Source organism: Phyllobates terribilis, unplaced genomic scaffold (genome assembly GCF_046119375.1).
Source record: "Phyllobates terribilis strain yellow unplaced genomic scaffold, ASM4611937v1 Scaffold_764__1_contigs__length_703092, whole genome shotgun sequence".
Classification (NCBI taxonomy): Eukaryota; Metazoa; Chordata; class Amphibia; order Anura; family Dendrobatidae; genus Phyllobates; species Phyllobates terribilis.
In genome coordinates this window covers 493,704-637,882 of record NW_027363524.1, presented here as the reverse complement: position 1 = coordinate 637,882, position 144,179 = coordinate 493,704, and the positions used below count along the sequence as shown (strand labels likewise).

Genomic DNA, 144,179 nt, shown 5'->3' with positions numbered 1-144,179 from the left:
TAACCGGAGTGGGACGTTTAGATTTGCGGTGCATCATTACCCTTTTGCCTACTCTGCCTATAACAATAATAAAAAGGGTGGAGTGGCCATACTTATATCATCTTTATGTCCAATTCAAATCTCTAAATCTCATGAGGACCCGGCAGGTAGATTCTTGATACAGGAGGGCTTTTTTCAGGGCAAAGCAATAATATTGTGCAACATTTACGCCCCAAATTCGGGCCAAATACCCTTTATTCGCAAGGTTCTAGCTAGCCTTCGACGGCTGCAGCCTGGGGCATTGTTGGTGGGGGGGGACTTTAATATCCCGTTCTCAGAAATAAATGATAGGCTTGCCTTGAGGGGGAACCCTCCATCTGCTGGTTCGTCCTGATTATCATTGGAATTTAGAAAATTGATCCGGGCAAATTTCCTTTTTGATATGTGGAGAATAGATCATCCCAAAGAAAAAGCTTACACTTTTTATTCAAATCCGCATCAGACTCATACCAGAATTGATTACTTTTTTGCTAATATTGTCACACTTAGAATTATAGAGAATGTAGAGGTGGGGTCCATAACATGGTCGAATCATGCGCCGGTAATATTAAATTTTAAGTTGGGTCTCAGTTCATCCAGAGCCTGTCACTGGCGACTGCATGAATTTCTGGTAAAGGATCCCTGTATTCGAAAATCTTTATCAGATCATTTAACCCAGTATTTTGAACTAAATTCGGGATCTGTGCCCTCCCTTCCTATTTTGTGGGAAGCGCATAAGGCGGTAATAAGAGGGTGCTGTATTGCAGAGGGAGCGAGGCTTAAAAAAAATTCAAGGCAATTTTTCTCGAATCTTAATTCTCAGATTCGCCTTCTGGAACCTAGATTTGCCTCTTCTCCGTCAACTGGGACTCTGAGGAAGCTGTTGGCCACTAGGTACAAATTGAAGGATCTCTCCATCTGTAAAGTGGAGAAGATGCTTGTATTTTCAAAACAGAGATATTATGAAAAGGGGAACAAGGCCCATACCTTGTTGGCTAGGCAATTGCAGGATCACTCTGTGGCCGCGGCTCCTCAGGCTCTTAGAGACGATGAGGGAACTACCCACTATGACCCGGGGGAATTGTCAAATATCTTTTATAAATTTTATAAGAAATTATATAATCTTCAGGACCCACTGGCAGGCAATCCAGAATATATGCGATCAAAGATAGACAGCTGTTTTCGGAAAATTAGTCTACCAGTTCTTTTGACGGAGGCACAAGATTCCCTTAACAGATCACTCTTGAGGAATTAACTGACATTTTGAAAGATTTGCCCCTGGGTAAGTCACCAGGCCTGGACGGTTTGACCTATCTATATTATAAAACTTTTGCGGATATACTACTCCCCTATATGGTTGACCTTTTTAACTCCTTTCTGACGGGAACCCCGATTCCTAGCTCGCTGTCTCATTCATATTTGGTGTTAATTCACAAGGCTGGTAGAGATCCCCTTGACTGCGCCAGCTATAGGCCCATAGCCCTCTTGAACTCGGACTTAAAAATATTTACCCGTCTCCTTGCAAACAGACTGAATGTCTGGCTTCCGCACATGATTCATAAGGATCAGGTGGGGTTTGTGCCCTTCAGGCAGGGAAGAGACAACACAAGGATGGCTGTGGACCTGGTGGATGTGGTCAATAGGAATAAGTCTCGGGCGCTTCTCCACAGTCTTGATGCGGAAAATGCTTTTGACCGCCTTAATTGGCCCTTGTTAAATGGTTAATTATGGAAATTCATTTGGAATGTTAATCGATAATCATTTTTCTGAGTTCTATGCCTCAGCCATCGTGTCTAGTTGACATGCGCTATTTGTGTGTGTATTTTTGGTTCACTACCATATGTAGAACAGGTGTCCATACGACTGGCTATAAAAGCCCATGGTACAGAAAGGGGGGGGGCTCTCTTGCTCTTCCCACCCCACAAGAAGAATCTTCATGCTGAGAAGTATCTGACATGTAGGCCTGGACACGTGCTGGACAAAGACATGATTTACCAGCCAGGATCCAAGGAAAGATGGGTGAATCTCAACAATTAAGCTAATTATGGACAAATGGACAATTACTTTATAACTAATTATTGTATGTACCTGCTGCAATCTGATTCTTTTTAATGGACAATCCAAGAATAAATAGATACATTTTTTTATAAGAATATCGTGATATTGATACTTTGCGAAGTCCTCAGTAGGAAAAAATAATACAGGAAGAGTATTATTTTACAATGGTGAGCCAGCCAGTCCTGTTTTTTCATTTTTTTTTTTAATTAAGTAAGTGAATTTCTTCCGTGAACAAGGGGGGAAGTCCTGACGAGCTGAACAGCTGTTGTTCACGTGTCAGTAAATTCACTAATTTGTCACGAGAAGCAGAAAGGACCTACACACAGGAAAAGAATCAGACGAACTAAAGACAGGACGTGCTGATAAAGAGAAGCTAAGGAATCTTAAGGTAAGCAAAATATGGATATAATTTCTTCTTTTGCTAAACAAAGTAATATTAATTTCAAAGTTAATGTAGGAGATGATATAGAAGTTTTGTGGCTCAGTTTATACAAAGAATGTGAATTGCAGAATTTACAGTTAACTTCTAAATTGGTAAATAGAGACAAACAGAAATTGAGAAATATTCTACATTTGGTAGATTTTTTTCATAGTCTTGTGTTAGAGATTTCTAAGCAGGAAAATAGTGTAGAAGTGTCAGATGGTGATACTGATTCTGACTGTAATGTGGAAAATGAACAAGAAGTAAGACACGTGTCTGTAACTGAAGGTGACCTTGGGTCTGACCAAGAGACGGACATACAGAAACCTGACATGGGAGGAGACATGACTGACATACGAGAAACTGACATATTAGGTGAAGTGGGAGGAGACGTGAGTGACGTAGGAGGAGCGGACGTTCAAGAGCCACTAAAAATATCAGAGAATTCAGGAATTACCCAGGCTCAACTACAAATTAAAATGAGGAAAAATTTGCTGAAATTATACAAAATCATGCCAAAATATGATGTCAAAATCCATGCCTGTAGAAATTCAGAGACATTTGAGAGCTTCTCTGATAAGTTTGATTTATCCAATGAGGAGAGGAATCAATTATTTAAAATATAGATTCCTGTCACATTGTCCAGACGTTTACATTTAATGCCCTGTGAAAATGACTCTCCTAATGGATGGGAAAATGATTCGGACAGATTAAGATATTTGATTTATTGTGTCACAAAAGATTTTCCCAACATAGAAGATCTGCAGAAACTAAGGATTGGTAGGAAGGAATGTACATATACATTCATGTCCATATTTGAACGGTTGTACAAAGCTCTCATCAAAAATGGAAAAGTACAACAAATGATAACAACTTTTGTACAAAAATTCAAATTCCTAGATCCAGTATCTAGAGTTATAGCGTCACAAAAAGAATCCCTATTCAAATGTGCGCAGTTGCTGGATTCTGTTAGAAAACATGAGAATCGTGCAAAGAAAATAAATCAAGTTAATTTTATAAAACCAGGAAAGGTAAAATCTTACCAAAAGCCAATATCAAACTCTCCTAGACTGAGTCATCCTCATAGTGAACTCTATCAAATACGCAGGAGATTTCATATCTGTTATAAGCCATATCAGCCAGTGTAAAGATCCATCTCTCCACAGAATGAGTTAATTCTCAGTCAGGACTGTGATTCTCTAAAAAGGAAAATGGCCGAAATAGACGGACAGAGACAGGTGAGACGACCGGCTCACAGTGACGTCATGGAATGTGGACAGAAGAACAGACAGTTCTCTGAGGTTTTGAAGGATAGAAAAATGTCTTTCCTAAATAGGGCGTTCCTGGAGATATTTGAGAGAGACAGAAGATTTGGTTTAGGGAGTGGCTAAGGAAAAACTGTAATTATGATGTTGTATCAAAATGTTATACAATGTCTCAATATTTATTTATAATCTTATGCAGTAAAATTGTAGTTACATAGTTTCTAGTAGTTCATGTATGTATATATATATATACACTTGTCTAAGTAGAGATTGTGTATAATTGTATTTATATATATGTTTATAAAATATATATATATTAATTAATAAATTAGAACTTCATATATAAATTTAAGTAACAATATTTTGAATTACATTAGAACCAACCAATATATGTATAAGATATTTAAATAATTCTGTTTCTGTATGAATTTGATATTTAATTTTGTTTTCTTATATTTCCTTAGAGTTTTCATTCCAAAGCAGGATTTGATCAAACAACTCTAAAATGGATTTATTTCTTTATTCACACAGGAAGTGGAAAAAATTGCATGATTTTATGTGTGTTACATTTTAAAATAATAACAATATAACTAGTTGGACTATAATATATATGTAATACTTATTAATTCTTTTGTGTTGCTAATATTTTCTGTGCATGAAGTGTTCGTTTTAACCTGTAGCTTTACAGCATGACGTGTGACAGCTGCGGCCTTTGACTTTTGAGCTAATAGTATAGGATCCCATTCATTCTATTTCCAGCTGATGTAACTTAAAACCTGGCAGCCAGTGAGTAAAAAAAAAAAAGGAACCTAAGGACATTTCTATTTTTGCAAGACAATAGTTTTTTTAAGTGTCTGAAATTTAAGTGACTTACTCTCATATTATATAATATGTATTTGGGGAATATTCAAAGAAATATTAAGATATTAAATGCGCATTAATAAATTGGGATACAACAATTTTGGGTTAAATATATATATCTAAAACTTCATATGTGGAATGTTTGAGTTGAACAGATCTGTGAATGTCAGAGTGAAGGTGACAGATGAGCAAATCAGCAGCTGCTAAGCGTGATTGATGTGACAGAGGCCTTGTACGTTTGTATGTTTGAAAAAAAATAAATAAATGTTTCTTTATGTGAAGGTACACAAATATATTTAATTCTGAGAAAAATTATAATACATAATTAGGTATTATCTACATATATATATATACTTCTATATTTCTTAATAATTATTATTTCTTGATTTAACTAATAGTGGATAAGAGCAACCACACATCAAAATGGTTTACAAAGCAAATTTATATTTAGAATAATTTTCCACATGATAATATTCTTGAATAACTATGATATTATTTTTAATGGTTACCTAAATAGGTACACACCTCTCTTTAGACAAATCTATGCTACTCATCGATATGAAATTTATGCACAATATTTCTAGAAGAATAACTATTTTTAATTTGGTTCTGATATATACATAAATTTTATAAAATAATATTTTTGGTATTAAGGGGGAAAATGTGTTTTTGATCCTGATTACATAATCACTTTTGATCAATACTTATTTTCCACACATTTTAATAAAGAAGAAACAATAATAAGGTACAATGATATAATTAAGAAGGGTGTTACATGCAAAGTTGCATAGTTTAATAATTTTTTGGTGATACAAGGTTATGACAAATATGAAATCATCCAGATAATGGAGATATAAGGGTATTTTTTATGGAGAATATAATTACTCTGCATTTGTCATTAAAATTTAAAGGCCTTATTTTTATTTTTATTCTTATTTTTACTCTTAATTTTATTTTTCATTTTTCAAATTTTATTCTTACTTATTTTCTTATTTTTCCATTTTTCATTTTTAATTTTCAATTTTGATTTTAATTCAGTTCAATATTTCAATTGAGAAAACACATTAATATTTAATGGGGTAATGTCAAGTACAAAGAATATTGCTTCATTAAATATAATGATGATATGAATTACTATAAGAAAAATGTTTACATTTTCTGAGTAAACACAACAATTCATTCATTCATTTATTCATTCATTCATTCATTCATTCATATATTTATTCATTTTTGATCCATGAGTATACATACATTCTTTGGTATTATTGGTTTAATAAAGATATAAACACTTGTTGTTTCAAAACACACTGACACCTATGGGTTGAAAAAGGTAATTACACCTATGACATAAAAATATTTTATCACATGGAGAACTTGATTGAATTATTATCTATTATTGTTTATTATTCCAAACATAATTTATTTTAATATTTTGATAATAATTAGATGGATATTATTGATTGCTATGGTACGCTGTGATATTATAGGTTAGGAAAATTGCCAGATTTGGTATCAGATTAGGGAATGAAGACTTCAATCAAGACATCGCAATTATGAATTCTATCTTAATAAAGACTTTTAATTTTTATAAATCAAAGAGATTCTCAAAAGTTACAAAAAGAAGCAACTGATATCCGGACGTCTCAGAAGGTGTGAATGCTGAGTGATAATAGACTGTGTCAATTACATACAATACAATTCACACCACTGATCACCAGGACGGCAGAGGACGATGATCCTGAATGAACTGTGTTGTGTTCAAGTTTCATCACGTTCCAGTGGTTTCTTATCACCTGCAACGCTTCAATGAAAGCTGGTGAACAGGTAATACCTGGCATATGTGTCCTGTATATAAAGGACTGAGTACTGGTTATGGTGCTATATAAAGCAGCGAAGTGTCAAGTTAACCCTTGCTTTACTGACCAAAGACGTCACATCTGTTCCAAAAGTGACACTAGACCAGTGCGGACATATGGAAGATTCCAGAATATCGCACAGATATTAAAGCTACATTTCATCCATGGACTTTGTTTTCTTATCAGTTGATACACATGATCTTTCTAATAAAGAGTACAGTTTATGGACTGCACAATAATGAACACAATTATGGACTGTACCATATCTACACGCTGTAATTTATTTCAAAGGAGTTTTCATCTAAAGACTGTGTTATAAAAGAACCAAGAAGAAGATGAGACGAAGACCCGATGACATCAGATGATGACGATTGAACCCGCGATTACTTCAATTTAGATATAGGGAAGTATAATTATACATATTAAATGAATATTAGTCACGGCTTACCATAACATGAATTCACATCATTATATAACAATAATCCGATATTGATACTATTATTACTATTATTATTATTATTATGGAAATTTAATGATATTGCCAAGGAAGAAGGAAAGAAAAAAATGATTGATGAATGTATCTTCTTTTGAGAATTTTCAGTTAAAGTCCTTTTATTCTCAAAAAAGGGGGAAATGTTAAATGGTTAATTATGGAAATTCATTTGGAATGTTAATCGATAATCATTTTTCTGAGTTCTATGCCTCAGCCATCATGTCTAGTTGACATGCGCTATTTGTGTGTGTATTTTTGGTTCACTACCATATGTAGAACAGGTGTCCATACGACTGGCTATAAAAGCCCATGGTACAGAAAGGCGGGGCTCTCTTGCTCTTCCCACCCCACAAGAAGAATCTTCATGCTGAGAAGTATCTGACATGTAGGCCTGGACACGTGCTGGACAAAGACATGATTTACCAGCCAGGATCCAAGGAAAGATGGGTGAATCTCAACAATTAAGCTAATTATGGACAAATGGACAATTACTTTATAACTAATTATTGTATGTACCTGCTGCAATCTGATTCTTTTTAATGGACAATCCAAGAATAAATAGATACATTTTTTATAAGAATATCGTGATATTGATACTTTGCGAAGTCCTCGGTAGGAAAAAATAATACAGGAAGAGTATTATTTTACAGCCCTTTATGTTTGAGACAGTGAAGACTTTTGGGATATCAGGTGCTTTTCTAACAGCACTAAAGGCCCTTTATTCTTCTCCCACAGCGTCCATTAAACTTCCCCATTGTGTATCACCCAGTTTCTCTATAGTAAATGGCACAAGGCAAGGCTGTCCTTTATCCCCGCTCTTCATAGAATCATAGAATGGTAGAGTTGGAAGGGACCTCCTGGGTCATCTGGTCCAACCCCCTGCTCAAAGCAGGATTCACTAGATCATCTCAGACAGATGTCTGTCCAGCCTCTGTTTGAAGACGTCCATTGAATGGGAACTCACCACCTCTCGTGGCAGCCTGTTCCACTCATTAATCACCCTAACTGTCACAAAGTTTTTTCTAATATCTAATCTGTGTCTCCTCCCATTTAGTTTCATCCCATTGCTTCTAGTCTTTCCTTGTGCAAATGAGAATAAAGATGATCCTTCTACAATGTGACAGCCCTTGACATATTTGTAGACAGCTATTAAGTCTCCTCTCAGTCTTCTTTTTTGCAAGCTAAACATTCCCAAATCCTGCAACCGTTCCTCATAGGACATGGTTTGCAGACCAGTCACCATTCTGGTCGCTCTTCTCTGAACTTGCTCCAGTTTGTCTATGTCTTTTTTAAAATGTGGTGCCCAAAACTGTACACAGTATTCCAGATGAGGTCTGACCAAAGAGGAGTAAAGACCAATAATGACTTCACGTGATCTAGACTGTATGCTTCTGTTAATACATCCCAGAATTGTATTTGCCTTTTTTGCTGCTGCATCACATTGTTGACTCATGTTCAGTCTATGATCTATTAGTATACCTAAGTCTTTTTCACATGTACTGTTGCTTAGCTCTATTCCTCCCATTCTGTATATGCTTTTTTCATTTTTATTGCCCAGATGTAGTACTTTGCATTTTTCCCTGTTAAAAACCATTCTGTTGGTTGCTGCCCACTGCTCCAGTTTATTTAGGTCTTTTTGAATCCTCTCTCTCTCTTCTCTAGCATTAGCTATCCCTCCTAGCTTTGTGTCATCAGCAAATTTAATCAGTTTACCCTCAATTCCTTCATCTAAATCATTGATAAAGATGTTGAACAATACAGGTCCCAGGACAGAGCCCTGTGGTACCCCACTTGAGACATTCATCCAGCTGGATGTGAAGCCATTTACAACCACCCTTTGAGTCCGATCACTAAGCCAGTTATGAATCCACCTAACAGTAGCCTGGTCCATTGCATACTTGGTCATTTTTTCAATAAGGATGGTGTGAGATACTTTGTCAAATGCTTTGCTGAAGTCAAGATATACTATATCTACAGCATTTCCCTGATCCACCCAGTCAGTGATTCTGTCATAGAAGGAAATTAAGTTAGTCTGACATGACTTGTTAGTTACAAATCCATGCTGACTCTGGTTAATCACTTCATTCTTATCCATGTACTTACATATATGTTGTTTAATAATTTGTTCAAAGATCTTTCCTGGTATAGAAGTCAGACTCACCGGCCTATAGTTCCCTGGGTCCACCTTCTTCCCCTTTTTGAAGATAGGAACAACATTTGCTCTTCTCCAGTCTTCTGGGACTTCTCCTGTTCTCCAAGAATTTTCAAAGATTATGGAGAGTGGTTCTAAAATTTCTTCTACGATCTCCTTCAGTACTCTGGGGTGTAATTCATCTGGACCTGGAGACTTGAACTCATTTATGTTAGCTAAATATTCCCTCACAATCTTTCTGTTTACAGATAACTTGGATTCCTCTATTCCTTTAAAAGGACAGTGAAGATCAGTTGATGTTACATTTTCTTTCTGAGAGAAAACAGATGCAAAATAGGAGTTAAAAAGTTCGGCCTTCTCAACATCCTCTCTTACCATTTCTCCATTTTCATCCTGTAAAAATCCTATAGCATCTTTGACTTTTCTTTTACTTTTGACATACCCCCAAAATCCTTTTTTATTGCTTTTGACATCTCTTGCAAGCCTTAATTCATTGTCAGCTTTAGCTAACCTGATACGTGCCCTACAGGATCTGCAGACTGCATTATAATCTTCTTTAGATATGCCTCCCTCTTTCCATTTAATAAACATTTCTTTCTTTCTTTTTAGCATGTGTTTAAGTTCTGTGTTCATCCATCCTGGTTTCCTTAAATGCTTCCCATTCTTCCTACTTTTCGGGATTGTTAACGATTGTGCTTTGAGAATCTCATTTTTAAAAATTTCCCATCCTTCCTGGACATTTTTGTCCTTAAGGACATCCAGCCATTGGATCCCTCCTATTCTCTTTCTGAGTCTATTAAAATCTGCCTTTCTAAAATCTAACCTTGAAGTTTGAGTCTTCACATGTCTTCCTCCTCTAGTTATCCAAAATTCTATAATAGCATGATCGCTGCCTCCTAGGGTCCCAGCCACCTTTACCTCCTCAACCATTTCCTCCCTGTTTATAAGGATTAGATCCAAAGTAGCAGATCCCCTTGTTTTCTCCCCTACCTTTTGGAAGATAAAGTTGTCAGCAAGAGAGGATAAGAATTTTCTTGACCTGTTAGTTTTACTTGAGAGAGATTCCCAACAAATGTCTGGATAGTTGAAATCTCCCATGACCACTACGTCATATTTTTTGGAGAACTTGGTCATTTGATACATAAAGAGTTCATCCATATCTTCAGCTTGCCCAGGTGGCCTGTAGTAAATGCCTACAATGGTGTCCTTTCTGTTGTTCTCTCCTTGTATTGTTACCCAAACAGTTTCCACAGAACTCCCAGTCTCTGAAGCTTCAATCTCTGGGCAGATATACGCTTTTCTAACATACAATGCGACACCTCCTCCTCGTTTATCAAGTCTGTTTCTTGCAAAATAAGTTGTATCCTTTTAGCCTTTTATTCCAATCATGTGTATCGTCCCACCAAGTTTCAGTGATTCCAATGACATCATATTTCTTTTCCTGAATTAGTAGTTCCAATTCTCCTTGTTTGTTGCCCATGCTTTGTGCATTTGTATAAAAACATTTTAGTTTGTGATTGGTTTCTCTTCCTCCCATATTTTTATTATTTAAATTGTTTTGTTTTTGTTCTTCCTTTCCACTAGCAGAGATCTCAATAGTATTTGTCAGCTGTATGGCTTTTTCTGGCCTTTTGCTTCCCTTCCCACATTGTTCTAGTTTAAAGCTCTTCTGATGAGTGTAGCAAGGCGACTTCCAAATACATGTTTTCCAGTCTTCGTAATGTGCACCCCATCTCTAGCAAGTAGTCCATCGTATAGGTAATTCATTCCGTGATCCAGAAATCCAAATCCTTGTTGACGGCACCATCGACGTAGCCAGTTGTTCACCTGTAGAATCTTATTCCACCTCATTGTTCCATGGCCATCCACTGGGAGGATGGATGAGAAGACCACCTGCGCTCACAATTCTTTCACTTTCTTGCCTAAGTCTTCAAAGTCACTGCTGATGGTTTCCAGGTCCTTTCTTGCGGTGTCATTTGTCCCCACATGTATTAGCAGGAATGGGTAGTGATCTGTAGGTCTGAAGAGTCTTGATATCCTGTCAGACACATCTTTAATTTTTGCTCCTGGAAGACAGCACATTTCTCTTGAGGTTATGTCTGGTCTGCAGATAGCGGCCTCTGTTCCTCTTAACAGGGAATCCCCCATGACCACCACTCTCCGTTTTTTCTTCACAACATTCTTCTTTTTCCATCCAGGAGGATTCTGAGGGCTTACAAGGTTATTCATTGCTGGCAAAGTCTTATTTTGCTGTATTTCTTCATGGTTCTCCTGCGTGAGAGCCTGGTACTGGTTCCTGAGCAGTATGGGTGCTGACTGCCTCTCGATCATCCTGCTTCTGTGGGTCACATGCTTCCATTCCTCTGTTTCATCAGGTGCAGTTTGAATTTCTTCTCTTTCTGAATCATGAAGAGATAATTCTGCTCTGTCTAAGAACTCTTCACCTTCCTTAATGATTTTCAAGGTAGTTAACCTCTCTTCTAGATTTCGCAACTTTTCCTCCAACAGGGACACAAGCTTGCATTTCTGGCATGTGAAGTTTGGCTTTTCCACTGGCAAGTCTGTGAACATGTAGCAGGATATGCAGCTCACCAAATGGCTCCTGGACTCTTCCATGTTCTTACTGTTAATGTTCTGAAAACAGTGAAAAAAGCTTAAAAATGCGCGCACCTACTGGCGCGCGGTTTACCGATGTCCTCTTTTCAGCTCCAACAGCCAAAATCCAGTGTTCTTTGAGCTCGCGGAGACTCTTCACTTACCCCAAAATGCAGTGGGAATATGCAAATTATCTCCTCAGGACTCCTCCCCTGGTTTACCGATGTCCTCTTTTCAGCTCCAACAGCCAAAATCCAGTGTTCTTTGAGCTCGCGGAGACTCTTCACTTACCCCAAAATGCAGTGGGAATATGCAAATTATCTCCTCAGGACACCTCCCCTGGTTTACCGATGTCCTCTTTTCAGCTCCAACAGCCAAAATCCAGTGTTCTTTGAGCTCGCGGAGACTCTTCACTTACCCCAAAATGCAGTGGGAATATGCAAATTATCTCCTCAGGACTCCTCCCCTGGTTTACCGATGTCCTCTTTTCAGCTCCAACAGCCAAAATCCAGTGTTCTTTGAGCTCGCGGAGACTCTTCACTTACCCCAAAATGCAGTGGGAATATGCAAATTATCTCCTCAGGACTCCTCCCCTGGTTTACCGATGTCCTCTTTTCAGCTCCAACAGCCAAAATCCAGTGTTCTTTGAGCTCGCGGAAACTCTTCACTTACCCCAAAATGCAGTGGGAATATGCAAATTATCTCCTCAGGACTCCTCCCCTGGTTTACCGATGTCCTCTTTTCAGCTCCAACAGCCAAAATCCAGTGTTCTTTGAGCTCGCGGAGACTCTTCACTTACCCCAAAATGCAGTGGGAATATGCAAATTATCTCCTCAGGACTCCTCCCCTGGTTTCCTCTTGTTTGCCATGTGTATCGAGCCTCTAGAGGCAGCAATAAGAGTTAATCCTGACATATCGGGGGTGGAGGTAAGGGGTAAAGTATTTAAAATTTCCCTATTTGCAGACGATGTGCTACTGACCCTTACGAATCTGCATATCACCCTCCCTAATCTTAAAGTGATATTTCGGGAATATGGCATGATCTCAGGATATAAGATTAATTCTAAAAAAACAGAGGCACTTCCACTAAACCTTCCCCATTGTAGCATCGGCATCTCTGCCCCCCTGCCAGGCAGAGACGCCATCCCACTCACCTCCTCGCTCCCCGCTCTGCGTTCACCAGCGCTCCTCTTCCTGCTGCTGGCGCGCGCAGCTCCCCGGGCACTGTGCTTAGGACACACGCGCTCCCTCCCTCTTAAAAGGGCCGCGCACGCCGTCCTAAGGAGTCCCCGGCCAATAGCCGTGGGTCCTCCCATATATAAAGCACCTCCTCCAAAAAGGAGGTGCCCGAGCAAAAGTTGTTGCACAGTGTTTCTGACCTCTGCTTCAGCCCTCAGGTCCCGCTGCTAGCCTGACTACCAGTCTTGCCCGCCAGCCTGTTACCTGCCTGTTACCTGTCGTGCCTGCCAGCCCGCTCACCTGGGAGCACTTGCCTGTTACTTGCCTGTTACTTGCCGTGTCTGCCAGCCCGCTCACCTGGGAGCACTTTCCTGTTACCTGCCTGTTACCTGCCGTGCCTGCCAGTCTGCTCACCTGGGAGCACTTGACTGTTGCCTGCCTGTTACCTGCCGTGCCTGCCAGCCCGCTCACCTGGGAGCACTTGCCGTGACCACCTAGAGACTCCTGCAGTCACTTGCCGTGACCACATCGAGACTCCTGCCGTCACTTGCCGTGACCACCTGCCAGCCCACCTAGAGACTCCTGCCGTTATTTGCCGTGTTTTCCTGATAGCCTACCTGGAGGCTTCCGCTCGCCAGCCTGCCTGCTGTTCCGGTCAGTCCCTGCCATCTGTACTGTGGGAGTCACCTGCTCCCTTACAAGGTGGTCCCCAGAGTAGCACCTGGTCCCTCGGCTCGGTCCCTCCCTGGTCACGGAGTTAGCCGCCGTACGACCAGGGTCGGTCCAGCAGGTTGATACTTAGTTACGCCCCTCTGGGTCCCTCCTTGCACCGCAGCACAGAGGTTCCACCCCCCGGACCCGTAACACGCATGAAGAATTAGATCATCTTAAGCTGAATTAAAAATTCCGGTGGAAGTCAGAGAGTATCAAATATCTGGGGATTAACATAACGTCAGACTATGGGACCCTGTTTGCTCATAATTTTCTGCCCCTTTTTAAAGAATTGAAGGGTCTTATGGTCAAGTGGGCCAATCTTCATATCTCATTTTTGGGGTGGATATCGGCGGTGAAAATGTCCCTTATTCCTAAACTCAACTACTATTTTGAAACTCTACCAGTTGGGGTTCCTATGGGGGAGTTGAGGGCTCTCCAATCCTGCATAATGAAGTTTATATGGAATAATGGGAGGCATAGAATCTCCAAGCAGGTACTGATCTCGGGGAGGGAGCAGGGGGGGTTATCGGTCCCGGATGTGGTAAAATACTATTGAGCGGCTCACTTGAGAAGGATTCCTTCGTGGTCATCCCTTTGGGAATATAATTAGTGGACAGAAATTGAAAAATTATGGATAGCCCCAGTTCATCCGAATTCACTGCTGTGGTCTGAGAAATCTGTTAAACTCCAAACCACTTTACTGGGCCCTATGCAATTCACTAGAGACATATGGGACACCTGTAGGAGGAGATTTCCTCTTTCTTCTAAACACTACCCGATGATATCGTTTGTCTTTCAGCCTTTGCTCCCTCAGAGCCTAGAATCATCGATGGTTCACCCCTGGATCAATGCGGGATTATTTAGATTTGCGGATATAGTGGACAGAAACACCTTAGTAATAATCAGTTTGATTATTTAAAAGAAAGTTTTAACATCACTAATCGGGAATTCTATAAGTACATACAGATTCAGTATTTTGCAAGATCCCTGTTTGGCTAATATAAAGTGTCCATCCCCACGGAGTTTGAGAGGCTGTGCAGGAGAGGTCCCTCTACCAAGGGGTTGATCTCGGATATATATAAAACAATCAATTCACCGGTGGGTGGACCCATCTTCCAGCACCCCTATATGTCTAAGTGGGAGGGATTCTTGGGAAGGAGGCTTTCCCCTCAGACATGGCAGACAATATGGTCTAAAGCAGCTAAGACATCAATTTGCACCCTATACAAGGAGAACCAATATAAAATTTTAATGCACTGGAACCATACGCCGGATATCCTGAATAAAATAAACCCGCAGGTCCCGAGTATATGCTGGAGATGTGGATCATCTGTCGGCACTCTGACACATGTTTTCTGGACCTGCAGCAAAATAGTTCCTTTTTGGGAAACAATAAGAAAACTGGTTCAGGAGGTGCTATTTACAGAGATTTCTCTGGAGCCCTCTGTTTTCCTTCTCAATGTGACCCCTAGGGGAATGGGTAAACATTCTTCCAAATTGCACCTCCACTTGTTGACAGCAGCGAGATGCATGATTGCTCTATGCTGGAAAAGGGACTCACCACCCTCTAGACAAGAGTACTACGCTAGGGTCTGTGATGTGAGGTGGATGGAGTCTTTGAACACAAGTCTTAATGCAAAGATGGACCTGTTCAAGACAGTATGGGCCCCATGGAACTACTATTGGGCGCAGCGTAGTGAATGACCAACTGTTTCATGATCTTTGTCTATATCATTCTTCCTTTCCCTTCTTTCTCTCAGTGTTGTCTTAGTTTTTTTTTTTTTTTTTTTCTGTGTTTCATGGACTGTTATTTAAAATGGATTTCATATCAGATATTTGAATTTGAAAGCTTTAAAGTGATCTCTAATGGGTCGTCCTGTTGGAGGCCTAAGTGTTTTCTCTGATATGAAAATGTGAATGACTTCTCTGTGTTCTATGTTTCCTAAAAATATGTGAAAAATTTTAATAAAAATTACAGTTATAAAAAAAAGACATCCCAAATGATGACCTGAACGTGGCACACAAAGAGTTTGTGAACAAACTGAAGGATATGGAGAAAAAATTCAAAGACTTCCAAAACCCTCTGAACACACCAATTACATTGGCAGAAATAACAGAAAGGATCACACTGATGAAAGGTAAAAAAAAAAGCCAGCGGCCCAGATTGGATACTCCCAGAAATGATAAAATACAGCCCGCCAGACATCCAGGGTGCGATAGCAAAACTATTCAATATTGTACTGCAGACTGGCTACTTTCCCAAAAACTGAAACTGAGGACTCATAACCCCGATACATAAAAATGGGGATAAGTACGACCCAGCAAACTACAGGGGAATATGTGTCAGCAGCAACCTGGGGAAACTCTTAAACTGCATCCTGAACAAGAGGATCATCATCTTCCTCAACCAATACAATGTCTTCAGCAAAAGCCAAGGAGGTTTTATGCCAAATCTCTGCACCACCGACCACATCTACACCCTGCACAGCCTCATCAAGAACCATTTCCACAATACAAAGCATGAGAGGGTCCATGACTGCTTTATAGACTTCAATTAGGCCTTCAAATCAGTGTGTTACCCAGGGCTAGTCCTAAAACTGCTGGGGAGCAGAATATGATGCAGAACATATGATGTCATCCAAAGCTCCTACACTGAGAACAGCTGCAGCATGAGGGTAAATGCAAGGAGGATGGCCTGTTTCCAACAGAACTGAGGAGTAAGACAGGGCTTCAGCCTCAGTCCAACGCTCTTCAATATTTACATCAACAAGCTGGTGGTGGCTCTGGAGTCCTTCTCAGCACCAGGACTCACCCTGACACAGAGGTGAAATTTCTGCTCTATGCTGATGACCTTGTGCTGTTATCACCAACTAAGAGAGGCCTCCAAGTTAATCTGAAATTCCTAGAGACCTTCAGCACCACAGGGGCACTGCCAATCAACCGGAAGAAAACTAATACCATGGTGTTCCAAAAAAGAAAGCAGATAGCAGCAGGCCGCACCCCCTTCATAATAGACAGCTGTCTACTTACGGAAACCAACAAGTACACCTACCTGGGCCTTGAACTCGGCCAATCAGGGAGCTTTAAGCAAGCCATACAGTTGCTGAAAAACAAGGCGTGCAAAGCCTTCTATACCATCAGAAGACATCTTTACCATCTTAAGGCGCCTGTAACCATCTGGCTAAAAATCTTTGATACCATCATTGCCCCAATCCTTCTGAATGGCAGAGAAGTCTGGGGTCCAGTCTCATACCCGAACTGATCCAAGTGGGAACGTTGGACCAACAGAAATATTCCACCTAGAGATCTACAAACTGCTCCTCCAAGTCCATCGGAGCACATCAAACAGCGCCGGCCAAGCAGAGCTGGTCATATTCCCATTACACCTTGTGACCCAGAAGAAGGCAATATCATTCTCATCTATAAAGTAGTAGTCCCAGCTACTACCATCAACAAAGCCTCGCTACATCAGGAAGCCCCAGGAGAACGAACCCCCCAACACAAATCATCCCAAACCAGCCTGACCAAGCCACCAACCTGCATGGCCTGACAAAAGGTTAAATCCGGAAGATGGTACACAACGGCAAAGAGGAATATATCAGTGTCTGGAGGAACGACATAAACAAATCACAGAAACTGATGATATACCAGAACCTACAGAAGGGATACAAACTGGCCCCATAGCTAAAGAAACTAGCAAACTCCAAAGAGCGACAGATTCTGAGCCAGTACAGACTGAGCGCCCACAGTCTATTCATCGAATCCGGGAGGCACTGACAGAACTACATGCGGGAAGAGCGCAGACTCTGCCAGCAGTGCCCCCAGGAGGTCTTGGAGAATGAGGTCCACTTCTTGCTGAGGTGCCCCAAATACTCAGCAGTGAGGGACACTCACTTCAGGACACTGTCTGATCTCCTCCCAGACTTCACCTCCATTGAAGAGGAAGAGGAAAGTGCAGCGGCCACAGCAGTGCAATATGTCAGTGCCTGCCACAAACTTGGGAACCCCCTATAGTTCCAGTGACAGATGACTAACCTGACTGGAGGTTGGCTTTGAGCAGGATAAGTTAGGGTTTTTATTGGTAACATTTTGGGGTACATAACATTTTTGATTGCTTTCAGTATAAGTTCTACGCTGAGCACTTAAGTTGGGGTTTCCGTGTAAATCCCGCAAAAATGCGATATAAACTAAATCCCCCACGGAACCACTCACTGTAATGAGGCAGATGGAGATACTTTGGACTCTGTTTGCTATCTGTTCCATGGTATCCGTCTTCAGACGTGCACAGAACTGTGGTCGACCACACGTGTGCGCTAAAAAGACACTTAAAATGATAAAACGTTGCCGGAACAGAGACCAGACTGAGTCTAAAGTGACTCCATCTGCCTTATCTGAATCACATTTTTTGGGGGGATTTGTGTGTCACCCCAGGCCTGGATGCCACAAATATTAAAGGCTGTGTCTGAGAGCAGGAGGGAGGTTACCTGGTCAGGGACAATTAGCATACAGCACCTGCTGTCCCAGGCCAGTAGGGGGAGCTGGCTGCCCCTATAAAAACTGGAACTGAGGGCAGGGTTAGGGAGAACTGGATGACCTAGCTCAGGACTGAGACTAGTCCGAGAGAAGTAGGGACAGTTCAGCTGTAGCCGAGGAGTCCGTGATACAGAGGAGAAGCTGCGAGCCAGGGACAGAGGGGACGAGAGCCGGTCCAGGCTGAGAGAACTACACTACCGGACATTGGGGTCCGAGGCTGTCAGGGTTGCAAGCCCAGCAGCAGAGAACCAACCCGCGAGGGATTTCAGGTCCCTTGGCCTAAGAAGCCTGGAGGCTCCGCCACACAGAGGGACCAGTACAGCACGGAGAAGCAAAAGGTGCCTAAGGCCCGAGTCGCAAGCCATACAGGCGAAGTACACGGCCAGCTCAGGGACGTGGGCTATTACAACACGAAAAGGGGGATAGTCAGCAAGGGCAGAGAGAGAACGGTAGGCCTTCACACTCACCCTGACCAGTGGGTCTCGCCCGAATGCTCTCAGACACCCAGGCCCATTCCTACCCGGTACTCCTGTTGGGTCATTAGTAATACCTACAATAAAGACCCTGGACTGTTTGAAGCGGATTCTGAACTCTTATTATTGCGGCCTGCACTATCACCTCCAGCATTCACATACGCTGCCCTGAGGCTACACTCTTCCCGTGGGGAGTTATCCTATCCCTGTGCAGCACACCAACATCAGCCTCAGCGGTCTGCCTTGCAGCGGCTGTCATCCCTGACCGCAATCCACGGGTGGCGTAGTCGGACATTCATAACTCTACAAATAGACTGCCACAGCATTTGGTCTGACCACCCTGAGCCACGGGATCGGGTTGCCACTACTACCCCCATCATCGCACTGAAGCCCGGTTCCGGGTGCCCCACGGCCCAGGGGGCGAGTCAGCTTTTGGCGTAGTCGGCAGGATTGTGACCAACCCGCCACAAACGGGTATTGCGTGCCTGAAAAGACTGCAGAGATTTCCTGCCATCCGGAGCCGTTTCCCGCCATCGGACGCCATCTTCAGGACGCCGCGCGGGAAGAAGAGGGGCATGGACGTCAAAAACGCGTGAGACTTGAAGCTCCGCCCTATGCTGAGACGCTGCGCAAGGTCCTGGAAGGGGAGAGAGCGACGCTGACGTTATCACCCCGCGACGCAAGGTCCTCATCCAGAGCATCGCGAGCGGAGCCGCGGCCTACAGAAGAGGATCGTCGGAAGGTAGGCCACGGTTAACTAGGGGGGAGGAAGATTCGGACACGGAGGGACCCTCTACCACCAGCGTAGCCGCTGCAGCTGTGATGTCGTTTTCCATGCCCTATATCCTGGCTACCACAGTATGCTGGCGAGTCGCATACCTTGGGCGACTTTAAAGAAAGACTGTATGGCTTATTCAAGGTTTATCCCCTGACAGAAGAACAGAAAGTAAGCATACTAATAGGGCAGTTAACTGGTGCGGCCCAACGTGAGGTAAACTCTTGGAAAGCTGAGGAGAAAAGGACTGTAAAGGGGGTTCTGACCCGTCTGCGGGACACCTTTGACACCCGTACCTCAGCAGAAATCAAAGTGCGGTTCTATGGCTGTAAGCAGCGAGCCCAAGATAGTATCAGAGACTATGCCTTGAACCTGCAAGAAGCTCTGGGAACAATCAAGCAAGCTGACCCTGGCAGCGTGCAGGACACTGATAAACTGTTGACTGACCAGTTCATAGAAGGTCTGCTGTCCAGCGCCCACAGAACCCAGCTGCGCCTCATGGCCCTACAGAACCCCGATTTGACTTTTGCGCAGTTCAAAGATAGGGCCATCCGGGTGCTCCGAGAACCCGCACCAGGTGGCGCTGTGGTTTCCCGGCGCCCCGCCATCACTTTCCACCAGGGGGTGGCGCCCTACCCCGCAGACCTTGTGGGGGCTGATGCGCAGGCCCTAGATCCATCCCAGCCTGCAAACCTGCACCATCAGGTCCAAGAACTAACAAAGAGTGTGGCTGCACTGACCAGGACCGTACAGTCGTTGCAGATGGAACCGTCAAGACCAATCAAGTTGGCTTCCAGTCTGGAGGATGTCCCGTGGTGTCGACAGAGAAGGATCCCGTCGTTCAGAGGGAGGCCCACCGACCGTTACACTGAGGATGGACAGCCGATTTGCTGCCGTTGCAGCCAGCCAGGACACATAGCCAGGTACTGTACTTTAAATGGGTCCGACCTGGGGCAGAGGGCCAACCCCCAGGCATAAGGTCATCAGGCCCGTCTAATTGGCGCGATAAGTACGTGGGGGGACGCCCGGTCTTACCCGTAGTGCTGGACGGTATCCTCATGAGTGCACTGCTGGACACCGGGTCTCAAGTGACTACCATCCCCTACGTACTTTTCAAGCGGTACTGGAGTGACACTGATATAACCCGTTATCCAGACGATGACTTAAGTATCATTGCCAGCAATGGCCAACCCGTGCCGCAGGTGAGGTTCAGAGAGGTGACCATCAAGATTGGTAAGGTTGAACTGCCGGCACAGGGAGTGATCATTGTGGACATTGACCGTCGTGAAAGTCACCCTAAAATAACCTTGGGTACTAATGTGATCGAAAACTGTCTTTCAGAAGTAATTGTGATTTTGCAGCAGGTGGCGATGAATGCGAGCTCCAGTCAACAGAGGGTCCTCCAGAAAGAGATAAGAGCCCTGATGAGACGGCAACAGATAGAACTGTCTGGTGGTGAGATCGGTAGCGTGAGGATAAGCGACCCGTTCCCCATTGCCATGCCTCCCAAAAGTGAAGGGAGTGGAACACCACATCCCCACGGGGAGCCACCCACCAATAAAAGAGAGACACAGACTTGTACCCCCTGCACATTATCAGAACGCAAAGGGCATGCTGAGAGAAATGAAAGAAGCTGGGTCATTAGAGATAGCTGTAGCCCCTGGGCAGCTCCCTTAGTTTTGGTAAAAAAAAAAAGACGGTACCATGAGAATATGCGTGGACTATAGGAAGGTCAACCGTATCACCCATAAAGACGCGTACCCGTTACCTAGGGTAGAGGAGTCTTTAGCAGCCCTAAAATCAGCTAACTTCTTCTTTACTTTGGACCTTACTAGCGGGTACTGGCAGGTTCCTGTGGCAGAGGCTGACAAGGAGAAGACCGCCTTCACCACCCCGATGGGATTAAGTGAATTCAACTGTATGCCATTCAGGCTCTGCAATGCACCAGGGCCTTCCAGAGGCTGATGGAATGCTGACTAAGACCCCACCTGATGAAGACGGCTTAGACCGTTGAAACGCGTTGTGGCAGTGGTATTGGAGGAAGAATAAAAGTCGGTTGCCATCTATTAAATTGTCCAGTATTCCTTTGGCGCTCCCTGAGACCGCTGCACCATTGTTTACTTGTGAAATATCTCCATACGGAGCCAAAGCGGCAGGAGCAGCCTGGTCTATTTGGATGTTTGAGGACCTGCGGTTATCCAGCCACCGGGTTAAACTACTGAGGACCTGCGGTGACGTAGTATCTGGTCCAGCAGGATCGTGTGACCACTTGAGGAGCACGGAGTTGCGAGGCAAACACCGACAGGACGGTACTACAAATAGAGGCGACCCGGAGCCTCATTAATCACACGCTTAATCTTGGTTGTGTAGACGTACACAACCATCACAGGTGAGTGTACTGGCACTTTTTAAATTATTTAAATAGCCCTGTGAGTCTACACATGCGCCCTTTCTTTTCTTTTCACATCTAAAGCACCTGGCCGAGGTGTTCGAAGCCCTGGCAGGCTATGGCCTGAAGGTGAAACCCTCAAAGTGTCACCTGTTAAAACCGAAGGTACAGTACCTAGGGTACGTGGTGAGCGCTGAGGGAGTAGCCCCCGACCCCGACAAGGTCACAGTAATCAAGAGCTGGCCAAGCCCCTCTAACATCAAAGAAGTGAGGCAATTCCTCGGGTTGGTAGGCTACTACCGAAGGTTCATCCCCGGGTTCACTAAGATGGCAGCCCCTATGCAAGACCTCCTGATAGGGCAATCTAAGACCAGAAGCCAAAAGCCACCCTTCAAGTGGGACAAGTCGGAAGAGGAGTCGTTCCGACAGTTGAAGATGGCCCTCACGGGGGATGAGATCCTGGCCTACCCTGATTATGGCCAGCCTTTTATTCTCCACACCGACGCCAGTAATGTGGGGCTGGGAGCCGTACTGTCGCAGAACCAACAGGGCAGAGAAAGGGTGATCGCGTACGCCAGCCGGAAGCTGAGGCTCACTGAAAGAAACCAGGAGAATTACAGCTCCTTCAAGCTAGAATTCTTGGCAGTGGTGTGGGCCGTCACAGAACGGTTTAAGCATTACCTGGCCTCCGCAAAGTTCACTGTGTACACGGACAACAACCCGCTGATACACCTGGACAATGCAAGACTTTGTGCCCTAGAACAGCGGTGGATGGCCCGGCTATCCAATTATGACTTCACAATCAAATACCGGGCCGGCAGAACCAACGCCAACGCGGACGCCCTATCAAGAATGCCCCACCTACCTGAAGGAGAAGACGACTTGGAAGAGCTGGAGGAAGTAGAACATATCACCGAGCAGCTGTAAACACTCGGAGCTCGGCCCGAGCATACTCGGCGAAAGGGTTAATAGAACATACTCGCTCAACACTAACTGTAATGCTTGGGCATGCTTTATAACAGCGATCAAAGTGAAAGTCCACTTGATGGACTAAGTCGAAAGATTTTTTAAAACGTTTAAAAAATTTGTAAAAATGTAAAAAAAAAAAAATAGTGAAATAATAATTAAAAATTACATTAAACCAATAAATATTTTTATGTAAAAAAAAACCAAAAAAGTAAACATATTTGGTATTGCCGCGACCCGACCTATAAAACTGTCAAACTAGTTAACCCCTTTAGTGAACACAATAAAAATAAATATTTTAAAAAAGAGGCAAAAGCTATGCTTTTTTATCATACTGCCGAACAAAAAGTGGAATAAAACAACAATCAAAAAGACGAATGTAAATAAAAATGGTATAGCTGAAAATGCCATTTTGTCCGGCAAAAAGCAGGTTGCCAAACAGCTTCATCAGGAAAAACATAAAAAAGTTATAGCTCTCAGAATAGAGTAATGCAAAAATAATTATTTTTTCTATAAAATAGTGTTTATTGTTTACAAAATAGAGTCACTGATAGGGGTTTTTCACTGTTTAGGCACATCAGGGGCTTTCCAAATGCGACATGGCGTCCACTCTCGATTCCAGCCATTTTTGAGTCCAAAAAGTCAAACTGAGCTCTTTACCTTCCGAACCCTGCCATGTGCCTATAGAGTAGTCTTCTCCCACATATGGGGTATCAGCAGGGCCAGCATCAGCACTTGGGCAAGCGGGGGTGCTCACTCACCGTTAGGGACCCTGGTGCGCTATGGGGTCAGTGAGTCGGGGGAGCATGGTGCCAGCATTCGCGAGTGAGCCCCCATGCTTTGTTCAGGGCCCTGGCATTTATACTTACCTCATCTCAATGCTCTGCAGCTCCGGTGTCTTCCGTGTCTTCTGACACTGTGATGTGTCAGGGCAGAGGGCGCAATGACATCAGTACACTGCGCCCTCAGCTCTGACAGTGCAGAGAGTCAGAAGACGCTGAGGAGTCCTGACCTGCCACCAGCAATGAAACGTGAGTATTTATTTATTTTTTTTAAATGTATGGAGCATTATATGGAGCCCATTCTCTATGGAGCATTATATGGGGCCCATTCTCTATGGAGCGTTATATGGGACCCATTCTCTATGGAGCATTGTATGGGGCCCATTCTCTATGGAGCATTATATGGGGCCCATTCTCTATGGAGTATTATATGAGGCCCATACTGTTTGGAGTTTTATATGGGGCCCATTCTATATGGAACATTATATGGGGCCCATTCTCTATGGAGCATTATATGGGGCCCATTCTCTATGGAGCATTATATGGGGCCCATTCTCTATGGAGCATTATATGGGGCCCATTCTCTAAGGAGCATTATACGGGGACCATTCTCTATGGAACATTATATGGGACCCATTCTCTATGGAGCATTATATGGGGCCCATTCTCTATGGAGCATGTGCCCAGAGGCATAGCTAAGGGTTGGGTTCAGGGGGGGCAAAACTTCTGAGTGGGCCCCTAACCATGTAACCCTGATTACAAATATGGTGGTGCACCCTAATAGTGGAAGTAGGAGAACTTCAGCAGATGACCGTGCTGTTGCTAAAAGAAATCTTTATACAATGATTAACACTGATATTACTGCCATACTGTGTTGACCATATAGTAGTAGATACCAGTATTGCAGAGCATATAAGAGATTACAGTACAGATATATATAGTACCTTACAGGTGACGTCCTTTCTGCTAGAGTCATTCACTTTTCCCGTCTTTTCCACCTGTCCCAGACCGATATAACGACTTCTCCAGCCACAGCTCATCTGCAGAGATCACAACAAAGACACATATGACTTCTCACATTTCAGGCACCAGCCCCATCTATCCCAACCTGCACAAACCCCTCATCCTGCTGATACCCCAATGCTGAGCCGCTGCTGCTGAATGTGTCCCTATTACTGATCCTCTTAGTATCCCAAATAATAAAGCCCACCACTGTGCCCCCTCATAATAATGCTAACACTGTGCCTCTTACAAAGTAAAATCCCCCCTTTGTGCTCTCTAGATGGTAAAACTACCCCTTTAAAATATTACTGCCCTGTGCAAGTGCCCTAGAAAACAGTGCCCACATTTTGCCCCTAAAAGTAATAATGCGTCAGGTGCACCGTTGACGGCCACAATACCGTAAGTGCCCCTATAACAATAATGATTCTTAAGTGCCCACTTAACATTTAATAATGTCCACTGATTCCCCCATGTACAGTAATAATGACCCATGAGTCCCCAGCATTGTTTATGTGGTCGGTTAGTCATGTGACTACATGTATGTTATTTGCATGTGTTGACTAGACTCTCACAGCTTGTCTCAATTCTCTTGTATTGAGAGAAGCTAGTCGACATATGCAAATAGCATACATGTGGTCACATGCCCGCCCGATCCCACTGTTGAAATTGGGGGCTCATGACAGCAGGCGCACCATACCCTGTCATGATTTGCCCGTCTGCAGTCACATAGAGTGACTGCAGACTTTTATCCCAAGCCCGCACAACCCCTTTAATAACTTTATACAAATAATAAGCTGCTTATTATGAAATTATTATTAAAGGGATTGTCTAGTCTGAAGCTACAAGTCTGCTGTGACTATGTGACTGCAGACTTGTGAATCCTCACATTGCATGCACAGCACACTGTCTAGGCTCTCTGGTTCGGGGAGCGGGTTGTCATGAGACCTCAAGTATGCGATTTGCATACACCTGGCCACATTCCGACTAGACTGTTTCCGGTCTTGCTCAATACACTTGTATTGAATGGGGCCGCGAAGTTGGAATGGGGCCAGGAGCATGTAAATCACATACTTAAAGGGGATTTCCCACGAACAAAAGTACATTTTAATCAATAGTTACTGTAATAATAATCATTTCTACAATTGGATGTATTTATAAAAATGTTCCTGTGCTGAGATAATCTTATAAATGTTCCCCTGCTGTGTACTGTGTAATGGTTGTGTCTGACCGTACAGAAACATGGTCTGATTGTACCACACCTCCTGGGCAGGGGAGGAAGCAAAAGAGCGTACAGACATTACAGCCGGGGAGCACAGCTGATTCTTTCTTTTAAGTAAAACATTGTTTAAAATGGACAGGGAAATGTTTTACCTCACAGAAAGAATCATCTGTGATCCCGTGCTATAATGTCTGTATACTCTTTTGTTTCCCACCCTGTTCAGGAGATGTGGTATGATCAGACCATGTTCCTGTATGGTCAGACAAGGCCATTACACAGGGGAACATTTATAAGATTATCTCAGCACAGGAACGTTTTAAACACATCCAATTGTGGAACTTATTATTATTCCAAGATCTATTGATTAAAATCAACTTTGGTTCATGGGAAAAACCCTTTAGCCCCTTAAGCCTCGGAGCATTTTCCGTTTTTGCATTTTCGTTTTTGCTCCCCTTGTTCCCAGAGCCATAGCGTTTTTATTTTTTGGTCAATATGGCCATGTGAGGGCTTATTTTTTGCGGGACGAGTTGTACTTTTCAACGCCATTACTAGTTTTACCATATCGTGTACGGGAAAACGGGAAAAAAATTCCAAGTGCGGTAAAATTCAAAAAAAGTGCAATACCACAGTTGTTTTTTTTTTTTTACCACGTTCACTGAATCCTAAAACTGACCTGCCCTTCTTATTTTACAGGTCATTACGAGTTCATAGACACCAAACGTGTATAGGTTCTTTTATATTTAAGTGGTGAAAAAAATTCCAAAATTTGGTAAAAAAAAAAAAAAATAGCGCCATTTTCCGACACCCATAGCGTCTCCATTTTTCGTGATCTGGGGCTGGGTGAGGGCTTATTTTTTGTGCGCCGGGCTGACATTTTTATTGATAAAATTGTGGGGTAGATCCGATGTTTTGATCGCCCGTTATTGCATTTTATTGCAATTTTGCGGCGTCCAAAAAACGTAATTCTGGCGTTTAGAATTTTTTTCTTGTTACGCCGTTTACCGATCGGATTAATTATTTTTTTATATTGATAGATCGGGCGTTTCTGAATGCGGCGATACCAAATATGTCTATGTAGGTTTTTTTTTTTAATATTTTATTTTGAATGGGGCGAAAGGGGGTGATTTAAACTTTTATATTTTTTTACTTTTTTTTATATTTTTAAAAACTTTTTTTTTTTACTGTTTGCATGCTTCAATAGTCTCCATAGGAGACTAGAAGCAGCAACTGTCCGATCGGCTCTGCTACATACAGGGGACGAGCAGGTCCCCTGCATGCAGCAGAAATGGTCCTGTGCTATGAGCGCCGACCAATAGGTTTCGCTCATAGCGACCAGATCATGACAACCACAGGCGTCTGCTGCAGACCCTGGGTTGTCATGCCCACCCATCGGTGATCCGCGATCACGTGACGGGGTCGCCGATGGGCGGGGCTTATGCCGCGCTACCCGGAAGCGCGCGTTAAATGCCACTGTCGGAGATTGACAGCGGCATTTAACATGTTAACAGCCGCGGGTGGATCGCGATTCCACCCGCGGCTGTTGCGGGCACATGTCAGCTGTAATAATCAGCTGACATGTGCTCCGTTCAGTGCGGGCTCAGCGCCGGAGCCCTCACTGAACGGGGGGTACGCAAATGTGCGTACCAATACGGCAAGCGTTGTTAAGGGGTTAAGGTCACATGACAACCCGCTCCCCGAACCAGAGAGCCCAGACAGTGTGCTGTGTGTGTAATGTGAGGATTCACAAGTCTGCAGCCACATAAAGTAACTACAAAAGACAAAAAATATATCTCATACCCTACCATCATTATACAGTTATATGAAAAAGTTTGGGCACCCCTATTAATCTTAAGCTTAATGTTTTTTAAAAATTGGTGTTTTTGAAACAGCTATTTCAGTTTGATATATGTAATAACTGTTGGACACAGTAATGTTTCTGCCTTGAAATGAGGTTTATTGTACTAACAGAAAATGTGCAATCTGCATTCAAACAAAATTTGACAGGTGCATAAGTATGGGCACCCTTATCATTTTCTTGTTTTAAACACTCCTACCTACTTTTTACTGACTTACTAAAGCACTTTTTTTGGTTTTGTAACCTCATTGAGCTTTGAACTTCATAGCCAGGTGTATGCAATCATGAGAAAAGCTACTTAAAGTGGCCACTTGCAAGTTGTTCTCCTGTTTGAATCTCCTCTGAAGAGTGGCATCATGGGCTCCTCAAAACAACTGTCAAATGATCTGAAAACAAAGATTATTCAACATAGTTATTCAGGGGAAGGATACAAAAAGCTGTCTCAGAGATTTAACCTGTCAGTTTCCACTGTGAGGAACATAGTAAGGAAATGGAAGAACACAGGGACAGTTCTTGTTAAGGCCAGAAGTGGCAGGCCAAGAAAAACATCAGAAAAGCAGAGGAGAAGAATGGTGATATCAGTCAAGGACAATCCTCAGACCACCTCCAGAGAGCTGCAGCATCAAATTGCTGCAGATGGTGTCACTGTGCATCGGTCAACTATACAACGCACTTTGCACAAGGAGAAGCTGTATGGGAGAGTGATGCGAAAGAAGCCGTTTCTACAAGCACGCCACAAACAGAGTCGGCTGAGGTATGCAAAAGCACATTTGGAGAAGCCAATTTCTTTTTGGAAGAAGGTCCTGTGGACTGATGAAACCAAGATTGAGTTGTTTGGTCATACAAAAAGGCGTTATGCATGGCGGCAAAAAACCACAGCATTCCAAGAAAAATACTTGCTACCCACAGTAAAATTTGGTGGAGGTTCCATCATGCTTTGGGGCTGTGTGGCCAATGCCGGCACCGGGAATCTTGTTAAAGTTGAGGGACGCATGGATTCCACTCAGTATCAGCAGATTCTTGACAATAATGTTCAAGAATCAGTGATAAAGTTGAAGTTACGCAGGGGATGGATCTTTCAGCAAGACAATGATCCAAAACACCGCTCCAAATCTACTCAGGCATTCATGCAGAGGAACAATTACAATGTTCTGGAATGGCCATCCCAGTCCCCAGACCTGAATATCATTGAACATCTGTGGGATCATTTGAAGAAGGCTGTCGATGCTCGGCGACCATCAAACTTAACTGAACTGGAATTGTTTTGTAAAGAGGAATGGTCAAAAATACCTTCATCCAGGATCCAGGAACTCATTAAAAGCTACAGGAAGCGACTAGAGGCTGTTATTTTTGCAAAAAGAGGATCTACTAAATATTAATGTCACTTTTCTGGTGAGGTGCCCATACTTATGCACCTGTCAAATTTTGTTTGAATGCAGATTGCACATTTTCTGTTAGTACAATAAACCTCATTTCAAGGCAGAAACATTACTGTGTCCAACAGTTATTACATATATCAAACTGAAATAGCTCTTGCAAAAACACCAATTTTTAAAAAACATTAAGCTTAAGATTAATAGGGGTGCCCAAACTTTTTCATATAACTGTATATAAATGTAAAGCAAAGTTGCATATTAAATATAGGGTACTTAGTGAACTATTTTTGATCAAAAAAAGTATACAAAAATAGTTCACTAAGTACCCTATATTTAATATGCAACTTTGCTTTACATTTATATATAATGATGGTAGGGTATGAGATATATTTTTTGTCTTTTGTAGGTTTTGCTTCTTTTTGCTAGTGTGAACATGCTCCTATTTCTTGCATGTGTACCATCTTAGACCTCAGTTCACATTGCTTGGTTTTTTAGCCACATAAAGTAATTGCAGACTTGTACATTTAGACCAGACAATCCCTTTAAATGTTGTACAGCTCATGCCATGGTTAGTGTATGGGGGTTTGTTATACTATCAGGCAGGGGCTTATAATAAGACCTAAACGGTAAATATAATAAGGCTGGTTTCACATGTCCGTATATTTCCGGTATCGGAAAAACCGCTACTGGAGATATCTGTTTCTTGTATGCCGGTGTGTGTTATACGTGTTGCACCCGTGTGCGGCCCGTGTGCCGCATCAGGATCACACGTACGGGCGGCTGGGAATCAGTGTCCAGGTAGCGCTGCCGAACGCTGCCCTCATCATGGTTCAGTGCCATCACTGCGATCATCACCAGCAGTGGCAATGATGAGGGTAGTAGTAGTGTCTGCTCCTGCAGTGTCCCTTTGTAAAAATAAGAATAAAATAATAAAATCCGTGTGGTATGTTTTGCGGACCGTGCATCTGCAAAAAAACGGACATGTCAGTGTGTGGAGCACACGGACACACGGTCTGTGAAAACACACTGACATGTGATCAGACCCATAGATTTGAATGGGTCTGCGTGTGTCAGTGTCTCTAGTACGTGTGGAAACTGTCACCACTCGTACCGGAGATCCTGACCTGTGAACGAGCCCTAAGTCCCCTACCTCCCTATCTCCACCCTCCCCAGACAGCAACTATGACATGAGATTGCACATAATCTCAGAACACAAGGCCCTCAGCGCCACCCCCACCCCCACTACCCCAATTCAGCTCCCCCTCTTCCCCTCACATTCACCCCACTGTCTCCCACAGTAACATCATATGCTGTCATTTATTTTAAAACTAAAAAAACTGGTTCCAGCAGCACTTACATATGAAGGTGATTGATGACTGGTCCGGGCCAGGCCCTGTCTTGGCACAGGTTGCACAACCTAACTGCAGCAGCTCACTAGGACCCAGGGTCCAGCGTGGACCAATCAGAGCACTGATGGTGTGGAGCTAACCGCAGCGCTGCCAGCCTGTAGAAGAAGATGAGGTTAGCAGCACTTTAGCCCTCACCGTGCACTGCACTGAGACTCTGCAATTGGCTGCTGTGCTGTGCAGCCTGCAGAGTCTCAGCTCAGAAAGAGAACAGCAGCGTCACCTCAGAGAGCCGCGGTCGCCTTCTGCTTAACAGGGTGGGCCCCTCAACGTGACGCCCCCTTTACCCCCCAGTAGGTACGCCACTGATGGGGCCCATTCTCTATGGAGCATTATATGAGGCCCATTCTCCATGGAGCACTATATGGGGCCCATACTGTATGCAGTATTATATGGGGCCCATTATTCTGTATGGAGCATTATATAGGGCCATTATACTGTATGGAGCAATATATGGGGCTCATTATACTGTATGAGGCATTATATGGAAGCCCTTATTCTGTATGGAGCATTATATAGGGCCCATTATTCTGCATGGAGCAATATATAGGGCTCATAATACTGTATGGAGGACTATGTGGTGCCCATAATACTGTAAGGAGGACTATGTGGTGCCCATAATACTGTATGGAGGACTATGTGGTGCCCATAATACTGTATGGATGACTATGTGGTGCCCATAATACTGTATGGAGGACTATGTGGTGCCCATAATACTGTATGGAGGACTATGTGGTGCCCATAATACTGTATGGATGACTATGTGGTGCCCATAATACTGTATGGAGCACTATGTGGTGCCCATAATACTGTATGGATGACTATGTGGTGCCCATAATACTGTATGGAGGAATATGTGGTGCCCAGAATACTGTATGGAAGACTATACTGTTTGGTCTAAAATGAAGACTTTAGAATCCCCCCAGGTCACGCCCTGTGCGCTGCGGGGATTCACCAGTTTCTGAGCTATTTACAATAGATATCACTCATGTAATGTAAGAAATAAGTGAAATCTTGGGCATTGTACTATACCTACAGTATATTTCTCTGCTGTATCTGTGCATCATGTACCATGGTATGTGTAAAAGGGGCCCATGAGACACTTTCGCCCAGGGTCTACGAAAAACTGGAGCCGGCCATGGGTATCGGAGTACTCTGGAAAAATTGCACAACAAATTTTGGGGTGCATTTTATCCTGTTACCCTTGTGAAAATATAAAATTTGGGGCTCAAGCAACATTTTTGTGAAACAAAGTAAAATGCTAATTTTTTTCTTCCACGTTGTTTTAATTCCTGTGAACCAATTGAATGGTTAATAAACTTCTTGAATGTGGTTTTGAGGACTTTCAGGCTATGTGCCCACGATTAGGCTATAGCAGTGCTTTGGGCACAATGTATTTTCGGTGCGTCCAAAAAGCTGGGACCGATCACGCAGGTGTTCATTAAACACATGCGGATTTACTGCATCCAATACATTCTATTGGGGAAATTTCTGTTGCGGAAATGCTGACATGCTGCGGCTCGTAAAAACCGCGCCACGGGTGAGTTTACGCGGCATCAAATAGAAGCACAGTGGGCATGGGATTTCTATAAATCCCACCACTATGCTTCCAATATGGAACAAAGCGTTTTGGACGCAGCACTGCTATTACGGATCGTGGGCACGTACCCTGAAGGGTTCAGTTTTTAGAATGGAGTCACTTCAAGTGTGATGTGGTCCCTGAAAAATGGTTTTGTAAATTTTGTTGGAAAAATTAGAAATTAATGGTCAACTTTAAACTCTTCTAACTTCCTAAAAAAAAAAAAGTTTAAAAAAATAGTGCAGATGTAAAGTAGACATGTGGGAAATGTTATTGATTAACTATTTTGTGTGACATAACTCTCTGTTATAAGGACATAAAAATTAAAAGTTTGCAATTGCGAAATTTCAGATTTTTTCACAAATAAACGCAAGTCATATTGAACAAATTTTACCACTGGCATGAAGTACAATAAGTTAGCAAAATAAAATTTCAGAATCACCGGGATCCTGTTGAAGCGTTCCAGAGTTATTACCAGATAAACGGACGCTGGTCAGAATTGTAAAATTTGCCTGGTCAGGAAGGTGAAAACAGGCTTTTAGGGTGAAGGGGTTAAAAGGAACCCCCAATGTAAGTGGTCAATGGAGAGCGCAGGATAAACGTGACCTGAGTTTTATTCTGATTTTTGGTAGGTAGAATGAACAAAAAAATAGCAGTACAATAGTCCTTATTTTTATTTTTGTGCGGTTCCTCGTGCGGTATAAGAGATAAGGTGGATTTATTCTTGGGTCGGTACAATTACAGCGAAACCAGCGTTATATATATTTTTTATGTTTTGCTGCCATCACAGTGTAAAATGCTTTTTTATAAAAAATATTTTTTTCATCGCCATATTCTGAGAGCTGTATTTTTTTTATTGTTTGGCGAACAGAGCTGCACGAGGGCTTATTTTTTGCGCGAAGCCCCATTTTGGGGAACATAACATTTTTTTGATCACTTTTTATTCAAATTCTTTAGATGCAGAATGAAGAAAAAACAGCAATTAAATGATTGATTGTTTCAATTTATTTTTGTGTGGTTGATGTTATATAATTTTTATGCTTTGCTACTTTTATACACTAAAAACAATATTTTACAAAAATGGATTTGTTTTTGCTCCGCCATGTTATGAGAGCTATAAGTTTTATTTTTTTCTAGAGTAAGTCATATTAGGGCTTGTTTTTTGCGGGACAATTTTGAGTTTTCTTTTATACCATTTTTCTTTATATATGTATTTTTGATAACTTTTTATTCCATTTTTTGTGTGTTAGTATGATGAAAAAGCGACATTTTTGGTGTTATTTTTTTTTTTTACTGTGTTCACCATACGGATTAAATAATGTGACAATTTTATAGATCTGGTCGTTTCAGACGCGAAAATTCCAATTATGTGTACGAGTTTTTATCTTTGTTATAACGCAAATGCTGCTTTTTGTGATTTGTGTGTGCTTCTTTTTGGATTTTTACAGACATTTTATTTTTTTTTTTACTTTTTCACTTAGTCTCACTGCGGGACATATATAATTTTTACTTTGATCGTCGTTGGTCTCTAACAAGCCACTGTACCCTGTGGTCATCACATGGGGTCATTTAACCCTTTAGATACAGCTGTTGCAAGTAACAGCGTTATTTAACGGGTTAATCGGACCCCATTGGTTCCAAATCCGTCCGGGCCGATGCCACAGAATGCCAGCTGTCATTTAAGGGGATAATAAATATTTTTAATCTTGATTCAGGCGTCGCGCCCTAAACACTGGACCCCCGTGCCTAGTGGCGAATACGGACCTGTGGACTGTGCATATAGTGTACATGGATGTACACATGTGGGTGACTGTGCTGTGTGTCAGCGCAAGGATTTCCATATGTGTGGCTATATACACATTACTCCAGGATAAAGGCCTGGGAGAATAGCACTGGGGACTCTCTCAGCAGCCTGCTCTGTAGGCAGACTAGAATCCCCTCCATTCCAGCAGCCATGTCACTGATAAACTGTCTACAGCTGGTGCCTGCTGTGATAGCCTCCCCTTCAGAGGCTCCAGTCTGGTCACCTCTATTCAGAATGGAGACCTGTTGGAAGCCATATTCCACACACAGCAAAAGCAGCTTCCCTTCCTGGAGACAACAGCAATGAGAGCCGTGTGACGTGGAGGCTCCGCCCCTCCCGATGACGTCACCGCAGAGTCTAGCATCTCTAGCTAACGCCCGCAGAGGCAGTCGCTGGTATACTGCGTGCAGTACACAACGTGTCTGGCGGGAGCGGGTGAGAGAGAGCGACCGTTACTACAGATACAGCGACATCCACTGCGAACAAGAAGACATCTTCTCATCTCCAGGAGACTGTGGCAGCTGGCAGGAGATGGCCATTCTATCAACACCTAAAATGGCGAGGCTGGTAAGTTACAAGATGGAGGCGCTGTGTGCTGATGGGCTGTGAGAAGAGCAGGCAATAGAACTTCCCTGCCTAATCAGCCCTGATGTTACTGAGTGGAAAAAAGCTTTAGAAATCATTTCTACTGTCCCTGTTTCCTGTGCTAATGAGGGCTTTGCCTAGTGGGTGTTAGGTCCCTCCTTCCCATGTTGTCAGGCCCCTGTTGGTGTGATAACATCATTTGCGCGAGCGACATCATCGCCGCTCATGCAAATCTCGCGCATGCGCCGCTCATTCCGGCAGCGTCACTGCATCTCTGAAGCCAGGTGTACAATTCCCCGCATCAGAGGCGCACTGCGCATGTTCGGAGGTTTAGAAGATGGTTTGCGCCTCTGATGCGGGGAAGCGTACACCCGGCCTCGGAGAAGCAGTGACGCTGCCGGAATGAGCGTCGCATGCGCAAGATTAGCATCAGCTGGCGATGACGCCGCTCGTGCAAATTATGTCATCACGCCAACAGGGGCGTGACAACATGGAAAGAGGGCTGACTAGTCTGGGGAACGAACGCCCTATCGACTAGTCAAACCTTCGTTAGCATAGGTAATGGGGAACTTGTGAATGTTTTTTAAACCTTATTTTCACTCAGTAACGTTATACGGGGCTGGTTAGGCAGGGAATTTGCTGATACATAGGTGAATGCTTCTGGGTTGGAGGGCATGGGGGACCTGACAGGTTCCCTTTAAGCATATTCACATAAGGGCAGCACGCTGCATTGTATTTTATTAATGTCATTTTTTTTGTGGTAAAACCTGTAAAAAAACAGAAAAAAATAAATTGCAGAATAAGAAACCTACTTCAGCATCGTGCTTGGGCTTCTGATCTTTTCTGACCTTAAAGCGCACCTGTCAGCAGGATTGTGCTCAGTAATCTACATACACTGTCAGGTGGGCGCCATTACCATGAATAATATGACACCTTGGCTGATGAAATCCATCCAGTGGTTCTTGTTTAACCCCTTCATGACCAGACCAGTTTCCATTTTTGTGTTTTCGTTTTTTGCTCCCCTTCTTCCCAGAGCCATAACTTTCTTATTTTTTGGTCACTATGGCCATGTGATGGCTTATTTTTTGCGGGACAAGTTGTGCTTTTGAACAGCACCACTGGTTTTACTACATCGTGTACTGGAAAACAGGAAAATTCCAAGTGCGGTGAAATTGCAAAAAAGTGCAGTTCCACAGTTGTTTTCTTGGGGTTTTGTTTCACCATGTCTGCTGAATGCTAAAACTGACCTACCATTATTATTCTCCTGGTCATTATGAGTTCGTAGACACCAAACAGGTATAGTTTTTTTACTTAAGTGGTGAAAAAAAATCCAAAGTTTGCTTAAAAAAAAAAAAAAATGGCTCCATTTTCCGGGACCCATACCATCTCCATTTTTTACGATCTGGTGCTAGATGAGGGCTTATTTTTTGCGCGCCAAGCTGACGTTTTTATTGATACCATTTTGGGGTAGATCCAATGTTTTAATCGCGGTTATTGCAATGTTGCGGCGACCAAAAAAAAGTAATTATAGCATTTTGAATTTTTTTCACGTCACACCGTTTATCGATCGGATTAAATATTTTTTCATATTGATAGATCAAGTGATTCAGAATGTGGATATGTGTATGAGTGATTTTTTTTGTTTTATTGTGAATGGGGCGAAAGGGGGTGATTTAAACTTTAATATAATTTTTTTAATATTTTTAAACTTTTTTTACTTTACACTAGCTTCAATAGTCACAATGGGAGACTAGAAGCTGCAATTCTCTGATCGCCTTTGCTACACACAGGGGATGATCAGATCTCCTGTGTGTAGCAGAAATGCTCACCTGCTATGAGCGCCGACCACAATCTGGCAATGACAATGGCTAGGGTCTCCTGCAGACCTGGGTTGTCATGCCAACCTATCGGCGACCCACGATCATGTAACACGGTCGCCGATGTGCGGAGCCAACGACACGCTTCCGGGAAGCGCGAGTTAAATGCCGCTGTCAGAGATTGAGAGCAGAATTTAACTACACTGTGTTCCAAATTATTATGCAAATAATATTTTCTCAGATTTTCCCAAATTACCTATATGAATTGCAGTCATTGTAATTTTCCAGTCAAATAACTATTAGAGTACAATTGAAAGGTTTTTGTACAAACTGCCTATGATAACAGTATAGTTTTAAAAAATAAAAAACTCAACTGCACTCAAAATGCATGTTCCAAATTATTATGCACAGCAGAGTTTTCAACCTTTTCATTTTAATAAAGAACAAAAAATTGTCATTTTTGAAATTATAAGCATTAGCAGGTTATTACAAACTGAAATCAAACAGTTTTCAACTCAAAACTTTATTCTAGGTGATGTTACATTTGCACATAGGACCGCTTGTTCGAAAGGAGCTTCTGAACTTTTTCATCCATTGAATTTGTCAGGTTTTGGATGGTTTCTGCTTCCAATTGTTTTGCCTGAGGACAGAATACCCTCCCAGAGCTGTTGCTTAGATGTGAACTGCCTCCCGCCATCATAGACACTCCTTTTGATGATGCCCCAGAGGTTCTCAATGGGGTTGAGGTCAGGGGAGCATGGGTGCCACACCATTAGTTTGTCCCCTTTTATGCCCATAGCAGCCAGAGATGCAGATGTGTTATGTGCAGCATGAGACGGGGCATTATCATGCATGAAATGATCTCGATGGTCCAGATGGATGGATTGGAGGATGGCTGGTTGATGGACACCCCATGCAAACACGGCTACGGCGCTAACAAGGAGGAGGTGGAGTAATGTTTTGGGCTGGAATCATGGGGAGAGAGATTGACGGCCCTTTTAGGATCCCTGAAGGGGTAAAGATGAACTCCATAATGTATGTTGAGTTTCTCAAACAGCACTTCCTTCCATGGTTCAAGAAGAAGAACCGTGCATTCCGCAGCAAGATCATTTTCATGCATGATAATGCCCTTTCTCATGCTGCACATAACACATCTGCATCTCTGGCTGATATGGGCATAACAGTGGACAAACTTATGGTGTGGCACCCATGCTCCCCTGACCTCAACCCCATTGAGAACCTCTGGAGCATCATCAAAAGGAGTGTCTATGATGGTGGGAGGCAGTTCACATCTAAGCAACAGCTCTGGGAGTCTATTCTGTCCTCAGGCAAAACAATTGGAAGCAGAAACCATCCAAAACCTGACAAATTCAATGGACGAGAGAGTTCAGAAGCTCCTTTCGAACAAGCGGTCCTATGTGCAAATGTAACATCCCCTAGAATAAAGTTTTGAGTTGAAAACTGTTTCAATTGTACTCTAATAGTTATTTGACTGGAAAATTACAATGACTGCAATTCATATAGGTAATTTGGGAAAATCTGAGAAAATATTATTTGCATAATAATTTGGAACACTGTGTAGTTAACAGCCACGGGGGGGGAGGGGGGGGGGGTGGATCGCTATTCCACCCGCAGCTGTTGCGGGCACATGTCAGCTGTATATATCAGCTGTCGTGTACCTGGAAAGCTGCGGGCTCAGTGCTGGAGCTCGCACCAAACAGGGGGTTCTCACGTTTGTCATACTATTATGGCACACGTCAAAAAGGGGTTAATTTTTACTTATAGTTTGGAGATGATGATATGCTCGTGCTCTGGGACAGCCTGTAGGGTGGGCTCTATCTGGTGCTCTGCTTATACAGTCAGCTATATGCTCTTATGACAGGTCACTGATCGTTCAGTTACCTGCCTCCTATTTTACATGTTATATACATAATGTGGGGTTAGAAAAAACAAACAAATCAAGCAAAATGGCGCCCGCACAGGCACAATAGCATCTATCGCTTGGCCATAGATGCTACTGTGCACGTGCCGTGGCCATTTTGTTGGAGCAAAAGAAAAATTTGTCTCCAGAAAAATGGCCACGTCACGTGCGCAGTGGCATCTATCAGCAATCGAGGCTCTTAATCTGCGCAAGCCCCGCCCACTGGTGGCTGGCTCTTGCGCATATTGAGAGCATCACTTGGCGATAGATACTATTGCAATTGCTCCGCTGTCATTTTGTTGGAGCAAAAAATCTGGCTCCAGCAAAATGGCCACAGCACGTGAGCAGTTGAATCTATCGGCAAGCGATGCTCTTACTTTGCGCAGGCCTTGCCTACTGGTGGGCGCCGCTTGCGCAGAATAAGAGGATCACTTGCCGATAGATGCTACTGCACTTGCGCCGCAGACATTCTGCTGGAGAATAATTTTTTTACTCCAACAAAATGGCCGTGGCATGAGATAGATGCGCCTGCGCGAGCGCCATTTTGATTGATGTCATTTTTTTCCCCCCATAATGTATACACTATGTAAATTAAAAATTGGAGACATGTCAGTGATCGATCAGTGAGCTGTCATAAGAGCATACAGATGTAAGCAGAGCACCAGATAGAGCCCACCTCACAGACTGCCCCGGAGCACGAGCATATCATTATCTCCAAACTGAAAGTAAAAATTACACAAGAACCACGGGACGGATTTCATTAACCAAGGTATCATTTTAATGTGTGTAACAGCGCCAACCTGACAGTGTATGTAGTTTACTTAGCACAATCCTGCTGACAGGTTAATTTTCAAGGAGTTGTCTGCTCTAAATCATTAAGTCTGCAGTCACTCTGTGTGCCTGCAGACTTCTGAATCCCCACAGAGCACAAGGTTTAAAAAACATTTATATGGTCCTCATTTCCTATGCTAATCAGGGATTCGACTAGTGGGTGTTAGTTGCTCCCAGAAGAGTCAGCCTCCTTTCCATGTTATCACGCCCGTGTTGGCGTGATAATTTGCCGCTCATTCTGGCAGCGTCACTGCATCTCTGAAGCCAGGTGTATGCTTCTCCGCATCAGAGGCGCACTGTGCATGTTCGGAAGTTTAGAAGATGACTTCCGTACATGTGCAGTGTGCCTCTGTAGCCAAGAAGCGTACACCCGGCCTCAGAAAAGCAGTGACGGTGCCGGAATGAGCGGCGCATGTGCAAGATTTCCATGAGCGACAATGACGCCGCTCGTGCAAATTATGTAATCATGCCCCATCAACTAGTCAAAGCCCTCATAAGCATAGGCAATGGGGAGCATGTGAATGTTTTGTAAACTTTGTTTTCACTCAGTAATGTTATACGGGGCTGGTTAGGCAGGGAAGTTGCTGATACATAGGTGAATGCTGCTGGGTTGGAGGGTATAGGGGATGTGACAGGTTGCCTTTAAGCTTACTTACATAAGAGCAGCGCACTGTTTTGTATTTTATTAATGTAATTTTCTTTGTCGTAAAACCCGTAAAAAACCCCAGAAAAAATAAATTGCCGAAAAAGAAATCTACTTCAGCATCGTGCTTATGCCTCTGATCTTTTCTGACTTTAAAGCGCACCTGTCAGCAGGATTGTGATTGTGTGCCCACACTGTCAGGTGGGCGCCATTACACTGATTAAAATGATACCTTGTTTGACGCTTGGCGATAGATAATACTGCTCATGGTCTGCGGCCATTTTGTTGGAGCAAAAAAAATTAGTCTTCAGCAAAATTGCTGCATCGTGTGGGCAGTTGCATCTATCAACAAGCGATGCTTTTAATCTGCGCAAGGTGGGCGGCGCTTGCCCAGTTTGAGAGCATCTCTTGGTGATAGATACTACTGCACACGCACCACTGCCAATCTGGCTCCAGCAAAACGGCCACGGCGCATGCTCAGTTGCACATATCAGCAAGCAATGCTCTTAATTTTATCATTTTAATCAGCGTAACGCTGCCAACCTGACAGTGTATGTAGTTTACTTAGTACAATCCTACTGACAGGTGCACTTTAAAGGGGTTGACAACTCTAAATCTATAAGTCTGCAGTCCCTCTATGTAACTGCAGACTTATGAATCCCTCAGAGCACACACTGTGAGCTGCGGGGATTCGCCTGTGTCTGAGCCATATGCGTTATACATACTCCTGGCCAGATTCCGACTAGTGGGTGTGGCTTCGCTTCATGCACTTGCATAAAGTGAGGCTGCGCCCCAACTAGTGACTCGACTGTTCAGTGAGCGTGGCTTATATGTAAAGATGGTCTGAGATCAGTGGCCCAAAGTCATTTAACCCTTGAAAAACACCAGTTACTGGCTATTTGCCCCCTTTGATGGCAGTTCTCATGCCCAGAGCATATTTAAACGGGCTAGAATGACCTGAACTTGATGCGCCCATCACTATGTATGTAATGGTGGTCAGAGATCAGTGACCCAAAGTCATTTAACCCTTGAAAAACACCAATTATTTATTCAAATATGTGAAAATTGGTTATATCTCCACTTTGATGTCAGTTTTGATACCCAAAACTTATTTTGGCCAGGCTGGAGTGACTTGTATTTGATGCGGGCAATCACTATGTAATGGTGGTGTGAGATCAGGGGCCCAAAAACACTTAACCCCACTGCCCACTTTGATGCCCATTTTTGTGCCATTGTTATAACTTTTGTAGCTGCTCTTAATTGTATTCTAATCAGGGCACCTCGCTGCATTGTATTATATTAATGCATTTTTTTTTGTCAAAGCGCACCTGTCAGAAAGATTGTGCTCAGTAAACCACATACACGGTCAGGTGAGCGACATTAAACTGATTAAAATGATGAAATCCATTCTGTGGTTCTTGTGTAATGTTTACTTTCAGTTTGGAGATAATAATATGCTCGTGATCAGGGACGGCCTGAGGAGCCTCCTATTTTACATAATGCATCCATTAGTGCGGGGTAAAATAAGAGTCAGGTCAGTGAAGGCACAGTGACCTGTAATAAGAGCATACAGATGAATATGTAAGCAGAGCACCAGATAGAGCGCCCCCCCCCCACAGGCCGCCCCGAAGCACGAGCATATCATTATCTCCAAACTGAAAGTAAAGACTACACAAGAACCACAGGACGGATTTCATCAACCAAGGTATAATTTTAATCAGTTTAATGTCGCCCACCTGACAGTGTATGTGGTTAAGGCTGTGTGCCCACGATGCCTCCCAGCCTATGGCCCCGATGCTGCGGAGGGGCCGCATGCGGATATTCAAATGAGCGGCACCTTTTTTTTTTACCTACGGACTTTCCCCATAGAGGTTAGGTCTATGGGGAAAGCCTGCAAGCGGACCTGCAACTGAAATTGACATGCTACGGTCTGGAAAGACGCGCCACATGTCAGTTTCCGTGAGTGAGCCACAGACGCATAGTAGACATAGAATTTCTAGAAATGCCATCCACTGTACTGTAACATTTGTCTCCTGCTTATTTGACGCTGCATAAGTCCGCAGCGTCAAACCTGCAGCGGCTCCGGATCGTGGGCACACAGCCTACTGAGGACAGTCCTGTTGACAGGTGCGCTTTAAATCTGTAAAAAACAGAAAAAAATAAATTACCTAATAAGAAACTGCCTAATAAGAAACCAACTGCAGCATCGTGCTTCACACAGCTTCATACTACTACAGTGGTGGCCAAAAGTATTGTCACCCCTAAAATTCTGTCAGATAATACTCAGTTTCTTCCTGAAAATGATTGCAATCACAAATTCTTTGGTATTATTCTCTTCATTTAATTTGCTTGCAAGGAAAAAACACAAAAGAGAACGAAGCAAAAATCAAATCATTGATCATTTCACACAAAACTCCACGGTATGCGTGGCCCCCTCAACCCCCAATCCTAGGATGCGTGGCTCCCTCATCCCCCAATCCTGAGATGAGTGTCCCTGTCATCCCCCAATCCTGGGATGCGTGGCCCCGTCATCCCCCAATCCTGGGATGCGTGGCCCCCTCATCTCCCAATCCTGAGATGAGTGGCCCCCTCATCCCCCAATCCTGGTATACGTGGCCCCCTCATCCCCCAATCCTGGTATGTGTGGTCCCCTCATCCCTTTCACGCTGCACACATACAAAAAAATAAACATTTATACTCACCTTTCTTCTCTGTGCTCCAGCGCTGCGGTGTCCTGTTCTTCTGAGGAGTGCGGCGCCGGAGTACGCACGTGCCCATACTTCGCTGTCCTGTGCCATTTTGCTGAAGACACACTGAAAATGTGTCTTCAGTAAAATGGCACCGGATAGCGCTATACGCATACGCCGACTACGACACCTTCACTCCTGCCCTGGTCTCTGGCGAGAAGAGAGGTGCTGTGGCAACGCTCCTCCCGGTCAGGTAAGTATGTAAGTATGGCGCCGGAGATCGTGGTATGCGTTCAGTGTCTTTTCATACTGCGAACTTTGGCGCCATATACTCCTCTTACCTGTAACAGCTCCATGCATTTATCTGTCTGGAGCCAGACTGCGCAGGCGTGTCTAGCTTGTGCAGTCTATAGAGGCTTCAGACAGAGGGACGCTTGTAGTGTTATATTATAGATACACATGCACAGCTTCACACTATAAGGTATGATAGTAGTGTGACGCTGTGCCTGTGTATATAACATCTAGTGGGGAGTTCACACTATAAACTATAAAGTGTTTACATAGCTCTATACTATATACTATTATATATTATATACCTCGTCGTGTAAAGCTGTGCATGTGTATATAATATATAATGAAGCGTTCACACTACATACCATAAAATGTATACATATCACTATACTATATACAAGAGCATCTCACTAAATTAAAATGTCATCAAAATGTTAATTTCAGTTCTTCAATACAAGAAGTGAAACTTATAGAGTCATTAAAAACAGAGTGATCTATTTCAAGTGTTTATTTCTGTTAATGTTGATGATTATGGCTTACAGCCAATGAAAACACAAAAGTTATTATTTCAGTAAATTAGAATAATTAACAAAAAACAAGCTTTTAAAAATGTCCCTTAGTCTGTTTCAGTAGGCTCCACAATCATGGGGAAGACTGCTGACTTGACAGTTGTCGAAAAGACAGTCATTGACAAACTCCACAAGGAGGGTAAGCCACAAAAGGTCATTGCTAAAGAAGCTGTCTTTTTACACACTGCTGTATCCAAGCATATTAATGAAAAGTTGCGTGGAAGGAAAACGTGTGGTAGATAAAGGTGCACTAGCAACCGGGATAACCGCAGCCTTGAAAGGATTTTTAAGAAAAGGCTATTCAAAAATTTGGGGGAGATTCACAAGGAGTGGACTGCTTCAAGAGCCACCACACACCGACGTATCCAGGACATGGGCTACAAGTGTCGCATTCCTTGTGTCAAGCCACTCATGACCAATAGACAACGCCAAAAGCGTCTTACCTGGGCCAAGGAGAAAAAGACCTGGACTGTTGTCAGTGGTCTAAGGTGTTGATTTCAGATGATAGTAAATTTTGCATTTCATTTGGAAATCAAGGTCTCAGGAGTCTGGAGGAAGAGTGGGGAGGCCACAATCCAAGCTGCTGGAGGTCTAGTGTGAAGTTTCCACAATCAGTGCTGGTTTGGGGAGCAATGTCATCTGCTGGTGCAGGTACACTGTGTTTTATCAAGACCAAAGTCAGCGCAGCCGTCTGCCAGGATATTTTATAGCACTTCATGCTTCCCTCTGCCGACAAGCTTTTAAGAGTTGAAAATTTCTCCAGCAGGACTTGGCACCTGTCCACACTGCCAAAAGTATCAATACCTGGTTTAAAAACAACAGTATGGCTGCGTGCACACGATGCTTTTTTCATGCGTTTATGCTGCGGATTTTCCGCTGCTTAAACGCATCAAAAACGCATGGTAATCCGCACCCCATGGTCCCCAATGGCATTCCGCAATGTCAATGCACATGCTGCGGATTTTTCCGCAGCGTTTCTGCAGCGCAAATAAATCCGCAGCATGTTCATTAATTTTGCGGAAGCGCCGCCATTGACTTGCATTGAGACGCATATAATGCGCGTCTGTACATTTATACAAGCGGATTATATGCGTCTCTATGTGCGGATGGTACCCAGTTCTGGAGGAGAGGAGACTCTCATCCAGACCTGGGTACCATTGTACCTGTAAAAAAAAGAATAAAATAATAAATAAAGTTTATATTCACCTGTCCGGCGGCCCCTGCAGCGCTTCTCCTTCCAGGACCTGAGATGACGTCGCGGTCATGTGACCGCAGGCTGTCTCGCGAGATGCCGGCAACCCGGAAGAAGCCAGGACGAGCGCGACAGCACACGCGGCGGGGGATCGGGGGTGAGTATAGCTTTATTTTTTTATTTTTACGGTCACACTATGTAAATCCATGCCTTTTGCATGGATTTAAATTGTGTGACCTAGTTGTCAAGCACTTTCCAAGTGATGCTATCGCTTGGAAAGTGCTCGTCAGTCCGCATGCAGAAACACATGCGTTAACGCATGTGGGTACGCATGTGAATCCGCATGTATTCTGCAGGAAAAACGCATGCACAATCTGCATGCGTTTTTTCTGCCAGGGAGATGCAGAAATGCTGCAGAAATTTTCTGCTTCATTTCTGCATCGTGGGCACATAGCCTATCACTGTGATTGATTGGCCAGCAAACTCGCCTGACCTTAACCCCATAGGCAATCTATCGGGTATTATCAAGAGGAGGATGAGATACACCAGACCCAACAATGCAGACGAGCTGAAGGCTGCTATCAAAGCAACCTGGGCTTCCATAACACCTCAGCAGTGCCACAGGCTGATCGCCTCCATGCCACATTGCCGCATTGATGCAATAATTGAGCCCCGACCAAGTACTGAGTGCATTCACTGAACATACATTTCAGTAGGCCAGCATTTTGGATTTTAAATTAATTTTTCAAGACGGCGTTATGAAGTATTCTAATTTACTGAGATAATGACTTTTGTATAATGATTGTCTGTAAGCCATAATCATCAACATTAACAGAAATAAACACTTGAAATAGATCACTCTGTTTGTAATGACGCTATATAATATATGAGTTTCACTTTTTGTATTGAAGAACTGAAATAAATTAACTTTTTGATGATATTCTAATTTAGTGAGAAGCACTTGTATACAGTGCTGAGCATAAGTGAGTACACCCCCTGTATTATCAGTACATTATTTTTACAATGCTCAGCATAAGGGCGGTTTCATGCGTCTGGATATTTCCGGGACTGGAAAAACCCATATCGGAGATATACATATCCGGTGTGTCTGTGTGTGTCACACTTGTGGCGCATCAGGATCACCCGTACCGGCGCCTGGGAATCAGTGTACAGTTCCCAAGCCCTGGGTGCTATATTCTGCCCTCATCATTGTTCTTTGCTCGCGCTGTGATCAGCACGAGCAAGAGACAAAGTTGGGTGTAGTAGTGTCTGCTCCTACAGTGTCTCAGTGTAAAATAAGATTAAAATAATAAAATACATTTACTCGCCTGTCACCACACGTACTGGACACACTGACATGTGAAAGAGCCCTAAGTAGGTACTCCCCCTTATTATTGGTACATTATATATACAGCACTCAGCTTAAGTAAGTACACCCCTCTATTATCAGAACATTATATACAAAGTGCTCAGTGTGTGTACACCCGTTTATTATTAGTACTTTATATAGCACTCAGCATAATTGAGTACACCCCCATATTATCAGTGCATTATATATACAGCAATCAGCATAAGTGAGTACAAACCCTGTATTATCAGTATATTATATAGAGTGCTTAGAGTAAGTGAGTGCACCCCCTGTATTTTCACAAAATTATATATAAAGCTCTCAGAATAAGTGAGCACACTCCTGTATTATCAATACATTATACATAAAGTACAGACCAAAAGTTTGGACACACCTTCTCATTTAAAGATTTTTCTGTATTTTCATGACTTTGAAAATTGTACATTCACACTGAAGGCATCAAAACTATGAATTAACACATGTGGAATTATATACTTAACAAAAAAGTGTGAAACAACTGAAAATATATCTTATATTCTAGGTTCTTCAAAGTAGCCACCTTTTGCTTTGATCACTGCTTTGCACACTCTTGGCATTCTCTTGATGAGCTTCAAGAGGTAGTCACCGGAAATGGTTTTCACTTCACAGGTGTGCCCTGTCAGGTTTAATAAGTGGGATTTCTTCTTGCCTTATAAATGGGGTTGGGACCATCAGTTGTGTTGTGCAGAAGTCAGGTGGATACACAGCTGATAGTCCTACTGAATAGACTGTTAGAATTTGTATTATGGCAAGAAAAAAGCAGCTAAGTAAAGAAAAACGAGTGGCCATCATTACTTTAAGAAATGAAGGTCAGTCAGTCCGAAAAATTGGGCAAACTTTGAAAGTGTCCCCAGGTGCAGTTGCAAAAGCCATCAAGCGCTACAAAGAAACTGGCTCACATGAGGACCGCCACAGGAAAGGAAGACCAAGAGTCACCTCTACTTCTGAGGATAAGTTTATCCGAGTCACCAGCCTTAGAAATCGCAGGTTAACAGCAGCTCAGATTAGAGACCAGGTCAATGTCACACAGAGTTCTAGCAGCAGACACATCTTTTCAACAACTGTTAAAAGGAGACTTTGTGCAGCAGGCCTTCATGGTAAAATAGCTGCTAGGAAACCACTGCTAAGGACAGGCAACAAGCAGAAGAGACAAGTTTGGGCTAAAGAACACAAGGAATGGACATTAGACCAGTGGAAATCTGTGCTTTGGTCTGATGAGTCCAAATTTGAGATCTTTGGTTCCAACCACCGTGTCTTTGTGCGACGCAGAAAAGGTGATCGGATGGACTCTACATGCCTGGTTCCCACCGTGAAGCATTGAGGAGGAGGTGTGATGGTGTGGGGGTGCTTTGCTGGTGACACTGTTGGGGATTTATTCAAAATTGAAGGCATACTGAACCAGCATGGCTACCACAGCATCTTGCAGCGGCATGCTATTCCATCCGGTTTGCGTTTAGTTGGACCATCATTTATTTTTCAACAGGACAATGACCCCAAACACACCTCCAGGCTGTGTAAGGGCTATTTGACCAAGAAGGAGAGTGATGGGGTGCTACGCCAGATGACCTGGCCTCCACAGTCACCAGACCTGAACCCAATCGAGATGGTTTGGGGTGAGCTGGACCGCAGAGTGAAGGCAAAAGGGCCAACAAGTGCTAAGCATCTCTGGGAACTCCTTCAAGATTGTTGGAAGACCATTTCCGGTGACTACCTCTTGAAGCTCATCAAGAGAATGCCAAGAGTGTGCAAAGCAGTCATCAAAGCAAAAGGTGGCTACTTTGAAGAACCTAGAATATAAGACATATTTTCAGTTGTTTCACACTTTTTTGTTAAGTATATAATTCCACATCTGTTAATTCATAGTTTTTATGCCTTCAGTGTGAATGTACAATTTTCATAGTCATGAAAATACAGAAAAATCTTTAAGTGAGAAAGTGTGTCCAAACTTTTGGTCTGTACTGTATATACAGTATATATATATATATATATATATATATATATATATATATATACACACACACACATACAGCGCTTAGCATAAGTGAGTACACCCCTGTATTATCAGTACATCCTATATAATGCTGGACTCGTCTTTCTTTCCAAAGCCGGGATGGGCGGAGACTGCTCAGTGTGGCGCCGGAGTCAGCACGTGCGCATACCGCACTACGGCGCCATTTTATTGAAGACACTGTGCTTGCGAATTCGCAGATACAGTGTCTTCAACAAAATGGAGCTGGATATCGCAGGATGCGCACGTGTCTACTCCTGCACCATTTTATTGAAGAATTCTACTACAACATCAGTATAGCAGTGCTCACAAGCCGGCCATCACCATTATCCTTATAGTCAGCTTGTGCGCACTGCTATGTTGACGTTGGAGTACATTACTTCAATAAAATAGGCGCTGTTTTATTGAAGACACTGTGTATGCAAATTTGCAGACCCAGTTTCTTTAAAAAAATGGTGCAGGATAGCGCTGTATGTGCACATGCTGACTCCAGCGCCATTAAAGGGGTTGTCCAGTACTTTATATTACCCCCCCCCCCCCAATGTATCCCCCCGGGTCCCCTAAGGATTTTTGTAATTACCTTATGTTGCAGATACTGCCTGTGAGCAGCACGATCACTGGCCGCTCACAGGCATGACGTGAACCCCGACTACAGCCGGCTCTGACATCCGCTGATGTCACGACAAGTGCTGGCAGCAGCCAGGGGTCTCTGTCTTCTGCGTTCCGCGGTGGATGCCAGGCTGTGAGCGGGGTTACCCTCTACCCGCGTCACACCCAGCATCTACTGTGTGCTCTGCCTCTCCCCATTCATTGGGAAAGCGCGCGGTGGATGCTGGGTGTGACACGGGGTAGCCCCGCCCACAACCCAGCAGCCACCGCGGGGACCGCATCACTGATGTCACTCCTCACTTGTTGTGATGTCAGCGCGGGGTCACGTGATGCCTGTGAGCGGCCAAGGATAGCACCGCTCACAGGTAGAAACAGCAACCTAAGGTATTTACAAAAATCCTTAGGGGCCCCGGGGGGGGGATCCATTGTGGGGTAATAAAAAGTACTGGACAACTTCTTTAATAAAATTAAAAATGTACCAGTAAAAATGCTTGCCACGTGGGCGTAGAACGTGTTTAATAGCTAGTGCAATATATAGTGAGGCATTCACACTATAAGCTATACAGTTTATACATAGCTCTATACTGTCATATAGTAGATGCCTCGTTGTGTGAAACTGTGCCTGTGTATATAATATATAGTGGGTAGTTCACACTTTATATTGTATACATAGTAATACGCTATACTATCATATAGTATATACCTTGTATATAGTATAGAGCTCCGTAGATCACTACTAGCTTCACGATCACCCAATTAAGATTATTAGCTGCCACCACCAATCAGTTCCGGTCGATTGGATGCCTTATAGGTAGCGTGTGGCTTTGGGGGAGGAACGATTACAGAGCAAAAGAAACAGAACTATTACATTTTATATTTAATCCAAAGGGAGACAGTGTTTATGAAAAAATATACAAAAGATTTTACAAAGGGAGACAAAACAATACAGCATATACAGTTACAGAAATAAAAGGGATTAACAGAAAAGCTTACTATACCGATCGCAGAGACGATTCAGTTTAGATGAAGGAAAGCGCTTCGATTTGACTGTTAAGGAACGTGGCCCTTGCTTACACGAAAATATGTATCTTCCAGCATGAGCGAAGATCAATATTCGGCTTGATCTTTTATGCCTGATTGGGCCCTGCCCACACACTCCCCTGTGATGATGTCACGTGGGCTGGTCTGCGCCCTTCATGTTTTTTTTTAAATCTCTTAATTTCTGTGATATCTCCTCGCTCGATGATCGCAGAAGTTAGCAAGTGAATCCATATTTTTTATTGTGATTTTACTTTTCCTTAGAGATCAAACATGACATGGCTGCTTTCAGTTATCTTTGCCCTGTTGCGTTACAGCTCAACGGCAGGGCTCGCAGATATGGAAAAATATGCATACTGTTCCCCACATAGCCCCGCTGCTAAAAATATAGGTCCCATCACAATCAGAATTATAGAAATTCCCCTATTCCACACTTACTTTCGGTACCTAAAAGTCTGGAGATTAAACGCATTTGCAACTGGAAATGACCCGGCTATTCTCAGGAGTGTGATAGATTCCCTTTGAAGCCTAAGGAGATGTTTCCTATCTCTCTCAGGTGTCATAATGGTTACCTTTACACAACTCATTCAGTCTCTAGTCCAGGGGTCCTCAAACTTTTTAAACACGGGGCCAGTTCACTGTCCCTCAGACTATTGGAGGGCTGGAATATAGTTTTTTTTAAAAAAAACTATGAACAAATTCCTATGCACACTGCACATATCTTATTTTGATGTAAAAAAACAATACAGGAACAAATACAATATTTAAAATGAAGAACAAGTAAAGTTAGATAAACCGGTATTTCAATAGGCAAGTAAATGTCCCCAATAGACACCATAGGCCCCAATAGGCAGGTAAATATCCCCAATAGGCAGCATAGGTCCCCAATAGGCAGGTAAATATCCCCAATAGGCAGCATAGGTCCCCAATAGGCAGGTAAATGTCCCCAATAGGCAGGTAAATGTCCCCAATAGGCAGCATAGGTCCTCAATGGGGAGGTAAAAGTCCCCAATAGGCAGCATAGGTCCTCAATGGGCAGGTAAATGACCCCAATAGGCAGCATAGGTCCTCAATAGGCAGGCTATTTCCCCCTTATAATGCCCCATGCAGGCTGTTCCCCCCTTATAATGCCCCATGCAGGATGTCACCCCCCATATAATGCCCCATGCATGATGTCCCTTTCTCCCACCATATAATGCCCCATGCAAGATATCACTCCCCTGTCTTTATAATGTCCCATGCAGGATGTCACCCCCCCATATAATGCCCCATGCAGGATGTCACTCCCCTGTCGTTATAATGCCCCATTCCGGGTGTCACCCCCATATAATGCCCCATGCAGGATGTCCCTTTCTCCCACCATATAATGCCCCATGCAAGATATCACTCCCCTGTCTTTATAATGCCCCATGCAGGATGTCACCCCCCCCATATAATGCCCCATGCAGGATGTCACTCCCCTGTCGTTATAATGCCCCATGCAGGATGTCACCCCCCCATATAATGCGCCACGCAGGATATCACTCCCCTGTCGTTATAATGCCCCTTTCAGGATGTCACCCCCCATATAATACCCCATGCAGCATGTCACTCCCCCATATAATACCCCATGCAGGATGTCACCCCCCCATATAATGCCCCATGCAGCATGTCACCCCCCCATATAATGCCCCATGCAGGATATCACTCCCTTGTTGTTATAATGCCCCATTCAGGATGTCACCCCCCCCATATAATGCCCCATGCAGGATGTCACTCCCCTGTTGTTATAATGCCCCATTCAGGATATCATCCCCCCATATAATGCCCCATGCAGGATGTCACTCCCCTGTCGTTATAATGCCCCATGCAGGATGTCACCCCCCCCCCATATAATGCCCCATGCAGGATGTCACTCCCCTGTCGTTATAATGCCCCATTCAGGATGTCACCCCCCCATATAATGCGCCACGCAGGATATCACTCCCCTGTCGTTATAATGCCCCTTTCAGGATGTCACCCCCCCCATATAATACCCCATGCAGCATGTCACTCCCCCATATAATGCCCCATGCAGCATGTCACCCCCCCATATAATGCCCCATGCAGCATGTCACTCCCCCATATAATGCCCCATGCAGCATGTCACCCCCCCATATAATGCCCCATGCAGGATATCACTCCCCTGTCGTTATAATGCCCCATTCAGGATGTCACCCCCCCCATATAATGCCTCATGCAGCATGTCACCCCTCCCCCATATAATGCCCCATGCAGGATGTCACCCTTAATATTATGTCCCATGCCTCCATACATTAAAAAAAAAATGCAATTCTCACCTCCCTCCTCCTCACCTGCTGCAGCTGCTCAATTCCGGACTCCAGCGTTGCCGGCCTCATCCTGCTCTGCGCTGCCTGTGATGGCTCAGGGGAGGGCACGGTGTAAAGACGTCACCGCACCCTCTGACCTGACACGTCACAGGGAGCATGCTCCAGGAAGACAGTGGATCTGCGGAGGCACGAGAGGTAAGTATCCGGCTGCCGGGGCCATGAGCAAGCGGGGGGAAGGGCGGGCGCTGGCACCGCTCTCCTCTGCCCCCAGCTCGGCGGGCCGGATAAAAATCCTCCGCGGGCCGTAGTTTGAGGACCCCTGCTCTAGTCCATATGTTTCAAGGTGTCTATTCATCGCATGTGTCTTTTACTAAGGGCTCCATTTCTTATGGTAATTAGCCTGAATAATTAAGTTTGGCACTTCTTGTGTGCACTGCCACTTTACATTGAAGCAGCTTTTTAGATTGTCAGCTTTACTCCTTACTATGGTATAGGGTTTGTGGGGATGAGGGGCTTGGAGAGAGAGATATTTTTTATATTTCCTGACAAATAGTATACAGTATGGAGCTATGTATACAATATGTAGTATATAGTGTGAACTCCCCACTATATATTATATGCACAGGCACAGCTTTACACAATGAGGTATATACTATGTGATAGTATGTGGTATAGCACTTTGTATACAAGATATAGTGTGAATGCCCCACTAAATATGATGTACACATGCAAAGCTTCACTCTGAGCTATATACTATACAATAATATATAGTATAGAGTATGTATACATTAGTATATAGTGTGAACTCCCCACTGCATATTATATACACAGGTACAGTTTTACACTACGAGGTGTCTACTAGATGATGGTATATAGCAATGTTTCCCAAACTCCAGTCCTCATGGCCCCCACAGGTCATGTTTTCAGGATCTTCTTAGTATTGCACAGGTGATGGAATTACTATCAAGGCATCATGAATTCTCTAACCTGTGCAATACTAAGGAGATCCTGAAAACATGACCTGTGGGGGCCATGAGGACTGGAGTTTGGGAAACACTGGTATATAGTATAGTGCTATGTATACATTATATGGTATGTAGTGTGAACTCCCCACAATAGTGATGGTCCGAGTCAAAATCAGGTCACTTTAACTTGTCTCAAGCATTAGAACTGGTATTTTTAGGGGTTAAATTACTTTGGTTCACTGATCTCACACCACTGTTACACATATAGGGATGCCCTTCATCAAACATAAATTCTCTAGCCCAGCTTAAACGGGTTCTGTGCATCAGGACTGACATCAAAGTCGGCAATTAGCTTATTTTTACAGATTTGCATAAGTTACTTTTTTTAATTGGTTAAAGGGGTACTCCGGGGAGATAAAAAAAAAAAAAGTTGTACTGTTCCTGCACTCATACACTATAAAGATGATATGCCCAGCGCGCTATAATAATCTTTATAACTCCTGCTCCCTGCTAGTAGCCCTGTGAATGAGACATTATCAAGGGGCTGCTATTAGAAGCTGTGAGCAGGCGATGCCCTCGACATGTCCCCTCACCTGGGACTGCAGACAGGGAGACATTATGGGGCTGGTGTGACAGGCGCTGCTTTTCACTGCACTGCTCACCCCTCTGTCTGGGACATTACAGCAGTGTGCAGCTCCTCGCTGTTATTACCCAGTCTAATAGTTGTTTCCCTGCCGACAACGGGAGTTGCCTCGCCTCCTCTCCTCAGGCTACCTGTTCCCTACATGCGGGAGCAGCACTTAGTGTATGATGTAATGACCCAGGCGGGAGGGGGTAGCAGTGAAAGAGCAGATCCTGTCACGGAATTAAAAGGGTTAAAAAGATTATGTATCTGCACTGGGCATCTCCTCTTTATAATTTGAGTGCAGGAACAGTCCAAAATAAATGTCTATCTCCCTGGGGTACCCCTTTTAAATAACTGTGGGCCAGTGATCTCACATCACTGTTATACAATAGTGATGCCCTGCATGAGATTCAGGTCACTCCAGCATGGCCCAAATGGGTTCTGGGCATGTGAACTGGCATCAAAGTGGGCAAATGGTTGTATGACTTAGTACTACTGGTTTTACTGCACCACCACACAGAAGAGGAAGACCCACATCACAGTTTCCTTCTGGATGGCCAAAGTGGTTATTAATCAGAAAAGCTGGCATCAAGGTGGGCAAATTTCAACTTTGTCGTGGGTTGAATAAGTTACTGATTTAGTTTTTTTTAGAGTTTAAGGGGTTGTCCGGCCTTAGGCTACTGTATGTACCTGCAGACTTGTGAATCCTCACATCGCAAATATTGCTCACTGTAAGATTTCTCCGATGGCGGCACAAGGAGTTGGCGGTCATGTGTAATTTGCATACTTCAGCCATATCCTGACTATATGAGCGTGACCTCCCTCAATGCAAGTGTATTAAGTGAGGCTGGATACAATCTAGTCAGAAAGTGGCTGGAAGTATGCAATTTGCATACTTGTGGTCACATGACTGCCCACTAATGGCGCTGGCACCGGAGGATCCTCACAGTGAGCAGTGTGTGCATTGTGAGGATTCACAAGTCTGCAATCACATGCAGTGACTTCAGACTTGTAACCTAAGGCCGGACAACCCCTCTAACTCTAAAAATAAACCAGTAACTTCTTCAAATCAGTACAAAGTTACAATTTTTGTCCACTTTGATGCCAGCTTTTCAGATCAGTAACCACTTTGACCATCCTGAAGGAAATTGATTATAATATGGGTGTTCCTCTTCTGTGTGCTGGTGATGTAAGACCAATATTCATTCAACCATTTAGCAACACCAGATACTTATTCAAATCTGTGAAAACTGGCTAATTGCCTACTTTGATGCCATTTTTGATACCCAGAACCCATTTGGACTAGGCTGGAATTACCTGAATTTGATGCAGGGCATCACTTTTTCTGTAATTATGGTGTGAGATCAGTGGCTCAGGGTTATATAACCCTTCAAAAACACAAGTTATTCGGCTGTGTGCCCACGATGCTTTTTTGGTGCGTTTTTTGTTGCGTATTTGCAGCGCATAAACGCTCCAGAAACGCATTGCATACCTTTTCCCATGACTTCCTATGACATTCTGCAAGTTCTGTGCACATGGTCAGGATTTTTTCTGCGCAGAAAATTTTCTAATAACTCAATTTGGTGACAGTTCTATTGCCCAGAACCTGTTTGGGCCAGGTTGGAGGAACGTGTTTGATGCGTAGTATCACTCTCTGTGTAAATCCTAAATACTTGACATTTTTTTTTCTTCAGCAGACAAAGCTTAAACGGCACAGAAGAGGGTAAGTCTGATTTCATTCTCTTATGTCCATTACTAGGACAATATCTTTATAAATACTGTGTTTTCCTGGATATAAAACCTACACCTAAAATAAGCCTTTGCATGATTTTACAGAGTTTTTGGCGTATGCTTGAAATATAATCCCCAAAAATAAGCCCTAGTTACAGTTAAGGCCAGCATTAAAGTGGGTGGAGAGCAAACTGGGCAATTGACCAAGACCCCAACTTTCGTCGGTTGTGTGCCCACGATGCGTTTTTTAAGTGTTTCCGCAGCGGCAAAAACGCTGCAGAAATGCTTAAAAAACGCATGGTAGAAGGCCTGCCATGTTCCCCAATGATAATCCGCACGTGCTGTGCACATGCTGCAGAAATTTCCGCTGTGGATTATCATTGCGGAAAAAAACGCAGCACTACCAATTATTTTGCGGAAGTGCTACGTTTTCGCCGCCATTGACTTGCATTAGAACAAATGGATTACGCATCACTGTATACAGTTATATGAAAAAGTTTGGGCACCCCTATTAATCTTAAGCTTAATGTTTTATAAAAATTGGTGTTTTTGCAACAGCTATTTCAGTTTGATATATGTAATAACTGTTGGACACAGTAATGTTTCTGCCTTGAAATGAGGTTTATTGTACTAACAGAAAATGTGCAATCTGCATTCAAACAAAATTTGACAGGTGCATAAGTATGGGCACCCTTATCATTTTCTTGTTTTAAATACTCCTACCTACTTTTTACTGACTTACTAAAGCACTTTTTTTGGTTTTGTAACCTCATTGAGCTTTGAACTTCATAGCCAGGTGTATGCAATCATGAGAAAAGCTACTTAAAGTCGCCACTTGCAAGTTGTTCTCCTGTTTGAATCTCCTCTGAAGAGTGGCATCATGGGCTCCTCAAAACAACTGCCAAATGATCTGAAAACAAAGATTATTCAACATAGTTGTTCAGGGGAAGGATACAAAAAGCTGTCTCAGAGATTTAACCTGTCAGTTTCCACTGTGAGGAACATAGTAAGGAAATGGAAGAACACAGGGACAGTTCTTGTTAAGGCCAGAAGTGGCAGGCCAAGAAAAACATCAGAAAGGCAGAGAAGAAGAATGGTGAGATCAGTCAAGGACAATCCTCAGACCACCTCCAGAGAGCTGCAGCATCAACTTGCTGCAGATGGTGTTACTGTGCATCGGTCAACTATACAACGCACTTTGCACAAGGAGAAGCTGTATGGGAGAGTGATGCGAAAGAAGCCGTTTCTGCAAGCACGCCACAAACAGAGTCGGCTGAGGTATGCAAAAGCACATTTGGAGAAGCCAATTTCTTTTTGGAAGAAGGTCCTGTGGACTGATGAAACCAAGATTGAGTTGTTTGGTCATACAAAAAGGCGTTATGCATGGCGGCAAAAAAACACAGCATTCCAAGAAAAACACTTGCTACCCACAGTAAAATTTGGTGGAGGTTCCATCATGCTTTGGGGCTGTGTGGCCAATGCCATCACCGGGAATCTTGTTAAAGTTGAGGGACGCATGGATTCCACTCAGTATCAGCAGATTCTTGACAATAATGTTCAAGAATCAGTGACAAAGTTGAAGTTACGCAGGGGATGGATCTTTCAGCAAGACAATGATCCAAAACACCGCTCCAAATCTACTCAGGCATTCATGCAGAGGAACAATTACAATGTTCTGGAATGGCCATCCCAGTCCCCAGACCTGAATATCATTGAACATCTGTGGGATCATTTGAAGAGGGCTGTCCATGCTCGGCGACCATCAAACTTAACTGAACTGGAATTGTTTTGTAAAGAGGAATGGTCAAAAATACCTTCATCCAGGATCCAGGAAATCATTAAAAGCTACAGGAAGCGACTAGAGGCTGTTATTTTTGCAAAAGGAGGATTTACTAAATATTAATGTCACTTTTCTGGTGAGGTGCCCATACTTATGCACCTGTCAAATTTTGTTTGAATGCAGATTGCACATTTTCTGTAAGTACAATAAACCTCATTTCAAGGCAGAAACATTACTGTGTCCAACAGTTATTACATATATCAAACTGAAATAGCTGTTGCAAAAACACCAATTTTTATAAAACATTAAGCTTAAGATTAATAGGGGTGCCCAAACTTTTTCATATAACTGTATGTAGATGCACATTCCATGCGTTCTAATGTACGGCTGGTACCCAGGTCTAGAGAAGAGGAGACTCTCCTCCGGACCCGGGTACCATAGAAACTGTGAAAAAAAGAATAAAATAAAAAATAAATATGATACTTACCTTCTGGCGGCCCGCGGCGCGCTCCTCCTTGCTTGGTGGCAGTTCGCGATGGAATGAAGGACCTGCGCTGACGTCACAGTCATGTGACGGGTCACGCGACGCTGACGTCGGCAAGTCCTTCAGTTTACCACTGCCAGCAGTCGGGACGGTGAAGCAAGCCAGCATGGGCCATCGGAGGGTAAGTATATATTTATTTGTTTATTTTTTGACATTCTCTCGGGTCACACTATATGCCGGTTGCATGGATTCATATAGTGTGACCAAGTTGACAAGCACTTTCCAAGTGATGCTAAAATCGCTTGGAAAGCGCTTGACAACCCGCATGTGGAAATGCCAGTGAAGAACACTTCACTTCCGCATGTACCTGGCAGGAAAACCGCATGTACAATCCGCATGTACAATCCGCATGTACAATCTGCATGTACAATCCGCATGTACAATCCGCATGTACAATCCGCATGTACATTCCGCATGTACAATCCGCATGTACAATCCGCATGTACAATCCGCATGTACAATCCACATGTACAATCCGCATGTACATTCCGCATGTACAATCCGCATGTACAATCCGCATGTACAATCCGCATGTACAATCCGCATGTACATTCCGCATGTACAATCCGCATGTACAATCCGCATGTACAATCCGCATGTACAATCCACATGTACAATCCGCATGTGTTTTTTTCTGCCAGGGAGATGCAGAAACGCTCGGGAAAAATCCTGAGCATTTCTGCATCGTGGGCACATAGCCTTAGAGGTCACCAGCGTTTTTATTCCGAGGTTAAGACTTCCTAAGGACGTTTGGTGACATCAAGGTCATTTGACCATGATCTCACCAAATTTTATTTAACCCCTTCACCCCCCAAGCTTGTTTTCATCTTTCTGCCAGCCCAATTTTTACAATTCTGACCACTTTATGAGGTAATTACTCTGGAACGCTTCAACGGATCCCACTGATTCTGAGATTGTTTTTTCATGACGTATTGTTCTTCACGTTAGTGGTAAAATTTGTTCAATATGACTTGCGTTTATTTGTGAAAAAAATGGAAATTTGGTGAAAATGTCGCAATTTTCAAACCTTTAATTTTTATACCCTTAACCCCTTTACAACCTTGGACGTATGAGTATGAATCCTGAACAATTTACCTCCCCCACTATTATGCCAAAACCAGAATGAGATTTTTTTTTTCACTGTACTTAATTTACATGCATAAAAGAGACAAAGCATGAACAAGAGATAATTCTGCAAAAAAAAAATCCAAAAACGCACCAAAACAACATAAATAATGCAGCAAAACCTCTGTTTTTGACCCAGCTGATTTCCTTCCAGAGATCAGTTTTGCTGCAGATTTTTGACATAAAAAAACAACATGTGTGAACAGGGCCTAAAAATTACACGCCTCAAAGTCCTCAAAACCACATTCAAGAAGTTTATCCCTTCGCAGGAATTAATGCATCACAAGAATTAATGTGGAAGGAAAAAAATTAACATTTTATTTTTTTTCTAAAATTTGTAACTTTAGCCCCAAATTTTTTATTTTCACAAATGGACTCCAAAATATTTTGTGCTATTTCTCCTGAGTGCGCCAATAACACATATGTGGGGGAAAGCTACTGTTTTGTCGCACAGCGGCTCGGAAGGGAAGGAGCACTGTTTGACTTTTTGAATGCAAAAAATGGATGGAATCGACTGCGGACGCCATGTCACTTTTGGAGACCCCCTGATGTGATTTAAAAATGGAAACCTCCATAAACTAGACCATTCAAGGCGGGGGCGAACACTGACATCTTGGGGACCCTGTGCAAGAAATGTGCCTAGAACCCCTCCTTTTATGGCATTTTATATATGTAATAAAAGAGGGCACTGTGACTAACAGAAATAACAAGAATACACTTGTTATACAGTACAGACCAAAAGTTTGGACACACCTCATTTATAGATTTTTCTGTATTTTCATGACTATGAAAATTGTACATTCACACTGAAGGCATCAAAACTATGAATTAACACATGTGGAATTATATACTTAGCAAAAAAGTGTGAAACACCTGAAAATATGTCTTATATTCTAGGTTCTTCAAAGTAGCCAGCTTTTGCTTTGATGACTGCTTTACACACTCTTGGCATTCTCTTGATGAGCTTCAAGAGGTAGTCACCGGAAATGGTCTTTCAACAATCTTGAAGGAGTTCCCAGAGATACTTAGCACTTGTTGGCCCTTTTACCTTCACTCTGCGGTCCAGCTCACCCCAAACCATCTTGATTGGGATTAGGTCTGGTGACTGTGGAGGCCAGGTCATCTGGCGTAGCGCCCCATCACTCTCCTTCTTGGTCAAATAGCCCTTACACAGCCTGGAGGTATGTTTGGGGTCATTGTCCTGTTGAAAAATAAATGATGGTCCAGCTAAACGTAAATCGGATGGAATAACTTGCCGCTGCAAGATGCTGTGGTAGCCATGCTGGTTCAGTATGCCTTCAATTTTGAATAAATCCCCAACAGTGTCACCAGCAAAGCACCCCCACACCATCACACCTTCTCCTCCATGCTTCACGGTGGGAACCAGGCATGTAGAGTCCATCCGTTCACCTTTTCTGCGTCGCACAAAGACACGGTGGTTGGAACCAAAGATTTCAAATTTGGACTCATCAGACCAAAGCACAGATTTCCACTGGTCTAATGTCCATTCCTTGTGTTCTTTAGCCCAAACAAGTCTCTTCTGCTCGTTGCCTGTCCTTAGCAGTGGTTTCCTAGCAGCTATTTTACCATGAAGGCCTGCTGCAAAAAGTCTCCTCTTAACAGTTGTTGTAGAGATGTTGCTGCTAGAACTCTGTGTGGCATTGACCTGGTCTCTAATCTGAGCTGCTGTTAACCTGCGATTTTTGAGGCTGGTGACTCGGATAAACTTCTCCTCAGAAGCAGAGGTGACTCTTGGTCTTCCTTTCCTGTGGTGGTCCTCATGTGAGCCATTTTCTTTGTAGCGCTTGATGGTTTTTGCAACTGCACTTGGGGACACTTTCAAAGTTTGCCCAATTTTTCGGACTGACTGACCTTCATTTCTTAAAGTAATGATGGCCACTCCTTTTTCTTTACTTAGCTGCTTTTTTCTTGCCATAATACAAATTCTAACAGTCCATTCAGTAGGACTATCAGCTGTATATCCACCTGACTTCTGCACAACACAACTGATGGTCCCAACCCCATTTATAAGGCAAGAAATCCCACTTATTAAACCTGACAGGGCACATCTGTGAAGTGAAAACCATTTTGGGCGACTACCTCTTGAAGCTCATCAAGAGAATGCCAAGAGTGTGCAAAGCAGCCATCAAAGCAAAAGGTTACTTTGAAGAACCTAGAATATAAGACATATTTTCAGTTGTTTCACACTATTTTGTTAGTATATAATTCCACGTGTGTTAATTCATAGTTTTGATGCCTTCAGTGTGAATATACAATTTTCAAAGTCATGAAAATGTGGAAAAATCTTTAAATGAGAAGGTGTGTCCAAACTTTTGGTCTGTACTGTATATATATATTCAGTCAGTCTGAAAAATTGGGAAAACTTTGAAAGTGTCCTCAAGTACAGTTGAGGCCTCTCCTCACTCCATTCATTGTTCTCTCCCCACCCCCATCATTGACCTCTCTGCACCCCCCCATTATAATCTCCCCCACTCCTCATTGTCCTCTCCCCACTCCATTCATTGTCCTCTACCACAGGCGCGCACTACATGCTGATGTCATCAAGCCGTGCGCGCCTGTATGAGAGAGAAAGCACTGGGCAGGAAGCAGAGGATGGATTCGTGCAGCTCCACAGCCATTATCTTATCTCCTGTTGGCAACGGAGATGCATCAATCGCTCCCTGCCCGCTGCTCATAATGAGGGCAATTGCCCTCATTATTAGCCACCCTGCAAGGGCCCCCCTGCACCTCCGAGCCCACGTGCAGCTGCACCGACGGTATGTCCGCCCCTGTTTCATGGAATGTATATAGATGTGTGTTGAACACGTTGAACTTCCAGATGCTTCACAGAAGTTTATAATGTAGAGCCGTGAAAATAAAAAGTCACATTTTTCCCACAAAAATGTTCATTAAGCCCCAAATGTAGATTTGATGAAAGCCGGCCGGTGGGTGCAGCTCTCTGGCTCCCCCTTACCTCTCAGGTGAGTCAAGGTACTGCACCTAGAGTAAGTGGTGCCAGGAAGCTGCTACCAGGGGGGGAAAGCACGGTGGTGTGTTGTCCCTTACACGTCACCAATCCGTGACGCCACGATACAGGCACAACTCTCTGGCGCCCCCTTGCCTCTCAGGTCAGTCAAGGTACTGCACCTAGAGTGAGTGGTCGCCGGAGAGGCCGTCCTGTAGCCCTCTGGGTATTTGAGGCCCTCTTCAGTGAGGGCGGTATATATATTCCCCTGGCTGCGCCAGTAATATATATCCACACCTCTGACCGTCACTGCTAGCCTTCCTCAAATCCCCCAGATGGTATGCTGCCACCAGTTCTCGTTTGATACAAGCCCGGTCCGTTAATAGACTTGTATCGGGTCAGGAACCAACCCAGTAGCGTTTCAGCCAAGCGTTTCCGGACCAATGGATTCGTATATGCAGAGTAAAGGATACAGCCCACGATTAATTTATGATTTAATCGATTATAAGAATACACTAGATTACAAGGCTATACCATTAACTATACAATGGTATTTTGGCCAGAATAAGAAATATAGCAATTAGAAGTACAAAACACAGGAATAACAACGATAAATCAGTTACCGTTCTTGTGGTGCAAGGGAGGATTGCGATCCCACAGGTTCAAGCTTAGTTGCAGTCGTCCAGGCCTCAGTAGCACATGGCAAAGGTGCTCCTCCCACTCAGATACCTGGACCCGACGGTAGGAGTTGTTCACATCATCTCCTGGGTCAAACTGAGGGGGTTTCTGACTGTCGGCTATACTAAAGTCCTGTCACGCCCACTCTTGGTGATGTCAGTTTACTAAAACCCGCCCCCCAACCAATGCTCATTTTAGCTTCATTTTAGAAAAGTACCCATAACTTTCCCTGGGGTGACCTCATCGTATCACCAGAGGTCTCATCGTGATCCTCCTCTTGTGGGGAAGCCATTGACTCTAAACATGCCTCCCCTGAGACCTTGTATATGGTTCTTCTAAATATCCAGCTTTCCAGGCCACTCAGGGATTTATGAGTCCCATGATTGTGTCCGCGGGCACCTTCCTCACATGATACATTTTATTTGGGTTCCCTAACTTGTATCGTGTGGTTAGAAATTGATACTGTATCTTGTAGCTTTTGGGTGGCCATTTTCCACAAAGAAAGCACATGGTTCCTGGACAATGGAAAGGTTTGCAGGCATGCACAAATGGTTTGCTTTTGGTTTCCAGTGACATCAAGGTGTTAATTACCCCCCTGGGGCCTAGCTGACTCTGTCCTTCTTGGACACAGAAAAAATGGCCCATCTATTTACCATATCAAAAACGTTTCTGGAGACTGATCTCCAGAGGTGGGGGCGAATTGCTCTGTTTACCAGGGGCTGCAGAAATCTGACATGGTAGAAGCTGTGTGACAATAGGGAATATCTTCAGGTATGACGTATCATACCTAAGATGGCGGCTAACTTTCATGACACAGTAGAATTTTCACAAGGGTAAGAAAATGCACAATACAATTTGCTGTGCAGTTTCTTCTGAGTACGCCAATACCCCATATGTGGAGGAAAAGTACTGTTGGTGCGAATATCAGGTCTCGGAACAGACGTGCCATTTGAGTTTTTGAATGCAATATTGGCTGGCATCATTAGCGGATGCCATGTGGTGTTTGGGGAGTTCCTGGTGTGTCTGAATAGTGGAAAGCCACCCCCCACAAGTCAACCCATTTGGGAAACTAAACCCCTGAAGGAATGTATCTAGATGTGTGTCGAGCACCTAGAATCCCCAATACTTCGCAGAAGTTTATAACATAACTTATGAAAAAAAAAAAATCACATTTTTCCCTACAAAATTTTTAGCCCCAAATTTTGCATTTTCACAAGGGTAACAGGAGGAAGTGCACTTTACAATTTGTTATGCAGTTTTTCCTGAGTACACCGATGACCAATATGTGATGGAAAACTACTGTTTGGGCGCATGGCAGGGTTCGGAAGGGAAATAACTATTTGACTTCTTGAATGCAAAATTTGCTGGGATCACTAGCGGACGCCATATCGCATTTGGAGAGTCCCTGATGTGCTTAAACAATAGAAACTAGACCCCTCAAGGAATGTATCCAGATGTGTGGTGAGCAACTTGAACCCCCGGGTTCTTCATAGAAGTTTATAAAGTTGAGCTGTGAAAATAAAAAAAATCAAATTTTTACAAAAAAAATGTTCTTTTAACCCCAATTTTTTTTTTTTTCACAAGGGCAACAGGAGAAATTGCACCATACAGTTTGATGTGCAATTTCTCCTAAGTTTGCCGATACCCCATATGTTGTGGAAATCTACTGTTCGGGTGCAAGGCTCAAATGGGAAGGAACGCCATTCAACTTTTTGAATGCAAAATTGTCTGGAATCGGTAGCGCATACCATGTTTTTTTTTTCATTATTTTGTGATTCTTTAACCCTTTCCTGACTAGCAGTATATGTACGGCGCCACGGGAGCTGCTATCCCGCAAACCGCCTACATATACTTCCTCGCATCGGGCAGGCTCACAGAGACCGCCACCGCGATCAAGTGCGAGTGTTAGCTCTATATGAGGACTGACACCCTGTAGCAGTGCCCATGATCAGTGCTAGCACTGATCGCGGGCTTTTAACCCCTATGATGCTACTATCAATAGTGACAGCGACATCGAGGAGTTTCACAGAGGGAGGGAGCTCCCTCTCTGCGCCAATCGGCGTTGTGCCGATGGTCTCCATGGTGACCCTGGGCCGAAAGATGGCCGCGGGGTCACCCAGGGGCGATGACCTGTAAGCTCCTGAATTTTATTTAAGAAAAATGTCCCGAAAAGCTAATTTATGAATCATAATAGGACCAGTTAAAACATAAATTTTTATTGACGAGGGTTTTTAAAATGTCAAAAATATGACCACGAACACACAGACACCATAAAGTGTTAGGGTGCATGCACACGGTCAGTGTTTGCTGCGGATTGGACGCAGCACACTTGGTCTGCTTCCAATCTGCAGCGGCCAGATGTTACAGCATAGTGGGTGGGATTTATATAAATCCCATGCCCACTATCCGTCTGTCTGCTCCTGCGGCTCACCCGCGGAGAAGGACATGCGACACGTCTTCACAGACCGCAGCATGTCAATTTCTCTTGCTGAAATGCTAGTCTCCGCAAGAGAAATTGACATGCTGCTGTCTGTGAAGACTATACATTACACTAGTAGAATTTCTCTTCCATACTGCAAAAGAAATTCTACTAGTGTAATGTATAGGCTGCGGTGACGCCGCATGTGTTCAATAAACACATGCGGATTTACCTGTGTGCAGCGCTTTGGACGCAGCATCAGTATGCTGCTTTCAAAGCGCTGCCATTCCTGACAGTGTGCACATACCCTTACCCAAAAGAAACTTTTCAAATACCTCAAAATTCTGTATATTGACTATCTAAATGACCCTAATTTAACACCTATCAATTTCCCTGCCTAACAGCGGAGGTTGGCACCCTATCGGGAAAGCGTTACGGCGCCCCCGCTCCACGGCGGCTAGCCCTCAGATGCCCTGGATGACCCGAGTCAAATGTCTATATCCAACAGGAGAATGGAAAAAATCTTCAGGCACCACTGTGTGATATTTATATAGCTGAACACCAGCAGTGATAAAGGACAATAATAGTGGTGCAAAGGCTAAAGGATGGCATCTATGCAACAAGTAGAAAAATGAATAGCAGTACTCACCTTAGTCCTTTGGCTAAAAAGTCCTTTATTTCGATGCAGCGGTCTATCGGAGGTGCAGCGCAGACAGCGGGGAGACGAGAGGACGACGGCCGTTTTGCGTCTTACAAGCGCTTCTACACATAGGAGGAGTTTAGTATACATAATTAAAAGTTAATTGATTAACATAAAAACATTCATTAAAAAAAACATACAGATGCTATACAATATTTTAGAAAGAGACTGCCATATCTAGGTTTTCATTTAGCCCTAGCGGGCCCTGGGCTTCTGCTTTTAATATCCATTTCCCTTCTCTTGCTAACAGGAACTGATTGTGATTTCCCCTTTGTATGGGGTATTTTAACTGTTCAATGCCTGGAAATTGCAGTACACGAGGGTTTGCATTGTGACACTCCCGAATGTGTTGAATCAATCTAGGTGAGCCTTTACCAGAGGAAATGGAATCATAGTGTTCTCTAAATCTGACAAATGGTTTTTCCAATATAATAGAATTTACATGGACAGTATAATATTATAATATAATATTTATTCCTTCTATATGAAAATAATGGTTTGTTCAAAGCTATATCACAGAGATCCGGATCACTTTCAAGTAAATGCCAATTGTTCCTTACTGCATTCTGTATTAGATCTGTGTTGGCACTTTGTTTAAAATTAAAAATACATTTTCTCTTTTGGTTAGAATCTACTTTTGCATTTTTATGTTGTTGTTTGATTAATTCATGTTGTTTTTTCTTGTGTGCTCTATCTTGTGCTTCTCTCGGTAGTGTAATTGGGTATCTATCCTCTCCTAGAGAACCTGTTAGTTCCTCTGCCTGTTTCAAAAAACCTTGATCAGTATTGTTAATTTTTCTTATGCTCAAGTATTGACTATATGGTACAGTTCTTTTAGTATGAGAAAGATGTGCACTGTCATAATGAAGTAGCATATTGGTAGCTGTTACTTTTTTTCATATAAAAGGAATAAAAATTTGGGAGATTTATTGATACATAATAGATTTAGACGCACTACCGAAAAAAAGACATAGTTAGAAGAAAATTCGTTGACTGGAAATTACAGGTGTGGTAATTGTTCTTTTTGCCAGGCACACATTACAGGGAAAAATCTAAAAATAGGAGCTATATGGCACGAAGTAAAATAATTTCTCATGCAGGACCAAACATGTGGTATATACACTGCTCAAAAAAATAAAGGGAACACTCAACACATGATCTGAATGAATGAAATCTTCTCATTGAATACTTTGTTCTGTACAAAGCTGAATGTGCTGACAACAAAATCACACATAAATCACCAATGGAAATCAAATTTATTAACCAATGGAGGCCTGGATTTGGAGTCACCCCCAAAATTAAAGTGGAAAAACACACTACAGGCTGATCCAACTTTGATGTAATGTCCTTAAAACAAGTCAAAATGAGGCTCAGTATTGTGTGTGGCCTGCACGTGCCTATATGACCTCCCTACAACACCTGGACATGCTCCTGATGAGGTTGCGGATGGTCTCCTGTGGGATCTCCTCCCAGACCTGGACTAAAGCATCCGCCAACTCCTGGACAGTCTGTGGTGCAAAGTCACGTTCGTGGATGGAGCGAGACATGATGTCCCAGATGTGCTCAATCAGATTCAAGTCTGGGGAACGGACGGGTCAGTCCATAGCTTAAATGCCTTCATCTTGCAGGAACTGCTGACACACTCCAGCCACATGAGGTCTGGCATTGTCCTGCATTAGGAGGAACCCAGGGCCAACTGCACCAACATATGGTCTCACAAGGGGTCTGAGGATCTCATCTCATTACCTAATGGCAGTCAGGCTACCTCTGGCGAGCACATGGAGGGCTGTGCTGCCCTCCAAAGAAATACCACCCCACACCATTACTGACCCACTGCCAAATCGGTCATGCTGAAGGATGTTGCAGGCAGCAGATCGCTCTCCACGGCTTCTCCAGACTCTGTCACATGTGCTCAATGTGAACCTGCTTACATCTGTGAAGAGCATAGGGTGCCAGTGGTGACTTTGCCAATCCTGGTGTTCTGTGGCAAATGCCAAGTGTCCTGCACGGTGTTGGGCTGTGAGCACAACCCTCATCTGTGGACTTCGGGCCCTCATACCATCCTCATGGAGTCGGTTTCTAACCGTTTGTGCAGACACATGCACATTTGTGACCTGCTGGAGGTCATTTTGCAGGGCTCTGGCAGTTCTCCTCCAGTTCCTCCTTGACCAAAGGCGGAGGTAGCGGTCCTGCTGCTGGGTTGTTGCCCTCCTAAGGCCCCCTCCACGTCTCCTGGTGTACTGGCCTGTCTCCTGGTAGCACCTCCAGACTCTGGACACTACGCTGACAGACACAGCAAACCTTCTTGCCACAGCTCGCATTGATATGTCATCCTGGATGAGCTGCACTACCTGAGCAACTTCTGTGGGTTGTAGAGTCCGTCTCATGCTACCACGAGTGTGAAAGCACAACTAACATTCAAAAGTGACCAAAACATCAGCCAGAAAGCATTGGTACTGAGATGTGGTCTGTGGTCCCCACCTGCAGAACCACTCCTTTATTGAGGGTGTCTTGATAATTGCCAATAATTTCCATCTATTGTCTATTCCATTTGCACAACAGCATGTGAAATTGATTGTTAATCAGTGTTGCTTCCTAAGTGGACAGTTTGATTTCACAGAAGCTTGATTTACTTGGAGTTACATTCTGTTGTTTAAGTGTTCCCTCTATTTTTTTGAGCAGTGTATATTATACTGTCCATGTAAATTCTATTATATCGGAAAAACCATCCGCCCTTTATTTGTCAGATTTAGAGAACACTATGATTCCATTTCCTCTGGTAAAGGCTCACCTAGATTGATTCAACTCATTCGGGAATGTCACAATGCAAACCCTCGTGTACTGCAATTTCCAGGCATTGAACAGTTAAAATACCCCATACAAGGGGGAAATCACAATCATTTCCTGTTAGCAAGAGAAGGGAAATGGATATTAAAAGAAGAAGCCCAGGGCCCGCTAGGGCTAAATGAAAAGCTAGATATGGCAGTCTTTTTATAGAATATTGTATAGCATCTGTATGTTTTTTTAATGAATGTTTTTATGTTAATTAGATTTTAATTATGTATACTAAACTCCTCCTATAAAGGAAGAATCTTTTGCACTTCCTTTAAAGTTTGGACCCGTAGAAGCGTTTGTAAGTCGCGAAACGGCCGTCGTCCTCTCGTCTCCCCGCTGTCTCCGCTGCACCTCCGATAGACCGCTGCATATGATTGTCCAGAATGCTATGACAAAAAGGACTTTTTAGCCAAAGGACTAAGGTGAGTGCTGCTATTCATTTTTCTATTTGTTGCATAAATGTCTATATCTCCTAACAGGAAGCTCTGTTTCTATACATAGATCACTCCTAGTGTGCTAAGGGTAAGTCATAATGCAACAAATGATAATCAATCAAATTATATGAAATTAAAGTAGTGTCATTATCACACACCTCTGTTTGAAATCACTATCTTACTGATAATAATGGAAAGAGAAGTGATTCAAAGTTCATAGTGCTATAACAATCAGGTCCATAGCAGATCAATATTTAGTTGATCAGACCTATACATTTTAAAAGATTATACCATAGTTTAAGTGCACTGTGCATGAGACAAAATTGACCATATAAATGTGATTTAACCAATTGCACCAGCAGCCCATATGGATCACACTTATATCGATTTATGAATACATATAAGGAGACTTTAATAATATCTTCCTTAGCAATGTGAGCAATTATACTTCAAGGATAATAAACCATGATAGAAACAAAGTACTTATCAATGTGTGATAAAGATCCTCTACATTGCCTCTACACGTTTCGCCCTGTTAGCTCTTCAGGAGGCCTGATGGCAGGTAAATGTGGTGGATATTTGCATGTCTGTCTGATTCAACACATGTCCTTTTATACATAAATAGGAGAACTATTGAGTATAATGGCATAAGAAGCTTTATTTCATAAATAATTCATTTAAAATTAGTACATCACATCAAAAATATGAAATATTATAAAGACAGAGACATGCAGACAAATAGTCCCAATTTTTATTGCTGACCTCTACGAAGGGTCCATCCAAGGGGTCATAAAGCATACTAGTGCAGGGATAGAGAGAGAAGCAAGTGATCAAACGGCTTACATGCAATTATACTAAGTTCATGGAGCCCACTCTACCACAAGAGCTAAATTGCACCTCACTCACCGAGTAAAGGAGAGCCCAAGTCTGAGAGGAACGGCACAGGGACTGGTCAATGGCAAAAGAGAGCCTCGACGCGCGTTTCGCCGGTGATTATCCTTGGCTTTCTCAAGAGACGTGTGTGGTTGCGCTTTCAGGACCTTTAAATATGCCCCCAAGAGATCATGTGTATTGTCACGTGACTCTCCAATATGGCCGCCGAACATCAGATGAAAGGCTGCGCATGTGCTGCTGCTACCACCGCCTCCATGTGCGCGCCCCAGCCGTCATGACTTCGGCACGTGACTGGAAGTGCGGGTAAGCGCTATTCCCGGCGACGCGCTGAAGGCTTATTGACAGCTGAGCGCTACCATAGGGCGGGAGAGACCGGGCGCATGAGCACAACATCTGCTCACAGACAGGCATAGGGGGAAATATGTATGTAATGGACAAATCTACTGCCAAGAATCAATGTGGTAGCAAATTAAAGTGCCATCCGATCATAATAATATTCATGCATTGAACCTAATATCACAAAGTATGAGGGATTATAGCACTCAATGATAATCATAAGTATGCTAGCAAACATCAAAATGCAAAGGGGAAACATACATTATACAAAATATATGTGCATATATTCTTCGCCATCTATCCAATCTATTACAGATATCAGGATGAGAGGGGTCCACAGACAAAGTTCGTCTCTACAAATGGTATAGAGTAGACGGTTTCTAAAGCGCAATCACTATATAAAAGAAGTGAGTACAAATAATAAGAACAAATAAAAACATAGAACCATGGTCCCTAAATTAGGGACCATGGTTCTATGTTTTTATTCTTAATTTTTTAAAATTTTATTTGTTCTTATTCTTTGTACTCACTTCTTTTATATAGTGATTGCACTTTAGGAACCGTCTACTCTATACCATCTGTAGAGACGTATTCTGTCTGTGGACCCCTTCCATCCTGACATCTGCAATATATTGGATAGATGGTGAAGAATTTGTGCATATATATTTTCGTATAATTGATGGCGCCTTAAGAACCGTCTATCCCATACCATTTGTAGAGACGAACTTTGTCTGTGGACCCCTCTCATCCTGATATCTGTAATAGATTGGATAGATGGCGAAGAATATATGCACATATATTTTTGTATAATGTATGTTTCCCCTTTGTATTTTGATGTTTGCTAGCATCCTTATGATTATCATTGAGTGCTATAATCCCTCATACTTTATGTGATATTAGGTTCAATGCATGAATATTATTATTTCCCCCTATGCCTGTCTGTGCACAGATGTTGTGCGCATGCGCCCGGTCTCCCCCGCCCTATGGCTGCGCTCAGCTGTCAATAAGCCTTCGGCGCGTCGCCGGGAATATCGCTTACCCGCACTTCCGGTCACGTGCTGACGTCATGACGGCTGGGACGCGCACATGGAGGCGGTGGTAGCCGCAGCACATACGCCGCCTTTCATCTGATGTTCGGCAGCCATATTGGAGAGTCACGTGACTATACACGTGATCTCTTGGGGGCATATTTAAAGGTCCTGAAAGCGCAACCACACATGCCTCTTGTGAAAGCCAAGGTTAATCACTGGCGAAACGTGCGTCGAGGCTCTCTTTTGCCATTGACCAGTCCCTGTGCCGTTCCTCTCAGACTTGGGCTCTCCTTTACTCGGTGAGTGAGGTGCAATTTAGCTCTTGTGGTAGAGTGGGCTCCATGAACTTAGTATAATTGCATGTAAGCCGTTTGATCACTTGCTTCTCTCTCTATCCCTGCACTAGTATGCTTTATGACCCCTTGGATGGACCCTTCTTAGAGGTCAGCAATAAAAATTGGGACTATTTGTCTGTATGTCTCTGTCTTTATAATATTTCATATTTTTGATGTGATGTACTAATTTTAAATGAATTATTTATGAAATAAAGCTTCTTATGCCATTATACTCAATAGTTCTCCTATTTATATATATATGGTTTTGAGTAGGCACTTGTGTGTGAAGATGGGGGTTGGCCCTCCTCTTTAGACCCCCTACCCACACTATCTATTATGTGGGCCGCAGTTTGTTTACATGTCCTTTTATATAGAGCTCCCTCTCAAACAGTCTCCTCCCCAATCATTTTGATAACTTCCTGTGTAACCGCCCCTTTGACCCTCTCTAGATATAACCCCCATTACTCAATAATCGCCGCTCAGTGTGCCCTGATATAAACCACATATGAAGCAGTCAGGCTAAGATCATTTAAAGCTCAGAAAGCGCAACCCATCCACCACCATACATTATCACGGAGTACGCGCCTATCAGCCACCGCAGGAAGTGACGCGTCCCACTGATGCGATGCGTTCCGACTCAGGATGCTCACCTTAATGCTATGGAACACACAGTACTACACATGACCGGAAACTTTACACCGGAAATAACGTGTGCAGATGAAGCAGTGCGATCCAGCCTCAGACATTCTCCTTGCTACTGTGGAGCGCACGGTACTGTGCATGACCAGAAACTCCGCTGGATAACAGCAACAACCAATTTAGGTGTGCCCAACCCTCTGATTCGCTCCAAACGGGAGCGCAACCACTGACCACCAATATACATAGCCAAAGATAAAACTGTGGATACCATATTTATCACAACTACTCTATTGGTTGATAAACGGGGAAATTGAGAGACAGATAAAATTGCAATTACTCTCTAAACCTCACCTTCAATACTTATACATATGATAGAGTATTTTATAATCACATATATTTACAGAGCGGCAAGGCAAAAAATTATACTAAAAATAAGGGGATGATGAAGACTGATGATACAATAACTTTTTTTAGGGAGGGGTAGAGGACAAGACAAGAAGAGGGGAGAGCAAGGAGGAGCTCCATTGACCATATAGGACAATCAAATGTGTATGTGTGTATATCTGTAAATATATATACACTACAGACCAAAAGTTTGGACACACCTTCTCATTTACATATTTTTCTGTATTTTCATGACTATGAAAATTGTACATTCACACTGAAGGCATCAAAACTATGAATTAACACATGTGGAATTATATACTTACCAAAAAAAGATTGAAACACCTGAAAATATGTCTTATATTCTAGGTTCTTCAAAGTAGCCACCTTTTGCTTTGATGGCTGCTTTGCACACTCTTGACGAGCTTCAAGAGGTAGTCAACGGAAATGGTTTTCACTTCACAGGTGTGCCCTGTCAGGTTTAATAAGTGGGATTTCTTGCCTTATAAATGGGGTTGGGACCATCGTTGTGTTGTGCAGAAGTCAGGTGAATACACAGCTGATAGTCCTACTGAATAGACTGCTAGAATTTGTATTATGGCAAGAAAAAAGCAGCTAAGTAAAGAAAAACGAGTGGCCATCATTACTTTAAGAAATGAAGGTCAGTCAGTGCGAAAAATTGGGAAAACTTTGAAAGTGTCCCCAAGTACAGTTGCAAAAACCATCAAGCGCTACAAAGAAACTGGCTCATATGAGGACCGCCCCAGAAAAGGAAGACCGAGAGTCACCTCTGCTTCTGAGGAGAAGTTTATCCGAGTCATCAGCCTCAGAAATCGCAGGTTAACAGCAGCTCAGATTAGAGACCAGGTCAATGCCACACAGAGTTCTAGCAGCAGACACATCTCTTCAACAACTGTTAAGAGGAGACTTTGTGCAGCAGGCCATCATGGTAAAATAGCTGCTAGGAAACCACTGCTAAAGACAGGCAACAAGCAGAAGAGACTTGTTTGGGCTAAAGAACACAAGGAATGGACATTAGACCAGTAGAAATCTGTGCTTTGGTCTGATGAGTCCAAATTTGAGATCTTTGTGCGACGCAGAAAAGGTGAACAGATAGGGTATGTGCACACGATGCAGAAATGAAGCAGAAAATTTCTGCATCATTTCTGCATCTCCCTGGCAGAAAAAACGCATGCAGATTGTGCATGCGTTTTTCCTGCGGAATACATGCGGATTCACATGCGTTTCCGCATGTGGATTGACAAGCGCTTTCCAGGCGATTTTAGCATCACCTGGAAAGTGCTTGACAACTAGGTCACACTATATAAATCCATGCAAACAGTATGGATTTATATAGTGTGACCCGAGAGAGTGGTAAAAATAAAAAATAAATGTATACTTTACCCTCCGATGGCCCGCGCTGTCCAGCTCACTCCGTTCTCCCTTCCGGCAACACTGAATTTAAAGACCTGCCGACGTCAGCGTCACGTGACCTGTCACATGACTCTGACGTCAGCGCAGGTCCTTCAACTCACTGCAAAGTGCCGGGAACCAAGCAGGAGCGGTACGCGGGCCGACAGTAGGTAAGTATACATTTATTTTTTATTTTATTCTTTTTTTTACAGATTTTTTAATGGTACCTGGGTGTGGATGAGACTCTCCTCTCATCTACACCCGGGTACCATCCGCACATTAGAACGCGTGGATTACGCATCTACATATACAGTGATGTGTAATCCATGCGGTCTAATGCAAGTCAGTGGCGACGAAAACGCCGCATTTCCGCAAAATTAATGGACATGCTGCGGAGTTTTGAGCGCAGCATAAACGCTGCGGAAAAATCCGCAGCATGGGCACAGCATATGCGGATTTCCATTGGGGAACATTGCTGCCCTTCTACCATGCTTTTTTAATGCGTTTCCGCAGCTTTTCCGCAGCTGCGGAAACGCATAAAAAACGTATCGTGTGCACACAGCCATAGACTCTACATGCCTAGTTCCCACCGTGAAGCATGGAGGAGGAGGTGTGATGGTGTGGGGGTGCTTTGCTGGTGACACTGTTGGGGATTTATTCAAAATTGAAGGCATACTGAACCAGCATGGCTACCACAGCATCTTGCAGCGGCATGCTATTCCATCCGGTTTGCGTTTAGCTGGACCATCATTTATTTTTCAACAGGACAATGACCCCAAACACACCTCCAGGCTGTGTAAGGGCTATTTGACCAAGAAGGAGAGTGATGGGGTGCTACGCCAGATGACCTGGCCTCCACAGTCACCAGACCTGAACCCAATCAAGATTTGTTTGGGGTGAGCTGGACCGCAGAGTGAAGGCAAAAGGGCCAACAAGTGCTAAGCATCTCTGGGAACTCCTTCAAGATTGTTGGAAGACCATTTCCGGTGACTACCTCTTGAAGCTCATCAAGGGAATGCCAAGAGTGTGCAAAGCAGTCATCAAAGCAAAAGGTGACTACTTTGAAGAACCTAGAATATAAGACATATTTTCAGTTGTTTCACACTTTTTTGTTAAGTATATAATTCCACATGTGTTAATTCATAGTTTTGATGCCTTCAGTGTGAATGTACAATTTTCATAGTCATGAAAATACAGAAAAATCTATAAATGAGAAGGTGTGTCCAAACTTTTGGTCTGTACTGTATATATATGTGTAAATGTGTAAAAAGAACTGACCAGCACATCCTAAATGTGAACAGGTGCAAGCTGCAGAAACTGAATAAGATATATGAAAAGAAAGCACAGCAGCACTCCATTATGGCCAAAATACATAAAGACAATAAAAACGTTTGATATAAACTGTGATATTACTCAATGGACTTTACTTACAATAAACGGAGGTTCTTAGCGCATAAATTGGCCAATTCATGTGTGCCCATCAACCGCTGCAAGGTGACCTCCCGTCTGATGGGTACTTCTCTGCCTACGTGCCTCTCTTGGGCTACAAGCCTATAACTCTGGACAGAACATGTCACTTCTGGGCTAAAACACCTACAATTCAAATGGGCTGGTAGAATAGAATATACATCACCTGCTGGTTAAATGGGGGGAATGCCAGGTCAGACAGGAGGCAGTTACAACCTCCTATAGTAATATATAATAAGAAAACTGACCAGCACATCCTAAGTGTGAACAGGTGCTAGCTGCAGAAACTATATATAATGATGAAGTCTAATCCAGATAAAAAAATAGACACAAGAATTTGTGCAGCCCACAATGAGGGGACAAAAAACTAGCTTATATGGTCAGCCAAAACAATCCAATCGATTCAAAGGTCCATCATAACGTCTCATGGTTATAAGAAACAGGCCTATGTAATTTGTTTGTTTATCCACTTAGGGGTAAGGGAATCCACTCTAAAGGTCCATTCACATTCATGTTTCAATAGGTCCTTATCCTGATCGCACCCTCTGGGGCTAGATTTCACAACCTCAATAACTGTAAAGAGAATTTCATCTACTTCACCCAGATGTGTTGTTCTCATATGTCTTGACAGTGGGGTATGTCGATCATTCCTGATGTCACCCAGATGTTCACTCACTCTCCTCCTCAGTTCTCTCTTAGTTTTGCCCACATAATTAAGTGGATATGGGCAGGTTGCCATATAGATCACACCTGAGCTCTTACTGTGGAAAAAGCACGGTGGCTCAATAGTTAGCACTGCAGCCTTGCAGCACTGGGGTCCTGGATTCAAATCCCACCAAGGACAACATCTGCAAGGAGTTTGTATGTTCTTCCCGTGTTTGCGTGGGTTTCTTCCGGGTTCTCTGGTTTCCTCCCACACTCCAAAGACATACTGATAGGGAATTTAGATTGTGAGCCCCAGTGGGGACAGCGATGATAATGTATGTAAAGTGCTGTGAAATATGTTAGCGCTATATAAAAATAAAGATTATTAATATTGTTAATATTTTACCCATGCGGAATCAAACACAAAATTTCAAAATGGATTTCCAAAAAATCAATCTAATATTAAATTTGCAAAAAAAATAACATGTACCTCCTATGCTCCTAGCCACATCTGTACCAAAATTCAAGTTGGCATCTCAATGGGATCATACTTAACCCCTTAACCCCCGAGGGTGGTTTGCACGTTAATGACCAGGCCAATTTTTACAATTCTGACCCCTGTCACTTTATGAGGTAATTACTCTGGAACGCTTCAACGGATCCCCCTGATTCTGAGATTGTTTTTTTCGTGACATATTGTACTTCATGATTGTGGTAACATTTCTTCGATATCACTTGCGTTTATTTGTGAAAAAAACGGAAATTTGGTGAAAATGTTGAAAATTTGGCAATTTTCACAATTTGAATTTTCCCACATGTCTACTTTACATCAGCACAATTTTGGAACCAAAATTTTTTTCTGTTAGGGAGCTATAAAGGTTAAAAGTTGACCAGCGATTTCTAATTTTTTCAACAAAATTTACAAAACCATTTTTTTAGGGACCACATCACATTTGAAGTCACTTTGAGAGGTCTTCATGGCAGAAAATACCCAAAAGTGACACCATTCTAAAAACTGCACCCCTCAAGGTGCTCCAAACCACATTCAATAAGTTTATTAACCCTTCAGGTGCTTCACAGGAATTTTTGGAATGTGGAAGAAAAAAATGAACATTTAACTCTTTTCACAAAAATGTTACTTTAGACCCAATTTTTTTTATTTTCACAGGGGTAATAAAAAATGGACCGCAAAATTTGTTGTGCAATTTCCCCTGGGCACGCAGATACCCCATATGTGGGAAAAAACACTGTTTGGGCACACGGCAGGGCTCGGAAGGGAAGGAGCGCCATTTGACTTTTTCATTGTAAAATTTGCTTGAATAATTAGCGGACGCCATGTTGCGTTTGGAGAGCCCCTTTGTGCCCAAACATTGGAGCTCCCCCACAAGTGACCCCATTTTGGAAACTAGACCCCCAAAGGCACCTATCTAGATTCATAGTGAGCACTTGGAACCCCCAGGTGCTTCACAAATTGATTCGTAAAAATGAAAAAGTGAAAAAAAAAACACTTTTTCATTTTTATGAATCAATTTGTGAAGCACCTGGGGGTTCCAAGTGCTCACTATGCATCTAGATAGGTGCCTTGGGGGGTCTAGTTTACAAAATGGGGTCACTTGTGGGGGAGCTCCAATGTTTGGGCACACAGGGGCTCTCCAAACGCAACATGGTGTCCGCTAACAATTTGAGCCGACAATTTGTTAGCGGACACCATGTTGCGTTTGGAGAGTCCTTGTGTGCCCAAACATTGGAGCTCCCCCACAAGTGACCTCATTTTGGAAACTAGACCCTCCAAGGCAGCTATCTAGATGCATAGTGAGCAGTTGGAACCCCCAGGTGCTTCACAAATTGATTTGTAAAAATGAAAAAGTGGAAAAAAAATCCTTTTCCATTTTTACGAATCAATTTGTGAAGCACCTAAGGGTTCCAAGTGCTGACTATGCATCTAGATAGGTGCCTTGGGTGGTCTAGTTTCCAAAATGGGGTCACTTGTGGGGGAGCTCCAAAGTTTAGGCACGCAGGGGATCTCCAAACGCAACATGGCGTCCTCTAACAATTTGAGCCGATTTTCCATTCAATTTGTTAGCGGACACCATGTCGCGTTTGGAGAGCCCCTGATTTGTTAGCGGACACCATGTCGCGTTTGGAGAGCCCCTGATGTGCCTAAACAGTGGAGCTCCCCCACAAGTGACCCCATTTTGGAAACTAAACCCCTCAAGGATTTTATTAAGGTGTATAGTGAACATTTTGAACCCAGAGGTACGACACAGAATTTGATAACATTAGGTCAATATATTGAATAAGTTGTCATTAGTCTTGAGCGCAAGTGCTCGCTACTTGAGTTTGCATCGGGTACTCAGGTATGCACCATGTACTGCGTGTGCTCGAGTGACATGCTTGAGTCCCCGCCCGGATGTTTCACGGTTATTAGACACCCAAAAAAAAACATGCGGGGATCGCTCATGCATGGCAGACAATCCCCGCAAAGTTTTTTGGGCCGTGAAGCTTATGGGGCGGAGACTCGAGCATGTCACTCAAATACCCACGATACTCAATGCATACCAGAGCACCCGATGCAAACTCAAGTAGCGAGCACTTGCGCTCAACACTAGTCGCCTTATTGTCATGTTTTTTTCTTTTGTAAAAAATCACAACCCCATCACAACCCTAACCCCAACCCAGCCCTAACCCTAGCACAACCCTAACCCTAGCACAACCCTAACCTGAGAGTTTATTTTTTACGTCGTTCCTCATGCGGTATAAGTGATTAGACGACCTTATTCTTCGGGTCGGTGAGACTACAGCGATACCAGAATCCTATGGGGTTTTTCTGACTGACAGCTGTCACACACTAAAAGACGCATTTTTTGTAAAATCTAGTTTTTGCATCGCCATATTTTGAGAGCTATAATTTTTCCAGATTTTGGCAGACAGTCATATGACGGCTCGTTTTTTGCGGGATGACTTGACGTTGTTATTGGTGCCATTTTCAGGCACGTGACATTTTTTGATCGCTTTCTATTCCGATTTTTGGGAGGCAGAATAAACAAAAACCAACAATTCAGGAATTGTTTTTTTTGTTTTTTTTATTCTGTTCCGCGTGTGGTAAAATTGATAAGGTAGCTTTATTCCTCGGGTCAGTGCGTTTACAGCGGTACCACATTTATATCGTATTTCTATGTTTTGCACTTTTACATAATGAAAGCAATTTTATAGAAAAAAATATTTTTTAGCATTGCTTTATTCTGAGAGCTATAACTTTTTTATTTTTCGGCTGATGGAGCTGTGTGGCAGCTTGTTTTTTGGGGGACGAGATGACGTTTTCAGCGGTACCATATTTATTTATATTCGTCTTTTTGACGCGTGTTATTCCATTTTTTGTTTGGCGGTATGATGATAAAGCATTGTTTTTTGCTTCGTTTTTTTTCATTTTTTTTACCGTGTTCACTGAAGGGGTTAACTAGTGGGACAGTTTTATAGGTCAGGTTGTTCCGGACGCGGCGATACCAAATATGTGTAATTTTATTGTTTGTTTTTTTTTTTTTTATAATAATATTTATTGATGGGTACATTATATTTTTATTTTTGGTGGATTATTTTTTTAATTTTTTTTTATATATTTTTACAATTCTTTTTTTTTTTTCACTTTCTGATAGTTTTTATACTTTATTACTTTGTCCCACTATGGGACTTTCACTTTTTTTTCTCTGATCGCCTGCATGGCACAGGAATGCAGCACCATCCCTGTGCCATGCAGGCTGTCAGTGCTGGACAGGGAGAAGATAGTTTGGAGATGCACTGAGCATGTCCAAACAATCTTCCTGCTGTCTGGTGACCCGGATGTTGTCATGGCAACATCCTGGAAGCCACGGCAGACAGCGCTGGAAGCCAGAAGAGGAGGTGAGTATCTGCGATCACCTCCCCTTGCCCCCGCAATGCTGCGGTCGACTTCGATCGCAGCATCGCGGGGGTTAATGTGCTGGGAGCGGTGCCTGAGCGCTCCCTGCACATAGTACCGGGTGTCAGCTGTGACAATCAGCTGACACCCGGCGGCGATCACGCCCGCACAGCCTGTGTGCGCTCGTGATCGCCATGATTTACTAATACGGGTCTGGCTCTAAAGTCCCAGGGCACAGACGCGTATTAGTACGTCAGATGTTGTTAAGTGGTTAAAAAACAAACTAAAACAAAACAGTATAAACACTGTCAATTCGAAAATCTTGAATTCAGATCTGTTCAGTCTGTGGTCTAAAAGTATAAGGTCTTTTTTTACAAATAAAAAACTCATGTTTTTATAAATGTCTGCCATCACAAGAAAGAATTTGGAGTGGAAGCTGAATGGCTCTTTTTTCTACAGCTCATGGCAAAGGTGTATGTGATGGTTAAGAAGGCAGCGTGCAACGTCTTGCAGCTCGGGCTAGCCTCCAGAGGCCATATTCAGACCACATCTTAACACACCGCCAACTATTCAGCTGCAGTGAGAAAATATTCCTAACATTCAGTTCATGTACTGTACAAACCAGGACTACAAAGAAGAGGAGATTTTGTTAAAACATTAGTTACAGGAAGTAGAACCCATCACAAGAACTTCACAATACCACACTTTCATTCCACTGAGTGACACAGAAATAAAAACATTCATTCAGCAACGACAGTGAAGTCCATGAAGTGATTGAAGATGGCACAAGATTGGCAATGGTGACATAACTGGTTATGTGACCTGTGAATATGATCAGCACTGGTGGCTGCCGGCTAATGTACTCTGCCAAGATTATGCTAATGAAGAAGTAGAAGGGATTTTTCTGCATCCTTCTGGTCCGTCCCCTTCCTTTGTGTATCCAAGAAAACCAAAGCTATTAAAAGTAACCAAAAATCAGATATTAACTCAGGTGGACTCTAACACCATAACAACCATACATACTGACACAAAAGGAAACGGCCATTGTTATAAGAGATTGTTGACAAGATTAAATCTTGCCCAGTAGAAGGGACAAATTGATGAAACAAAAGGACTTACTATTAATTCAATTGTTCAGACTAGTTAATTTTGTTTTATTTTAAAGCTTGGTGATTTAACTACTATACTCTGTTTAAAAACTTGAAAAAGTACATATCTAGTGTTGTAATATTAATAATAAAAAAATTGAAACACGTGTATTTAAATAACCCTTTCTGACATTGTACGTAATAATACTGTCCTGTGCCCTGGGTCTTATGGACCAGGTACTTATTATTACTTCTCATCTTTAATGAGGCACCGTGACCGGAGTCGTAGTGATCACATTTAAATTCTGGTGCATCTTACCTCAGGGTAGATGGCGTCGTCATCCTAGGAGGATGTCACCGCCCCCCTGCAACTATGACCGCTGTGATTGGCTGTAAGAGCACCGATCACAGGCTGGTGCCTGGCAACGCCAGGCCTCACCTGAGCCCGCTATGATTGGTGTTATCGACGATGACATCGATCACACCAGTCACAGCGCACAGATGCGCTGTGACCTGGCTGTGACTGTCCTGCACTTCCTCATAGTAGCTGAGGACTTGTACAGGGCGGTCACGCTGTCAGATTGTGTGCCGTGCTGGGCCTTGTGGTGCGACAAAAGCCTGTGACCCCACAATTGCTGCTCCTGCTGCTAGCAAATAAAGAAGATAGAAGAAAGAAGATCCCTGCCTGATCTCTCCTCATCCACCTCAATCCCCCTCTTCCTCCTTTCCCCCTCTTTTTATCAAACTCCCCACCTCCCCCTTTCTGCCACCGAGTGATGATCAGTACTTGATTTTTGGCAGATTTTTTTTTTCGTGCGTCCTGCAGCGGCTGAGCATGGATCAATGACGCAAATCACTGATCAACGTCTGTGCTCGCTGTTTTCCAGGACTTTTTTTTGTCTCTGTCCATTCCCCCCCTCCTTTGCACTACCTCTGTGCGCACATCCAGCAGCTGCCGAGCATTACACTTTTTTTCTCCCCTCCCTTTGCACCACCTCCTTGTGCACATCCATCAGCCATCGAGCGTTAGTCAGTGATGCAGATCACTGATTCACACTCGTGTTTGCTGTTTTGCACTCCCCCTCCCTTTGCACCACCTCCGTGCGCACATCCAGCAGCCGCCAAGTGTTGATCAGTGGCGCACATCTCTGATCCGCACTCATGCTTGCTGTTTTCCACTGTTTTGTTTCATAGACTTTTTTTTCTCCCCCCCCCTTTGCACCACCTCCTGTTATTGCTTTTTTTCTTTAAAAAAAAAAAAGTTTACACCAAGCACTCTCACACACACAACTGAATAAAGTACTGATACAAACACCACATACATGAAAAAAAAAATGTTGTCCCGCTTGTCCCACACACGGTATTCAGTGAAGGAGCCATACACTACTTTCCTTGCCTTCAACACTGACAGTAAGGGAGAGGATCCCACCTTTCTTTATTTTTCCTCATCCTCGTCCCCCTCTTCCTCCTCGGGTGATTCTGAACCGCCAAAAAGACGCCCTAGGACAAAAGCTGAACCAGCGCCAGCCATTATTGACCCCATGTGGACCTAGACCCTCGAAAATTATGAGCCACAGATTCCGCATATTCTGGTGCAATAAGGAATCAAGTTTGACACCACCCGCCTCACAGAAATAGACTTTTTCAAAGTCTTTTTCTCTGAGGATTTTTTAAACCTGATGGTGGGCGAAACTAATTTGTACGCTCAACAATTTTTGTCACAAACCACTCATCATTTTCTAACTTGAAGTTAGAAGTTTTGGGGCCTGGTCCTTCACATGGGGATACTGAAGAAGCTAGAAGTTCATTGGAGTGTTAACGTTTTGTATAACACTCCATTGTTCCAAATGGTCATGATCCAGACACGTTTTGAGACCATCCACAAATTCTTGCATTAAATGATAATGTACGTTGTTCTCACCGAGATGATCCCAATCATCTTTTCAAAGTTCGGCCGGTCATCGAAGAACTTCAACAACAAGTCTACTGAAATGTACATGCCTCAAAATGACATCTACGTGGATGAGTCCCAAATTCATCTTAAGGGGAGGCTTAAATTCTGGCAGTACCTGCGCACTAAGAGGGCCAGGTACGAAATGAAGCTGTACAAACTGTGTGAGAGTACCTCAGGGTACACCCACAAGTTTAGGGTTTATGAAGGAAAGGACTCCTGCATTGAGCCCACTGAATGCCCCCCTGTCCTGAGAGTGAGTGGTAAAATTGTGTTGGATTTGGTGCGCCCACTGCTGGATCAAGTTTATCACCTCTACGTGGATAACTTTTATACCAACATCCCACTCTTTAAGTCCCTCTTTGTGTGAGGTACCGCAGCCTTGAAATACTGTCCGCAAAAATCAGATGCCTCTCGAAGATGCTAATTGGGCAGCTGCTCAGAAGGGGTGAGAGCAGAGCCCAATGCAGCAACCACATGCTGGTGGTCAAGTACTAGGACAAGAGGGATGTCCTTCTCTTGACCACCATACATGGTGATGGCAGCACTCCCAGCACTGTACGAGGTACCTCTACACAGGTCGTCAAACCAGATTGTGTACTGGGGGGGGGAGTTGATCTCTCTGATCAAGTCCACCAGCCGTACAGTGCTTTGAGAAAGGCCAAGGTGTGGTACAAGAAGGTGGCCGTGCACATCGTACAGATGGCAATGCATAACACTTTTCTTTTATCACGATGTGCAGGCCAGACCGCTACATCGTATTTTCGGTTCCAGGAGGTAGTGATCAAGGCCCTGTTATTTGGCAGTGAGGAAGGAGCAGGCCCCAGTAATTCCGGAACTGAAGGTGCTCGTATAGTACAATGCCAACATTTCCCGGGGGAAGTCCCTCAAAGCAGAAAAAAAGGTAAGTCACAAAAGAGGTGCTGAGTGTGCTACGGAATGCGACACCTGCACTGACAAACCTGTCCTGTGTATGAAAGAATGCTTCAGCCTGTACCACACATCCATGGGCTACTAAATTCATTTCTGACTTACACAACTGATATATGACAACTAGTGTTGAGCGATACCTTCCGATATCGCGAAATATCGGATTGGATCGGACCGATACCCAAAAAATATTGGATATCGCCGATTCCGATACTGGAAACCAATGCAAGTCAATGGGACACAAATATCGAAATGAAAATAAACCCTTTCTTTCCTTGTAGGTTAATTCTACATGAAGGAAAACAACTAAGAATAATGTAGAATGTATTACATGAAAAGCCGGCAATTCAGCAGCGGCATACAACGGTACCTGACAATTTAGAACAGAAAGAATAGAGCATCACACATAGATTAGATAGATAGAAACATGTCAGTCACATATATAAGAAGTACAGTGACAGTGTTGCTTACTGTACTTGTCATTTAGTGTTAAAGGATTTATTAAAAAAAATAATAGTGTTTTCATGCACAGTCTCTTTAAAAAAGTCGGCCGGCAATTCAGCATCGGTACCCGACAATTTAGAATAGAAAGAATAGAGCATCACACATAGATTAGATAGATAGAAACATGTCAGTCACATATATAAGAAGTACAGTGATAGTGTTGGTTACTGTGCTTGTCATTTAGTGTTAAAATAAAGGATTTATTAAAAAAAAAATTGGCGTGGGGTTCCCTGTAATTTTAGTCTTTAGCGGAGGTTAAGCGGATGGCTGGGGCAGATGTTTGAAGCCTGGGAAGGGGGTAATACCCACGGAGCTTCCCAGGCTACTAATATCAGCCCCCAGCTGAATACCTAGCCTTTACTAGCTATTAAAATGGGGGACCCCCCAAAAAATGATGTGGGGAATCCCCTATTTTAATAGCTAGCAAAGGCTAGGCAGACAGCTGGGGGCTGATATTAGTAGCCCAGGAAGGGTGCCATGAATATTGGCCCCCTCCCAGGCTAGAAACACCAGCCGTCAGCTGCCCCAGAAATGGCGCATCCATAGGATGCGCCAATTCTGGCACTTAGCCTCGCTCTTCCCACTGCCCTGTAGCGGTGGCAGTGGGGTAATAGGGCTGGGGTTGATGTCAGCTTATAATGCCAGCTGACATCAAGCCCAGGTTAGTAATGGAAAGGCGTCTGTAAGACACCCCCATTACTAACCCCATAGTCAAAGTTAAAAAAAAAAACACAAACACCCAGAATAAAGTCCTTTAATTGAAATAAACACACAATTCTTTATTGTTCTAAATTAAACCATACTTACCATCACGCCCATTCCAGCTAAAGCCAACGATCTCCTGCAATAAAAGTAAAATAATAAAGCAACTTCATCCTTACCTTTCGATGGTTCCCAGGATGGCTCCAGCTCTGCTACATTCACATGACAGGCTGGATCGCAGCCGAAAGCTGCCATCCAGCTTGCCATGCCGCAGACACTGAGAAGCGCAGGCATGCTTGCGCTCCTCAGTGTCTGGCTGTGACGGCATAAAGATGAGCCGAGGTCATGTCCAATGAACTCAGCTCACCTCATGCACGTCACTGACAGCGTCGGAGAATTCTACTGCGCATGCGGTGAGCGTGAGAGAATTCTCCCAAGGTGTCAGTGACGTGCATGAGGTGAGCTCATGTCCAATGAACTCAGCTCACCTCATGCACGTCATTGACAGCGTGGGAGAATTCTCCTGCACTCAGCGCTTGAGCAGGAGAATTCTCCCATGCTGGGATGGCATTGAGATGACAGGCTGGATCGCTGCTGAGCGCTGCCATCCAGCATGCCATCCTTCATAGACACTGCAGAGCGCAGGCATGCTTGCACTCTGCAGTGTCTCTGAAGGATGAAAAGCTGGATGGCAGCGTTCAGCTGCGATCCAGCCTGTCATCTCAATGCCATCCCAGCGTGGGAGAATTCTCCTGCTCAAGAGCTGAGTGCAGGAGAATTCTCCCACGCTGTCAATGACGTGCATGAGGTGAGCTGAGTTCATTGGACATGAGCTCACCTCATGCACGTCACTGACAGCATGGGAGAATTCTCTCACGCTCACCGCATGCGCAGTAGAATTCTCCCACGCTGTCAGTGACGTGCATGAGGTGAGCTGAGTTCATTGGACATGACCTCGGCTCATCTTTATGCCGTCACAGCCAGACACTTTCTCAGAATCAGTGGGATCCGTTAAAGCGTTCCAGAGTTATTACCTCGTAAAGTGACACTGGTCAGAATTGTAAAAATTAGCCTGGTCATTAACGTGCAAACAGCCTTTAAAGGGGTTAATATTGCTTCTTTTACTTTAGTATTAAACATATAAAAGTATTGTCCCAAGGAGAGATCCCAACTTGAGTCCTTGTACAAATGTAACCAAAAACACAGGTAACACTTATACCTATTTAAAATTTTTTATAACATAGTAGCTATTGAACCTGTTCTACGCCCGGGTGGCGAGCATTTTTATTGGTATATGGTCCCCCATCCTGTTATGTGCTGCCCCTATTCTGCGCCCCCATCCTGTTATGTGCTGTCCCCATCCTGATATTTGTGCTGTCCCCATCCTGGTATTTGTGCAGCCCCCATCCTGGTATTTGTGGCTCCCCATTTTGGTATTTGTGCTACCCAATCCTGTTCCCCCATCCTGTTATGTGCTGCCCCATCTTATCCTGGTATGCATGATACCCCTCATCCCTATCCTGGTATGCATGGTACCCCCTCATCCCTATCCTGGTATGCATGGTACCCCTCATCCCTATCCTGGTATGAATGGCACCCCTCATCCCCAATCCTGGTATGCATGGCAGCCCTTATACCAATCCTGGTATGCATGGCACCCCTCATCCCAATCCTGGTATACATGGCACCCCATCCCTCATCTTGGTATGCATGGCTCCCTCATCCCCAATGCTGGTATGTATGGCCTCCTTAGCCTTATCCTGGCATGCATGGGCCCCTTACCCCCATCCTGGTATGCATGGCACTCCTCATCCCCAATCTTGGTATTCATGGCACACCATCCCTCATCCTGGTGTGCTTGGTACCCCTCATCCCTATCCTGGTATGCATGGTACCCCATCCCTCATCCCTATCTTGGTATGTATGGTACCCCCTCATCCCCATCCTGGTATGCATGGCCCCTCATTCGTATCCTGGTATGCATGGCCCCTCATCCCTATCCTGGTATGCATGGTACCCCTTCATCCCTATCCTGGTATGCATGGCCCCTCATTCGTATCCTGGTATGCATGGCCCCTCATCCCTATCCTGGTATGCATGGTACCCCTTCATCCCTATCCTTGTATGCATGGTATCCCCTCATCCCTATCCTGGTATGCGTGCCACCCCTCATCTTCAATCCTGGTATACTTGGGACCCCTCATCCCCAATCCTGGTATGCATGGCCCCCCTCATCCCCAATCCTGGTATGTATGTTCCCCTCATCCTCAGTCCTGGTAAGCATGGCACCCCTCATCTCCAATCCTGGTATGCTTGGCACCCCTCATATCAATTCTGGTATGCATGGCTCCCTCATCCCCAATCCTTGTATGTATGGCCCCTCAGCCTTATGCTGGTATGCATGGTACCCCTCATCCCCATCCTGGAATGCATGGCATCCCATCCCTCATCCTGGTATGCATGATACCCCTCATTCCCAATCCTGGTATTCATGGCACCCCTCATCACCAATCCTGGTATGTATGGTATCCCTCATCCTCAATCCTGGTATGTATGGTACCCCTCATCCGTATCCTGGTATGTATGGTACCCCTCATCCCCAGTCCTGGTATGCATGGCAAATGTGTCTTCAGTAAAATGGCGCCGGATAGCGCGCTATGTGCATGCGCCGGTTCCGACCCCGCATTCCTGACCCAGTCTCCGGCCAGAACAGAGGCGCCGGGGCAACACACCTCCCGGTTAGGTAAGTATGAAAGTATGGCGCCCTAGATCGCGGTATGCGTTCAGTGCTTACGCTTACCGCGATCTCCGGCGCCATACACTCCTCTTACCTGTAATGGCTCCTTTTTAATTTGACTCCTCAAAAACAAAATATTAGCAAACATAATCTTGTGACATGTCAAATTAAAGCTTGTACCTTTCTAAACAGAACGGTGGGAGATCTCTTTATCTTATTTCTAACCCGAGATATGACATATCAAAAATTTATCATTATGCAAGCCCAAAATTCTAACTTTTTCAAAACTTTAGAAATCTATATAAAATTAACTACCTTATTTTGAAATTCACTAAATTAGCACTGAAAAAAAAACAAAGAAAAAAAAAATCCGAAGACATTAGGTAAAAAAAATATTCAGATTTGGATCACTTGACAGAAAATGACCCATATGGGGTATTTCTACATTCAGCTAAAATTGTGGGACAATTTTTTTTGTGCCATTTTTGCCCAGTGTGAAAGTGTAAAATCTGGGGCTAAAACAAAATTTTGGTGGTAAAAATTTAATTATTTTTCTTCACTGCCCAATGGTATGTGGAGTCGGTAAGCCAAACCTTCGACTCCTCAATTTCCATGACACCGACTCCACCTTCGACTCCACGACTCCGGCTCTGACACCCTCATACATGGCTCATGTTTAAGTGATAAATTTACGGTATAAATTTCCCTTCAGAGCTTTGCACTGTGCCTCAAAAGTAGTTTTGGACCACATATAGGGTATCTGCGTACTCAGGAGAAATTGCACAACACATTTTGGGGTCCATTCTCTCCTGCTATCCTTGTAAAAATGAAAAAACTTGCGGTTAAAGCAATATTTTTGTGAGAAAAATATATATATTTTTTTTAATTTTCACAGATCAGTGTTGAAAAATTCAGTGAAGTACCTGGGGGTTCAAGGTGCTCAACACACATCTAGATAAATTCCTTAAGGGGTCTAGTTAACAAAATGGGGTCTCTTGTGGTGGGTTTCCACTCTGTAGGCACATCAGGGGCTCTCCAAATGTGACATGATGTCCTCCAATGATTTCAGCACATTTTGCATTTCAAAAGTTAAATAGCACTCCTTCCGTTCTGAGCCCTGCTGTGCGCCCACACAGTAGTTTTCCCCCATCTATGTTGTACTCTTGGGAAATTTTACAGTGTTTGGGGTCCATTTTCTCCTGTTACCCTTGTGAAAATAAAAACATTTGGGTCTAAAGTAAATTTTTTGTGAAAATAGTTAAATGTTAATTTTTTCCTTCCACATTCCTTTAGTTCCTGTGAAACAACTGAAGGAAGGGTTAATATACTTGAATGTGGTTTTGAGCACCTTGAGGGGTGCAGTTTTTAGAATGGTGTCACTTTTAGGTATTTTCTGTCATATAGACCTCTCAAAGTCACTTCAAATCTGATGTGGTCCCTAAAAATGAGAAATCGCTGGTCAACTTTTAACTTTTCTAACTTTCAAACAGAAAAAAAATATGTTTTAAAAATGATGCAGATGTAAAGTAGACATGTGGGAAATGTTATTTATTAAATGTTTTGTGTGACATATCGCTCTGATTTAAAGGTATAAAAATTACAATTTTAAAAATTGCAAAATTTTCGCCAGTTTTCAGATTTTTTTCTCTCAAATAAATACAAGTCATATCGAAGAAATTTTAACATTATTATAAAGCAGAATATGTCATGAAAAAAAGAATCTGAGAATCAGTGGGATCCGTTGAAGCGTTCCAAGGTTATTACCTCATAAAGTGACAATGGTCAGAATTGAAAAAAATGGCCTGGTTAGGAAGGTGAAAACAGGTTCTGGGTGAAGGGAATAAAAAATAATTTACAATATTTTTTTAAACCTTTTTACTTAATCTCTCTATGGGACTTTCGCAGCTCTGATCACCATAATAAAGATTCTAAAGCATAGCAATGCACAAGCATTGCAGTGATTTATAAACTGTCAGTGCTAGTTAGATCATGCACTGCTCTTGATCTAATTGGCTTGCTAGCACTCGTGACCCAGATGTCATCATGACAACGTCGAGTCACCATGGCAATGATCGGCCCCTGCCTTGTAAATGCCGCGATCGATATTGATCGCAGTGTGTAGGGGGTTAAACTGCCCTTCAGTGAGAGCTGGGTGTCAGCTGTCAGAATCGCTGAACACCCGGCGGTGTTCGTGCTCCCACAGAGTCTGTGCGTGACAAATCTGGAAGTACTTACCAACCTGGACTTATGGATACATCGAAGGTCGTGAAGGGGTTAAAGTAAAGTCTGTTAAATGGAAGCTGTGACATAAGTGCTCAGCGCAGAGCATGGGATAATTGTGAACTTAGCCTTAAAAGCAAAATGTTATCTACTGCAAAATGGTACCAAGAAAAGCTGCCACTCAACTCACAAAAAACAAGTTTTCACTCAGTTTCATCATCATGCAGTTGAAATATACAGATTTCACTCTGCAACACCAATTGCATTCTGATTTCTGGAGAACACCTGTGCAGTCCAACCGCAACTGAGAGGGTGTAATTTCCAAAATGGCTTCACTTGCAGCAGGTTTCTGCTGTTTTGGCAACCTCGAGGCTTCTCAAATGTTACATGGCAGTCTCAAAGCATTTTTGCCAAAATTCTGCATCAGAAGTCAAGTAGCCCTCCTTTTCTTCCGAGCCCTATGGTTATGGTGTGCCCAAACAGTAGTTTCCGGCCACACATCGGGTGCCGGCATATGCAGGAGAAATTGCACAACAAATTTTGGGCTCCAATTTCTATACTTGAAAGGTTAACAAACTTTTGAATGTGGTTTTTAATACCTTGAAGGGTGCCGTTATTAAAATGTGGTCTTGATTGTGGGGTTTCAGAAATATAGGCCCCTCAGTCACTTCAGAACCGAAGTGATCCATTCTAAAAAAAAAAAAAAAAAAGATTTGGAAATGTTATTGAAAAAATGCTGCTGAACATTTAAACATGTTAAGAAAAGGGATGTCAGAAATGTTGCTGACGTAAAGTAGACATGTAGTAAATGTTAGTAACTATATTTCGCATTTTGCTTGCTGGCAGGTATGAGCTTGTAAGGAGAGTCAGCGAGAGGCTGAAAGGGAAGCCTAAACCCATCTACGTGTTTGAGGAGAAGTACCCCGACTACTATTTTACTGATGGTAAGGTGTATATTTGTGTGTGTTTTGTTGTACACGTTTGTACGTATGTTTTCCTATGAAGTGCTGCATCGGGGAGTAATGTTTAGGGCTCACTCACACTGGCGTAAAACACGGCCTTGAGCTATCCAATATTTTATCGAATAGCACTCAACCCAATATTATACTAAGGGGCAGTACATAGCACCGACTATTTTCTCATGCCAATTCAGTATGAAAAAACAATTGCAGCCTGCACAGGTATGCAGCGATTGGGTTTATGAAAATGTTTTCAAATTCAATGACTGTTTTAATAAATTTAACCATCACATATGGATAATGCACAAAATGCGCATGAAATTACCTACAAGTGAGATGAACAAGGAAAATTTTTACTGTAGGCAAAAATGCAAACAATATTATAATTTAAATTTATTGAACATTCATTCTGCAACTTTATTGCAAATTAATTCTTATTCCTTTTCTTTTTCTCTTCAGTTCTCCTCTCCATGTTAATGTGGAGTGGTGGCAGGAGAACTTTAGTGGAATTAACTAAACATTCCGCAACTATGTTCTTGAATCCCAGATTGCAAAGATGTTCTTATTGACCCACTGTTTTGGCTCCAGTAATGAGTCCTATCCCGGCTGTGCCATTCTCACAAAAGCATTGGTACTTCACGCATCCTTCTTGCTGCTTAAGGAGCAATGAGAGAACTTTCAGATCACCACATATTGACCTTCCTTGATCCTTGTAATTAAAGCGGTTGTCCACTACTTTCACATTGATACCCTATCTTTAGGATAGGGCATGAATGTATGATCGGCTGGGGTCCTGAACGCGGCACCCCCGTCGATCAGCTGATATCGGTGCCTTTCGGAAGTCCTTACCTGCGGTGCTTGGCAGTCAAGTTGTAGTGGCTGGCGCTTGTTACTGCTCATCCACCTCCCATTCAATTGAATGTGCAGTACCCCCCGGCGGCCACTACAGATGGACAGCCAAGCACTGCAGGTAAGGACTTTCGGCTGGGACCGATAACAGCTGGTCGGCGAGGGTTCCCCGGCCGATCATACATGGATGCCCTTTCCTACGGGCATCAATGTGAAAGTAGTGGACAACTTCTTTAAGTTTCTTTAGAATAAAGTCAAAATTCTCATAGCATTTCTTCAAGTGCATAGAATGCTCTACAGGCACTAAAGCATACTTGCTGCCATTGTGCAGTAGCACAGCTTTCATACTTTTTCATGAATCAATAAAGAATCTCCACTTGCTCACATTGTACTCAATGTTACATTTTTCCATCAGCCTAGGAATATCACTGCAATACACTAGAGCACCGTCTTGAGTAAAGTATGGAAGGAATTCCTTTTCTCTGCTTCTGTACCAAGAATTAACAGTTAACAGGAATAGTGGGTTCTTTTCCTTTAGTCTAGAGCCTAAAAGTTGTGCAGAATATTTAGGAAGTCCTTGACTAAATCATTTTATTCAAAGTGTGAAGAAAAAGCTGTGGCTCATTGGGACTAGTATGAAACCTTCGTCAGAATCCTGCTCTTCATGTTCTGAATCAGGTGTATCTGCAAGTGTATCCAGAGATGAAAGGACAGGTATTCCTGGACCGTGAATCACAGGGCAAATCACTATGATTTCACTATGATTTCGCTACGAGTCAATGGGTGTGTGTGAAATATCGGACTGCACTCGGACTTAATCTGAGTGCAGTGTGATGTATGCGCACAGAGACAATGGAGAAGATTGAGAAATTAAGTTCTCCGTCTTCTCCACACCTGTGCTGAGATTCTCTCATGTGAGAGAATGGGATCACACTAACATGACACCCAGATCAAAATGACAGAGTGTGAGCCGAGTGTCCTTAGCATAATCAGCCCGATTCTCTCGCATGAGAGAACTTACAACAGTACAATAAACCTCATTTCAAGGCAGAAACATTACTGTGTCCAACAGTTATTACATATATCAAACTGAAATAGCTGTTGCAAAAACACCAATTTTTATAAAACATTAAGCTTAAGATTAATAGGGGTGCCCAAACTTTTTCATATAACTGTAAGAGGGATTTAGAGCCCCTTTAACTTAATGTGGGTCACTTTTGGAGAAAAACTCCATAAAATGTTTTTAAAAAAGTATGTTGCTGCATCTGTAATGACTTGATAGATAATAATGTCATTATTTATCCCACACAATGAAAACAACAAAAAAGACAGTGTAAATTGAGTGTCTCCGTAATCATATTGAACCAAAATAATAGCATGAACATTATACTGCATGGTGAACACAATAAACATTAAGAACAATTGCACATTTATTCTTTGTTTTGTTCATCCTTGCTAACAAAATTGATTAAAAATGAGAAAATACCCCAAAATACTAGTAAAAAATACATACAGCACACTGGCTCGGTGTTTAGTACTGCAGCCTTGCAGCGCTGGGGTCCTGGGTTCAGATCCCACCAAGGAGTTTGTATGTTCTCCCCGTGTTTGCGTGGGTTTCCTCCGGGTTCTCCAGTTTCCTCCTATGCTCTAAAGACATACTGATAGGGAATGTAGATTGTGAACCCTGATGGGCACAGTGATGATAATGTATGTAAAACACTGTGGAATATGTTAGCGCTATATAAAAATAAAGATTATTATTATCCTATTCGGCAAATACACTGTGTTCCAAATTATTGTGCAAATAATATTTTCTCAGATTTTCCCAAATTACCTATATGAATTGCAGTCATTGTAATTTTCCAGTCAAATAACTATTAGGGTATGTGCACACGATGCAGAAATGCTCAGGATTTTTTCCTGAGCGTTTCTGCATCTCTCTGGCAGGAAAAAACGCATGCGGATTGTACATGCGGTTTCCTGCCAGGGACATGCGGAAATGAAGCGTTCTTCACATGCATTTCCGCATGCGGGTTGACAAGCGCTTCCCAAGAGATTTTAGCATCACTTGGAAAGTGCTTGTCAACTTCACACTATATAAATCCATGCAACCGGCATGGATTTATATAGTGTGTGAATGTCAAAAAATAAAAAATAAATCTATACTTTACCCTCTGATGGCCCCCGGTGTCCTGCTTCATCGGTCCCGGCTGCCGGCAGTGAAGACTTTAGGACCTTCCGACGTCAGCGTCACGTGAACCGTCACATGACACTGACGTCAGCGAAGGTCCTTCATTCAACCGCGAAGTGCCCGGGAAGCCAGCAGGACGCAGCGCGGGCCGTCAGAAGGTGAGAATATATATATTTTTTATTTTATTCTTTTTTTTTTAATGGTACCTGGGTCTGGATGAGAGTCCTCTCATCCACACCCGGGTACCATCCGCACATTAGACCGCATGAAAAGCGCATCAACATATACAGTGATGCGGATTCCATGCGGTCTAATGCAAGTCAATGGCGGCAAAAGAGCAGCGTTTCCGCAAAATTAATTGACAGCACATGCGGATTTCCATTGGGGAACATTGCTGCCCTTCTACCATGCGTTTTTCATGCGTTTCCGCGGCGTTTACGCAACTGCAAAAACGCCGCGGAAACGCATGAAAAATGCATCGTGTGAACTCAGCCTTAGAGTACAATTGAAAGGTTTTTGTACAAACTGCCTATGATAACAGTATAGTTTTAAAAAATAAAAAACTCAACTGCACTCAAAATGCATGTTCCAAATTATTATGCACAGCAGAGTTTTCAAACTTTTCATTTTAATAAAGAACAAAAAAATGGTCATTTTTGAAATTATAAGCATTAGCAGGTTATTACAAACTGAAATAAAACAGTTTTCAACTCAAAACTTTATTCTAGGTGATGTTACATTTGCTCATAGGACCCCTTGTTCGCAAGGAGCTTCTGAACTCTCTCGTCCATTGAATTTGTCAGGTTTTGGATGGTTTCTGCTTCCAATTGTTTTGCATGAGGACAGAATACCCTCCCAGAGCTGTTACTTAGATGTGAACTGCCTCCCGCCATCATAGACACTCCTTTTGATGATGCTCCAGAGGCTCTCAATGGGGTTGAGGTCTGGGGAGCATGGGTGCCACACCATAAGTTTGTCCCCTTTTATGCCCATAGCAGCCAGAGATGCAGATGTGTTATGTGCAGCATGAGACGGGGCATTATCATGCATGAAAATGATGTTCCTGCGGAATGCACGGTTCTTCTTCTTGAACCATGGAAGGAAGTGCTGTTTGAGAAACTCAACATACATTATGGAGTTTATCTTTACCCCTTCAGGGATCCTAAAAGGGGCCGACAATCTCTCTCCCCATGATTCCAGCCCAAAACATTACTCCACCTCCTCCTTGTTAGCGCCGTAGCCGTGTTTGCATGGGGTGTCCATCAACCAGCCATCCTCCACTCCATCCATCTGGACCATCGAGATCATTCAATGCATGATAATGCCCCGTCTCATGCTGCACATAACACATCTGCATCTCTGGCTGCTATAAGCTTTGAGTGCAGTTTGAGTTTTTTATTTTTTTAAAACTATACTGTTATCATAGGCAGTTTGTACAAAAACCTTTCAATTGTACTCTAATAGTTATTTGACTGGAAAATTACAATGACTGCAATTCATATAGGTAATTTGGGAAAATCTGAGAAAATATTATTTGCATAATAATTTGGAACACAGTGTATTAAGCCGGTGACCAAATAAAGATAATAAAAAAATGACATTGTCCAGCAGAATAGATATAACATGTCTGCTATACGGAACAATACACAATGGTGTCAATTAAATCTACAGTTCATTATGCTAAAAAATCCCTTAGGCTATGTTCACGCATTTTTGCAGCGTTTTTTATGCTTTTTTTAGTGCAAATTTTCAGCTTTTTTTTTACAGTACCAGCAAAGTCTATGAGATTTCAGAAATCCCATGCACACACCTTGTTTTTTTTCCTGACTGTTTTGTCAAAGAAATGCGTTTTTGCAAAATGTAGCATGTCACTTCTTTCAGCGTTTTTGCCGCGTTTTTTACTTAGTTGAAAGAAATGGGTAGAGCAAAAAACGCAAGTATCAGGTTTTGCTTCGTTTTTTGGTGCCAAAACCTCATGACTTTGAGTCAATTATTTTTTTATGCACTAAACTTTATCAGCATGCAGAAGAAACAAATGTACACTGACAAAAACGCCACAGAAAATGCTGTCAAAAACTCAGCAAAACCTGCTTTTTTTTACTTGCTTCTTTACTGCCAATAGAGCAGGTTTTTCCTGCAGAAAGAAACACATCAAAACGCATCTAGTGAACATAGCCTTGCACAGCTCTGTAGACTAAAATATATATAAGATATGACTCTCAGAATATGAAGGCACAGAAAATATTTTTTTTATCTAATTGTATGTTTCTCTATGTTAGCATTGGGGACACAGGATCATGATTGTACCTCCTTCCACTAGGAGGCTTGACCACAGGTGAAAAAATTAAGTGCGATATCTGCCTGGTGGCGTATACCCTATCTTAGGCATCATTCCCACGTTGGTATCTCCAGTACGTGTGGTGCCAGTTTTCACACGTACTGGAGGTACTTACACATCTAGAACCATTCAAATGAATGGGTCTTTGCACATGTCAGTGTGTTTTCACGGACCATGTGTCCGTGGGCAAAACACACTGACATGTCCGTTTTTTACATGCAGCACGGGCCGCAAAATGTCCCACACCTGTGCACATTGATGACACACTGATGGCATCCTTGTGTCATCAGTGTGACACTTACCCGCGCCTAGGAATCAGTGGTACAGTTCCCGCTGTTCCCAAGCGCTGGGTGTTGAAGGCACGTCTCATCATAGTCCCCTGGTTGGGGAGCGATCAGCGCTAGCAACAGACAATGTTGAGAGTAATATTCTGCTCCCGCTGACTCCAAGTGTAAAAATAAGAATAAAATAAAAAAATCCTTATACTCACCTGTCTGAAGATTAAATAAGTGTGCCACCCTGTAATCCATCTGACTGACATTTCTTCATCAGTGTGATCGGCGCCGTGAGGCGGCCGCACACGCTGAGGAGCTGAGTAGAATGATTCGCTACAGCGAGCGGGCCCCTGAACTGCGCTGAGCTCACTGAGCTGTGTCCTGTCACTCAATGATCTGCATGTATAGCTTCATGTGTAATTGTGAGCAGCGACTGTTTAAGTAGGCACAGAAGCGGGATTGTTGCACTGACTATGGCGTCATCGCTGCTCACCATCTTTGTGGAGTCCTCAAAGTCTTGGAGAACTGCACATCTGTCAGACATCCATGCCTACTCTTCAGTTATTATGTGTGGAGGCTAACCAGAATAACGATGGGAGTGTTGGAGCTGGTACTCAACCACTAGTCTCTGCTGCTCACAAAGCCTTGCCAGCAAGTGCAGTACGGAGTTCCAGCAAGTGGGCACATTGCAAACCAGTCAATGAGCTGGCACTTCCATGCACTGCTGCAGAACTGCCAGAGAGGTGGCAGCTATATATGACTTGCATAAACGGGCGCTGACGCGGTTTACCTTGACCAGAAGCTCTGGCAAATCTGGGTATGTTTTCAGAAACCGCTGAACTACCACGTTGAGCATGTGTGCCAAGCATGGTACATGTGTGAGCTTGCCAAGCTTCACACCTGCCACCAAGTTGTGCACATTATCACATACGACCGTGCCTGTTTGACGGTTCAGCTTCAAAAACCACAGATCTGTCTGGTCTGTTATTCCTTTAAGTAACTCTGCCGCAGTGTGCGGTTTGTTTCCTAGACAAACTAGCTTCAGCAGAGGCTGTTGCTGTTTTGCAGAGGCAGTGCTACAGAGCTTCCTGCTGATATGTGGATGATGTGCTCTGAGATAGCACATCAGAGGTGGAGGATGAGAAGGAGTAGGAGGGGATGCAGGAACTGGTGTAGAAGGTGGAGGAAACCCTGAGAGAAGTAGGGCCAGCAATCCTCGGGATTGGGAGCACATGCGCCGTGCCAAGGTGTGACTTGGCCCCAGCCTTCACAATGTTCACCCAGTAGGCTGTTACGAAAATATAGCATCCCTGGCCACAAGCGCATGTCCACATGTCGGTCATTAAGTGGACAATGTTAGTAAGTACGTTGGTAAGGGCGCAGTTGATGTTCCTGTACACATGCTGATGCAAGGCGGGGACGCCAAATTGAAAGAAAAATTGGCGGCTGGGAACCAAGGAACGACCACCGCCATAAATTGGCGTAAATCCTCCGTGTCTGCCAGCCGAAATGGCAACACTAGAAACTTTCATTTTCGTTCCAAGCACTGAGGTAGGGACAGCTAAACGCTAGGCTGGGAGAAAGATTTGGAAGTGCCTGTTTATTATAAGTCACAAAGTGCAAAGATAGGTCAGTGTTTTGGACAGGGGATTGGGAATCGCCTAGCATAAGGGAAGAGGCAGAGGTGTCACCCAGGTGTCGGCCCACCGAGTCAGGTGCTTAGATGACATGTGCCTGATCATGCTGGTGGTGGTTACATTTTTAGTGGTTAGGCCCCTGCTGATCTTTGCATGTCATAGGTTGCAAATGGCCATTTTGTTTGTCTTAGAACTCTTTAAAAAGAGTCCCAGACTGGGGAACACCTAAGTCTTTGACGGAGAAATTCAGAAGTGTCGGTGTTCTGCGGAACAGTTGCCCGCCTTCTCCCTCTGGTCACCCCACTGCCTCTTCCTGTCTGTTTCAATGTTGCCAATCTCTCTCCCTCAGCGTTGCTGGCCTCGCTGTGCATGCCAGCTTCCTAGGTAAGGATGATGACTTTGTCATCCACCACCTCGACTTCCAGCATTGCACCTTGGTTCTCTTAATATCGTGACTTAACAACAAGACTTAACAGCTACTGTGTCTCATCATCATCTTCCTACTTATCCCAAATCCAGGGTCATTTTTTGTGGCCATGACTGCTGTAAGGTAAGTGCATCACTAAACAGCATGTCCCTCTTGGAACATGCAGGTTGAGAGGCCACAATCAAGAAATCATGTTGTAAAGAGCTTCTCAGTGTGTCTGTGCAATGGTGTCAGTGTGCCGGGCACCGCCTGTCCTTTTATAATGCCTAATGGTGTTAGATGGCTAGCCAATCACAGTAATGCCACAACCAAGATCGCTACAGCATTACAGTGACTCACAGGCAATCCCCGCATGCTTATTGGCTGTGCAACAGGCGGAGGTAACGGTCCTGCTGCTGGGTTGTTGCCCTCCTATGGCTCCCTCCACATCTCCTGGTATCTGCTCCATGCTCTGGACACTGTGCTGACACACACAGCTACCCTTCTTGCCACAGCTCACACTGATGTGCCATCCTGGATGAACTTCACTACCTGAGCAACTTCTGTGGGTTGTACTGTAGACACCACCTAATGCTACTGTACATCTAGGGGTGAGAAAAATGAAAAAAGTGACCAAAACAACAGCCAAAAAGGATGAGAACAGAGAAATGGTCTGTGGTCACCACCTGCAGAACCACTCCTTTATAGGGGGTATCTTGCTAATTGCTTATCATTTCCACCAGTTGTCTGCTCCATTTGCACAACAGCAGGAAAAATTGATTCACAATCGGTGTGGCTTCATAACTGGACAGGTAGATTTCACAGAAGTGTTATTGACTTGGAGTTACATTGTGTTGTTTAAGTGTTCCCTTTATTTTTTTGAGCAGTGTATATAGGAGGCTATGTGGGGGCTCATACTGTATATAGGAGGCTATGTGGGGGCTCATACTGTATATAGGAGGCTATGCAGGGCTCATGCTGTATATAGGGGACTATGTAGGGATCATACTAAATATAGAGGGTTGTGTGGGTGCTTATGTGGTATATAGAGGGGCTATGTAGATGCTTATACTTTATATAGTGGGGCTATGTGGGGGTTCATATTGTTTATGAGGCTGTGTGGGGCTCATACTGAATAAAGTGGGTTATGTTTGTGCTTGTACTGTATATAAAGGGGCTATGTGAGTGCTCATACTGTATACAGAGGGGCTATATGGGGGCTCATACTGTATTCAAGAGGCCGTGTGGAGGCTCATGTGGGATGTAGGGGGTTTTCCGCATACTTAATTCTGCTCAATATTAAGGGAGAATATTAATATAATTATAATTAATATGTTAATATTAATATTGAGCATAATTAATTCCAGCCTATTGGTTTGGCCATCAAGATCAGTCACAGTCTCTCATGTGGACCCTCAGGAAAATTAAATGCCCACCCCTGATATATGCCATCACATCTTATCCTGTATATGCCGTCTGATGTCGGTAGCCACAGTATATGATATACCAGTGACATATTGTTCCATATACTGGACGTGCACAGACATCCTGTTATATAGAGGATAAAATGTGGCTGGTGTAATATATGATGTCTGTAATCATAGGATAATATGTGACTATTGTATATTATACCGTGTGATGGCTGTAGCCACATTATGACATATACCAGTCACATATTATTCTCCTGTATGTAATATATTATGTGTAGCTAAATGGAGAATGAGCCTGCACCACCTTCTAAGCGCATAATGACCGCACCTGAATCTTAACGGCAAATTCACATCGCATAAACCTGCGGTGCCAGCTTTAAAATGCAGAAACAATAGTCCAATAGAGAGAAGATGATGAAAAGCTACACTCACCGTTTATGTAAAAATAAGAGTCCTTTATTTCATATTCAAATAAAATGAATGGAAAGCAGGGAGTGCGGGGAGGAGGTGGAGGACAGCTGTTTCACGCTCTGACTAGCGCTTCTGCGGGTCCATGTGACACAGCTGTCCTCCACCTCCTCCCCGCACTCCCTGCTTTCCATTCATTTTATCGGAATATGAAATAAAGGACTCTTATTTTTACATAAACGGCGAGTGCAGCTTTTCATCATCTTCTCTCTATTGGAATATATTATGTGTACTGACATCAGGTTGCATATACTAAATAAGATGTGGCTGGTATAATATCTGATGTTCTGTACTCTTAGTATAATATATACCATCAGATACTATACTCTATCACATCTGATATTTGTATATCATCATATTAGTACACCATCATATTATATCATATACCAGTCACATATTATCCTGTGCACTGTATGTGGTATATTGTGGCTGGTGCATGATATACGGACTACAGAGGTTATATTCAGGATAAAATGCAGCTGGTAGAATATCTCATATTCTATGCCTTTATATACAATCACATATTATCCTGTATGTGACATGGGGTGTCAGTATATCATACACCAGACACATATTCTCCTGTATACTGGATGAGCATCAGATGTTACATACAGCATAAGGGTTCATGCAGACGTCTGTGGATATCAGTCCGATCACGGACCACAATGCACGGACTGGCCACGGGTCTACCAACCAGAACAGAAATATATGAAGCTGGAACTTTGACCAGTCCGTGCATTGTGGTTCGTGATCCACATTTGTCTGCATGAGCCCTAATATGTGATATTTCACTCTATGACCATTTTTCATGTTCTAGAGTTCAGGCGTGCATTGATATCTTGTCCAAGTGAGTAAGTTTGAAAAAAACACAAAAAGCTATTCAGAGTTACCGCTTTGCAGAATCATGGATTACAATGGTCAGGTGTAACACTACTATACTTATGACCACCTTTAGGGCTCATGCACACAACTGTTTAAATGAAACGAGCGCTGTCTGTGGTTTTGAAGGCTAGCACTCATTCCCATGTTGGCAGCACGCATGATTTGCCACAGAAAATCGGATGGCGGTTGACCATTCTAGTCTATGCGTCTGTGAAAAAAATGGGACCGGACTCAGATTATCCAGACTAACATACTGGTGAAGGTGTAGAAACTTTAGTTTTCTCTCCACCTCTGAGAAAATCAGATCCCACTCTGATTAGCAAAATTGGAGCATTTTTCTCCCCAGCCTCACACTGAGTACATGCTGATGTTTAACAGCTAAGATAACTAGTTATATTGATCCTTTATCACTGACCTCTGTTCACCTACATGATTGCACTGGTACAGACAGCAACATTTATCTGTAATTGCATAGCTGAATCCCAATAACCTTGTTACCTCTAATTTATGAAGAAGTCATGTAAATATGATACCGATGGGCTGCGACTCATGGGCCACTGTTGTGTGCTGGTTGTGTTGTATGCTTTACATTGTGAAAATCGATAGCACAATTTTACCAGAGATGCCTACATATTTACATAGAACTGTAATTCAAGTGACACACAATAGAAGTTCAACCGAACAAAATGTGGGATGAAGTAGATGTCTATGATGTCTATAATACATGAGTAATATTATGTGGCATACAGTGTGCAAAGTACAAAGCTGTCTTACCTATAAGCAGGTTACATTGTCGGTGATGAACACACTACTCCATAGCTGAGCCGTGCAGACAGATACAGTGATAACCGAGGTACGGGAGTACCCCGGTATGGAGGAAGGACCTGCTGAAGAATATACTAAACAATCCTCTCACTGAGAAGAGACAAACATAAGTGACATGAGCACCAATGGGAAATCTGGAACTGTGTGCTTCACTTGTGGTACCTATAAGGCTATGTTCACACATGGCATTTTTTAAGAGTTTTTTTATGCTGTATTTTACAGTACCAGCAAAGTCTGTAAGATTCCAGAAATCTCGTGCACACACCTTGTTTTTTGTTTGATCAGTATATTGTGCTTTGCATGTTTTTTTTTTTGAGAACAGAGCATGTCACTACTTTCAGCGTTTTTTCAGCATTTTTCATCCATTGGAACTAATGGGTGCTGAAAAAACACCTAGTGTGAACATAGCTATCAGGTTTTTCTGCGTTTTTAGTGAAAAAAGCAAGTAGAGCAGTATGTGAAACTCATTTATTTTTGTGGTTTTACCATCTTGTCTTGGTCACCTGAGATGGCAGTTTGGATTGTACAGTTTAATTAAATTAGTGATGCGTAAACATTGGCTCAGCTAGGTGTAAGATTGAACTATTCCTGTGGCCCATGTAAATTTTCACAGTATACGTGTGAAATTGAATAATGCCTGAGCAATTCATTGACAGATCATAATGTGAAAATAAATAGTATCATACAAACTCAATGCACTGCCAGTGTTTTAGTTAAACTATTCTTAAACAATTCACCTCCCCCACTTTTACATTTGAAATTATGGTTAACCCCTTAAGGACCAAGCCACTTTGTAGGTTAATGACCAGGCCTTATTTTTTTAAATCTGACCACTGTCACTTTATGAGTTAATGACTCTAGAACTCTTCAACGGATCCCACTTATTCTGAGATTGTTTTTTCGTGACATATTGTACTTCATGATAGTTGTAAAATTTATTAGATATGACTTGCGTTCATTTGTGAAAAAATGGAAATTTTCAAATTTAGAATTGTTATACCGTTAAATCAGAGCGATATGTCACACAAAATAGTTAATAAATAACATTTCCCACATGTCTACTTTACATCAGCACAATTTTGGAACCAAAATTTTTTTCGTTATAAAGTTATAAGGGTTAAAAGTTGACCAGCGATTTCTCATTTTTCCAACAAAATTTATAAAACCAATTTTTAGGGACCACATCACATTTGAAGTGATTTTGAGGGGCGTTTATGACAGAAAATACCCAAAAGTGACACCATTCTAAAAACTGCACCCCTCATGGAGCTCAAAACCACAATCAAGAAGTTTATTAACCCTTCAGGTGCTTCACAGGAACTAAAGCAATGAGGAAGAAAAAAATTAACACTTAACTTTTTCTCACAAAAAATTGAATTTAGACCCAATTTTTTTTATTTTCACAAGGGTAACAGATAAAAATGGACCCCAAAATGTATTGTGTCATTTCTCCTGAGCACACTGATACCCCATATGTGAGGGAAAACCTCTGTTTGGGCACACGGCAGGGCTTGGAGGGGACGAAGTGCCATTTGACTTTTTGAATTCAAAATTTGCTGGAATAATTAGTCGACACCATGTCGCATTTGGAGAGGTCCTGATGTGCCAAAACCGTGGAAAACCCCCACATGTGACCCCATTTTGGAAACTAGACCCCTCAATAAACTTATCTAGATGTGTGGTGAGCACTTTGAACTCCCAGGTGCTTCACAGAAGTTTGTAACGTAAAGCCGTGAAAATAAAAAATCTAATTTTTTCCATCAACAAAAATGTTTAGCCCCAAATTTTTTATTTTCACAAGGGTAACAGAAGAAAATGGACCTCTCATTTTGTTGTGCAATTTCTTCTGAGTTTGCCAATACCCTACATGTAATTAGGTCCAATATTTTTATTTTCACAAGCATACCAGGAGAAAATTGACTGAAAAAGTTGTGCAATTTCTCCCGAGTACGCTGATACCCCATATGTGGGGGAAAATCACTGTTTGGGCACACCACAAGGCTCGGAATGGAAGGAGCACCGTTTGACTTTTTGATCGCAAAATTGGCTGGAATTGAGAGCAGACCCCATGTCACATTTTGGAGAGCCCCTAATGCGCCTAAACAGTGGAAACCCCCCACAAGTGACCCCATTTTGGAGACTACACCGCTCAAGGAACTTATCTAAATGTGTGGTGAGCACTTTGAACCCCCAGGTGCTTCACAGAACTTTATGACATAGAGCCATGAAAATGAAAAGATCATTTTTTTTCCACCAACAAAAATGTTTAGCCCCAAATTTTTTATTTTCACAAGGGTAACAGAAGAAAATGGACCTCTCATTTTGTTGTGCAATTTCTTCTGAGTTTGCCAATACCCTACATGTAATTAGGAACTAATTTTGAGGCATAGTGCAAAGGTCAGAATGGAAGGAGCATTATATTGTAGTGCAGATTTTACTGTTATGGTTTGCAGGTGCCATCACCCACTGGGAGATTCCTTGAGGTGCCATAACAGCAGAATTACCCGTAAGTGACCCCATTTTACAAACTATGATCATATTGACACCACAGATGTCACAGAATTTTATACCATTGGGCAGTGATCAAAAAATAATTACATTTTTATCGCAAAAGTTTTGCTTTAGCCCCAGATTTTACATTTTAATGGATAAAACTGGCACCAAAGTGTGTACCACAATTTCTTCTGAACTTGGCAATACCCCCCCATATGTGGCTGTACAGTACTGCTTAGCCACACGGCGACACTCGGGAGGGACGGAACGCTATCTGCCTGCTGGAGTGTAGATTTTCCTAGAATAGTTTGCGGACTCAATATACAGAGCCCCTAAATGCTAGAAGAGCAGAATCCCCCCCTCAGGTGACCCTATTTTGGAAATTATACCCCTGCCAAACATGTGGATGCTAACTGTGGTTTAGGCACACACTGGAGCTCAGAAGTGGGGGGGGGGATTAGAATTTCAGAGTGCAGAATTTGCTGAATTTCTTTTGGGGGCAATTTCACTTTTCCAGATCCTTTGTGCTACCAGTGACGTGGAAGCCCCCTGTGTTTCCATTTATAGATGGATTTTTTGTGGATTGAGTTGAAGCTTTTATTGGGAACATTTTACATAACATTTGGGATCACATTTATCCTGCGCTCTATGCTGGGCAATTGCTTTGGGGCTTCCATCCTAATCTCTGAGTGACGTGATTCAAATAACACCCCTGCAGGGATCCATTCACTCTAACGAGGTAGCAGAGTTACTCTGGACTCTGTCTGGCCTCTGTTCAGCGTTGTCCTTCTTTTCAGAGGTGCCCAAAACTGTGGCCGACCGCGTTTTCATGCACGCATAAAGACAGACGCCGCCGGATCACAGGTCAGACGGAGTACACAGTGCCTCCATCTGCCTCATTATAGGGAATCTTCCTTGGGGACAGTCGTGTGAAGGCTTGTTTTTTGCGGAATGAGTTGATGTTTTTATTTGTACCATTTTCGGGCACATGACATTTTTTGATCGCTTCCTATTCCAAATTTTAAGGAGGGAGAATGAACAAAAACCGGCAATTCAGGAATTGTTTTTTTTTTATGCTGTTCTGCGTGTGGTAAAATTGATCAGGCAGCTTCATTTTTCAGGTTGGTGCGATTACATGGGTACCACATTTATAGCTTTTTTTATGTTTTGGCGCTTTTACACAATAAAACCTTTTATAAAAAATTTTTTTTTTTTTGCATCGCTTTATTCTGAGAGCTATAACTTTTTCATTTTTCAGATGATGGAGCTGTATGGCAGCTTGTTATTTGCGGGACAAGATGACATTTTCACCAACATTGTATTATATTCGTTTTTTTATCTCGTTTTATTCCACTTTTTTTCCAATGGTATGATGATAAAGCATTGTTTGCCTCTTTGTTTTTTTTTTTTTTTTTTTTCGGCGTTCACTGAAGGGGTTAACTAGTGTGACACTTTTATAGGTTGGGTCGTTCTGGAAGTGGCGATACCAAATATTTGTATTTCATTTATTTATTTATTTTTTACTTAAAAATGTGTATTTATTAGTGTAATATTTTTATTATTATTATTTTGTAATATTTTTTTTACTTTTTTACTTTGTATCTTTATGGGACTTTCACTTTTTTTCCTTTGATCACAGGTACAATGTATTGCAGTGCACTAGATTGTAATGCATTATACCTATAGTGAAAGCTACTGAGACCATACTGTGGGCATGGTCTCAGCAGCTTTCTGTAGCAAAATCCTGAACAAACCTTCCTGACAAGAGATCAGGCTTTGCTGCAGAAAAAAAAACGCACTGTGTGAGCATAGCCTAATGTTGATGTCTTCTTATATGGTAGGAGGGCCTGACAGCAACTTCTAACTTTGCAAACCCCCCTCTCTCCCCCCAAAAGCTACACCAACTACGGGTTATCCCTCCAATAGCTATGAGGACCCTCATTGAATTCTAATCCAATCAGCCAAGCTAGAAACAGAGATTTCACTTTTTTTGGCCTTTTTTTAGTACAAAAATGTCAAAGTGTTATTGCTTAATAAACTAGATATATTGGGTCAGCCTTATATTGGGAACACAGGTATTCTTGTTGTACCATCAGCTGTAATATCTCCTTACAGAAAATGTAGTAACAGTTTTTGGCCTGAACCTCTATGTGTGGTGAAGGGATGTTACCCACTTGGGAGCGTCGAAGGCAAACAGGAAGCGTTTTCATTTAAATGTCCATAGCGGTTTATTTACTTCATAAACCGGTCAAAAGCAAAATGCAAACAAAAAGCCTTTAGTGTAGGCAAAAACAAAGAAAACAGTACTTTAAGAAAAGTCTCTAGTAAACCGGTCCTGTGGTCACACAGGCTGGATAGCATCCAGTACACAGCTCAGTCGGGAAACAACCACACACAGGAGGCCTTCTCCCTCCAGATACACAGACAATGTGCCAAACAACAGCCTCCATTATATAGGCTGTTGACCACACCTAGAGGTGAGGTATGTCGGTAGCTAGACCCGTCCAACTCTCATAGCTACCAATAACCCGGTCCCAGGTGCACCAAATAATCTTCTTAGTGCTTACGTGCACTAGAGAAACACTCCGGGCTGCATCACGTAGGGCAGCCATCTCTATGACACATACCTCCCATCGACTATGCGACCATTAGCCACCTTTCAGTGGATAGTAAATTTTGTCCAGTGTAACAACATCATGAAAAGTGACAAAATGTGCCATCCACACACACGGGAGGGCATCCCAATAAAAGAATGCTTCACATGTGAATCATCCTTTTTGTTATATGCCATAAAATATCTATGTGGACTGATTTATAAATGATAACAGATTTATTAAGTACCTAACACATAAGGGACTGCATATCCTGCAAAAGTTGCAAAAAAAAAGAATAGATGCAATTTTCATATAGTCCGTCGCCAGCACGTTTTCCCATACTGTGCTGCCTATAGACTCCCGGTAAAAAGGTCTTTCAGCTCTATGCCATTTCCATCAAGCTAATTACACCATTGCTCAATTTAGATTTCAGGTATTGGAACACATTCACAACACAACGCTTAGACGAGTTGGTAATTATCAACAGGATTTAAAGCGAAAGGAAGCATTATAGATCCATCGGTTACAAACTCTTCACCCTAAGGGTCTTATGGGGAGTATCACATTTCCAGTTTTATACACAAATTTTTTCCCATCGCTTATAAATTGATTACTATATGGGTTTACTCACATCCCTCTTTCTACAGAATGGCTAGGACACAGATCATCCATATTATTGGTATATTCCTTTCCTTATAACAGTTTCTATTCCTCATTATCTTTTTTCCTTATTTCCCCTTTCTTTACAATATGGGCCTTTTTATCTTTCAACTTATAATCTTTCTCCTCTATCCTCTCTTTTTTTATTTCTCTGTTTAATGCATCCATATATTCCTCTCCCTTCCTCTTCTACCTCTAAAAGTCATATTCTCGATACGAACACCACTTTCCAATCTGTGACATACTCCTTATGCATGCACCACCCAAATACTTGGCAGAGGAATACTATCTATATGTAAGACACCTTAGGACTCCCATACACCCTGTACCCATGTGTATTTTACAAATAATCTCAGTATACATAATGCACATGTGCAGTTACTACCTCTCGTCATCCAAAACACGTCCCTTTATATCCGCCCAATATCACACGCTGATGTTAATCACATCCTATACAGGTGTATACAAATAGACCACAGAGGACATAGTAGAACTCCATAAATAGTAACTATGGCCACCTTTATCCAGCATTAACTTCACAATTTCTTGCCTGTGTTCTACTGTAAAAAGAAAGCCATTTTTGAAAGCAAACCATAAGAAATCCCATTTACAGTTTGCAAAAAGTCATGTAGGTGCCACAGCTAGCATATGTAAGAAGGTGCTCTGGGCAGATGAGATCAAAGTAGAAAATGTTGGGCTAAATTCAAATCACTGCGAGGTGGAAAACTAACACTACACATCACCCTGTAAACACCATCCCCACAATCAAACATGATGGTGGCAGCATTATGATGTGGAGTGGAAAGAGGCTTTTTTTCAGCAGGGAGAGAAGATGGATGGAGTTAAATACAGAACAATCCTGGAGGAAAACCTGTTTCAAGGTGAAAAACACTTGATACTGAGGCGTAGGTTCACTTTCCAGCAGGACAACGATCCTAAACATACTGCCAGACTTACAATGGTATGGTTTAGATCTAAGCATATTCTTGTGTGTGAATGGCCCAGTCAAAGTCCAGACCTACATCCCATTGAGAATCTAAGGCAAGATGTGAAAATTTCTGTTCACAAACACTCTCCATCCAATCTCACTGAGCTAGAGCTAGTAAGGAAGGAAAGAGGGGGAAGAGCTCACCACTCTGTGTAGTCACTATATCCCGGTTGTAGACTGTGTGGAGGGTGCCTGATACTGCTAGTAGAGCACAGCCAATGGCAGGAGAATTGAAAGAGTGCGGCACTTCCAACTAACGATTTAGTAAAATGGAAATTTTATTGAAATAACATTAAAACTTTGGAATCCAAATCACATGTTAAATTCCTGATGCGTTTCCAGACTACGGCCACTGTGCACCAGAAACGCATCGGACTTTTAACATGTGATTTGGGTTGCAAAGTTTTTCAATAAAGTTCCCATTTTAGTAAATCGCTGGATGGAAGTGCCGCACACCTTTTTGTTCTCCTTCCATGAGCTAGAGCTAGTTTGCAAAGAATGGGCAAACATAGTCTCTAAATGTTCAATGCTGGTAGAGAACTACCCCAAACGACTTGTAACAGTAATTGCATCCTACAAAGTATTGACTCAGGGGGGCTGAATACAAATGTCATTTCTGGGGCAGCTGCGAGCTGCTATTTTTAACCTAGGAAGGCAAACATGTTCAGCCACTATCCCCATGATTAGCAACCAGCAGCACTTTGGATGCAGCATATTTTTGCTGCATCCAAAAAGCTGTGTTATTATGCTGCATATTGTTTTGTCAATACATGCGGATCCACCGCATGTAATGACATTTCAATCAGTCATAATCTGCAGTGGAGAGTAACGTCTCCGCTACAGAAATTGATCTGCTGTGAGTGAGTTTGGGTATGTGCCCATGATCAGGAAATGCTGCAAGTTTGAAGATGCAGCATCAGTTCTGCAGCGGCCAGATGTTACAACATAGTGGATGGAATTTCTGTAAATTCCATGTCCACTATGCATGCATCTGAGGCTGCGGAGCACCCGTGGAAACTGACGTGCTCGTGTCTCTCAGGACCACAGCATGTAAAATTTACTTGCCGAGTCGCTAATCTCTGCAACAGAAATTTAGCAACTTTAATGTATTGAATGCTGTAAATCTGCATCCGTGAACACATGCAGATTTATCTGTGTTCACTAGAACGCAGCATTTTGGACACAAAAAAATATGCTGCGTCCAAAGCGCTGCCATGTCTGGATCGTGGGCACATAGCCTAAAATTAAAAGAAATGACTTGTGCTCCCACATTTTCATAGCCAGTAGAGGGAAAGCCGACTGCTGGGAGCTGATATTAGTAGCCGGGAAAGGGGCCATTAGCCAAAAATGTTCCCTGGCTATTAATAACAGCCCACAGCTATTTGCTTAGCCTTTCAGCAGCAGAAGGGAAGAAAGGGAGACACAGATCCATTACTAGTGGGTAGGCGGAGCCCCACAGGATAGTTCCCCTCAGATTAGAAAAAGTGACGACCGGCCCCTCCAGCTTAGGCTCCTCCTACTCCCATGTTCTTCAGTCTAAAATTTGAGGTCGCAGAGGATAGTCGCTGCCTTTGCAGCTCCTCAGAAGAATTTTTTATTTTACTCCGGAGACCTGGACTCCCCGTGGTCTAGAGGTCTCAGGGGGTCTCGGTGCTGCTGGGACCCCTGACCCTCCCCTGGCAGATCTGTGTACCCCCTAAGGAGGTCCCCGCAGAAGCCTGCCGGCCCCGGGGGATACAGGGCGCTCCCTGGCGGAGACGCACACCGCTTCTGTGGGGTCCCTGCGCGCTCCGCCGTGGGGGGGAGCAAAGGGCCACGGATCCACACATCCCTGGGGGTCCCTGTGGCGCTCAGCTGGGTAAGTGCTCTCTGTGGTCTGAGGGCTTTAGCGGCTGCTGCGGCAGCCGCTGTTACTGTTTCATGTGGTGACTGCTTTTTTTGTCCCTGCAGGAGGATATCTCCGCTGCAGGCGTTTGTGTTATCGGCAGGGGAGCGGGGACAGAGGAGCGCGGGCTCCGTTAGTAGCGGCAGCAGGGGGCGTGGCTTCGCGCCTCTCTGCTGCCTGTCATCATAGCCTCAGACAGGAAGTGCCAGGAAAGCGCGCGCTGGAGCTGACCCAGCTGTGGTAGCAGAATCACACATCCTCGGTTCCTGTACCCATTGTAAGGGGTTATTACCGCCTTATCCGCGACGCTCGCAACTGTGTGGCGGCATGTCGGATCAGGGGGCGCGGACCTCTCTCCCGGCCCGCTTCAGGATCGGTCACGCGTAACTGATACGCCGGGGTCTTCGGCGTCAGGTTCGACACTGGTCGGGGGTCTCAGTGATGTTAAAGTGGAGGCGCTCACTCGCTCCATTGACAGTCTGACCTCCTGGGTCATTGGGTATCAGCTAAGTCCCAACCGACGTCACGAGGCAAGAAGCGCCACAGGCCTGTGGTGGCGCTGTCTCCTCCGCGCAGTGCGTCGGAGGCTACGGAATCACTGACAGACTTTGCTGGTGAGATCTCCGATTCTGATGAAGAGGATCGGCAGGGTCGCTCTGCTTCGCTTTCGGGCCGCGTGGACGCCTTTATTGGAGCTATGCGGGAAGCGTTACAGCTGTCTGAAGAGGCGCCCTGGCAAGTCGGCCCGGCTGTATCAGGAGTCGTGTCGGGCTCGCTCGATGCTGCCAGCGCACGACGAACTTAACGAGGTGGTGGAGAAGGAACGCCTGTGTCCGGATAAACGCTTCCAGGGGATGCGGTGTTTTGATGCCGTGTATCCCTGCTCCACGGAGACGATCGCTAATTGGGTCCCCTCTCCGGAAGTGGACGTGCCATTGTCTCAGCTGAGAAAATCCTCTTTGCTTCCTGTTAAAGGGAAGGCGAGTCTACAGGAACCGCTGGACAGAAGGACGGAGTTAGCGGCGAAGTCCATCTACGAGGCCGCGGGTCATGGATTTCGAGCGGCCTTGGGGGCCATGTGGGCTAGTGAGGCTTCTCTGCGGTGGTTGGCTCAGCTGCGGACGGCGTGGCAAGATGGGACTCCGCTGTCTGAGGTGGAAAGGCTTTTCCAGCTGTTGGAAGAGGCGGCCTGATATGGCAGGGACGCAGTGCTGGATACTACTTCGGTTCTGTCCAGGACTCAATCCTCGGCCGTCACAGTCAGGAGAGCACTGTGGCTTAAACAGTGGACTGGAGATGCAGTATCCAAACAAGGTCTGCTGAGTCTGGCGTACAAGGGCGGTCAGCTTTTTGGTTCGGACCTCATGGAGCTGATTGCTAAGGCCAAGGCCAAGGATTCGGCTTTGCCGCAGCGGAAGGCAGCGGTTTCTACGTCTGGCAAGTCAAGTTCCGGTAGTGGTCATTGGTCCTTTCGGCCCAGGGGACGGTTCGGTCAGCCCTCTTGGAGATCGGGTCGTCCCTCGTCTTCCGGGAAAAAGACCACCCAGAAATCCCGTACTCCCTGGAAACAACATTTCCGTCAGGACAAACGGGAGGTTGACAAAAAGCCCGCTAAGGCGGACTGACGCCAGGAACCCTCTCGAAGGCTCTCGGGTGGGAGGTCGTCTGCTACAATTCGGGTCGATTTGGGCGTCCCACGTATCGGACGCCTGGGTGACGCGGGTTATGTTGGCAGGCTATTTCATAGAGTTTCATTCTCGACCCCCGGACAGGTTTCGTCAGTCATGTATCCCGTCCGAGCCCAAGCTAGCTGCCGCACTGCTGCGGGAGGTCGACTCTCTTCTGCAGCAGGGTGTGGTGGTTCCGGTTCCACCGGAGGACCAGGGAAGGGGGTTTTACTCCAACCTTTTTGTGGTTCCCAAAAAGGAGTACAAGTTTCGCCCCATTCTGGACCTAAAAGAATTGAATGTTCATGTATGGACCCGGAAATTCCGTATGGAGTCTCTTCGCTCTGTTCGTGGCGGCCCTGTCACAGTACGATTTCTTGGTGTCGATCGACATCCTCGACGCCTATTTGCATGTCCCTATCGGCAGGGCTCACCAGCGCTTCCTACGTTTCGCCATAGTTCAGGCCCATTACCAATTTGTGGCCCTACCATTCGGGTTGGCCTCGGTTCCCAGGGTTTTTACAAAGATTCTGGCGCCGCTCATGGCGCTCCTTCGAAGGCAAGGAGTTACGATTCTCCCCTACCTGGACGACCTGTTAATTGTGTCGCCCACAGCGGAGGAGGCGGTGACAGCTCGCGATCTCTCCCTTCAGCACCTGGAGGACTTCGGGTGGCTGGTCAATTGGAAGAAGTCGTCATTGGAGCCGTCGCAGTCAATCCTGTTCTTGGGGATGCATTTCGACACTTTAGGGGCAGTGGTGTCCCTGCCTCCGGACAAACAAGCGAACCTGCGTCACCATGTCCAGGCTATGAGGTCGGCGATGGCGATGTCCCTTCGGAAGTGTATGCGCCTTCTGGGTCTGATGGTGGCGGCAATGAAAGCGGTACCGTTTGCACAATTTCATTCCCGGGGTCTCCAAGATCTTATTCTGACCCGTTGGGATTGATCGCTGGATCGCTGTATCGGTATCTCCCGCAGGGTGCGAGAATCTCTTGGATGGTGTTTACGTCCGGAGGCTTTATCCCTGGGGAAATCCTTCCTCCTCCCACGGATGTCGGTCATTACCACCGATGCCAGCCTGACTGGCTGGGGGGGGTTTGGAACGATCTCTGGGTTCAGGGGGTCTGGTCGTCAGAGGAGTCTTCTCTGCCGATCAACATCCTGGAGTTGAAAGCGATATTTCTCTGCCTCCGACATTGGACGGTCCCTTTGAGCGGTCTGCCGGTCCGGATTCAGACAGACAATGCGACAGCTGTCGCGTATATCAACCATCAGGGCGGGACGAGGAGTTCCAGACTCATGATGGAGGTCTCTCGGATCCTGGTTTGGGCTGAGTCCAGGGTTCCAGCCATTTCCGCGATTCAAATCCCAGGAGTGCTGAATACCATGACGGACTTCCTCAGTCGCGAGCAGGTGGATCCCGGAAAATGGAGTCTTCATCCGGATGTTTTTGCACTGCTGTGCTCCCGTTGGGGGACTTGATGGCATCCAGGCTGAACGCCAGGATTCCGACGTTCATGTCCAGGTACAGGGACCCGGAGGCTGTGGCGGTAGATGCTCTAGTGGCCCCGTGGGACCAGTTCGAACTGATTCCGCCGGTATCCTTACTTCCTCTGGTCATCCGGCGGATCAAACTCGAACGAATTCCGTCAATTTTGGTGGCGCCGGATTGTCCACGGAGGGCGTGGTATTCAACGCTGGTGTCTCTCCTGGCGGCGCCTCTGTTTCCACTGCCTCTTCGCCCGGACCTGTTAACCCAAGGGCCCATTTGTCATCCGGACCTGAAGTCGCTTTGTTTGACGGCGTGGCACTTGAGACCGAGATCTTGACCCGTCGTGGGTTTTTGGCCGAGGTCATTGCCACCTTGCGGGCAGCCAGAGGTCCAGCTACGACTAGGATTTATCACAGAACTTGGGAGGCCTTCTATTCATGGTGTTCTGGATTGTCAAGGAACCCGAGGGTTTTTTCCATTCCCAACTTCTTGGCTTTTCTGCAATGCGGTTTGGCCAAGGGTCTGGCGGTTGGTACCTTGCGGGGTCAGGTATCTTGCTTTTTCGGAAGGCGATTGCCTCGCGCAGGGATGTGCGCTCTTTTTTTCGTGGGGTAGCACGTCAGTTTCCGCCTCGGAGGGCGTTTGTGGCTCCTTGGCAGCTCAATCTAGTCTTGGAGGCTCTTCAGCATGGGCTGTTTGAGCCTATGGATTCAACTACGCTTTTCTTGCTTTCTTGGAAGGTGGCCTTCCTGATGGCGGTCACCTCTTTTCAGAAGGGTTTCTGAGTTGGCGGCACTGTCTTGCTCGCCCCCTTTTCTCGAGTTCCACTCGGATTGCGTGGTGCTTCGTACCCGTGGCGATTTTCTGCCTAAAGTGGTGTCGCGTTTCCACGTCAATCAGGACATCGTGTTGCCCTCCCTCTGTCCGAATCCGAAAAGTCCAAAGGAGCGAGCCTTGCACTCGTTGGATTTGGTGCGGGCTTTGAAGTTCTATCTTTCAATCACACAACGGTTTCGGAAGTCGGACTCTCTTTTTGTGATTTCTGCTGGTCGTCGGCGTGGTCAGCGGGCCTCCAAGGACACTATAGCTTAGTGGATACATTCGGCTATCCTGGAAGCGTACCGGCTCAAGGGCAAGCCTTGTCCGGTTAAGGTTCGAGCTCATTCCACGAGAGCTGTTGGTTCGTCGTGGGCTTTTCATCAGGGGGCCTCGGCAGCGCAGCTCTGCCGGGCGGCTACCTGGCGCTCCATTCACACCTTTACTAAATTTTATAAAGTGGACGTGAGTGCTTCCGCCGATGCGGCCTTGGGACGCAGGGTCCTGCAGGCGGCGGTGGTTTAGGTTATCTCTTTATCTAGTTTTGGCGCTTGTTGCTCGCTTTACTAAGTTGTTGGGGTGTTGGCGATTCTGCCACTGTTTCCCACCCTTGAGTTCTGGACTGCTTTGGGACGTCCCACTAGTAATGAATCTGTGTCTCCCTTCCTTCCCTTCTGCTGCTGAAAGACGGATTTTGGTAAGACCTTACCTGTAAAATCCTTTTCAGCGAAGGAAGGAAGGGAGACACAGCACCCTCCCATGGCAGAAGTGCATTATTGTTTTCCAGATGCGGCGCGACTCCTCTCTGATGGCGGTCATCTGGGCTGGGGTCGGCGCGCTAGGGCTCTGTTCCAGTATTGCCAGCTCATCGCAGTTGTCAGGTCCAGTGAGTAGTGCCTGGGACTGTGTGTTTTTTTTCTGTTATATGCATAACCTGTTCTCTTGCATTTCTGAATTTTCGGAAGGGGTGGTGTTGTTCCGCTGGTGTTGTCTGCTCTTCCTTAGCTTGTGTACGGACTGAAGAACATGGGAGTAGGAGGAGCCTAAGCTGGAGGGGCCGGTCGTCACTTTTTATAAATCTGAGGTGAACTATCCTGTGGGGCTCCGCCTATCCACTAGTAATGGATCTGTGTCTCCCTTCCTTCCTTCGCTGAAAAGGATTTTACAGGTAAGGTCTTACCAAAATCCGTCTTTACTGGCTAGATTACAGAGGACCCCAGAATAAAATTGACATAGGGTACCCCTATAGAATCTAACCAGCAGACAGCTGTGAGCTGATTTTAATAGCGAGAGAAGGGGCCATGTATACTAGTCCCCGCTGAGGCTAATAATATCAGCTCTCAGCAGCCCCACTACTGACACGTCCATGAGATGCACCAAATCTGGCGCTTAGTCTATGCTCGCCAACTTGCCCTGGTGCGGTGGCAAGTGTAGTAATATGGTTGAGGTTCATGTAGGCCGTGTATTGGCAGCTGACATGAAGCCCAGGTTAATAATGGATGGTGTCTATAAGACACCCCCTTAATAACCCCGTAGTACAGTTTTTGACATTTTTTAAATAGACACGGCCAGAATGAAGTCTTTTATTTTAAATAAAATTCCACACGGTTTTTAATCTTTTATTTAAAAATAAAAAAACACTGTATACTCACTTAACTCCTAATTGCTGATGCCCTCATCTCCTGTAAGAAAGCAAAAATAAAAAAACACCCTAACCCGCCATGATGATGTAATCAACAGTGTCCCACAATGATCCGGGTCACTTCTACAGCAGCCACATGAGCAATCACCAATGTGGCTGTTGTAGAAGACAGCGCTGCAATACACTGACAGGAGTGTATTCACAGTGTACATTGCTGTGCTGCAGGATAGAGGTCGCTGGAGTTCAATCAGCCGATGATTAGCTGAGAGCTCCAGTGACCTCACTTACTGCATCAGTGTTGCGTGACAAAATTCACACGCAGCATCGGTGCCACAAGTGAGGTCTCCGGAGCTCGTCAGCTGGTTTTCAGCTGATGAACTCCGGTGAACTCAGTTCCAGCAGCGCTGTACACTGCCGGGAGCGATCACGCTCCCGTCAGTGTATCGCCGGATGATCAGATTGCCGTAGTACACCCTGGGTATAGCAGACAGGTGTTTTTATTTTAATATTGATTTATTTTATTTTTTTACACAGACTACTCATCCCCTCAGCCGCACCTGATCACGCTATTGTCAACGGGAGCGGCCGTCGGATCATGGGAGGAGTAGCCTCCCCCAGGCAATTCTTTGTGCTTTTATGCCACAGTTTTGACTCATTGACTTAAATTGAGTCAGTCAAATATGAAGCAAACCTCCGCAGCAAATCCACAAATATTTTTATACCTGCATTTTTGCTGCGGACTTGACTGACTCAATTCAAGTCTATGGGTGAACAATGCCGCAAAAACGCACAAAGAATTGACAAGCTGCCAATCTATACGCAGTGATAATTCTGACAGGATTGTCGTTGCATTAGCTGGCACACCGATTACCTAGCACTTTTGGTGCATTTCCGCATGGAAAAAACGCTGCAAAAACACATAAAAAATGTACAGTGTGCACATAGCCTAAGAGTGAACGCAGACAAGGAAAGAAGTCAGGACACCCTCTGGTCAAGGTGATCTGCAGCGGTGAGTGTATGTGTGGAAGAGGAAAACAGAGAAGCAGACAGACAGAGAAGGAAAGCGACTAAGAAGAGCTTGAGTGGTGACTGTGGAATACTCCTTGTAGGCGAGTTGGGGAAGTGAACTCTGATTCAGCAACTTAGGAGAGATCCTATGGGACTCCGTGAATGCTAAGGGTCAGCCAAAGCTTGAGAGCTGTGGGTCTAAGAAGAGACTAGTTAGCGAGATTGGGGGCACATACAGTTAAGAAGTTAGCCACAGACTCTTTCTTTACGTGGTTCTTGAATGTGGCTTAAGCTTGAGAAAGTAGGAAGAAGCAGCCAAAGAGGCTGTCTAGGAAGCTTGAAAGCTACTAATTCCAATAGTTTGTCTCTGTACTGCAACCTAAAGAAAGATGTCTCCTGCTGTACTTTGTGTAAAGTTTAAAATGTTCCTGTACACTGTGGTGGTCTCCCATTTGTGGGGTCGCGGGAAATCACAGCCACGCTAAGGCAGACCAGAGTGGGCAAGAAGTGTCCACAGCCACAACAGCAACAGACACACTGGAAACAGACCACTGTTTTCAGTAGCATGCCGGAGTGTCAAAGTCATGACACGTGCCTACAACTACCACCTGGTGCAATGTTACACAGTCAAGAGTAGGAGATTAAATGGAGAGAGCAGTATTTGGAGGTCTGAGGGCACGAGGAACACGGGTTGTTTAGCAGCAAGAGAACGTCAGCCATAAATTTAGAGCGGACATTCCTGGAACATCCGGGGGCCTGCAATCGAACTGAGGCACTGAGAAGTGTGTCTGAATATCTTCCTATGAGAGGCAGTCGTAGGGGTAAATGCCTAGGGGACTTGGGACTGGACTCATGAAAGATGCAGAACCGGTCAGAGATTCCCAGAGGTCAGAGATGCCAGACAGGAAAGGGTTAGCTCAGGGCAAGCGAACAGTGGACATCAGAACGTGCTGTGCTATGGACTTTGAAAACAGAAAAGTTTGTGCCCAATACTGTTTCAATATGATGAAAATGGAGAGTTAAGGAAACTTCTTTATTATAATATGAATTTGATGTCCCCTAATGTGTGTGCGAAGGTTTCTGAAGTTGAAGAACCGGAGACAGCAGAGGCCTGTGACCAAAATGTGAGTGTTACGCACCACACGCATAGCACAGGTGAATCAGGACACTGTTTATTTGTAGGGTGCCAGGGTGTGTGAACACAGCAGCCCCTCACCCATGACTACTGCCCTGTGCACCATACACCAATGGTACGAGGAACAGTTCACGGTTAGAGGGAAAAATGGATTCAATGAAATTTCAACAAATTCATGATGCAAACATAACACCATTTGTAATAAAGCTAAAGTTGAAAAGAGGATTTCTTCTACAAATGGATAATGATTCTAAACACAGGGTAAAATCCATAATAGACTACCTCAAAAGGCGCAAGCTGAAGGTATCACAATCCCCTGATCTGAACATCATTGAAAATATGTGGTTAGACCTTAAAATAGCAGTGCAGGCAAGACAACCCAGGAATCTCACAGAACTGGAAGAATTTTCCAAGGAAGAATTGATGAAAATCCCTCAAACAAGAATTGAAAGACTCTTAACTGGCTACAAAAAGCGTTTTCAAGCTGTGATACTTGCAAAAGGGGGTGCTACTAGGTACTAACCATTCAGAGTGCCCTAACTTTTACATTGGACCATTTACCTTTTTGTAATTTTTAAAATGTAAAATATGATAATATATATTTTGCCTAAAAAACAAAGGAAATCCATCATCTTTAACTTTAGGCATTTTAGAGATCATTTCATCTTCAACTTGCTTAACTGTTCACAAAAACAGTAATTTTGACCAGTGGTGCCCAAACTTTTACATGCCACCGTATTTGTGACTTGCAGAGATCGGGGCAGATTTAAATCTGCAGCATGTCAATTCTTTCAGCTTTTTGCTGCAGATTTCACTCATTCTACTGAGTTTGGAAAAAATCTGCACCAAAAAATTCATGTAAAAAACACCGCAAAAAAGCAAGTCTTTGATGACGTGTCTTTCCTGCCAAGAGGTGCAGAAATTTCTGCTCCAAATACTTAACGTGTGCACATTCCCTTGCACTTCACAAATACTTTCTACTTTGTGTTGGTATAGCATATAAAATGCAAATAAAATATATTTAATTTTGTGGGGGAGATGTGAAAAAAATGTGGAAAAGTTCACGGGATATGAATCTTGTTTCCCGACCTTCCTGTCCCAATTACTAGGGTACTGCAGCACTCCACTATTGAACCCAGAGCAGTGTCAAAAGGTTGTTGGTTGGATAGCAGATAATGCTTTCAGTGACTTTGCCACCACCACCATCCTCTCTTCCACATGGTCAAGTCTCAGTAGTGAGACCGCAAATTCCTCACCCTGATCCTCCTTCCTCCCACCATGCCGAGTGACCGAAGACAAATGATCTCACACTTGGACACTCTGAAGAGCTGTTCACTTTTCCATTTATAGATTCGGGCCTCTCTTCCGGCCAGCTTCAAGCGGGCAAGAGGAGATCGCATGTAGCGATGCCCACATATTTAAGCAGCCACGGTCACACGAAGGCGACGGTGGGAGAGTGCAATTACTGTCACAAGAGGAGGATGATGATGAGACACAATTGCCAGAAAGTCAGCAGGAGGACCAGAGTGCGGAAATCGAAGACGAGGTGGTGGATGATGAAGAACCCTTGTGAGACCATATGCTGGTGAGGTTGGCCCTGGGTTCCTCCTAATGCAGGACAATGCCAGACCTCATGTGGCTGGAGTGTGTCAGCAGTTCCTGCAAGATGAAGGTATTGAAGCTATGGACTGGCCCGCCTGTTCCCCAGACCTGAATCCGATTGAGTACATCTGGTACATAATGTCTCGCTCCATGCACCAATGTCACGTTGCACCACAGACTGTCCAGGAGTTGGCGGATGCTTTAGTCCAGGTCTGGGGGGAGATCCCACAGGAGACCAACCGCAACCTCATCAGGAGCATGCCCAGGTGTTGTAGGGAGGTCACACAGGCAAGTGGAGGCCACACACAATACTGAGCCTCATTTTGACTTGTTTTAAGGACATTACATCAAAGTCGGATAAGCCTATAGTGTGTTTTTCCACTTTAATTTTGGGGGTGACTCGAAATCCATGCCGCCATTGGTTAATAAATTTGATTTCCATTGGTGATTTTTGTGTGATTTTGTTGTTAGCACATTCAACTTTGTACAGAACAAAGTATTCAATGAGAATATTTCATTCATTCGGATCTAGGATGTGTTATTTGAGTGTTCCCTTTATTTTTTTGAGCAGTGTATTTTACTTTATATACAAGTCATTATAATGGAAAGGATGATCTTTAACATTTTTCCCATGAAAATCCACTTTGGTTTAGTTTTTGTATGTTTTATTGTGACCCTGTAAAAGTGGCAAAATACTCTGACAACATTGTTCACAGCAGTAACCTGGGAGTCAGAGATGCTTCCAGGGGTCTTCCCCATGCTGTTCCCATAGATTTGGGGAATTTTTAGGCTCCCTGCAGACCTCTGGAAAAATGCTTCAGTTTCCCATAGACATACATTGGACCCATTGCCCGGGTCAAGCTCCTGAGCATTACAATTTGCTGAACCCGAGCAATGAGCATTTTAGTGCTCGCTCATCCCTACTGGTGACAGATTCCCTTTAACCCCTTAAGGACCGGGGCCTGCTCACTGGAGCGAGTCATTTACCTTGACTCCTTGGCATGAGCGGACACATGAATTACAGTGGGGGACATCTCTGTGAGTATAAGGATTTTTTATTTTATTTTTTACACCAGGACACAGAGGGAACAGAATACTACACTCATCATTGTCCCCTGCTGGCGTATCTCGCAGCACAAGCAGGGAACTATGATGAGGACAGCATTCAGCATCCGGTGCTTGAGAATAGCACTAACTGTACACTGATTCCCAGGCGCCAGTACTGATGTCATCCTTATCAGTGTGGGACGTTTTGTGGTCTGTGCAGCGCGAAAAAAAACGGACATGTCAATGTGTTTTGACCACGGTCACGGTCTGTGGAAACACTGACATGTGCGCAGACCCATTCATTTGGTCATCTGCTTGTGTATGTGTCTCCGATGCGTGTGAAAGCTGTCACTACACACACTGGAGACACTGACGTGTGAAAGAGCCCTTGTGTCATGCAAAATAGTTAATAAATAGCATTTCCCATATGTCTACTTTACATCAGCACAATTTTTGAAATAGAATTTTTTTTTTGTTAGGAAGTTATAAGGGTTAAAAGTTGATGAGCGATTTCTAATTTTTCCAACAAAATTTATAAAACTATTTTTTTAGGGACCGCATCTCATTTAAAGTGAGTTTGAGAGGTTTGTATGACAGAAATACCCAAAAGTGACAGCATTCTAAAAACTGCACCCCTCAAGGTGCTCAAAACCACATTCAAGAAGTTTATTAACCCTTCAGGTGCTTCACAGGAACTGAAGCAATGTGGAAGGAAAAAATTAACTTTTTACTCTTTCACAAAAAAAATACATTAGACCCAATCTTTTTATTTTAACATTGTAACAAGAGATAATGTACCCCAAAAATTGTTGTGCAATTTTTCCTGAGTACGCTGCAGGGATCGGAAAGGAAGGAGCAACATTTGACTTTTTGAATGCAAAATTTGCTGGAATTGAGAGTGGACGCCATGGTGCACTTGGATTGCCCCTTATGTGCTTAAACAGTGCATAGCCCCCACAGTTGACCCCATTTTGGAAACTAAACCCCACAAGGAACTTATGAAGATGTGTGGTGAGCACCTTGAACCCCCAGATGCTTCACAGAAGTTTATGACGTAGAACAGAGAAAATAAATAAAATCAAATTTTTTCCACAAAAATTATCTTTTAGCCCCAATTTTTTTATTCACAAGGGTAGCAGGAGAAAATGGACCCTAAATTTGCTGTGCAATTTCTCATGCATTTGCCAATACCCCATGTGCGGGGCAAAACTACTTTTGAGGCAAGGTGCAAAGCTCAGAAGGGAAGGAGCGCCATATTGGCACATGCATGAGAAATTGCACAACAGATTTTGCTGGAATAGTTTGAGGGTGCCATGTCACATTGGCAGAGCCCCTGAGGTGTCAGAACAGTAGAACAACCCTATAAGTGATGTCATTTTACATGCTACACTTTTCAATTATTTCATCTAGGGGTGCACTGATCATATTGACGCCATATGAGCCTCACAAAAATTTATACCGTTCGGTGGTGAAGAAAGAATAATAACATTTTTAACACAAAAATTTTGTTTCAACCCCAGATTTTACATTTTAAAAAGAGGAAATGGGTAAAATTGGCACCAAAATTTGTCACACTATTTCTGCTGAATGTGGCAATACCCCAGATGTGGCTGTACAGTACTGCATAGCCACACGGTGAGAATCGGAAGAGAAGGAGCGCTATTTGCCTCTTCGAGCGCTGATATTCTTTGAATTGTTTGCTTACTTCATGTACAAAGCCCCTAAGTATTAGAAGAGAAGAATTCCAACTCCAGTGACCCAATTTTGTAAATTATACCCCTGCCAAAAACATGGATGCTATATGTGGTTTAGTCACACTGTGGGGCTCAGAAGGGATTGGGTCATTTGGATTTGAGAGCACATAATTTGCTGTATCTTTTTGGGGTTACAATAACAATGAGCTGGACAGTATGCTTAGTTGACAAGCACACACCTCTGCAGAGTTGTTGAAAGCTGTAACAGCAGGATGATCTGTGGTTCTCACCACTGAACCTACAGCCAGGCATGGTCGTGTGTAACAATGGCCGGAACCTGGTGGCTGCTCTGAGGCTTGGCAACCTCGCACACATACCATGCCTGGCCCATATGCTCAACATAGTAGTTCAGCAGTTTTGCAAAACCTACCTGGATCTGCCTGAGCTGCTTGTGAAAGTACGCACATGTGTGCCCATTTCAGAAAGTCAGCAACAGTTTCCGCAGCCCTTGCCGTACTTAAGCAGCGTTTGCAGCTTCCAGCTCACCAACTGGTAAGTGATGTCACCACACATTGGTTGCATATGTTGGGAATGATTTGTGGGCAGCAGAGGGCAGTTGTTGAGTACCAGCTTCAACACGCCCATTGATATTCAGGTCAGCCTCCACTCATAAGACCTGATGAGTGAGCATGTGTTATGTTCTGCTACCAGAGCTAAGGAAAGAGAGGAGATCTGTCCCTACGATAGAACTCAGCTTAATCCCTACGATGTAACAGGGGACCTGATCCTGCGATCAGACCTGCTAAAGTCCTAAGCTAGTCTGTACGGAGACCTATAGATGTGGGGAAGGAATCCCTACAAGTACTAAGGACTGGGAGGAATATGGGACACCTCCTAACAGAAATAGTAGCAGACAGACGAACAAACAAAATATATAGAACATAGAGGTCAGTAGACCAAGCAAACTAACAGAGCAAGACACAGAGCACAGGCTAGCTAGAAAGTAGATATACAATGAAGTCCAGCAAAGCCAGAAGGGCGGAGCAGGCTTAAATAGGCCAACAAGGTCATGTGACCAGCAAAGGAAAAAAAACTAAGAGCAAGGTTCTAACAGTACCCCCCCTTCTAAGAGGATCCTCCGGATCCCCTAGGACCAGGCTTATCAGGAAATCTCCTGTGAAACGCTCTGATAAGTCTGGACGCGGAAACATCATCCGACCTCACCCAAGAGTTATCCTCGGGTCCGAAACCTTTCCAGGCCACTAGATACTGCAAACTACCTCTATACAGTCTAGAGTTAAGGATGCGAGAAATTTCATATTCCCCGTCCTCCACCACCGGAGGAACAGAGGCAGAGGTGTCACAATCCGAAACAACAGCTTTTTTCAACAGAGAGACATGAAATACCGGATTAATTCTCCAGGAGGTAGGAACCTCCAACCTAACAGTAGATTGGTTGACAACCTGAAGCACCTTAAAGGGCCCTACAAACTTGGGACCCAATTTCTTAGAAGGAATCCTCAACCGCAGATTCCTAGAGGACAACCAAACCATGTCACCAACAGCGAACAAAACCTCCTGTCGTTTCCTATCAAAGTAGTCCTTCGATTTTCTGTTGGCCTCCTGAAGATTACCACGCACATCCGTCCAAACTCTCTCCAAATCACCGGAAAAATTCTCCTCCTCAGGCACGGCAGATCCCAACTTGGAGAACGACCCAAACGACGGATGTCTCCCAGAACAACAAAAAAAAGGCGAACAACCAGCAGAAGAAGATGTATGATTGTTCAGAGCAAATTCAGCAAGTGGCAGAAACTCAGACCACCCCTCTTGATTGTCTGTCACAAAACAACGCAAGAACTGCTCAACATCCTGGTTTTTCCTTTCTGTCTGGCCATTAGATTCAGGATGATATCCGGACGAGAACGATAAATGAACTCCCAACCTGTCACAAAAGGCACGCCAAAAACGAGCCACGAACTGAGGACCCCTATCAGAAACAATGTCAGTAGGAACGCCATGAAGTCTGACAATTTCCTTGACAAAGGCCTTAGCGAGAGTTTTAGCGCAGGGCAGTTTGACAAAGGGAACCAAGTGACACATCTTGCTAAAACGGTCCACGACCACCCAGATGACAGTAAAACCCTCAGAGGGGGGAAGGTCAGTTATAAAGTCCATAGCCAAATGTGTCCAAGGAGCACTGGGAACCTCCAAAGGACAAAGCAACCCCGCAGCAGGAGTATGTGAGGACTTAGATCTAGCACATATAGTACATTGACGCACCCACTTAATGACTTCCTTCTGCCATCCAGGCCACCAAAAACTGCGACCCACAAGTCTCTTGGTCTCAGAGATTCCGGGATGACCTGCCAACCGAGATTCGTGACACTCAACAAACAAATCTCTCCTAAAGGTCCCAGGCACAAACAACCTCCCATGAGGAGTGTTAGAAGGGGCATTCTCCTGTGCTTTAAGAATCTCATTTTCCAAAACGGAGTCCAAAGCAGCTATCACAACACCTTCTTGTAAAATGTTCTCCTCTTTCTCAGCACCGACTATGGGAGAAAAACTGCGAGACAAGGCATCCGCCTTAACATTCTTAGTACCAGGGATGTACAGTTATATGAAAAAGTTTGGGCACCCCTATTAATCTTAAGCTTAATGTTTTTTAAAAATTGGTGTTTTTGCAAGAGCTATTTCAGTTTGATATATGTAATAACTGTTGGACACAGTAATGTTTCTGCCTTGAAATGAGGTTTATTGTACTAACAGAAAATGTGCAATCTGCATTCAAACAAAATTTGACAGGTGCATAAGTATGGGCACCTCACCAGAAAAGTGACATTAATATTTAGTAGATCCTCTTTTTGCAAAAATAACAGCCTCTAGTCGCTTCCTGTAGCTTTTAATGAGTTCCTGGATCCTGGATGAAGGTATTTTTGACCATTCCTCTTTACAAAACAATTCCAGTTCAGTTAAGTTTGATGGTCGCCGAGCATCGACAGCCTTCTTCAAATGATCCCACAGATGTTCAATGATATTCAGGTCTGGGGACTGGGATGGCCATTCCAGAACATTGTAATTGTTCCTCTGCATGAATGCCTGAGTAGATTTGGAGCGGTGTTTTGGATCATTGTCTTGCTGAAAGATCCATCCCCTGCGTAACTTCAACTTTATCACTGATTCTTGAACATTATTGTCAAGAATCTGCTGATACTGAGTGGAATCCATGCGTCCCTCAACTTTAACAAGATTCCCGGTGCCGGCATTGGCCACACAGCCCCAAAGCATGATGGAACCTCCACCAAATTTTACTGTGGGTAGCAAGTATTTTTCTTGGAATGCTGTGGTTTTTTGCCGCCATGCATAACGCCTTTTTGTATGACCAAACAACTCAATCTTGGTTTCATCAGTCCACAGGACCTTCTTCCAAAAAGAAATTGGCTTCTCCAAATGTGCTTTTGCATACCTCAGCCGACTCTGTTTGTGGCGTGCTTGTAGAAACGGCTTCTTTCGCATCACTCTCCCATACAGCTTCTCCTTGTGCAAAGTGCGTTGTATAGTTGACCGATGCACAGTGACACCATCTGCAGCAATTTGATGCTGCAGCTCTCTGGAGGTGGTCTGAGGATTGTCCTTGACTGATATCACCATTCTTCTCCTCTGCTTTTCTGATGTTTTTCTTGGCCTGCCACTTCTGGCCTTAACAAGAACTGTCCCTGTGTTCTTCCATTTCCTTACTATGTTCCTCACAGTGGAAACTGACAGGTTAAATCTCTGAGACAGCTTTTTGTATCCTTCCCCTGAATAACTATGTTGAATAATCTTTGTTTTCAGATCATTTGACAGTTGTTTTGAGGAGCCCATGATGCCACTCTTCAGAGGAGATTCAAACAGGAGAACAACTTGCAAGTGGCCACTTTAAGTAGCTTTTCTCATGATTGCATACACCTGGCTATGAAGTTCAAAGCTCAATGAGGTTACAAAACCAAAAAAAGTGCTTTAGTAAGTCAGTAAAAAGTAGGTAGGAGTGTTTAAAACAAGAAAATGATAAGGGTGCCCATACTTATGCACCTGTCAAATTTTGTTTGAATGCAGATTGCACATTTTCTGTTAGTACAATAAACCTCATTTCAAGGCAGAAACATTACTGTGTCCAACAGTTATTACATATATCAAACTGAAATAGCTGTTTCAAAAACACCAATTTTTAAAAAACATTAAGCTTAAGATTAATAGGGGTGCCCAAACTTTTTCATATAACTGTAAGTAACGGAGAAATTAAACCGCGAGAAAAACAGTGCCCACCTAGCCTGACGGGCATTCAGGCGCTTGGCAGCATCAAGATATATCAGATTTTTATGATCCGTAAGAACCTGAACGGGAAATTCCGCACCTTCCAAGAAGTGGCGCCAGTGTTCAAATGCGAGTTTAATAGCCAATAATTCCCGATTACCAATATCGTAATTCAGTTCAGTATCCGAAAATTTTTTTGAAAAAAAGGCACAGGGATGTAATCCATCCCCGTTATCCTGAGACAATACTGCGCCAACCCCCACAGAGGAAGCATCAACCTCAACCAAAAACGGCCTAGTAACATCAGGCTGCATAAGGATGGGAGCAGAGGTGAACCTCTCCTTGAGATACACAAAAGCTTCAATGGCCTCAGAAGACCACTGAACAGCATCAGCACCTTTCCTGGTGAGATCAGTCAGAGGTTTGACAATACTAGAAAAATTTTTTATGAATTTTCTGTAGTAATTGGCGAAACCCAAAAACCTCTGTATCGATTTCAAACCAATAGGCCTAGGCCATTCCTGCACAGCCTGAACCTTAACCGGATCCATCTCAAAACCTTTGCTGGAGATAATGTAGCCCAAAAAACTAATTCTCTGTACAGCGAACTCACATTTCTCCAGCTTAGCAAAAAGCGAATTGTCCATTAATAACTGTAATACCTCACGCACGCTCCGCCAATGAGACTCCAGATCCGGCGAATAAAGCAAAATGTCATCCAAATACACAACCACATTTTTGCCGATCAAAGGTCTAAGGATGTCATTAATCAGATTCTGAAAAAATGCAGGAGCATTAGTAAGACCAAAAGGCATAACCAGATTCTCAAAATGACCCACAGGAGTGTTAAAAGCAGTCTTCCATTCGTCACCCTCCTTCATGCGCAACAGATTGTATGCCCCCTTAAGGTCAATTTTAGAGAACCACTTGGCCCCCATTAACTGGTTAAACAGATCAGGAATCAATGGCAGTGGGTAAGGATTGCGTACAGTAATTTTGTTAATCTCACGAAAATCCAGACAAGGACGTAAACCGCCGTCCTTTTTTTTCACAAAAAAAAATCCAACCGCCACAGGAGACTTAGAGGGCCTAATGTGACCGGCGGCCAAACTTGTCTGTATGTATTCCTCCAAAGCCTTCCTCTCAGGAATAGTAAGGTTAAATAAACGACTTTTAGGAAGAGTCGCTCCAGGGACAAATTCAATAGAACAATCATAGTCTCTATGGGGAGGCAAAACCTGCGATTCCTTCTCAGAAAAAACTCTCCAAAAATCCTGAATAGGAACAGGCAATTCTCCCCTATCCAAAGCTGCAATACGCCTGTTACAACACTTGTCATAACATTTATGGCTCCAGGATTTAATTTCACTGGTAGACCAATCCAGTACAGGATTGTGAAATTTTAACCAGGGCAATCCCAATATTACTGGAGAAGGCAAGTTATTCAAAACTACCAAATCCAATTTCTCATGGTGAACACCATTAATAGTGAGAGGAAATTCACAGACCTTGAGAGTAATATTCTTCAAAGGGGAACCATCCACAGAAACCACAGCAATGGGGGATGATAAAGGTTCAGGTTTTAAATTGAGTCTTTCCACGAATCCCCCATCAATTACATTCAGAGTAGACCCGCAATCAACAAATACCCGAAATTCCATTAATTTTTTCTGAGCAATCGTGGAAGCAGCTAAAAATATACCCTTGGAATTTAAACAGGCAATACGGGCGTGACTGACCATTTTTTTTTCTTTCTTCATACGAAGCTCACAGCCTTTAATCAAATGACCAGATTTTCCGCAATAGAAACACAAGCCTTCAGAAAATCGACGGTCTTTTTCTTGAGAGCGAGGTGTCACCGATCCAATCTCCATCGGTTCACCACTGTTAGTACACACATTCTCATAACCAGAAACTGACATAGCAGAGGATTTGCTCTCATTAACCCTTGCACGCAGTCTTCTATCCACCCGTATAGCTAATTGCATAGCCTGTTGCAAATCTTCAGGTGTAGGATAAGCAATTAGCAGGTCTTTAACCCTTTCACTGAGCCCAGCAAGAAAAAGACTTTTCAGAGCAGAATCGTTCCACCCTGTTTGAGTAGACCAACGACGGAAATGAGTACAATATTTTTCCACATTACCTGATCCTTGTTTTAAACGTCTCAACTCAGTCTCAGCTGATGCGACACGGTCAGGATCATCATATAATAGTCCCAAAGCAGAAAAAAAACTATCCACTGATCTGAAGCATGTATCACTAGGTTGCAAAGAAAAGGCCCACTCCTGAGGCTTTTTGCGCAAAAGTGACATTATGAACCCTACGCGCTGGGATTCATCCCCAGAGGACTTAGGTCTCAAACGAAAATACAATAAGCAAGCATTTTTAAATGAAAAAAAATTCTCGGTGTTCACCAAAAAATAAATCCGGCAAACATACCTTAGGCTCCAAGAAATGTGCTCCAGGACAGTTACTCACGTGCTGACGGAGCTCGGCCACCTCCAGAGAGAGTCCCTGCAGGCGATGAACCAAATCCTGAACCGACACCATGATGGAACAGAAAAATCTTTCCTTAGAGAATTTGCAGGCTGGACTTACTGTTATGTTCTGCTACCACAGCTAAGGAAAGAGAGGAGATCTGTCCCTACGATAGAACTCAGCTTAATCCCTACGATGTAACAGGGGACCTGATCTTGCGATCAGACCTGCTAAAGTCCTAAGCTAGTCTGTACGGAGACCTATAGATGTGGGGAAGGAATCCCTACAAGTACTAAGGACTGGGAGGAATATGGGACACCTCCTAACAGAAATAGTAGCAGACAGACGAACAAACAAAATATATAGAACATAGAGGTCAGTAGACCAAGCAAACTAACAGAGCAAGACACAGAGCACAGGCTAGCTAGAAAGTAGATATACAATGAAGTCCAGCAAAGCCAGAAGGGCGGAGCAGGCTTAAATAGGCCAACAAGGTCATGTGACCAGCAAAGGAAAAAAAAACTAAGAGCAAGGTTCTAACAGCATGGATGTCTGACATCTGTGCCATCCTCCAAAACTTTGAGGAATCCACCAAGATGGTGAGTGGCGATAACGCCATAATTAGCGCCACCATCCTGCTTCTCTGTCTACTGTAATGCCCGCTGCTCACAATTAAAGTGGTGTCATTACAGGCAGAGCACAGTGAGATGGAGCAAGGCACTATACTGAGTGATCCAACACACCTCAGCCTCATCTCATCTCAATGCGGATTGGGTGTAACAGCAGCTGGTTTCCTGCGCTACAGATGGTACTACCCACACCACATTCATACCGTCTGTTCAGCGTGGATGGCCTGAGGAGGAGGGTGAGGAGGAGAGCATGGACCGTCATCCTCTTGGTCGTGATAGAAAAGTCTTGGCTTTTGGCAGTCTGGCAAACATGGCTGACTCTATGTTCCGCTGCCTTTACCGTGATTCTCGCGTTGTACGCATTTTGGGCAACAATAATTACTAGCTGGTCACACTTAATAAAAATTTTTTTTATTTATATAGTGCCAACATATTCCACAGCACTTTACAAGTAGGGACATGTACAGACAATGAAAACAATATAATGTATCACAATTCAACAGTTATAGGAGGAGTGAGGGGCCCTGCTCGCAAGCTTACAATCTATATGGAAATAGGGGGACACAAAAGGTAGAACATGGTCATCAGCCAGTATCTATCTAAGTGCAGTTACTGTGTGCTATTGGGTACCGAGTATGTGGAGTTGCGGTGATAGGCTTGTCAGATGTGTTTTTAAAGCATCTTTAAAAACATGGGGACTAGATATTAGTCACATCGTTTGGGGTAGTGCAGCAAACTGGTGCGGCACGAGTGAAGTCTTGGAGACGGAGGTGTGAGGTTCAGATTAAGGAGTATATTAGTCTTAGATCAGTTGCAGAACGGAGGGCACAGGAAGGGTGATAGACAGAAATGAGGGATGAGATATAGGGCAGTGCAGAACTGTGTAGAGCTTTGTGGGTGAGAGAGATGAATTTGTTTTGTATTCTCTAGTGAATGGGTAAGGAGTACAAAGACTGGCACAGGGTAGAGGCATCGGTGAAGCGGCCTGATAGAAATACAACCCTATCAGCTGGATTCCGAATGGATTGGAGAGGAGAAAGTTTGTTTAGAGGGAGACCGATTAGAAGAGAGTTGCAGTAGTCCAAACGAGAGTGAATAAGAGCGACAGTATGTGTTTTTGTAGTATCAAAGGTGAGAAAAGGTCGGATTCTGGAGATGTTTTTAAGGTGAAGGTGACATGAGCGAGTGGGTGATTGTATATGGGGAATAAAGGAAAGTTGTGTGTCAAATATGACTCCAAGACAGCGGGCGTGCTGCTTGGGAGTTATGTTGGCACCACCTCAGGAAATTGCAAAGTCAGGTATTGGTAGGTTAGTAGAGGGAGGAAACACAAGGAGTTCAGTTTTGGAGAGATACAGATTCACATAGAGAGAGGACATGATGTTAGAGACAGCAGAAAGACAAGCACTGGTATTTTGTATTAGAGAGAGGGTGATGTCAGGTGAAGAGGTGTATAATTGGGTGTCATCAGCAGAGATGAAGAGATGATGCTGGAAACCAAATCTGCTGATGGTTTGTCCAATAGGGGCATTATACAAAGAGAAGAGGAGGGGGCATAGGACTGAGCCTTGATGAATCCAGATGGTAAGGGGAAGGTTAGAAGAAGAGCCGGCAAAAGATACTGTAAAGGAGCAGTCAGAGATAGAAGGAGAACCAAGAAAGAGCTGTTTCCTTGAGGCCTATAGAGCGGGACATAGTGAGGAGATGCTGGTGATCCACAGTGTCAAATGCGGCAGAGAGATCCAGGAGAAACAGCAGGGAGTAGTGACCATTGGATTTTGTTGTTAGTAGATCATTAGAGATTTTAGTAAGGGCAGTTTCAGTAGTGTGAAGAGCGGAAACTAGATTGTAAAGCGTCGAGAAGATTGCTATCTGAGAGATAGCAGATGAAATGGGAGTGAACCAAGCGTTCCAGGAGTTTAGAGATGAAAGGAAGATTAGAGACCAGTCTGTAATTAGCAGCGCAGTTCAAGTCCAGGGATGGCTCTTTAAGTAAAGGGATTATGATTGCATGTTTGAATGAAGAGGGAAAGATACCCAAAGAAAGAGCGAGGTTAAATATTTTAGGTGGGTATTGACAACTGGGGAAAGGGACTGAAGGAGATATGAGGGAATAGGGTCACTGTTGCAGGTTGTAGGACGAGAAGAAGAGAGGAGTCTGGTCACTTTTTTTTCTGTGACAGGCTCGAAGATAGAAAGTGAACTTGAGGTGCGAGAGAGAAAGAAATCCCGATTCTGAGGGCATTGTGCAAAATTGTCTTGACGGATATGATTGATTTTTTTGTAGGAAATAAGTAGCCAGACTGTCAGCACTTAGGTTGGTGACCGGGGCCTGTACTTTAGAGCTCAGGAGGGAGTAGAAGGTTTCAAAAAGTCGTTTAGGATTGTTGGCTAGAGATATGATGAAGATGGTAAAGTAAACATGTTTAGCTAGATGGAGAGCAGAGTTGTAAGTTTTGAGCATGAACTTATAGTGGATGAAGTCTTCTGCTGAAAATGATATTCTCCACAGACTCTCAGCGCACCTTGAGCAGCGCTGGAGAAAACATGTTTGCATATTGTGCCAGGGCTGCCTTCTATGCCGGGTCATTCTGCATGTAGCAGGTGCTGCTTCATCCAGGGGACTCTGCAATGTGTTGTTATAGTGTGACAATGCTGAGTCTGGACAGGAGAGGGAGAGGATGGGAGAAAAGATGACGGTAGATTGTTCATAAGCTGCTGGGTATTGATGGCACATAGATTTCTGTGTGTATGGATCTAGACCCACACAACAAGGAGAACTTCTAGACCCACACTTTCTATCTCTCCTTCCCTTGGTGGAGAGGTCTAATAAAATGTTGCAGTACAAAAAGGATTTAGAATATTCCCATCTGATAACGCTGGCGGCAGAGGTCACAGTTCATTGGACAACCAAGGAGTATAGGTGACGGAGACACAAACCAGATGCGGGGAACAAAGGTCTGGGACAGTGCCCAGGCCCTGATACGCGGGTTACTCTGACAAGGAGGGAAAAGTTTTGGAATATGCTCAAGGGCTACCTTAGTGACCACATCAGCATCCTTTGTGACTCCTCTTTGCCTTACAACTATTGGGTGTCCAAGCTGGACTCGTGTCAAGAACTGACTCTCTATACCTTGGAGGTCCTGGCCAGCCCTGCCGCTAGCGTTTTGTCAGAGAGGGTTTTTAGTGCCGCCGGGGGCAGTATATTGAAAATGCTGACCGGCTGAGTCTTATCAAAATTAGCAAGGGCTGGATTGTGCCAGACTTCTCAACACCAACGGATAATAGCAGTGGAACATAAAGTTAAATCCAGTGTTTATTTTTTGGGGGTCTATTCCAATGCAACCCTTCACACCCAAACATGGGTATACGCTTCAGGATTTCTTCTATTTTAGGTCGCTCGCTTCCTTCTCCTCATCTTCCACCACCATATCACCAGGGTGACCATTATGCCACACCCGCATCATTTTTTTAAGGGTGTTTATGATGCCTGTGGGAACTATTTTTAGAGGCATACCTCTAACTTTACATATTGTATATGTGCACCCCCCAGGGGTCAATGTTTTTCAGACCATGCACTTAGTGCATGGCCATTACCAGTCTGGGAGACCCACTCCTTAATAATAGAAATTACATTTTTAACTGAGACCCTCCACTATGTCTCTTCAAATTGGTATTGGAGTGCGTCCTACTTTTTGGCTGCTCTTGAACTTTCTGCATATGGAATAACAGGATAGGAGACGCACTCCTTAATAATACAAAATACATGTAAACTGAGGCCCTCCGCTACGTCTCTTCAAATTGGTATTGGAGTGCGTCATAATTTTTGGCAGCCCTTAAACTTGCTGCATATGCAATAACAGTAAAGGAGACCCAATCCTATGTTGTATGTTGTAGTACCAGATTGACCTTGTTGAAGAATTATTATAAAAATTCCCATCTGACAACGCTGGTGGCAGAGGTCACAGCTTCTTGGACAACCAAGGAGTACAGGCGAAGGATGAAAGAAAGATGCAGCAGGGGCAGGGGAATGCTGTCAAAGGTCTGGGACAGTTTTCTCAAACCCTTAGAGTGCCCAGGCCCTGACGCTCAAGTTACTCTGTCAAGGAGGGAAAAGTTTTGGAAGATGCTGAAGGACTACCCTTGCCACCGTACCAGCGTCCTCTGTGATTCCTCTGTGCCTTTACAACTATTGTGGTATGCACGCTGGACACGTGGCATGAACTGTCTCTACACCATGGAGGTCCTGGCTGCTGGCGTTTTGTCATTGAAGGCCGCTGGGGGTAATATAACATATATGCAATAGCAGTATAGGAGACCTACTCCTAAACCCCTTAAGCCCCGAGGGTGGTTTGCACGTTAATGACCAGGCCAATTTTTACAATTCTGACCACTGTCACTTTATGAGGTAATTACTCTGGAACGCTTCAACGGATCCCCCTGATTCTGAGATTATTTTTTCGTGACATATTGTACTTCATGATTGTGGAAAAATTTCTTCGATATCACTTGCGTTTATTTGTGAAAAAAACGGAAATTTGGCGAAAATTTTGAAAATTTTGCAATTTTCAAAATTTGAATTTTTAAGCCCTGAAATCAGAGAGATATGTCACACAAAAGAGTTAATAAATAACATTTCCCACATGCCTACTTTACATCAGCACAATTTTGGAACCAAAATTTTTTTTTGTTAGGGAGCTATAAGGGTTAAAAGTTGAGCAGCGATTTCTCATTTTTCCAACAAAATTTACAAAACCATTTTTTTAGGGACCACGTCACATTTGAAGTCACTTTGAGAGGTCTTTATGACAGAAAATACCCAAAAGTGACACCATTCTAAAAACTGCACCCCTCAAGGTGCTCAAAACCACATTCAAGAACTTTATTAACCCTTCAGGTGCTTCACAGGAATTTTTTGAATGTGGAAGAAAAAAATGAACATTTCACTTATTTCACAAAAATGTTACTTTAGACCCAATTTTTTTTATTTTCACAAGGGATAACAAGAAAAAATTGACCCCAAAATTTGTTGTGCAATTTCCCCTGGGCACACAGATACCCAATATGTGGGGAAAAAACACTGTTTGGGCGCACGGCAGGGCTCGGAAGGGAAGGAGCGCCATTTGACTTTTTGATTGTAAAATTTGCTTGAATAATTAGCGGACACCATGTTGTGTTTGGACAGCCCTTGTGTGCCCAAACTTTGGAGCTCCCCCACAAGTGACCCCATTTTAGAAACTAGACCCCCAAGGCACCTATCTAGATGCATAGTGAGCACTTGGAACCCCCAGGTGCTTCACAAATTGATTTGTAAAAATGAAAAAAAAAAACACTTTTTCATTTTTATGAATCAATTTGTGAAGCGCCTGGGGGTTCCAAGTGCTCACTGTGCATCTAGCTAGGTGCCTTGGGGGGTCTAGTTTCCAAAATGGGGTCACTTGTGGGGGAGCTCCAATGTTTGGGCACACAGGGACTCTCCAAATGCAACATGGTATCCGCTAACAAATTGAATGGAAAATAGGCTCAAATTGTTAGCGGACACCATGTTGCGTTTGGAGAGCCCCTCTGTGCCCAAACTTTGGAGCTCCCCCACAAGTGACCCCATTTTGGAAACTAGACCCCCCAAGGCACCTTTCTAGATGCATAGTGAGCACTTGGAACCCCCAGGTGCTTTACAAATTGATTCGTAAAAATGAAAAAGTGAAAAAAAAAACACTTTTTCATTTTTATGAATCAACTTGTGAAGCACCTGGGGGTTCCAAGTGCTCACTATGCATCTAGATAGGTGCATTGGGGCGGTCTAGTTTCCAAAATGGGGTCACTTGTGGGGGAGCTCCAATGTTTGGGCACACAGGGGCTCTCCAAATGCAACATGGCGTGCGCTAACAATTTGAGCCGATTTTCCATTCAATTTGTTAGTGGACACCATGTCGCGTTTGGCGAACCCGTGATGTGCCTAAACAGTGGAGCTCCCCCACAAGTGACCCCATTTTGGAAACTATACCCCTCAAGGATTTTATTAAGGTGTATAGTGAACATTTTGAACCCAGAGGTACGACACAGAATTTGTTTACATTAGGTCATCATATTGAATAAGTTGTCATTAGTCTTGAGCGCAAGTGCTCGCTACTTGAGTTTGCATCGGGTGCTCAGGTATGCACCATGTACAGCGTGTGCTCGAGTGACATGCTCGAGTCCCTGCTCCGCATGTTTCACGGTTATTAGACACCCAAAAAAAAACATGCGGGGATCGCTCGTGCATGGCAGGCAATCCCCGTAAAGTTTTTTTGGCTGCGAAGCATATAGGGCAGAGACTCGAGCATGTCACTCAAATACCCACAATACTCAATGCATACCAGAGCACCCGATGCAAACTCAAGTAGCGAGCACTTGCGCTCAACACTAGTCGCCATATCGTCATCTTTTTTTCTTACTTTTGAAAAAAATCCCAACCCCATCACAACCCTAACCCCAACCCCAACCCTAACCCCAACCCCAGCCCTAACCCCAGCACAACCCTAGCCCCAGCACAACCCTAGCCCCAGCACAACCCTAGCCCCAGCACAACCCTAGCCCCAAACCCAGCCCTAACCCTAGCCCAATCCTAACCCAAGAGTTTATTTTTGACGCCGTTCCTTGTGCGGTATAAGTGATTAGACGACTTTATTCTTCGGGTCGGTGTGATTACAGCAATGCCAGAATCATATGGGGTTTTTATGACTGACAGCTGTCACACACTAAAAGACGCATTTTTTGTAAAATCTAGTTTTTGCATCGCCATATTTTGAGAGCTATAATTTTCCAGATTTTGGCAGACAGTCATGTGACGGCTCGTTTTTTGCGGGATGACTTGACGTTGTTATTGGTGCCATTTTCAGGCACGTGACATTTTTTGATCGCTTTCTATTCCGATTTTTGGGAGGCAGAATAAACAAAAACCAACAATTCAGGAATTGTTTTTTTTTTTTTTTTTTTTAATTCTGTTCCGCGTGTAGTAAAATTAATGAGGTAGCTTTATTCTTCGGGTCAGTACGTTTACAGCGGTACCACATTTGTATCATTTTTCTATGTTTTGGCGCTTATACACAATAAAAGCTATTTTATAGAAAAAAATATTTTTTTGTATCGCTTTATTCTGAGAGCTATAACTTTTTTATTTTTCGGCTGATGGAGCTGTATGGCGGCTTGTTTTTTGCGGGACGAGATGACGTTTTCAGCGGTATCATTTTTATTTATATGCGTCTTTTTGATCGCGTGTTATTCCACTTTTTGTTTGGCGGTATGGTGATAAAGCATTGTTTTTTGCTTCGTTTTTTTTTTTTTTTTTTTTACCGTGTTCACTGAAGGGGTTAACTAGTGGGACAGTTTTATAGGTCAGGTTGTTCCGGACGCGGTGATACCAAATATGTGTACTTTTATTGTTTTTTTTTTATTTTTTTTATAATAATATTTATTGATGGGTACATTATATTTTTATTTTTGGTGTATTATTTTTTTTATTTTTTTATAATATTTTTGCACATTTTTTTTTTTTTTTTTCCACTTTCACACAGTTTATACACTTTATTACTTTGTCCCACTCTGGGACTTTCACTTTTTTTTTTCTGATCGCCTGCATGGCACAGGAATGGAGCACCATCCCTATGCCATGAAGGCTGTCAGAAGTGCACAGTGTGAAGATTGCTTGGAGATGCACTGCGCATGTCCAAGCAATCTTCCTGCTCTCTGGTGACCCGGATGTTGTCATGACGACATCGGGTCGTCATGGCAACACCCGGGAAGCCTTTGCAGACTGAGCTGGAAGCCGGAAGAGGAGGTGAGTATCGCCGATCACCTCCCCTTGCCCCCGCAATGCCGCGATCGACTTCGATCGCAGCATCGCGGGGGTTAATGTGCTGGGAACGGTGCAGGACCGCTCCCTGCACATAGTACCGGGTGTCAGCTGTGACAATCAGCTGACACCCGGCGGCGATCGCGCCCGCACAGCCTGTGTGCGCGCGCGATCGCGATGACGTACTAATACGGGTCTGGCTCTTAAGTCCCAGGGCACAGACGCGTATTAGTACGTCAGATGTTATTAAGGGGTTAAAAGGACTGTTAGTGTAGATTTGTAATGCTGTGAAATACCTCACACAGAAACAAGCACCAATTCTCTTTGTCGCTAAGCAGCACCTCTCCCTACTCTGCCTGTGTCCAGAGTAGACTGTGGTGAGCATACGGCCTTTTTTTTAAATGTTTTTATCATGTCTTGTTCAATAAACTTTTTTTCATACTTTTCTATACTGGAGGTGTGCTCGTCTACTATGTAGTGTCTTTTCCTCCCATAAACTACTGTGGTGAGCATACGGTCTCAGATCTTAAATCGACCCGATGACGCTGTGCGGCTAGCCAATCACTGCAATGCCACAATCAACATGGCTACTGCATTACAGTGACTGGCAAGCAATCCATGCAAGTTAATTGGCTGTCTAAACAGCGCCAAAAGTGCGGGACGGGGATCTGCGCTCCCGCCCGAGGATTCCAAAAATACTCGTCGAGCACCGAACTTCTCGAGCACTGTGAGGCTTAGGTGAGTACCAAATAGTGGCGAGCATGCTCGCTCAGCACTTATAGTCACATGACAACTAGCTTCTCTTCCTGCTTCTCTAAGTTTTTACCTGAACATTGAGAGAATTAGGGAGAGCAGCTTGTTGGCACGAGACTAAGTTTGCAAATCAAATATGTGCTTGGTGGGAGGCATCAAACTGAATTTTTGCCCCTGGTGCCAGAAAACCTAACTACACATCTGGATCAGACAGTGTTCCTGTAAGATCAGACAAAGCCATTACTCAGAACACAGCAGGTGCATATTTATAATCTCAGCACAGGAACATTTTTTTTTTTTTTAAAACATCCAGTTGTGGAAATTATTAATTAAATTAATTATTGATTAAAATGAACTATTATTTGTGGGATATCCCCTTTAACTTGGCTTTGTTAGAACTCTCCTGTTAGGTTTTTTTTAGTTTGCTGGTCACATGACCATTTTTGCCTATTTAATCCGGCTCCGCCCTCCTGGCCTTGCTGGACTTCATTGTATTTACTACTCTTGAGCTAGCTTAGTGCTCTGTTGCCATTCTCTGTTAGTTTTGCTAGGTCTTCTGACCTCTATGCTTTTTGTTGTGTGTTTGTCTTTGACTGCTACTATTTCTGCTAGGAGGTGTCCAACTTATCCCAGTCCCTAGTTCTTGTAGGGATCCCTCCCTCACATCTATAGGTCTTCGTACAGACTAGCCGAGGACTTTAGCGGGTCTGATCGCAGGATCAGGTTCCCCTTACATCGTAGGGGTCTAGTTTAGTTCTGTTGTAGGGACAGATCTCCTGTCTTTCCTTAGTCCCTGTAGCAGATCATAACAGTAAGTCCAGCCCTAAAAGAAAAAAAAAAAAAATTTCTCTAAGGAAAGACCTCCAGTTTTCCATCATGGTCTCGGTTCAAGATTTGGCTCAATGCTTGCAGGGACTCTCTCTGGAGGTGGCCAAGCTCCAACAACACGTGAGTAGCTGTTCTGGAGCACATTTTGTGGAACCAAAGGTATGTCTGCCTGATTTATTTTTTGGCGAACAACAAGATTTTTTTTCTTTTAAAAATGCTTGTTTATTGTATTTTCGTTTGAGACCCGGATCCTCTGGTGATGAATCACAGCGCATAGGGTTCATAATGTCACTTTTGCGCAAAGATCCTCAGGGATGGGCCTTCTCTCTCCAACCTAGTGATCCGTGCTTTAGATCAGTGGATAGCTTTTTTTCTGCTTTGGGTTTGTTGTACGATGATCCTGATCGTGTCTCATCTGCTGAGTCTGAATTGAGACGTTTGAGGCAGGGATCAGGTAATGTGGAAAAATATTGTTCTCACTTCCGTCGGTGGTCTGTCCAGGTGGGGTGGAACGATTCAGCTTTGAAAAGCTTGTTTCTTGCATGGCTAGGTGAAAGGGTTAAGGATTTACTGATTGCTTATCCCACACCTGAAAACTTGCAGGAGGCAATGCAATTAGCTATACGGGTGGACAGGAGACTGCATGCAAGGGTTAATGAGAGCAAATCCTCTGCTATGTCAGCTCCGAGTCCTGAGAGGGTCTGTGCTGACAATGGAGAGCCGATGGAGATTGGGGCGATGGCACCCCGCTCTCAGGAAAAAGACCGCAGGCTTTCTGAAGGCTTGTGCTTCTATTGCGGAAATTCTGGTCATTTTATTAAGAACTGTGTGCTTCGTATGAAGAAAGAAAAAAAAAATGGTCAGTCATGCACGTATTGCCTGTTTAAATTCTAAGGGAGTATTCCTATCTGCCACTACTGCTGCTCAGGATGAATTAATTGAATTTCGGGTATTTGTGGATTGTGGTTCTACTCTGAATGTGATTGATGGGGGATTCTTGGAAAAACTTAGATTAGAACCTAAAACTTTGTCATCCCCTATTGCTGTCGTTTCTGTCGATGGCTCTCCCTTGAAGAGTGTTACTCATTAGGTCTGTGATTTTCCCCTCACTATTAATGGTATTCATCAAGAGAATTTGGATTTGGTGGTATTGGATAATTTGCCTTCTCCAGTAATATTGGGGTTACCCTGGTTAAAATTGCACAATCCTGTACTGGATTGGTCTACCAATGAAATTAAGTCTTGGAGCCCTAAGTGTTATGACAAGTGTTGTAACGGACGTATTGCTGCGGTGGAAAAAGGGGAATTACCTGTACCTATTCAGGATTTTTGGAGAGTTTTTTCTGAGGAGGAGTCACAAATTTTGCCTCCCCATAGAGACTATGATTGTACCATTGAATTTGTCCCTGGAGCGACTCTTCCTAAAAGTCGTTTATTTAATCTTACTATTCCTGAGAGAAAGGCTTTGGAGGAATACATACAGACAAGCTTGGCCGCCGGTCACATTAGGCCTTCCAAGTCTCCTGTGGCTGTTGGATTTTTTTTTGTAAAAAAAAAAGATGGCGGTTTACGTCCTTGTCTGGACTTTCGTGAGATTAATAAAATTACTGTACACAATCCTTACCCACTGCCATTGATTCCTGATTTATTTAACCAGTTAGTGGGGGCCAAATGGTTCTCTAAAAGTGATCTCCGGGGGGCATACAATTTGTTGCGCATGAAGGAGGGTGATGAATGGAAGACTGCTTTTAACACTCCTGTGGGTCATTTTGAGAATCTGGTGATGCCTTTTGGTCTTACCAATGCTCCAGCATTTTTTCAGAATCTTATTAATGACATCCTTAGACCTTTAATCGGCAAAAATGTGGTTGTGTATTTGGATGACATTCTGATTTATTCGCCTGATCTGGAGTCTCATTGGCGGAGCGTACGTGAGGTATTACAGTTATTAATGGACAATTTGCTTTTTGCTAAGCTGGAGAAATGTGAGTTCGCTGTACAGAGAATTAGTTTTTTGAGCTACATTATCTCCAGTGAAGGTTTTGAGATGGACCCGGTTAAAGTTCAAGCTGTGCAGGAATGGCCTAGGCCTATTGGTTTGAAATCGATACAGAGGTTTTTGGGTTTCGCCAATTATTACAGAAAATTCATAAAAGTTTTTTCTATTATTGTCAAACCGCTGACCGATCTCACCAGGAAAGTTGCTAATGCGGTTCAGTGGACTTCTGAGGCCATTGAAGCTTTTGTGTTTCTAAAGGAGAGGTTCACCTCTGCTCCCATCCTTATGCAGCCTGATGTGACTAAGCCGTTTTTGGTTGAGGTTGATGCTTCTTCGGTGGGGGTCGGTGCGGTGTTGTCTCAGGAAAACAAGGATGGAGTACATCCCTGTGCCTTTTTTTCAAAAAAATTTTCGGAGACTGAACTTAATTACGATATTGGTAATCGGGAATTGCTGGCGATTAAACTCGCATTTGAACACTGGCGTCACCTCTTGGAAGGTGCTGAATTTCCCATTCAGGTTTTCACTGATCATAAAAATCTGATCTATCTTGATGCTGCCAAGCGCTTGAATGCCCGTCAGGCTAGGTGGGCACTTTTTTTCTCGCGGTTTAATTTTTCCGTTACTTACATCCCGGGTACCAAGAATGTTAAAGCGGATGCTTTGTCTCGCAGCTTTTCTCCCATGGTCGGTGTTGAGGAGGAAGAGGAGAGCATTTTACAAGAAGGTGTTGTGATTGCTGCTTTGGACTCCGTTTTGGAGGATGAGATTCTTAAAGCTCAGGAGAATGCCCCATCTAACACTCCCCATGGGAGGTTGTTTGTGCCTAGGACCTTTAGGAGAGATTTGTTTGTTGAGTGTCATGAGTCTCGGTTGACAGGTCATCCAGGAATTTCTGAGACCAAGAGACTTGTGGGTCGCAGTTTTTGGTGGCCTGGATGGCAGAAAGAAGTCATTAAGTGGGTGCGCCAATGTACTGTGTGTGCTAGATCCAAGTCTTCGCATGCTCCTGCTGCGGGGTTGCTTTGCCCTCTGGAGGTTCCTAGTGCACCTTGGACACATCTGGCTATGGACTTTATTACTGACCTTCCCCCCTCTGAAGGTTTCACGGTCATCTGGGTGGTCGTGGACCGTTTTAGCAAGATGTGTCACTTGGTTCCCTTCATCAAACTGCCTTGCGCTAAGACACTCGCTAAGGCCTTTGTCAAGGAAATTGTCAGACTACATGGTGTTCCTACTGACATTGTTTCTGATAGGGGACCTCAGTTCGTGGCTCATTTTTGGCGTGCCTTTTGTGACAGGTTGGGAGTTCATTTGTCGTTTTCATCCGGATATCATCCTGAGTCTAATGGCCAGACAGAAAGGAAGAACGAGGATGTTGAGCAGTTCTTGCGTTGTTTTGTGGCAGACAATCAAGAGGGGTGGTCTGAGTTTCTGCCACTTGCTGAATTTGCTCTTAACAACCATACATCCTCTTCTGCTGGGTGTTCGCCTTTTTTTTGTTGTTCTGGGAGACATCCGTGTTTTGGGTCATTCTCCAAATTGGTTTCGGCTGTGCCTGAGGAGGAGAGTTTTTCTGGTGATTTGGAGAGAGTTTGGACGGATATGCGTGGTAATCTTCAGGAGGCTAACAAAAAATCTAAGAGGTACTTTGATAGGAAACGGCAAGAGGTTTTGTTTGCTGTTGGTGACATGGTTTGGTTGTCCTCTAAGAATCTGCGATTGAGGATTCCTTCTAAAAAATTGGGTCCCAAGTTCGTAGGGCCCTTTAATGTACTTCAGATAGTTAACCAATCTGCTGTTAGGTTGGAGGTTCCTACGTCCTGGAATATTAACCCGGTGTTTCATGTTTCTCTGTTGAAAAAATCTGATGTGTCGGATGGTGACGCCTCTGCCACTGTTCCTCCGGTGGTGGAGGACGGGGAATATGAAATTTCCCGCATCCTAAATTCTAGACGGTATAGAGGGAGTTTGCACTATCTCGTCGCTTGGAAGGGTTTCGGACCTGAGGATTACTCATGGGTGAGGGCAGATGATGTTTCTGCTTCCAGACTTGTCAGAGCGTTTCACAGGAGGTTTCCTGGTAAGCCTGGGCCTAGGGGATCCGGAGGATCCTCTTAGAAGAGGGGGTACTGTTAGAACTCTCCTGTTAGTTTTTTTTTAGTTTGCTGGTCACATGACCATTTTTGCCTATTTAATCCGGCTCCGCCCTCCTGGCCTTGCTGGACTTCATTGTATTTACTACTCTTGAGCTAGCTTGGTGCTCTGTTGCCGTTCTCTGTTAGTTTTGCTAGGTCTTCTGACCTCTATGCTTTTTGTTGTGTGTTTGTCTTTGACTGCTACTATTTCTGCTAGGAGGTGTCCAACTTATCCCAGTCCCTACTTCTTGTAGGGATCCCTCCCTCACATCTATAGGTCTTCGTACAGACTAGCCGAGGACTTTAGCGGGTCTGATCGCAGGATCAGGTTCCCCTTTACATTGTAGGGATCTAGTTTAGTTCTATTGTAGGGACAGATCTCCTTTCTTTCCTTAGTCCCTGTAGCAGATCATAACAGGCTTTTCAGAATTTACCATAGGTTTTTTGATTGGGTTCAGATTAATTCTTGCACACTGAATCTCTTTCACCCTGTTCTTCTTCAGAAAGGCAACATGTGTGTTTTGGATCATTGTCATGTTGGAAACTTGTATGTCTACCATGGGCACAGAGTTTTGGTTGCATCTTTTCTTTCAATATAGGGCAGTACATCTTT

The 144,179-nt window shown here is 43.6% G+C and overlaps 1 long non-coding RNA gene across 1 annotated transcript; it reads left to right on the top strand.

Moving 5' to 3' along the window:
• Positions 1 to 34,221: 34,221 nt before the first annotated feature.
• Positions 34,222 to 90,740, top strand: LOC141239065 (uncharacterized). The gene is made up of 3 exons (XR_012304484.1): positions 34,222 to 34,338; positions 54,943 to 54,971; positions 90,477 to 90,740. It is a non-coding gene; the product is annotated as an uncharacterized lncRNA (long non-coding RNA).
• Positions 90,741 to 144,179: the final 53,439 nt, after the last annotated feature.